General features: G+C 37.8%; 2 long non-coding RNA genes and 1 pseudogene across 2 annotated transcripts; 2 read left to right on the forward strand and 1 right to left on the reverse strand.

Moving 5' to 3' along the window:
• The first annotated feature begins 34910 nt into the window (after nt 1–34910).
• LOC127483537 (uncharacterized) lies at nt 34911–45964 on the forward strand. Its single transcript, XR_007909920.2, has 4 exons — nt 34911–35175; nt 37020–37126; nt 38277–38435; nt 39282–45964. It is a non-coding gene; the product is annotated as an uncharacterized lncRNA (long non-coding RNA).
• A 3814-nt stretch (nt 45965–49778) lies between these two features.
• Nucleotides 49779–87534, forward strand: LOC138844866 (uncharacterized). The gene is made up of 3 exons (XR_011381266.1): nt 49779–50690; nt 69211–69397; nt 82649–87534. It is a non-coding gene; the product is annotated as an uncharacterized lncRNA (long non-coding RNA).
• A 26252-nt stretch (nt 87535–113786) lies between these two features.
• On the reverse strand, nt 113787–114970 carry LOC103350969 (non-histone chromosomal protein HMG-14 pseudogene; annotated as a pseudogene).
• Nucleotides 114971–144179: the final 29209 nt, after the last annotated feature.

The following is a 144179-nucleotide window of genomic DNA, read 5'->3' on the forward strand; positions in this document are numbered from 1 at the left end:
TTGGCTGCTCTATTTCCTATTCATCTCTCTGCTATGGCCTGGGAAAGCAATAGAAGATGAACCAAGTCCTTGGGACTCTGCACTTTCATGGGAGACCCAGAAGAAGCTCCTGGCTCTTGGCTTCAGATTGGCCCAGTTCCAGCCATTGCAGCCATCAGGGGAGTGAACCATCGATGGAAGATTTCTCTCTCTTTCTCTCTCTCTCTCTCTCTCTATCTCTCTGTCTCTCTGTAATTCTGATTTTTCAAATAAGTCTTAAAAAAAAAAAAAAGAAAGAAAGTAATACTGGCTTTTTCTGTTTTCCAGAAACTCATTTTAGTGTTCAAGCTTTACTCTCACCTCACAATAAACCAGGAGGGCAAATAATAGAGAATATATTGAATCTTGCCCTAAAACAGTTTAAAATAGCTGTTCAACAGTTTTTCAGGGTCAAGTTAAATGGATGGAGGGGTACAAATATGAAACTGATATAGAAAACTTAGGTCAACTTTGAGCGCCAGAGACATGTATGAGGGAGAAACAACTAAAGGCATGAAATGAAAGTTAGGACTACATTGGGTGCATGAGTCAAACAGGATACAATGTCAGATTATTTAGGAAAATAATTCATATACTTATGATTATATTAAAGCATTTTCTTTAGAGAGGGAATGAGTACAAATAATTGGTGCATATAGATGTTTCTGTAGTTATATTTAGAAAACTCATTTAAATATGTGTTTATGTTTAACTATTTCAATATATACTTTAAAGTGGTATGCAACGCACTTAGTTGCAAACGTAAGCCCTGACAACATTATTCTGCTTCACTTGTAATTAATCCCAAAGTAGAGCAACACCTTGTTGGGAGTCAAGGTGTTAGCTTAGATTTTTGTTTCCAAGCACTATTGAATTTAGTGTCATAAAGCACTCTTATTTATCCAAAGAAAAAAGAAAAACTAAAAATAATTTTAGTATAAAATGAATATGGGTAAAGTGTATTTGAAAATACTGACGTATTTAAGACTGAATGCATTTAGCCAATATTCTATCCATAATCTAGACCAGTGTTTTTCATACTCTGGGTCACAATCCATTTGGTGAGCTATGCTATCAAGTTAGTGGATCACAGGGTATATAGTTTAGAAATGAAACAGAATATAACAGAGCACAATAGATTCAAACATAACTTAAGCATTTAAGGCAATATGTATGGAAATTTTATTTGAGTTGTATGTGTGTGTGTGTGTGACATAATGTAAAATTTTATTTTACATTACTGATTATTGACAGAATGCAATAACCACAGTATGGAGCCATAATGAGTTTCACTGTAAAAACTGTTACAGAAAAAATATGTAGACATCTGAGAATAAGAAGAAAATAAATGGTGAGGAAATGATAGGAATTTATTATTAAAGCTAAATAAGTTTAAGAGCAAATTAATATGGTTACAAAACTAAAATGTCAGATGATAGCCATAAACTATTTGGAGATATGCAAGTAGCAGTGGAAATTAAAAGACAAAGTGGCACAAGAATGCTTTGATGTATTTACATATTTGTTCCTCCAGTTCTACAGATAAGGATTTAATCTGTAACAGCATCTTAGTTCGCATGTGGGTGAAGGAGCACTACCAACCACCTGTCAAACCAGTCATCTGCAAGATGAGTTGGAGCAGCTGTCCCACATTTTAATCCTCTTTATAACTGCAATCAGAAAGGGGGGGAGAATTGGAGAGAGGGAGTGCCAGTCTCCTGGATTTATGTAAGAGTGAACACTGGTTTTGCTCCCCAAACATGTGCCCTCAAGATGGCACTACATTTAATAATTTATTAATTATATTGATTATGATCATGGCTTCATAATTTGGAAAACCAGATAGTAACTTTAACCACAAAAGGGTGATGGATTTATTTATCAACAATCTTATTAATGGAAATACTTATTTTTCTGGAATTGAAGAACAAAAAACACAATTAAAATTTTTGCAAGCCCAGAAGCTAAAAGGCAATTAATAAGACATATGATGTTTTAGTCTAGAACACTGTCTTAAGGAATCAATTTTTTTCAGAAATGAAAAAGTGATTAGAGTGCTTTGATATGCAAAAGTATTTCAAAGGGTTCATGGAAAATGAAATTAAAAGATAAATTATTTGGTGCAAAAAATCTTCTAAAATCTGTAAACATGAGAAGTCTTCAAAAAGTTCATGGAAAATGCATATTGTGAAAGGATTTGCATGGATTTCAATTTGTTGCACTGAAATGAGCTTACCTTTTAATTTCACTCCTCACAAACTTTTTGACGTTTATTTTGAGAATAAGAAGAAAGTAAATGGTGAGGAAATAATAGGAATTTATTATTAAAGCTAAATAAGTTTAAGAGCAAATTAATATGGTTACAGAACTAAAATGTCAGATGATAGCCATAAACTATTTGGAGATGTGCAAGTAGCAGTGGAAATTAAAAGACAAAGTGGCACAAGAATGCTTTGATGTATTTACATAATTTTCCTCCAGTTCTACAGATAAGGATTTAATCTGTAAGATTTCATACATGCTTTAATCTTGTGATCAGAAATAACAGAGGTAGTAAGAACAAAAGCAAAATAAAGGAAAACCAAGTTCATTAAGCTGAAGGAAGAAAGACTTTCTTAGGAGAAATGTTGAGATGATAGCCTGGTTAGGCAGATGTGATGGGAAAATGAGATCTGAGAGAATATATGAGAGTTTTGGAAAGGGGAAATGTGATACTCCCAGGTGTAGCTGCTTTAAAAAAATAATACAGGGAGTGGGAGTTGGGGCTGAGTTATTAACCATTCAGAAGGAATGACCAAGCGAGGTTCAAAGACACCCAGCAGAGGCACGCAGGGGAGGTCTTAGTGAGTGGCCTGGAAGGAATCATCTCGGAGGAGCCTTGATCAGGAAACATTGTCCCACTGAAGCACACTTGAGGACCACGAAAACTGTACCTAGAAGTCTGAGATCATTGTTCTCACAATTCCATAACTAGAATCCATGGTTGAACCCGTGACACAGGTTATCAGAAGATTATTTGCCATAGGTTCATTTCTTCCTTTTCCTGTCTCCCTCTCCTTCCACTTGCTTTCTTTCTTCCCTCCTTGCCCTTTCATCCCCTCTATCTTTCCTTCTCTCCCTCTCTCCTTTTTTTCTTCTTTTATCATGGCTTAGACCTTTAGAGAGTGGTCATAATGCATATTACATTATAGTTTCAAATTACAGGATAAAAAAGAGAGAGTCAAGTTACAACTTAGAAGCATTTAGGTATACTAGTCAGTGAAGATGAACACTTTGGGGAGTTTTACTCTGCTCAATGTCTTAACTCCTAAAGGAATTACATCCATTTTCTACTTCAGTTGCCAAAAGAATTCCAATTCTACTTAGACCTTGGAGTAAGAATGATAAATTTGAGAGGACAGTTTTCAGGTTATTATCATTGTGAACTTATACTTAATTGCATTTTAATTTATAAGAGAACAAGGGAATTATTACTTTAGCGATATTCTGTAGGTCTGACCATGAGAAGAACTTTGTAATCAAATTTGAAACATCTCTAAATGTTAAGTGGTGGAACTGTGTTGTATATAACTGAAGGATGTATAAAATTTGGCTTTGTACTGTGGCATGATGCTTTATGCATTATCTCTAGCAAGTTATATTGAGTTACATGTCTCAGTGTAATTCTGAATATGAAGAGTAAGGAGAGACTTCATCCTAGAATAGGACAAAATCTGGCATGAATTTGATTAGTATAAAATTGTTCCTATTTCAGTCTTTTCTGGTGAAAAAATCTGCTAACTATGGACCAATGTGGACTAAAAACAGAGTCTGAGGTTCACTAAGAAGGGAGCTGAACCATCATGAAGGGCTGTCTCTGTGTTTTGCCCATGGGAGAGTCTAACTGTGCCCATGGGAGAGTCTAACTGTACCCCTGGTGCCTTTGAGGTTTTATGGTTAGTAAATTAGAATGCTGGAGAATGTTATAAGATAATCTCTTTGTTCCATCATCTCTTGTTTCTTCTGTTCCCACAATAATCCCAGTCTCTCTCCCCATTCCTTACTAGCTCCATGAAGCAGAATGGATTATCGGGTTGGTAGGTGGTATCCATGGTCCATGTTTTTCAATTGTCGAACTGATTCACTAAATGGCAGCAAGCCTCCAGTAATTTAGTGGGAAATCTTCTAGATCTGAATGATCCCTTAGGTAGGTTGGCCCAAGCCCTAGATTTGAAATGGGGCAGTGAAGCATTTTCATTAACTTAGCTAAAATTCTGTTATGCAATTGGCTTTATCAGTAATAAAACTAGCATTTTCATATACATCTGGATCTAACTTCTCAAATGTTTATGTACACAAGAGAAGAAGAAAAGGGGATTATTACTGCTCCTTCTCTATGTGTACTGTGTTGTGACTTCAGCCTGGAATGACTGACATTGGAACTCTCTACTTTCATGACCAATAAAGCCCTCACTTACAAATAGACTTAACCTCAATTTATATTTCTCAGGAAATAAAGGGAAGTGTAGTAGAAAGGTCAGAACCTTAAAGTGAGTTCTATCACCTAAATTAGAACTCTGGACCTGATCATGGCACATAAACAATCTTACTTGAACGTGTTTTCTTATTTACGAAGTGAGGATAGTATTTGTCAGATAAAACTGTTTGGAGTATTAAATTAGACACAGGAGGGTAATTCAAAGCATTTGTGGAAAACAGCATTAAAAGAAAAATTTATTCTGGGGCAAAAAATTTTGAAAGTTATGCACAATTTTTCATAATATATCCTTTCATGAACTTTTTAAAGACTACTCATATGCATATATTTCAAAAAATTTTGATCAAAATGATCTTATATTTTAAGTCAGTTTTCTGAAAATGTTTTGATTTATTCTCATACTAAGAAGCCCTAAAGCCAAAGATGATACGATAGGTATTCAATAAAAGAACTTTCTTGTTAGAAGTGGTATAATTTTTTAAGCAAAAGCAAACATTCAGGATAACATGCTGCAGTTTTTAATACATTACAGATAATCAATAAATGTTTTTTCCTTTTGGTCCAGACTTTATTCCTAAAAAATTAAAAGCAGAATCCAAGCTAAAAGAGTTTTGCTTCATTTGTTACATTAAAAAGCAAACATTTTAAAAGAAATATCTGTCCAGTGAAATTCATGTTTTTCTATATGAGAAAGTTTGAGTTTTTACTTCGTTATTTATGGTACAGGTTTAAGATCACACTGGGTGGCCCAGCTGTCCCTCCTGTGCTTTGGGAATGCTGGGCACTGCATACTTCTTAAATCCAAAAGCAATAGTTTTTTCTTTTAAGATCCAGCAAAAGATATTTGTTCGAATTAGCTGGAACAAAGCTGAGTAGACCTATTAACTAGAATGAGGGTCTACTTCTCCCAGCTTGCATGCTTTCTCTGGTTTATAATGTGATTGGTAACCAGGAAAGCCCAACATAATCATTTGGGTTCAAATGCTTATAAATTATAAACATTGGCAGCAGCTTTAGGTTATGGGAGGCACCATGTTTATTCAAGAATATGGCATGATAGTAATTGACTTTTGGCATATGATTTTTTAAAGCAAAAAAAAAAATCAAATGACCCATGTTAGAAGTCTTTTATTGAAGCCTCATGCTTATGGTGCTTATTTGATTTCTGGAAGAAATCAATGAGAAATGTAGGTAAGTAAAGAGGAGAGCGTTAGAGAAGGGTTAAAAAAAGAAAACCCATGAAAACTTGAAATCAACTTTAGGGATTTTTTTTTATCCTTGAAAGAGTAATATTACTGGACCTAATGATAGTCTTTCTATAAAGAAAACACTATTCTACTTCTCAAAGTATTTCTTAATATGCATCTAAAGTTTCATTGTTAAAGAGTCAAATTTTCCAAATCAGAGAAAAGTATTACTTCATGGTTCCCAAGTTTCCAATCACTTAACATATGAAACATTGAAGTTTAAGAGTCCAATGCTCCAAGTGAAAAGCATCTGTTTGATGTCGGCAAAGTCCCTGACAAATTCGGTGTTAAAAGACCCTTTGTGTTGCTCTTTGAAAATATATCACTTTATAATAAATCTCTGGGCTCTGACATGCTTGATGATGAGGTTTGCTTTATAGACTTATTCTCAAGGATCTGTTTGCCACACCTGGCTTTCTGTGAGATGAGAGTGGCAGATTTTAAAATTGAAATGCATATACAGTTTTAGATGTAGATGCTGACTTCAGTACCTTATTTTCTTTATATACAGGATGTCATTCTCAGAAAAGGAACTCTCTCTTGACCTGTGTGATTTTCTATTTCTACTCCAAATAATTTATTTTTTAAAAAAAGATTTATTTATTTGAAAGGCAGAGTTACAGAGAGGCAGAGGCACAAAGAAAGAGAGGGGTCTTCCATCCGCTGATTCACTCCCCAGATGGGAGCAAGAGCTGGAGCTGGGCCAATCTGAAGCCAGGAGCCAATAGCCTTTCCTAGGTCTCCTATGTGGGTGCAGGGGCCCAAGGACTTGGGCCATCTTTTACTGCCTTCCCAGGCCATAGCAGAGAGCTGGATCAGAAGTGGAGCAGCTGGGACTTGAACCCGTGCCCATATGGGATGCCGGCATTGCAGGCGGCGGCTCTACCTGGTACAACACAGCACTGGCCCCTCCAAATAATTTCAAAATGCAAAGAGTTAAAACTATTATGATTTAAATTATGAAAGTGCAAAGGCTATGCTGTTCTGGCACCAGTAAGTGGATTTTTAGATTATTGGTATAATTATTTCAGCCATTGTAGGGACTGATTGGCTTGCAAAGAGAATGTTTTAATGTAAAGTGCTCTATTTTGTGTTTGCTTTAGGGCATGACAACAATAACAAAATCTAAAAGCTGAATTAAAATTGAAGGATGGTGTAATGATGCATTAGATACCTAAAGGTAGCACAATTCTTAAGAAATTGTGTTCTGTGTTCACTATAGAACATTTACCATCTAGAAATAACAGCTTTGGTATACACTGACTTAACACACACAATCCAGTATGTGGATATCTCATAATGAAACCATTACTCAGTCAAATAATTAGATGGTCATCAATGACCTATGTATTCCCACATGCTGCCTATTTTTTTATTGCATCCCCTTTTCTTTCACTATCATAAAATTTCTGGTTTTACGCCTATCATTATCTTAAAAATAAACTAATCAATGGATCCAAAATAGCTGAATAGGGAACAGACATGCTGATTTTGACCACAGAAGATAACAGAGAAAAGGCAGAGTGACTACATTCCCAGGGGAGAGTTGTGCAGTGGAAATTCTGGGTAAAGAGGACAGGCACCATGGAGCAACATGGATGAGTGGAGAAATCACAGGTGAATCCCACTGCTGGGAGCTGGAAGGGATGCCACCTTCTTGGAGTGATGTGAGAGGAAACTGTGGTAGCCCATGTCACTGGTGATATTGCCTGGTGATATTCTGCCTTGTGAACTACACTGACTGAGGCAGGCCTGGAGCACTAGCAGCGGGGCAAGGTGCAAACCTAAAACCATGAAGGGAGAGTACATTTATTTCTCTTGAATCTTTCACATAGGCTCCCTGCAACTAGTAGGGAGGAAGTGCTATCTTGGTAATGCAAGTAGAGACTTCAGTGGCTCACACATGAACACAAGACCATTGGATTTTATCAGAGGGACAAATTTTTAGTTCCCACAGAATTTGAATCTGGTCTAGAAGGTTTACAGAGTGTAAGGTGTCCACTTAAGATGGTGAAGTGCTCCCTTCTCCACTCTATCACAGGTGCCTAGACTCAAACTGCCAAGTTGGGCAACAACAGGCAGCTGGCTCTGGAAATGCCTCTGTTCTCTCCATGTATGGGTCAGGCCTGTGGGGCTGAGAGTGGGCTTCTTGCTCTCTCTGAATGTGGAAACTTTGTGCACTACAACAGTGGGAATTGTGTGACTGTGTGATAGGGCATTGGGTATATCTGAATCTCTGCGCAGTAGCTGTGTCTTCAAAGACTCACAATTACCAGAGTGCCTGGGGTAGTCATTTCTAAGGGTTCCATACTCACACTGAGGACTGTACAGATCCTTTACATTGTTCATGCAATTGTATGGGTGGGGTGTGTAGCCACTGTGGGCCAACCCTGGGCATTGATCACCTTGGCAAAGAGGAGGTGAGGCTGTGATCACACCAGCTGATATGATCTTCTCTTCCCACTGCTGACAATAATGGAGATCTAGCATGCCCACAGTGGGTGTCACTCCAGACTCTTGCTCCACCCACTGAACAAGGCTCCTTAGCCACATTCAGCACACACCTCTGGATATCCACTGAAGGAATAGATACTACACTAAGCCAGAGAGGAATATTTCAAATATAAAAGAAATCACAGGAGAAAACCAACAAATGCTTCCTCAAATGCCTAAAAATAAGTACAGGAATACAAGAAACATAAACAAGAAAGAAAATATGATTTCCCCAAAGGAACACAACAACATTTCAATATTAGAATGTGAAGACAAAGAGATTGATGAAACACCTGGAAAGGTATTCAAAAGAATGATCATAAGATTAACTCAAAAAAAGAGAAAATAATACATAAGATAAAGAATTTCATATACAACATGGATGAAAAAATTTTCCAGGAGATAAGAACTGAAGACAAATCAAGCTGAAATATTAGAAATGAAGGATTCAATATGTCAATTAGCAAGTACAGAGGAAAGCATTAACAACAGACTTGATGAGGCAGAAGAAAAAACTTCTGAGCTAGAGAAAAATCCTTGGAAATATCTCAGACAAAAAAAGAAGGTGGAGGAGGAAGAGCAGGAGAAGAAAAAGAAGAAGAATTTAGAAAAAATGGAAAATGTTAAATATTTATGGGATACTATCAAATTACCAAACCTACATGTCCTAGGAGTTCTAACTTCCCTAATTTGGAGAAAGATATGGACATCCAAGTACAGCAACCACATAGAACTCCTAATAGACATGATCAAAAAAGATTTTCACCATGACACATTATAGTCAAAATTTCAACAGTAAAACGTAAAGAAAATATTCTAAAATGTGCATAATAGAAAAATCAGATTACCTTCAGAGGATCCCCAATCAGACTAACAGCTGATTTTCTCATCAGAAACCTTAAAGGCTAAGAGAGAATGGACATAGCACAAATCCTAAAAGAAAAATACTGCCAATCCAGACAAGCTCTAATTTATAAATAAAGGTTAAATAAATACCTTCCAAAACATACAGAAATTGAAAAAATTTCACCACTTGTCCAGCTTTCCAAAAGATACTTAAGGATCTCATATACATAGAAACAGAGAATGATAGTCATCATTATGAAAGAATGTGAAGGTAGAACATCTCTTTGTAAAACTACAGAGGAAATCCAAAGCAAACAATAGGAATATTTATGGAAAAATGGCAGGAGCAAGTCATTACTTACCAATAATAACCTTAAATAAATGGCCTGAATTTTCCAGTTAAAGACACAGATTGGCTGAGTGGATTAACATACAAGATCCATTTATTTGCTGCATACAAAAAGCACAACTAATCAACAAAGTACACAGAGGCTGAAAGTGAAAGAATGGAAGAAGATATTCCATACTAATGGTAAGCAAAAACAAACAAGCAGGGGCTGGTATTGTGGCATAGTGAGTAAAGATGTCACCTCTGATGTCAGCATCCCATATGGGCAATGGCTCATGTCCTAGCTACTCTACGTCCAATCTGGCTCCCAAATAATGTGCCTGGGAAAGCAACAGAGGAAGGTCCAAGTGCTTGGGCCTGTGAACCCATGTGGGATACCTCATTAAAGCTCCTGGCTCCTGGCTCATTGCACCCATTTGGGGAGTGAACAAGCATGTGGAATGTTCTCCCTCCCTCCCTCTCTCTCTCTCTCTCTCTCTCAGATGAACAGATAAATCTAAAAACAAAAACCAAGCAGAAACCAAGCAGGTATAGCCATCCTAATATCAAACTCTAGAATTTTTAACATAAAAACTGTTAAGAGAGACAAAGAATGGTATTATGTAATGATTAAGGGAACAATTCAACAGAAGTTGTGACTATGGTAAATATATATTCACCTAATGCCAGGATGCCTGACTATTTAAAAGAAATATTAAGGGTAGGTGCTGTGTTGTAGTAGGCTAAGCCTTCCCCTGCAGTGCCAGTATCCCATATGGGTGCCGATTCAAGTCCCAGCTACTCCACTTCCAATCCAGCTCTCTGCTATGGCTTAGGAAAGCATTAGAAGATGACCCAAGTCCTTAAGCCTTGCACCTGAGTGGGAGATCCAAAGAAGCTACTGACTCCTGGCTTCGGATTGGTGCATTCAGATTGGTGCAGCTCCAGCCATTGCAGCCAGATCGGGAGTGAACCAGCAGATGGAAAACCTCTCCCCCTCTCCCCCCGTAATGCTGACTGTCGCTCCCCGTCTTCGTGGAGGAACGACACAGGACCCTGCGCTGTTTTTTCATCTGCTCTGCCCTTCCCGGGTTTGCTGCTGGTTTTTCCCGGGTTGGCTACCGACCCTTCCACCTCCGTGGAAGGGCGGTTCCCCCTGCCACTTTCCCCACTTCCGCGGGGGAGCGGCACACCGCCGGCCGGCTCTCTCGGGGGCTGCTCAGATGTTCCTCAGGTGTTCCTGGTGCATGTTGTCTCTCTCCTCCTTTATAGTCCTCTTCCACCAATCCCAACTCTGCTACCCACACGCCGAGTACGCTGCTCTCCTCCAATCAGGAGCAGGATCAGCTCCTGCAGCTCAGTCAATCAAATTGGCGAGAGGCAGCTGTGCAGAAGCTGTTTGCTCCCTTCTCAGCGCCATATTGTGGGAGAGCAGATGCATAGAATAAGTCTTAATTCCAGTAACTTAGTCTAGTCCGAGTTGCTCCCCACAGCTGACTTTCAAGTAACATAAATAAATCTTAAAAAAAGAAATATTAATGGATCTAATGAATCTAAAGGGATACATAAACTCCAATATAATAATATTGGGAAACTACAACATGCCACTTTAATCAATGGACATATCAACTACAAAAAAAAAAATCAACAAAGAAACAACAGAGCTAATCTACACTATGGATGGAATTGATCTAACTGATATCTACATAATGTTTCATTCTAGTAGTACAGAATAAACATTCTTTTCATCAGTGCATGGAGCTTTCTCAATGATAGACCGTATGTTAGGACAAAAAGCAAGTCACAACAAATTTAAAAAACTTGGACTCTTATCACTTATCTTCTCTGACTACAATGGAATGAAGTTACTATGGTGCAGCAGGCTAAATCATGGCCTGCAGGGCAGCATTCGATATGGGTACCGGTTCAAGTCCCAGATGCTCCACTTCTGAACCAGTTCCTTGCTAATGCACCTGGGCAAGAAGCCGAAGATGACCCCCAAGTCTCTAGTCCCCCGCACCCATAGAGTACACACACAAGAAGCTCATGGCTCCTGGATTTGGCATGGCACAACCTTGGTTACTGTGACCATTTGTGGAGTGAACCAGCAGATGGAAGATCACTCTGTCCATCTCTCTTTCTCTCTTCTGTAACCCTACCTTTCAAATAAATAAATAAATTTTTCAAAAAATCAACAACTTAAGAAACTCTAGAAAATACACAAACTCATGGAGACTGAACAGTAATAGAAGAAATCAAAAGGGAAATAGAAAAATTCTTAGCAATGAATGAAATGACAATACAACATATCAATACTTATGGGGTAGAGCAAAAGTGGTTTCAATAGGGAAGTTAACAGCAATTAGTGCCTACATCAAGAAATTGGAAATGCATCAAATAAAGATCTAACAATGTGTCTCAAGGACCTAGAAAAACAAAAACAATCCAAACTCAAAATTTGTAAAAGGAAATAATTAAAATTAGAGGGGAAATAAAATTGCAACCAGAAAAACAATACAAAGCGAAATGAAGTGTTGTTTTTTTGAAAAAATAAACAAAACTGATACACCATTGATCCAATTAACCAAAAAAAGGAAGAACAAAATTAACCAAATCAGAGATGAAAAATGAGATGTTACAACAATACCAGAGAAATAAAAAGAATAATCAGGAATTATAAAAAATACTGTATGCCACCAAACTGAAAAGTCTAGAAGAACTGGATAAATATCTGGACACATATGATCTACCAAAATTGAGTCATGAAGACATAGAAAACCTAAACAGACATTAACCAAGATGGAAATTTAATCAGTATTGGGAATTCCCCCCAATAAAGAAAAGTCCAGGACTGTATGACTTCACTGCTGAATTCTACCGTATCTTTAAAGAAGAACTAATTCTAATTCTTCTCACACTATTTAAAATAATTGAATGAGAGAAATCCTCCCAAATTCCTTCTTTGATGCCACCATCCCCTAAATTCTAAAATCAGAAAAAGATACAACAAAGAAAGAGAAATAACAATAAATATCCCAAAAGAAAATAGATGCAAAAATCCTCAACAAAATACTAGCTAATTGAATCCAACAAAACATCAAAAAGATCATTCTCCAGGACTAAGTGAGATTTATCCTGGTATTCGGGGATGGTTCAACATACATAAATCAATAAATATGATACATCACATTAACAAATTAAAGAATAAAGACTATATGATTATCCTTATGGATGCAGGGATTGATTATCTCTATAGATGAACCGGCAATTTTCAAAGGATGAAAATCAAGTGGCCAAAAGACACTGAAAAAACGTTCAGGATCTCTAGCCATCAGGGAAATACAACAAAAACCAGGAAAATTAACTAAAAATGAGGTTTCACCTCACCCCAATTAGAGTGATTATCATCCAAAAATCAAAAAACAAGAAATTCTAATAAGGAAGTAGAGAAAGAGATATTCTAAAACACTTTTGATGGGAGTGTAAACTAATACAAACATTATGCAAGACAGAATGGAGATACCTCAGAAATCTGAAGGTAGACCTACCATATGATCCAGCCATCCCACTTCTGGAAATTTTCCCAAATGAAATGAAATCCACATACGGAATTGTTATCTGTACTTCCATTTTATGGCAGCTCATTTACAATAGTTAAGATATGGAATCAAACCAGATGTCCATCAACTGATGACTGGATAAAGAAAACGTAGCATACACCCACCCACACACACACACACACACATGGAATACTACACAGTCATAAAAAAGAATGAAATCCTGTCTTTTGCAACAAAATGGATGCAACTGGAAACCATTATTCTTAGGGAAACAAACCAGTGTCAAAAAGACAAATACTATGTTTTCTCTGATATGTGGCAGTCAATGTCAAATACAAAAAAAAAAAAAAAAGTAGTAATGAAATGCACCTCTTGTGATATGATTGTCATTTTTAGCCTTTGTTTTTACTCCTGTGAAACTGTGATCTTCCTACGTTTTATTGAATATTTGCACTGAATATGATGGTTAGTGGTGATTTAAGCCTGTGATTATACAGTGGATTAAAATTATTTGTTTCAAAAAAAAAAACAAACAAAACAACAAAAAAGAACTCTCAGTAAAGTATTAGAGTTAAATAAATAATTTCAAACACACACACATGCACACAATACATGACTGATCTTTTTCTGGTATTTGATTTTTATAGAAATGAGATCACCTCACTTGTGGCCTTCTTTAAATCCCAAGGTCCATCTATGCTGTTGAATGAAATTCATTCCCATGTAATATTATCTAGTGTTAAAATACACTATTTATCCATTCTGCTGTTAATAGACATTTGAGTTGTTAGTGATGTGTATGTGCATATAAACACATTTTCTAATAAACACCACTGACGAATATTTTTGTGTGTCACATTTTTGGTTTGTTTTATTGCAGAAATTTTAAAGATTATACTCACAGTTTATTTTTGCATAAGTTGTGACAAATATTTTGCCCATTCTCTGTATTACTTTTTCACTCTCCTTGTAGTATTTTTTGATGCACAGAAATTATTCATTTTAATTTAATCTATTTGGTTAAAATTTTCCTTTAAGCTAAACACTTTTTGGGTAGAACCAATTGTGTTTAAAAGTGTGTTTTTCTTACTCTGAAGTCACAAAGATATTCTACATTTACTTACAAAAGTTTATCTTTATTACTAATCATATTTATTTCTATATTGTCTAAAATTTTTGTGTGATGTAGTAAGAATCATCATTCATTTTTTTTTCTATAAGGATATTCAATTTACATCGTACTATTTTTTGAATGACTATCCTTTCTCTACCACATCACCCTGTTACTTTGTCATTGTCTGGTGAGCATACATCTGTGACCTTTGTTCTGCGGACCTATTCTGTAACAATGGCTCAAAGTATTAATCATTATCATTCAAAAATAGTCTTCAGGCCTGATAGCATGAAACATTTGGTTGTATTTTAAGAAATAGTCTTGAATGTGATAGGTCTTTTGATTTTATATTTTTACTTCAGAATTGACTTGTCAAGATCTACAAAAAATGTTGACATTGTGATTGGAATTATATTGTAAATATACATGAATTTGATGGAAATTGGCATCATTACAGTAGGACTTATTTTTCAAAATCAGGGTATAAATTCCTCATTTAGATATTCTTTAATTTCTCTTAACAATGTTTTTTGGTTTATTTTGGTTTTTAATACAGTGGTCTTTTGTATCTTTAATTCTATTTATTCAGCGGTATATGCTGTTCTTTGGTGCTACTGCAAATCAATTTTTAAATTTCAGTTTTCTATTTTATGTTAGTATTTATAGTATTTATAAATACAATATTTTATTTACATTGTAAAAATCCAATTTTCTTAAAGTTAGAAAATTATTTCTAAAAGCTTAGCTATAGGGGCCAATGTTGTGGCACAACAATTTAAGCCACTGATTGTAACAGCAGTATCTCATATGGGAGTGTTCGAGTCCCTGCAGCTCTACTCCTTATCCAACTCCCTCCCTATTAATGCAGCAGGGAAGGCAGTGGAAGTTGGACCAAGAATTTAGGTCCCTGCCACCATATGGGACAACTGGATGGAATTCTAGTTCCTGGCTTTGGCCTGAACCAGACCTGGCTTTATTAGCCATTTGGAAAGTAAACCAATGAATAGAAGTTCAGTCTGTCTGTCTGTCTCTCTGTGTGTGTGTGCGTGTGCGTGTGCGTGTGTGTGTGTGTGTGTCCTTCTCTCTCTGCTATTCTGCCTAATAAACAAATAAATAAATATTTAAAAATAAAAGTAAAATTTGACTGTGAGTCATTTTAGTTTTCTATGTTTAAAGTCATTCTGTCTCCCCAAATTGTAGGTTCATTTCTTCCTCTCCAATCTTCATGTATTTCATTTCTTGTCCTTGCCTTATTGCAACTGAAATGGTGAATAGTAGTGACAAGAGAAGCCAACCCTGTCACCGTTCCTAATGTGAAGGATGAAACCTTTAAAGGCTGAAGCTAGGGGCCTGCAACTCCATCCAGGTATCCCGTGTGGGTAGCAGGGGCCCAACCTCTTGGGCCATCTTCTGCCGTTCTTCCCGGCACATTAGCAGGGAGCTGTGAGCTCATATGGGATGCCATCACAGGCAGAAGCTTAATCTGCCGTGCCACAATATCAGTCCCATAGGCATTTTTTTGTAGATAGCCTTTACCAGAACAAGAGCATGTTCTTCCATTCCTAGAAGCTGAGGGCTTACCATTAATGGATGTTGAATTTTATCAAAATATTTTTCTTTATCTATAAAGATAGAAAAGTTGAAAAAAATCCACATAATTGTGCTTCTCTTTTCTTTTATGTGACAGAATACATTAAGTTAACTTTGGATTTTAAACCTTATTTGGTCTTGATACACTGTTCCTTTTATGCATTATCAGATTCAGTTTGCTAATAATCTATTAAGGATTTTTCATCTATTCTCATAAGATAAATTTGCCATTAATTTTCCTATTTATAAAATTCTTATCAGATTTTTCTATCAAAATTTAATTGCATCATAAAATATGTTAGGAAGTGTTTCTTATTTTCTCTTCTCTAGAAGAGACTTTATAATATTGATTTTATTGTTTCCTTAAATGTTTGAGATAATTCACAAGTGAAGCCATCTGGACTTTCATCAGGAGGTTATTTAATAACTGATTCGAATCCTTAATAGATAATGTGCTATTTTGTTATTTTATTTATTCATGAGTTGATCATGAGATAGTGTGTGTTTTCATGAAATGTGTACGTTTTATCTAAAATATCACATTTATTTTTATATGTTGTTCAAAATTTTATCTTAAAAGTTGGGATCTTTATATTAAAATGTAGTAATAATTTCTTTTCCCAGAAGACTGATTTGAACCTCTTTCTTTCCTTGTTTCGTTCCTTCCTTTTTTCCATCTGTCTCATTGTTGTTAATTTTTCCTTCAAAAGAACAAACTCTTGATTCGGTTGATCATTTTGGTTATATGTCTGTTTTTATATTTAATTACATTTTGTTATTTTGTTATTACTTTTTGTTATTTGGGTTAGTTTCCTATAATTGTTTATATGGATACTCAATTATTAATTATAGTTCTTCTCCTTTCCAATACCCGTATTTAAGGATATAGGCTTTTCTCGGTGTGTCACTAACTGCATTCTACAAGTTGTCATATTTTAATTATCATTTAATTTTAATTACTTTTTAATTTCCATTGTAGTTTTTCTTAATCCACAGGTAATGTAGAAGCACATTGTTTATTTTCCAAAATTTGGGGATTTTCTGGGTGTCCTTTGTTATTACTTTTTACTTAATTGCACTGTGATCAGAGAACATATTCCATGATTTCTAGCCTTCAAAACTGATTGAGGGTGGTCTTTTGCCTACTATACAGATGATTTGGGTAAATGCTTCTTGTACACTTAATTATTTTTATTGTTCTAGTTTGTCAGTTTCTAATTGTCTTATTCAGATGCTGTAAATCCTGATTTTTTTGACTACTCACTCTATTTTGTCCTTTTAAAAAACTATTTTTTATTAGGAGACATTTATTGAAGTTTTGTTCAATATTCCAAGGACTTAGTACTAATTCTATCTTTCTGCTAGTCTAGTTTTGATCTAACATTTGGATATATGCCTTATTCTCTCTAAAAAACTATTCTAAAATTTTCTGCTGATATTTGCATTCTTTACAATGTAGTTTTGTAAATTTGTGTTGACTATACATTGTATGTTAATAAATTATACATGTCTGGAATTGGTGTATATTCCTGGTTGGCTGACATTTTTAGCAAGATATACAATGTACTTCTTCCTGTAAGATCTACTTTGATTGATTTTAAAATGTCCATAACATTTTGTTTACTCTTTGAGTGGTGTACTTTTCCTCCATTTTAATTTGAGTCATTACAAGAAGGTGTTAAATTTCTTATACAAAATCACTTATTTGCCTTTTCTTTGTAACTTATCTATAAAAGCTTTCCCCATACTCTCAAAAAAAATGCCTGTGTAGTAATCAGGACTTCATTCCTCTGTGTTTTCTTCCCTTATCTTGCTAAAGAAAATATGCTTATGGTATAATTTGCCTCAAATGCATTCCAAGTTATATATTTGTTTTCCAATAAAAAATTACAATTTACCTCCTCCCAAGCCAAAAAAAAAAAAAAAGAAAAAGAAAAAAGCTGGGAGCTGAGAACTCAATTCAATCACCGGAACCATCATCACTGCTTCCCAGTATCTGCACTGATGCAAGCCAGAGTCAGAAGCCTGATCTGATAGTGTCCATTTCACTTCAACAAGTTTCCCCTTTAGTGCTCAGTTAGTTGTCGCCGATCAGGGAGAATATATGATATTTGTCCCTTTGGGACTGGCTTAATTCACTCAGCATGATGTTTTCCAAATTCCTCCATCTTGTTGCAAATGACCGGGTTTCGTTGTTTTTGACTGCTGTATAGTATTCTATAGAGTACATGTCCCATAATTTCTTTACCCAGTCTACTGCTGATGGGCATTTGGGTTGGTTCCAGGTCTTAGCTATTGTGAATTGAGCTGCAATAAACATTAAAGTGCAGACAGCTTGTTTGTTTGCCAATTTAAATTCCTTTGGGTAAATTCCAAGGAGTGGGATGGCTGGGTTGAATGGTAGGGTTATATTCAGGTTTCTGAGGAATCTCCAGACTGACATCCATAGTGGCTTACCAGTTTGCATTCCCACCAACAGTGGGTTAGTGTCCCTTTTTTCCCCACATCCTCTCCAGCATCTGTTGTTGGTATATTTCTGAATGTGAGCCATTCTAAACGGGATGAGGTGAAACCTCATTGTGGTTTTGATTTGCATTTCCCTGATTGCTAGTGATCTTGAACATTTTTTCATGTGTCTGTGGGCCATTTGGATTTCCTCTTTTGAAAAAATGTCTATTGAGGTCCTTGGCCCATCTCTTAAGTGGGTTGTTTGTTCTGATGTTGTGGAGTTTCTTGATTTCTTTGTAGATTCTGGTGATCAACCCTTTATCAGTTGCATAGTTTGCAAATATGTTTTCCCATTCTGTCGGTTGCCTCTTCACTTTCTTGACTGTTTCTTTTGCAGTACAGAAACTTCTCAATTTGATGCAATCCCAATAATTAATTTTGGCTTTGACTGCCTGTGCTTCTGGGGTGTTTTCCAAGAAGTCATTGCCGGTACCTATATCTTGCAGGGTTTTTCCAATGCTCTCTAATAATTTGATGGTGTCAGGTCATAGCTTTAAGTCTTTAATCCATGTTGAGTGGATTTTTGTGTAAGGTGAAAGGTAGGGGCCTTGCTTCATGATTCTGCACGTGGAAATCAAATTTTGCCAGCACCATTTATTGAATAGACTGTCTTTACTCCAGGGATTGGTTTTTGACCCTTGATCAAATATGAGTTGGCTGTAGATGTTTGGATTGAATTCTGGTGTTTCAATTCTGTTCCATTGGTCTATCCATCTGTTTCTGTACCAGTACCATGCTGTTTTGATTACAACTGCCCTGTAGTATTTCCTGAAAACTGGTATTGTGATGCCTCCAGCTTTGTTTTTGTTGTACAAGATTGCTTTAGCTATTCGAGGTCTCCTGTGTCTCATTATGAATTTCAGCATCATTTTTTCCAGATCTGAGAAGAAGGTCTTTGGTATCTTGATTGGTATCGCATTGAATCTATAAAATGCTTTTGGGAGAATGGACATTTTGATGATATTGATTCTTCCAATCCATGATCATGGAAGATTTTTCCATATTTTGGTATTCTCTTCTATTTCTTTCTTTAAGGTTTGTAATTTTCATCGTAGAGATCCTTAACATCCTTTGTTAAGTTTATTCCAAGGTATTCGATTGTTTTTGTAGCTATTTGAGAAACAGTGACTTGATCAGCTCTTGTCCTGATGGTTGATGTACAATGTAATATTTTATCCATTTTAGTATTTTTTTTGTTCTAGTACCATTGGTTGAACTCTGTAATTAACACACAATTATTCTTAGGTGTTTAAATTTTAACTGAAAAGTGATCCCTGTTAGGAATTTGGAAAACATTATGCTGAGTGAAATAAGCCAATCCCAAAGGGACAAATACCACTTGTTCTCCCTGATAGGTTACAACTAACTGAGCACCAAAAAGGAAACCTGTTAAAGTGAAATGTACACTATGAGAAACGATGACTTGATCAGCCCTCGCCCTGGCTGTTGATGAACAACTTAATATGTTATCCCTCTTAGTATTTTTTTGTTTGTTCTACTTAATACTTTTGGTTGAATACTATAATCAATACACAATTCTTCTTAAGTGCTGAAACTTAACTGAAAAGTGTTTGCTGTTAAATATAAGAGTGGGAATAAGAGAGGGAAGAGATGTGCAATTTGGGACATGCTCAAGCTGAGTTACCTCAAACGGTAGAGTTAGAAACATACCAGGGGATTCGAATTCAATCCCATCGAGGTGGCAAGTACCAATGCCATCTCACTAGTCCCATTGATCAATTTCTGTTCACAATTGATCATAATGATAGGACTAAGAACCAAAGGGAGCACATAAACAAGACTAGTGTCTGCAAATACTAGCTGATAGAATCAAAAAGGGAGAGAACGATCCAACATGGGAAGTGAGATACACAGCAGACCCATAGAATGGCAGATGTCCTTAACAGTACTCTGGCCTCAGAATCAGCCCTTAAGGCATGCAGATCCAGCTGAAAAGCCCATGAGAGTATTTCAGGCATGGAAAGCCAAGACACTCTGGGGGAAAAAAAAAAAACTAACTGAAAGATCTCCGTGAGTGAGATCCCAGTGGAAAGAATGGGTCATCAAAGAAGGAGGTGCCTTTCTCTGAAGGGAGGAGAGAACTTCCACTTTGACCATGGCCTTGTCTAAATATGATTAGAGTCGGTGAACTCAGGGGGCTTCCATAGCCTTGGCAGCTCATGACAAGAGCATAGGGTGATTACTGATGCCATAAACAAGAGTGTCAATTTGTTAAGTCAACAATAGGAGTCACTGTGCATTTACTCCTCATGTAGGATCTCTGTCTTTAGTGTGCTGTACATTGAGATTTAATGCTATAACTAGTACTCAAACAGTATTTTTCACTTTATGTTTCTGTGTGGGAGCAAACTGTTGAAATCTTTACTTAATGTATGCTAAACTGATCTTCTGTATATTAAAAGAATCGAAAATGAATCTTGATGTGAATGGAAGGGGAGAGGGAGTGGGAAAGAGGTCATTTGCAGGTGGGAGGGACGTTATGGGGGGGAAGCCACTGTAATCCAAAAGCTGTACTTTGGAAATTTATATTCATTAAATAAAAGTTTAAAAAAAAGAAGCCTGATCTGGGAGTCAAACCCAGGCACCCTGATGTGGGTCATGGGTATCTTAACCATGAGACTGATGCCACTCCAGCAAACACCTGGAGGAGAAAGGTGGAAATGAATGCTACACTCATCCCTCTGCTCTTCCCTTCTATACTGTATCATGGTATATTAAATTCATGTCACCATGCCAGTTCTCCAGTGGTCTAGAACTGATCATAAAGTTGTCCAATTTCTAGAACTGTCTTCAGTTATAGCTGAAGTTATTAATGTATTTTAAAAAATTAACTAATGAAACACTTGAAAGCATAGAGCAAAATATAAAATGATATTCTGATATAAAACATGAATTTTGAGAATAGACAAAGGAAGTCAGAGTATGTTCCAGAGTACAAAATAAAACCAACGAAGAAGAGAGAAAATGATTTAACTTGGAGATTCATGAAAAATAAAAATGGTTTTCTCTATACTGAACCAGAGGTAAATTTAAAACTTGAAGTCACAGGACATGTTCCTGGATGAAATGAGAAAAGACAAATTTTTTTCATACCCTTAAAAGGAATATTTTTTAAAAGTTAATTCATGGGGCCGGTGCCATGGCTCACTTGGCTAATCCTCCACCTGTGGCACCGGCATCCCATATGGGTGCCGAGTTCTAGTCCCGGTTGCTCCTCTTCCAGTCCAGCTCTCTGCCTAGTCCCATGAAGGCAGTGGAGGATGGCCCAGGTGCTTGGGTCCCTGCACCCCCGTGGGAGACCAGGAGGAAGTGCCTGGCTCCTGGCTTTGGATCAGCGCAGCGCGCCTCTGGCTGTAGCAGCCATTTGGGGAGCAAATGGAAGGAAGACCTTTCTCTCTCTCTCTCTCACTGTCCACTCTGCCTGTCAAAAAAAATTAAAAATTTAAATCATTAAACAATTATAGATGGTGAGGGGAAGTGAAAGAGAGATTGAGTAATTTAGAGAGAGATGCCATCACTATTTACTCCCCACCCAGGCATTCCAAGATGTGATGTGGGTATCTTAACCAGTATCTCAATCACTAGGACCAACATTGGCCCCTCAAAAAGAGCTTCTTAACTGAAAGGATAAAGCTAAAGAGTTTCAAACAAAAGGAATTTCCCAGTCATCTGCGAATACAAATTAAAACCACAAAGAGATGTCACTTCACACACAATAAGTTGGCTACATTCATAGAGACAGATAATAAGTGTTGGAGAGTATGTGGAGAAATTTGAACTCTCATACATAGTTGGTGAGTATGTAAAATGGTGTGGCTACTTTAAAAACAGGAAGTGGAATGTTCAACTCCCCCATTAATTCTGTTTCAGAGCTTATGTCTCCCTTTAGATCTTTAATCATTTGTTTTCTTTTTTTTAAAAAAAAGATTTATTTATTTAATTTGAAAGGCAAAGTTGCAGAGAGGTAGAGACAGAGAGAAAGACAGAGAGAGAGAGAGAGAGAGAGAGAGAGAGGTCTTCCTTCCTCTGGTTAACTCCCTGGATGGCTGCAACAGCTGGAGCTGGAGCTGGGCCCATCCAAAGCCAAGAGCAGGAGCTTCTTTGGGTCTCCCATGCCGGTCTCGGGGCCAAAGGACTTGGACCATCTTCCACTGCTTTCCCAGGGCCTAGCAGAGAGCTGGGTCAGAAGCTGAACAGCCGGGACTGGAACTGGTGCCCAAACGGAATATCGGCACTGCAGGCAACAGCTTTATCTACTACACCACAACACCGTCCCCTATGGTTTGTTTTATAAAACTAGGTGCCCTGCCGGTGCTGTGGCACAGCAGGCCTTGAAGTAGGCAGGCATACAGGTTAAAATCCATTAGGTTTGTGAGCTGGAAGACCACGCCTTCGCCACGCCCCTGTGTGACCTCACGCCCTACCTGATACCTTCACCATGCTCCTGTGTGACCTCATGCCCCTACCTAACCACACCTGGGTGCCCACCAGCCAATCAGGTTAATTAACCACTCCCCTTTGGAAGTGGGTTAAAAGCCTGGGACAAGGTGTGTCTGCCCTTCTCATCTTCCCTGGCCTCTTGCCAGGAGGGGGCTGGATGTAGCAACTCTAGCTGTTGCAGCCAGTTCGGGAGTGAACCAGCAGATGGAAGTCCTCTCTCTCTCTCTCTCTCTCTCTCTCTCTCTCTCTCTTTCTCTCTCTCTGAAACTCTATCTTTCAAATATAATAAATCTTAAAAAAATAAAAAGTGCCCTAGCATTGGGTGCATGTACATTTACTATAGTCACATATTCTTGTTTAATTGATCCCTTACTCATTACATCATGATCTACTTTGTCTCTTTTAGCAGTTTTTGTCTTAAAATGTGTTCTGTCTTAAAGTCTGTTCTGTCTCAGAAATATAGCTACTCCTGCTAGATTTTAATACCCATTTGCATGGGATATCTTTTCCTATCCTGAATCTATGCATATGTTTATTGGGAAGTGGTTTCTTATAGGCAGCAAATAGATAGGTCATTTTTTTTTTTTAAATCTGTGTTTAGCCAGACTGCATCCTTTAACTGGGAAATATAGGGGCTGGTGGTGTGACGTAGTGGGCTAAGCCTCTGCCTGCAGTACTGGCATCCCGCATGGGCACTAGTTCATGTCCCGGCTGCTCCTCTTCCAATCCAGCTCTCTGTGTATGGCCTGGAAAAGCAGCAGAAGATGGCCCAAGTGCATGGGCCCCTGCACACACATAGGAGACCAGGAAGAAGCTCCTGGGTCCTGGCTTCAGATCGGCCCAGTTCTGGATGCTCGGCCATTTGGGGAGTAAACCAGCAGATGGAAGATCTCTCTCTCCGTCTGTAACTCTATGTTTCAAATAAATAAAAATGTTTTTAAAAATTGGAAATATAGTCCATTTAGAATCAAACTTATTGATAAGAAATGACTTGGTCCTGTCATTTTCCCATCCATATTCCTACTATTTGTTTTGCATTTACTTTTTCCTTTTACTGGGAGGTTTTCTGCCTTTACATTCTTTCATGATGCTGATTCTATTTCTTTGTTTCTGTGTGTAATACATCCTTAAGTAGCATTTGTAAGGCTGACTAGGTGGTGACAAATTCTTTCAATTTTTTCTTGCTTGAAGAGTCTTTAGTTCACCTTGATTTATGAATAAGTTGGCAGTTTTCTTTTTTTTCTTTTAGCACTTGGACTGGACCTCTCCATTCTCTCCTAGCTTGTAAGGTTTCTGTTGAGAAATCTGCTGTAAATCTGATGAGAGTTCTTTAAAGGTGCTTTAACATTTCTCTCTTTAAAAATTAGGATATTTTCTTTTTTCCTGATAATATTTAACATATTTTTATTTATAAGTTGAATAAATTTCATCTATTTTATATATACCAGATTTAGGAGCATAGTGATACTTCCCACCCTAATCTCCTTCCTGCCCACATTCCCCCCCTACTCTTCCTTTCATTCTTATTCTTCCTTTTAATTTTTACAATGACATACTTTCAGTTGATGTATGATAATGAGCTTAATCCTCCACTAAGTAAAGAACTCAACAAATAGTAAGAAGAAACAAGAAATACAGTTCCTTAACGATAGAAAAAAAGGTTTGTAAACAATAATCAAATCTCAAAATGCCAATTTCATTCACATATATTACATTTTTTGTACTCCATTAGTTACCACAGATCAAGGAGACATGATACTGAACTTTTTGGGATATTTTTTCTTCATGTTTTACTTTTCATGGTTTCACTATAATGCATCAAAGTAAGACTTTTTCTGATTATGCCTATTTGGGGTTCTATGAACTTTCAATATTTGGATATCCATATCTTTCTCCAAATTGAAGAGTTTTCTCCTATCATATCACTGAATAGATTTTCTAAGCCATCATTTTTTTTCATACCTTTAGGAACTCCTAAGATACATGTATTTGGTCATTTGATGGTATCCCATAAGTCCCAAACACTGTTTTTAGTCTTTTCTAATTTCTTTTTCTTCCTCCTCTCCTCCTCCTCCTCCTCCTCCTCCTTCTCCTCCCCTTTTTTCCTCCCCCTCTTCCTCTTCATCTTCCACTCCTCCTCCTCCTCCTCCTTCTTTTATTTATTCAGTCTGACTGAAATATTTCAGAAAACCTGTCTTCTAGATCAGGTATTCTTTTTCTGTCTCACCACGTATGTTGTTAAGGCTTTCTACTTTGTTTTCTATTTGACTTATTGAATACTTCACTTTTTTTTTTTTTTTTTGGACAGGCAGAGTAAGACAGTGAGAGAGAGAGAGAGAGAGAGAGAGACAGAGAGAAAGGTCTTCCTTTTTCCATTGGTTCACCCCCAAGTGGCCGCTACAGCAGGCGTGTTGTGACCGGCACGCTGCGCTGACCCAAAGCCAGGAGCCAGGTGCTTCCTCCCGGTCTCCCATGTGGATGCAGGGCCCGAGGACCTGGGCCATCTTCCACTGTCTTCTCGGGCCACAGCAGAGAGCTGGTCTAGAAAAGGAGCAACCGGGACAGAATCTGGCGCCCCAACCGGGACTAGAACCCGGAATGCTGGTGCCGCAGGCGGAGGATTAGCCTAGTGAGCCACAGCACTGGCTGAACACTTCTAATATTTCTGTTTGTTTTTTTTTTTAATATTTCTATTTGTTTGTGGAATCTTTCACCCATGTCACGTGCTGATTTTCTTATTTGATTTCACAGTTCCTTTGTGTTTTGAGTAACCTTACCACATCATTCTTTTGAATTATTTTTCAGGCATTTCATCAACCTTTTCTTCATCACTATACAATATTAATTTATTATGTTCCTCTTGGGGAGTCACATTACCTTTCTTGTTCATATTTCCTGTATTATTTCTACATTGATTTTTGTGCATAGGAGGGTTATCTCTTGTTACCCTTGAGTTTCAGGAGATGCTAGTGATGTTTTGTTCTTAATTTGGGTCCTGGTTATGAGTGTGTTCAAAGTATGGAAAACTCATTTATGTGTACACTTATTTGTATTGCTTGGTATGTACAAATAAAATTCATTTCAATAAAATATGGTTTACAAAAAGAAAAATGTTTGGATTTCTAGAAAACTAAAACATAGACTTACGTCGTAACTCCGCAATTCCACAGCTGGGTATATGCAAAAGAGAAATGAAACTTGTGTCCACATTAAAAAATTAGTACATGAATGTTTATAGAAACATTCATTTTAAAAGCCAAGTAGTGTCAAACAAACCTAAAAATCAGTTAAATAAAATGTGCTATATCCATACACTGAAATATTATTGGCTAATAAAAAAGAATCAAGTATTATTATACACTACAACATGGACGAATTCCAAAAACATGTGCCAAGAGAAAGAAACCAATCACAACTGACCACATACTGTATGATGCACGGAGCATAGACAAAGCTATATACACAGCATATTTGTTGCTGCCTAGAGCTGGTACAGATGGGGAGGAAGCAGAGAGTGCTTGTCAGTGGATACAGGGTTTTGTGCAGTATAAGGAAAATGTCCTAAAATTTAATTGTGGTGATTCCTGTGCAACTCTATGAATATATTAAAATCCATCGAACTGTACAGTTTAAAGAGGTAAATTATATACTTTATGAACAATGTCTCAATAAAGCTATTAAATGTAAAAAGCTAAACAGCTACACATAAAAAATATAGGTTTCTCACCTGAAATTGTAGAATACAGCAAAACAGCACCTGTATAAAAATAAGGGTAAAAATTCTAGTTAAATAAACTTTAACATGGTAGGATATCATTCTTTCAGAACAAAGGAAAGATATTTGAGGATTTACAAGAATCAGAACAGATATGTTTGTTAGTGTGTTCTCATCTACTATTAACAAATCACCTTCAAAATGCTGTGGTATCTCATATACAACAAAAGGATATTTATCATTCATGTAAAAATTCTACATGGGTGTAGACGGTTAGAAGGAAGGGGCTGTGTGCTTGGTCAGAAGGAAGGGGGTATGTACTTGGGAGGGGAAGGTTTTCCTAATGTAGTGATCCAGGGACACAAGCTTCTTTAATCAAATGCTTGTACTTGCCTCTAGCACTTCATCTTTATCATCCACACCTAGCCAGTAGAAAAAGAGAAGGACCAGACATCTGAATTTTAAAGTCATGAGACCAGAAGTAATACATATATGTCACTTGTCACTTAACATCTTTGAGAATTATTCACATGGTCGTAGCTATAACGAGGACTGCGAAATGTAGGCATACTATCTGGATAGCCACTTTCCATCAAAAATCCCATTACAGTTCTGGAAGAACATAAATTTTGGTGAACTATTGATGTTTCTTACTTTGCATATCTCACAAAACTTTTCAGAAAAAACAGTATATATACAAAGCGATTAATAGGTGAACCTGAATAGAGACCTTAAAGTGGAATCAAAGAGAGAAGAATGAAAAGAGAATAGGGGAATGTGGTATAATTAAATAGATTTTTATCCTTATAGAATATGTTTGTAAAAGGAATTTTGTAGAAGGAACTGACTTCAAGATAACCATGCTAAAACATTAGAACTGTAAATACAAAATCATATTAGGAAAACACAGGTATTTGTTACATAAAGACACTACACATATTTTATTTGGAGAAGACCAGAGAGAAGTGAACATATTCTAAAACTTTTATCTTTCTCTGGAATACAAGATATAAACGGAGGGATTTTTTTTTTTTGCTTGGGAGACATAGGTGTATTTTGCTGAACAGAATAGTTAATTGCATTCTTCAAAATATTGCAGTAGAAGTGCATGATTATTATTAAACTAGAGATAAAAATGCTAATGTTATTAAAATAGAACTCTCCAATGGTGCTTCAAAAAGCTCATGGAAATATTGGATTAAAAGATGTTTGTTTTGTGAATCACTAGTGTGGCACAGGTGACTCCAGCGTCCCAAGTGGGAGTGCCAGTTGAAGTCCCAGCTGTTCCACTTTTGATCCAGCTATCTGCTAATGTGCCTGGGAAAGTAACAGATGATGGTCCAGGTACTTGGGTCCCTACTGCCCAACTAGGAGACATGCATGGAGTTCCTGACACCTGGCTTCAATGTGTTCCAATCCTGAATATTGTAGGCCTTAGAGGAATTAACCAAAGGAAGAACAGCAACTCTCCCTGCCTCCCCTCCTTCGCCTCTGTCTCTGGCACTCTGCCTTTTGAAGAAAGAAGATAAAAATGTTTTTAGATTATTTATTTATTTATTTATTTGAGAGGTAGAGTTACAGACAGTGAGAGGGAGAGACAGAGAGAAAGGTCTTCCATCTGTTGGTTCACTCCCCAAATGGCCACAACGGCCTGCACTGCGCCTATCCGAAGCCAGGAGCCAGGAGCCTCCATTGGGTCCCCCATGAAGGTGCAGGGGCCCAAGGACTTGGGCCATCTTCAACTGCTTTCCCAGGCCATAGCAGAGAACTGGATGGGAAGAGGAGCAGCCGGGACTAGAACCGGCACCCATATGGGATGCCGGCACTGCAGGCAGAATATTAACCTACTGTGTCACAGTGCAGGACCCAGAAATATTTTTAAAAGGTGTTTGTTTTGGTGCAAATTTTGAGATTCAAGAATAATATTTTCATAACACATTTTCCATGAAACTTATAAAGAAATATGGTATGTGATGGTATGTGTGGATTTCAAAAATATTTTTCCTCCAAAATAACCTCTTTTTTTTTTTTTTTTTGACAGGCAGAGTGGACAGTGAGAGAGAGACACACAGAGAAAGGTCTTCCTTTTCAGTTGGTTCACCCCACAATGGCCCCTGCGGCCGGCGCACTGCACTGATCCAAAGCCAGTAGCCAGGTGCTTCCTCCTGGTCTCCCATGTGGGTGCAGGGCCCAAGGACCTGGGCCATCCTCCACTGCACTCCTGGGCCACAGCAGAGAGCTGGACTGAAAGAGGAGCAACCGGGACAGAATCCGGTGCCTAGTACCTGGTGTGCCGGCGCCGCAGGCAGAGGATTAGCCTAGTGAGCCTTGGGCGGGCCCAAAATAATCTTTTAATTCCATTTCCGTATACATTTTGAAGTACTCTTATATTGTAGAATTGTCAAATGCATTTTGTTCCATAATTTTCAAGTATAGCTATTGAATAAGTTGGAAAAAAATATTCAAGATAAAAGACTAAGAATGACATGTGTGGTGCCAATATAGCAAATTGATGAAACAAGTTTTTGGAAATTACAAAAATAGCTGAAAAAAATCTAGAAAAAACTTTTCAAAACAGCAGAGAATTTAAGATGAAAGATGAAGAAGAAATAAACAATAAAGTTAAGATGAAAGTAATAAACATTGATATTAATCATTACAATAAATGTGAATGGATTGATTTCTCCAATTAAGAGTCAGGCAGCCTAATTTTTTTAAACTATCTGTATCAGAAGGAATATAATTTAAACAAAGTGAGGGACCTGCATTGTGGCATAGTGGACAAAGCCACAGCCTGTGATGCCAGCATCCCATATGGGTACTAGTTCGAGTCCTGGATGCTCCACTTCCCATCCAGCTCCATGCTAATGTGCATGGGAAAGCAGTGGAAGATGGCCCAACTATTTGGGCTGTTGCATCCACATGGGAGACCCAGAAGTTCCTGGCTGCTAGCTTTGAACCGACCAGCTCAGGCAGCTGTGGCCATTTGGGGAGTGAACCAACAGATGGAAGATTCTCTCTCTCTCTCATTCTCTTTCTCTCTCTCACTCTGTGTGTGTGTGTGTGTGTCTCCCTCTTTCTGTAAACTCTGCCTTTCAAATAAATATATAAATCTAAAAAAAAGAAACAAAGTGAAAAAATTCATATTAAAGGAAGGATCAAAGAGATACCTGGCAAATACAATAAGAAACACAAGCAGCAATACAAAGATTACATAGAGTAGAATAAAGGGTTAAAAGGATTAATTAACATAAGTAGGATACACTAAAGTGCAAAATAATGGTCATAATTAAAGCAAAATTATATGACTTATAATAAAGATATTTATTATTTTAAAATATATTTTTAGAACTGGAGACACTTGGTAGAATAGTATTATAAAAAATTTTATTTCAGAGATATATATGCACATGAAAAGTAAAAGCTTTACATTCTCAAATGGTGAGTGCATTTCTCTGTATAACCACAGAAAATTTGCAGAAATCGTTCATGTTTTTGTGCACAAAGAAAGCTTTAATGAATTTAAAAGATTCAAGAAGCCACATTCTTTGATCATAATCATTTAACAGTAATTAAATGCTGATTATGGTCTTTTTACTTTTTATTTGTTGAACCCTTTATTTAGTGGAGCCAATAAGCCTTTGACTATAATGTAAATTTAAAATATCTCAAAAGATAACAAATAAAATGTTTTTTAAATATTCATTTATTCATTTGAAAGGCAAAGGGAAGGGAAGAGAGAGAGAGAGAGAGAGAGAGGTCTTCCATCTGCTGGTTCACTCTTTAAATAGCTGCAAGGGCCAGAGCTGGGCGGATCCAAAGCCAGGAGCCAGGAGCTTCCTCTGGGTCTCTCACAGAGGTGCATGGGCCCAAGGACTTGGGCCACCTTCTACTGCTTTCCCAGGTCATAGCAGAGAGCTGGATTGGAACTGGGGCAGCTGGGACTCGAATTGACACCCATATGGGATGCTGGCACCATAGGCAGCGGCTTTACCTGCTATGCCACAGCACCGGCCCATAAATAAAATGTTTTAAAATGATGATTCTGTTCTCTTTAAGTACTTAAATTCTAAAATAAATACTTGGAAATAAAGAAGAATGTCCTTCAAGAATTCTTGATTCACAAATAAAACATCAACAAGGACTACAAACCATTCCAAAAGCATCAGAAAAGAGGACATTCTTTTTTTTTATCAAAATCGATAGGACACCATAATAACTGAGAGAAGAAGGAGTAGTCTTAAATGTCTTTGTTCTGGTGAAAAAAGTCATCAAATAAACTAGCTGCTATTATTCCCCCGCCATAGCATAAGTAGAGTTCAAATTAATTCAATTAAGTTTTTTTATAGGGTTATTGCAATAACCTAGTCAAACCTTTATATCTAAGTAGTCAGGGGTCTAACTTTAAATTTAAAACCCTCATGGTCCTGTCTATGATTTGTCACCACCTGCTGGTGATTGTCTGCTCAGGCTCATATATCAATGGAAAAATTTGGGATCATTTTGTTAGCAAAGACTCCAGGACAGAAACAACAGCTCAAGGAATACTATAGCTATTTGGCTTCATTTCCTGGAGCTGATCCTTGGATAATGTACTAGGAAATTACTGGTATATGATCTTAACTAGTAATTCATGAGGGGAAAGGCAGGGTCAATGAAATAATAATTCCTGTGCTTTAAATGAGAATTGACAATTAATTATTAATATTCTTTGGAAGTTTTTTGTTTTGATTACTTAACCTTTTTAGTAACATTCATTCATTTTCATATACTCCAGGTTTTAAGGAAAATGATCATTAATGCGTATCAGCTATACTGTGTTATTAAGTTATCCTAGGAATTATTCTATATCCAGAACTGGCATCTTCCAAGATTAGCCCCAAATCTAGGTTTGTTTCACACATTATTCACCAAAGGGTCAACTCTGTCCTCATAGCTGAATGTGTATTACTGATGATGATATTAAGGAAAAGAGAGAAAAATGAATATTCACATCACCAGTTGGATTTTTCTGAGTTATCTGCTGGAATTTCTTTTCAGATGAAAATATATTTTTCCATGGAGTCCTATATGGACAGCCAGAAAATGCTTTAGTTAGTTGGCCCTTTTATGTAACCTAAATTGTATTGCAAAGCTACACACTGAGTATGTTTATCAACTTAGGAAAAATAAATTCACACACTCCAAAGTTAACTTCACCCGAGTTCTATCTATGAATCTAGTCTGACATTCATTGTCTTTGGGTCTGTTTCTTTGTGACATGTAAAGATGTGTGCTTGACTGAGTTAAATGGTGGGCTCTCCAGTAGTGTGGGTGGGATTCTGGACTAACCTGGGCTTTTTGTGTTCTTTTCTCCTATTTGGTTTTTAAAAGGTCAGTTTGTGAACCACTTCAATGCCTCCCACTGTTTTTCCTTTGCATTTTACAATGCCTGGGTGAGCTCTAGGAGGGAGCATATTTATTGTGCATGCCATTCAATTTAGATTCTACTAGAGCAAATGATTACAACAACTCAGAGGAAAAAGCTGGAAAATAAGTCCCTGATGTAAAACTGGTCACAGGGCCAAAACGGTAGTGCCAATTATGATTTCAGTGCCTTATACACATTACTTTGCCAACAGCCTTTTTCAAAATATCTAATTTATTGTTGGTGAGGGTGGGTAATATTTTTTTTCTCTAGTAGCCAGATGTCTTTGTGCTAGAAGTTAATACTGAAAGTTTCCATTCGCTTGTGTGATTTCACTTTTGTTGTTCTTAAATGAGGATTGTTAATGGCAATAAACTGGGCAAAAGAGAAAGGATTCCTGGAGGGCTGACTCAGCATGGGTGTGGCCCTGGGGTATATATAGCACTTTCTATAATTTTCTAGCTAATGTTACTTTTCTTGATTACATAGATTAAAAACAGCATGTTATTATATCTGGCAAGCCAATCACTCAAACAATAAAGGCATAGTACATTCTTCTTAGGTCAAAGTCAGGAATCTAATTTCCATAAAGCCTTGAAATAAAGAACTAGGTACCTGCTACTATATAAAATAGTTTCTGAGAAGATGAACTGTAAACAAGTAAATGTTAAATCAAAATTCAAGAGACATACGTAGTCTGTTACATAATGACAAAGATATTTTCAAAGCAGTACTTGATTGACAAATATAAACTTCACATGCAAGCATTAGGTTAAAACTGAGAATACTTGAAAGATAAATGATTCTGTGAAAATAGTCCTCCTTATTGATCAGGTCAGAGAAAGATCACAGTGAATTTGTGGATGAATTACTTAATGTTGGAAAATAATGTCTCAATTATTTTGTGAAAATACATTTCAAAGTTGTCAGAAAATAGCAGTTTTTGTGTAGCATATATAGTTAAATATGATCATTCATAAACCTGGCATTTCTTAAACCAGTGAATGAATTCTCTTTTTGTAGTTACCAAAACCCTAGGAGGAATCTTCTTGGGTGTCATACTCATTGAATCAATAGAACACATGGTCATTTCAAACATGATCACTTATTAATACCCCTGGTAATATACTACTTATTTTTTTAAATCAAAATGTGTCTATCACATAAACTTGAAATATTTTTCAAAGGACTAATAACATTAAACTCTGTCCAAAGCCAACAACAACCAAATAATTTGCCAGCCTTAGCCAACCCCAGTATACTGCAAGTAGAGATTAAATAGTTCACACTTTCCCGAAGACCCAGTAAGCTTAGCCTTTGTCAAAGAGAGAAAGCTGCAAAAATAGAAAGGATTTACTTCTGCTTATTTGTTCAATGTAACTATGTCTAGGGGAAACTAGGCGATTAACACCCCCAAATTATGCCTCTCACCTTTGAAGACTCTGCTACAGCCTTTAGTTGTGCTGTTATTTATAGATTACCCCTTCAGTAGCCTTAGATCCATTTATTCTTTCAACTGTTCATTCATTAAATATTTGTTCCCATTCTACAGATGATAAAGAGACTGGTAGAGAATAAGCTTCAACAAGTAATTTGCCTAAGGTCACACAGCTAAGCTATAAACGGCAGAGTAGAGATTTGAAGTTAGGTGGGTAAGATTTCCAAGTCATACTCTGGCTGCCATTCAGGGACCCTATCACAATCATCTCAGTCTTCCCCTCAACGCATCCCCCAAGCCATTATTTTGGAATCCCATCCTGGACCATTGGATAGGAATTTTCTGTGATCCAACCCAGGAATCTATTTAAAGAAAAATTCTGTAGGAGCTTGATGGGTAGCTCAGTGTAAGAATAATTACAACATCACACTTTAGTTCTCCAACTCCCAAGATGCTAACTAGTTTAAAAGAAATAATTCATCTGACAAACAACATGCCAGGCATGTCATAGGCATGACAGTGAGTTAAATGTAAAAAGTCTGGCCCTAATGGAATTCTTGTTCTAAGGTGAGAATGGAGGTGGATCATAGGCAACAGACAAGAACATGATAAATAACTTAGCTATGCATTAGATTAATAAAGAGATGTAAATGCTAATAAGAAACAGAAACACATAAGGTGATCAGAATATTTTGGGCAAGGGTATATATTAGAATAATCAAGCTTGTTTTCCACGCAAAGATGACATACAAGGGAAATGAGGAATGAGTCTTCTCTGAGAATAATCAGCACTGGGGTCCTCCAAGAAATACTGAGGAGGCCAGTGTGAGCTGGGGAAATGAGCAAGGGGGTAAATTAAAAACTTAAGCTAGAAAGGTAACAAAAGAGCCAGGTGAGGGGTAAAGTTTTGGAATAGTGGTTAAGATTCAGCTTGGCATGTGTGCATCCCATATCCATCAGAGAGTCTGAGTTCAAGTCCTTGCTCTATTCATGATTCTAGCTTCCTGCTAATTCCTACCCTGGGAGACAACAGATTATGACCCAAGTACTTTGGTCCTTGCCACCCACATGGGATATCCAGATTGAGTTTCTGTCTCCTGTTTTCAGCCTGACATAGCCCTGGCTGTTGTGACATTTGGGGATTGAACCAGTGAATGGAAAAGCTCTCTATGTCTGTCTCCCTCTTTCAAATACATAAAAACAAATACATTTTAAAAAATATTTCAAACAGCAATGTGAGCTCATGGGTAGGTTGCATAGGCTGTTTTACTCTGAGCAAAATGGATATGACTGTCAGGTTTTGAGTAACAGAGTCACTCACTCTGATAAATAAAAAGCCGAGATTTTCATTTGCAAAGAACTAGGTGATTCTGAAAGAGATTTAGTCCAGACCCCTATGTAAAGGCAGGTGTTTTCCTACATTATTTCAGGAAAACTGTTGCTAATTTCACTTGAAAGGATGCTTCATTATTCTTTATTCACCCATCCATTTCACTCAATCATTCATTAACCAAATATTTATTAAACCCACAGCATACCCTACGTAAGGCACTATGCTAAGTGCATAGGGATTTATGGGATTTATGACTTGGCTTCCAAGGAACTCATGGACCTTACTAGCGATGTATGTGGTCCAACCTGCCTGTGAAGTAATTGTTTACTCCCCATCTACTTATTTCCATTGTAATTAAACCTCCTTTGCTTTGGCTGATTATCAATAGATGGTGTAACCAGTCAAGGGAGTCACCAGCTTTGTGTCTGTGACAGCCATAGCTGTAAGTCTCTTCTGAAGGTTTATTGGAAGGGAAAGGTGTTGCAGGCCCAGGTCTACCTGAATGGAGAGACCAGAGATTATTTCCAGAGAAGAGAATATCAGAAATTGGAGGGCATGGGCAGGAGAAGCCTTCTGTTTCCTGGGAGCCGGGATGAAGGAGAGGGAAACGATGCTTCTTTGGATTCCTGGGGAGTGGGAGGTAAGCCGAAGTCAAGCTAGCTGTGTTTCCTTGTGTGTGTAGGTAGATTTGTACCTATTTTTATTGCCATTGAATAGGAAAATACTTTACAGCAATAGCAAAGCATGGAATGGAAACATGCCTGAAAAAAAAAAAAGAAAAAAGAAGAAGGAACTCAACATAGTGACTAATTCTTTTAAAATGATCCAGCTCTCAGACTTCACAGGTAGTGGAAACAGTGTGGTAATGCACAACATAACAGAGTTAATAGTCACCTCTGTTTTCTTATTCAGAAGGAGTAAATATGCAGGGACCAAAACTCTGATCAATATCTTATCTATACTTTAATACAAGGATGCTTTAGTGGCCACATTTAAAAGACTTCTGTTAATGCTTTATGTCCACGACAATCAATCTGTGCTAACTTTATGGCATAATTATTTGGTGGTATAAATATATCAGCCTAATGGATGGTTGGAACTCAGCCTTCCTTCCCCATTCAATCTTTATTTCTAGAGATTGAAACTGATAAACCGACATTTTACTTTTTACAAGGCATGTTGACTATAAACATATCATAAATTATAATTATAAGCATATCACACTGCAAAGAGGCAAAAAAAAAATCTCTGGCATGGAAGCCATGATTTAATAAATGTGTTCTGGTCCCTTCTTTTTTCAAGAAGAAAAATAGGAATGCAATCAGGAACCAGAAAATACCAAACTATTACCTCCCATAAGTGGCAAGCTTTTAAAAAATTTCTTAGGTGCGCTCTAATGCCTGGTTGAGAGTTCAAGTCCAGGAGAGTACTAAATGTGTCTAAATGACTAGTTCAGATAGTGCTGATGGAAAATGGAAGCAAAGGCTAGATTTAGACCTCCCTTAAGCTGCTGGCAGACCAGATGGAAGGACAGCAGCAGAACACCAAAGTTACCCAGTTCACAACCAGAGATGCCAAGGGGTACTACTGTAATGGAAAACAAACTAGACAAGAAGAGTTTATCCTGTCTTTTGTGTAATTGGTGCTGCTGTTTTCCCCCCTTCTTTTTAGCCACCTTTGAATATTTTATGAAGATTCTGTGGCTTTTCAAACAAAACTCAAAAAACTGGCACCTAGGGAAATTTCTCTAGGGAGCCAGCTGAGGCTAATACTACAAATGGGAATGTGTGCTCACTGATTTCTGCTTGAATTGTTCCTCTTGAGGGCATTTTTCTTACAGCATTCTCTATATTGCTTACTAGAAGACAGAATCTGGGAGTTTAAAAGATTATAGTCTTTCTTTTCCTACTTATTGTGGGGAGCAACTCGGACTAGACTAAGTTACTGGAATTAAGACTTATTCTATGCATCTGCTCTCCCACAATATGGCGCTGGGAGAGGAGAAAACAGCTTCTACACAGCTGCCTCCAGTTCAACCAATAAACAGCAGGACCTGCTCCTGATTGGAGGAGAGCAGCGTACTCGGCGTGTGGGTAGCAGAGTTGGGATTGGTGGAAGAGGACTATAAAGGAGGAGAGAGACAACATGCACCAGGAACATCTAAGAGGAACATCTATCTGAAGGAACACCTGTGCAGCCCCCGAGAGAGCTGGCCGGCGGTGTGCCGCTCCCCCGCGGAAGTGGGGAAAGTGGCTAGGGGGAACCGCCCAGCAGCAAACCCGGGGAGGGCCGAGCAGACGAAAGAACAGCGCAGGGTCCTGTGTCGTTCCTCCACGAAGAGGGGGAGCGACACTTATGCACTAAAAGTGTTTGAAAACTATTACCAATTTAAAGAGTCTATTTTTAATTGAGAAATCTGTAATTTATTAGCTGGTATTCATCTTTAACACTGTGTGAGTTAGAATGCTATTCATTTCTTCATAGACCTATGATCGGACCATATGGGGCTGATACCTGACCACTTTTCTCAATGTAAACATGGGTAACTGTGTGCTAAGAAATGATGTCCAAAAACCACATATGAATCAAAGGTAAGCTTCTAAAATCCATGATTCCAGTGTCAGAAGGGAGGCAGACCTTTGGTTATGAAGGAGTACAAGAACAGCAATCCTCTTCCCCATAAATAATGGTAAAACAGGACACATTCAACAAAACTATCATCCCAGTAACCCAGAAATCTTCCAAAGCAGTCTGAAAACTAGCTAGCTTTGCTGTTGCATGATGCTGCTGACTGTATTTAGAAGGCATGGAGAGCAACCCACACAGTAGCAAATGGGATAAGCCAGAAGCTCTCCTTGCCTGAGGTTGCAGTCCCTGCTGGGGTGTAAATGAAATACCAGAGGACTAAACAGGGAAATCCTGGAAACAAGACAGCCATTGAGGACCTTGATAAGCATTCCATGCATTGCTGGCTGTCTGAACTTTGTGCACTCATGCAGGGGGTACCTGAGAGGGCCCAGCAGAAAGAAGACTTGGGCAGACTTGAAAATAGCATAGCCTTGGCTGGTGCTGTGGCTCACTAGGCTAATCCTCTGCCTGCAGTGCTGGCACCCCGGGTTCTAGTTCCGGTTGGGGCGCTGGATTCTGTCCTGGTTGATCCTCTTCCAGTCCAGCTCTCTGCTGTGGCCCGGGAGTGCAGTGGAGGATGGCCCAGGTCCTTGGGCCCTGCACCCACATGGGAAACCAGGAGGAGGCACCTGGCTCCTGGCTTGGGATTGGTGCAGTGCGCCAGCCGTAGCGGCCACTTCGGGGGTAAACCAATGGAAAAGGAAGACCTTTCTCTGTGTGTGTCTCTCTCTCTCACTGTCAACTCTGCCTGTAAAAAAAAAATAGCATAGGCTTAAGATCTTCTCCACAAACCAGACACATATCCACTGAAAAGAGTGGAAGCGTTTATAGACTTGATGTGTTTGAGCACAATCATTGGTAGATCTGTAAACCAGGCAGACTCAAGGGTGAACACTAGGGAGCCAGCCTAAAAAAATGAGAATCTTTTAAAATATATGAGTACAGACAGTCTAACAGACATTCTTCAGGTGTGGTAGATTATGCTTATTAGGTCTAGTCTAGAATTGTTTCCTTTTTAAATAAAGGTGGAAGGAGGCAGGCATTTGGCCTAGCAGTTAAATCACTATCAGTTGAGATACCTGCATTGAATTCATGTCTTTCTCCCAATTCCAGCTTCTTGATAATGTGAATCCTGGGGGGCATCAAGGGGTGACTCGAGTACTTGTGTCCTGCCATCCATGGGGGAGACCTGGATTGAGCTTCTGGCTCCCAGCTTTGGCCTGATCCAGCCGAGTCATTGCAGACATCTGAGACCTGAACCAATGGAATCAGGTGCTCTCTCTCCCCTCTCTCTCTCTCTCTCTCTCTCTCACTCACTGTCACTCTCCCTCTGTCTCTCTCCCTCTCTATATCTCAAATAGATAAGTTAATTAACAATTTTTTTAAATTAGGTGGTCCATGGAAATAAGAACAACAACCAAAAAAAAAAAAAAAAGACTTTAGCAATAGCAAAAGCCCTCAGAAGCAAAGAAGATTAGAACCATAACTGTTGTATTATCTAAAATGTCTAGTTTTTAATAAAAAAAATATGAGACATGTTAAAAAGAAGAAAAGTGTGACCCATCCTCAGGGGGAAAAGAAGTAGTCAATGGAAATAGACTCTGAGAGGCCCCAAGACTGGATCTAGCCGACAAAGACTTCAAAGCAGCTACATTTAATATGTTCAATGAACATTTTAAAGAACCAATAGAGAACAGAGAAAATAGTGACTCAACACATATGGAAGATCAATAAAGAAATACAATCTGTTTAAAAGTACTAGACGAAAATTCTGATTTTTAATATATTATTTATTATAGTTTATTCTCCACATGAAATCATGCTCTGGATAATTGCAAAGTTAAGTAATTGCCTGGAAAAGGTAAACATTTTTAAAGCCCTTAAGAGGAGGTTTAACTTATTTGATACAACTGCAATAAAATAGTAGTCTAAATCAACATAAAATTCTTCTTGTATCTACCATATGATGTCATGTGGAACTGCCAACACACACTTATTGATGTAAGACTTTTTCAATATACTTTATTCATGATTAGAACCTTCATTGTGATATCATTTTGCCCCAAATTTCTGAATAAATAAAGTTTGTTGACTTTGATTTATTTGTGTTTTTATTAGGTACCTGATGACGACAACTCAGGAAGACTCGATTTACTGGTGTGATAGAATTAAACGACTAGATTGAGGAGGTGGGGCATATTAAATTCTAAATTAATAAGCTTAATCCCTTCAGTGATGTACCACTGAGCCTCTTTTCCAAAGGATTTTTCTTTCTTTAACAGAATTGTTTCTCTGTAAATAAGAACTACATATTTTATCCCCTTTCTGCATCTCCTCTAGTGGTTTTTATATGTGTTTTCCATGTTTTGCTGTTTGACTAGCTGAAAAGAGATGCATATGAGCTTGGGTGTGGAATTGGGGCCAGAATTTGAACATGGGAAAGGATTTTAAACAAAAATTCATTGAAGTTGGAGAGTGGGGTCACATATTTCAGGCACTAGAAACAGAAAGCCCAAATTTACAGAGGAAGGAAAATCCAGAGTTTCCATAAGGGACTGGCCACCTTAGTTTATTAGGGGTTAAGAGTCGGGTGTAGGAGACCCTGAAGTTATAAACTAGAAACTTGGCTCTTATCATTTACCATAAAGAAACTTGAAGCATGAAAAACATAGCTTTTCCCTTTTTAGGATCTAAGAGGTAATCCTCAACATGTTTCAGGGGATAGGTTCTATTTTCTATGCTGAAATAGAAAAGCACCTGCAATTTTCCATGTAGACATAAATAAAGATTATATTGTATCAATTTCAACCTATATTTTGCTTATCAAATTTAAAAAAAATTTTGATATCAAATGAAAATAGCAAAGTCAATTTCAGAAAACATGTTCTTCTAAAATGAATTGCAAATCTACCACAAATCTTATGGATATTTTCATAGAGTCAGTCAAGAATAAGGTAAGCTATAAGTAAACAAAATTATGTGTTTCCTCTCAAATTATTTTTAAGGCTTTAGTTATTTGAAACACAGAGAGATAAGAGAAAGATAGAAATAGAGAGAAAGAGAGAGAGAGAGAGAGAGAGAGAGTGCTCCCATTCATTGGTTCACTCACCAAATCCTCTTAAGGACTTGAGCCAAAGCCCAGAGTGAGGAACTCAATCCAGGTTTCCCATGAGGGCTTCAAGAACCCAATCACTCCAGCCACTATTGCTTCCTCCCAAGATCTACATTAGCAGGAAGCTGGAATCCAGAGCAAGAACCAGGTAAGGAACCCAAGTAGGCTGATGTAGGACACAGGTATCCTAACTGGCATTTTTATCGCTAAACCAAACACCTATCCCCTATCTTAAATGTTTAATGTCTTAAATATTGAAAAATCATAAATAATTCAATATAATATGTGAATGTATTTTAAAATCTAATACATGATTATTTTTAAAAATAAGATTGAAAAATATTAAACTCACTTTAAAGGCTCAGGATTCTAGATTAACTTTACTCTTTGTCCTTTACAGGATGTTCCAACTGAAACAAATCTTTGACCCTTGAGCTCTAACTTTCTACAGCTACTTTTAAGGACTTTTAAGAAATATTTATTTGAATGTCAAACTTACAGAGAAAGAGACAGAGACAAAGAGAAATTTTCCATCCACTGGTTCACTCTCTAAATGGGTGCACCAGCCAGCACTGGGGCACAGCAAAGCCAGAAGCCAGGAGTTTCATCCAGGTTTCCCATGTGGGTGGGAGGGATCCAAACACTTGGGCCATCTTCTGTTGCCATCCCATGTCATTAGCCTGGAGGGAGCTGCATCAGAAGTGGAGTGACCAGAAAATGAACTAATGCTACATGGGATTCTGGCATAGCAGGAAGCAGCTTTACATGCCACAACATAGGCCCCTACTTTTAGTTTCATAACATTTGTGTATTTATTTATTTGTTTATTTTTTGAAGGGCAGAGCAGAGGGACTGAAACAGAAAGGGAAAGATACGGCAAGATCTTGCATCTGCTAGTTCACTCCCCAAATGCCCATAACACCAGGACTGGGCCAGGGCCAAGCTAGAAGCCAGGAACTCCATCTGGGTCTCCCATGTGAGTGATAGGGGCCCGAGTACTTGGGCCTTTATCTGCAGTCTTTCAGGATGTGCATTAGCAGGAAGAAATGGAGTAGCCAGGACTTGAACCAGGCACTCTGATATGGGATGCAGATGTTTCAAGAAGTGACTTAACTGTTACACCACAGACCTACCCTTTAACTACTTTGCAAAAGTAAAATTTCACTGTTTCCTTCTAAAGAATTGGCACAAACAAAATCAAAGATATCTGTGATATTTGACCTTAAATAGTAGAGAAGATTGATTCTTCTTTACTTTTGGAAAAATTTATGATATGAAACCAATATTGTTTACCACAGATCCTTCCCTGCAGCCACCTGGTTTTATATTGAGTAATTTCCAACCCAATTTGCCCCTTACAAAGTCAATTCATCCCTCAACTGGGCCCTCTTGAAGAAACAAATCATTAATTGGACTTGCCATTGTGTCTTGGACTATTTTGGTGACAATTTTCTGTGACAGGGAAAAAAGTTGCTAATTCATTGCTTCAGGAAATGGGGGCCTAATGGCCTCACATCTGGTAAATTATTGCCTTCCTGCTCCTTGAGGCACAGCAGCAGTGCACAGCATTATTTAGAATTAAGAAAAAACAGCAAAGGAAATCAATTTTTACATTTGCAGTGGACTCTTAAAAAAACATAAAGATTTACAAGCCAAGAGCATTTTCTTTATAAAAGCGTCCATTGTCTAAGACAGAGAATTAAGTCAGCCAGAGGATAAATTATGTGAAAACCCTTCCAGTGTCTTAATGGAAACTATGAGTGATCACTGTAGAGTTTGATCATGTGGCATAGCTTCTTGCCTCTGGGGATGGGACCACGTGCAAATTGTGCAAATGTAGTGATTCAGCCTTTTAGGTAGGCCTCTGAGGGATGTGACAAATAAAGATTGATTTTACTTTGTGTATGGATCATGTTGCATAGTGGATAGGAAATTCAGCTCAGTCCCACTTTGACTTGATACCTAGACAGAGCAGTTTGCAAAAGAAGTATGGACGGGGCTAAGTAGTGGGGCAGGGATTTCCCTGAAGGACACATACAGGACACACAGAGTAATTTTCGTTATAAAGAATTATGAGACTTCAGGTACAGAAATTGAGATGTCTCTCCCGGGTTATTTGTGCAAGGCTTCTATCACATCAAGTTGAAGCTGGGCCATGGATTAATGAAACCTCTGATGACTCCCATAGTTAGCTATATCTAATTCATGTGAAAAAAATGAAGTATGATGACCAAGCAGATAAAGTGGAAGATTTTGGTCACAGAACCAAGAGGTCTGGCAAAAACAAACTTAGCATCTGAGAAGGGTATTGGTCCGGAGAGGCGAGGACTCTTTATCCTGGCAGACCAGTGACCACTGCACTCATAGAGTCAGGCTTACTCCCATCTAATCCTTTGTAATCCCCAATTGGAACAATTAATTCTACAAGGGGCCATTCTCCCTTTCTCTGGCATTTCTATCATGCACATTGTGCACATCTATCTACCCATTATGACTCATTGTGACAGTTCCTTTCATCCAGAGCTGGGAATATTCATTGCTTTTGGTCAGCGATTTTAGTGTTGTGACAGGGGTGCAGTTGAAGTGTTTCCTAGGTCGCAGTTCACAGAAAACAGCATGTGCTTAGGCAGGGAGAGAGAACGGGGGAAAGAGGCTGTGGTTTTGGAATTCATTCTGCTTATTGAAACCCGGAGCTTGTTCCCTACAGGTGACACACATAGAAAGTGAGGTTAGAAGAATCACTGGTGGACACTAAGATAAGCAGTTCCAATCAGAGCAAGGAAATATAAGGTAAACACCACATTTTAGGATCAGCAGCTGTAATTCAAAAGGACAAAACATGTCAGAGCGCCTCACATACTTGCTGTATCTGATGTTATTTGTTACTTGGTTATACCTTCCATTACCAAATGATCTGTGGTCAGACAGCCACTCACCTGAAGACATTTAACAAATTGGCTTACACAATTGATGTATTTTCTCTAACCTGCCCCCACCTATTAAAATCAGAAAATAACAAATTGGTTTACACAATTGATGTATTTTCTCTAACCTGCCCCCATCTATTACAACCAGAAAATAATCAAGCAAAACTTTAAAAATTTAATTACTTCCTTGGCCTTTGTGACAAAATAAATCTTGGGACTGTAGATAAGTTAAGCATTACCAGTTTCATTGTTTCTTAGAGATGGGTAATTGTTGTTGTTCATGTTTTGGCGATGTGGGAATGCAGGAAGATGTTAAATACACAATGTAAAATATTATCTAACATCAAATTTAAATTGTTTTCACATTTATTATCTCATTTTATCTTCCCAATTCCCTTAAAATGTGGAAGCACCTCCATCCCCATGCAACGTGTAGGAAACCAAGGCTTGAGTTGTTGGATGCATTTTGCCATGGTTCCTTACAAACTCAGAACAAGAACACTAGAATATAATCCAACTATGGACTCTTTTTCCATATAATGTGCTGCTGTAAGATTTCACTGCTTTATAGGGAAACTAGGCTTTTATGTTTCTGAAAACTCATAGTGTGTCCCAGTCATCTTAAATGTCAGGGAGAAAGAGAGGGAAACAAAGAGGAAGGGAGACAAAGAGAGATTCGTGTTTCCTATTTGGTAGGCTTATTCAAAGCCATTGTATATCAGAATTCATTTAATCATCACAAGTTTATTGCATAGATACTATTATTTGGAATATTTTACAAAGAGAAAATTATTCTCAAAGTAGATATGGAACTTGCCCAAGTCTACACTGCTCAAGTAATTGAGCTGGGATTTAACTCAGGAAGTCTAGCTCTAGAACCAGGATTCTTTTCTACTATATTTTGCCCCTCCCTAAACTCAGTGAATGCTTTTTATTGTTTTCAACAATGAGTGCAACTTTTACCACATATAAAGCCCTGATAAATATTTTATGAAATGGGAAAGAAAGGATGAGTTCTTGCAAAGCGTCTACTTCACTGTTGACATTTGAGGCCAGATAATCCTTTGTTGGGGGAAATACCTAGTGTACCATAGGATATTTAGCAGCATCCCTGACTTCTACTATCACAATGTCAGTAGTGTGGACTCAGTAGTGATCATAAGAAATGTCTCCGGACATTGTCAAAGATCTGTAGAGGTACAGGTGGAGGGATGGCAAATTCATCCCTCAGTTAAAAAATTTCTGATCATGGTTGTTAGAGTCCTTTTAGGAATCCAGTGTGGAGCATGCTCCCATCTGACTTCCTTTGCCTAGTAACAGCCTTGAACATGAAATGAGGAATTTCTGTATATTCCTTCCCCCACCCCAACAGAAGATAACACTTGTTAGGATGCTATCCTTCCACTCAGGAAATATTCTGTCTGTGTGAGGAGGGGACTGTAGATGGATGGTGAATTTCTGATAGGAAGATCTTTGTTTAGTAAGTACCCATGCTCACATGCAACTACACATTGCTATACTTAGTACAGCCCTACAAAAAGTAAAAGGAATGAGGCTTGTTGTGGGGTAATGGGTTTGATGTTTGAGATGAACTGAAGTTTGGCAGTTTCTCCCCAGTCAGGAGCTGACTTCATGATGACGCTTCTTTGAATGCGTAGTTGTAAGGACTCTGGGTGGAGAAAATCCAGAACTGTTTATCTTGCAGCATGAGAGAAACATTGTGTATTTTCTGAGTCATCTGAAACACAGAGTGTAGAACTTTCCTGATGGATAAGGAAATCTGATGTACTCACTTAATATAACAATGAGGTCATTGGAAGACCCGTAAAACTGAAGTGTGCTATCAAAATTCAGATCTGGTTTGTTATTCAGATAATGGTTCCAAGATTATTTAAAAAGCCAGTTTTGACAAGTTGAATTTCTTTATAGGATGTTTGTTTAGTTGTACCATAGCCATCCTGTTATAAAAGTATTTTCAACTGTGTAGAGAAAATCAGAGTCAAAAGAATTTTTCACAATGAGATTTACACATCCTTCAGATGACAACTTTCTGACTCATATTTTCACCAGAAATATAAGAAAAGATTCCCAAACCTCCACAGGCATTTCTAAAAAATCACATCAGAAAGAAAATAATATGGTAGAAGAAATTGTAAATAGGATTGTATCTTTAAGAGTGCTCAAGATCCAGCAGACTCCTAGAATGACATTCGCTGTAAATAAAACTCTGACCTCAGAATCAACCCTTAAGGCTTCCTGGTCTGGCTGAAAGGTCTGGGAGAGCATTTCAGGCATGGAAAGCCAAGACTCTGTGGCAACAAATATCCTACACGGAGGATCTCTGTGAGACCTCAGTGGAAAGAAAGGCCACCAAAGAAGGAGACACTCTTCTCCGAAGGGAGGAGAGAACATCCACTTTGCTTATGGCTGTGTCCAAATACCTATGGAGTCTATGGTCACAAAAGGCTTCCATAGCCTTGGCAGCCCATGGCGAGAGCCTTGGGTGATCACTGACGTCATAAACAAGAGTGTTAATTGTTAAAGGAACAACAAAAGGACACTAACTGTACACTAACTCCCCCTGTAGGACTTCCGTCTTTAATGAGTTGTACTATGACAATTAACTGCAAATCTTGTTCTCAAATTGTACTCTATATGTTGCGTGTGGGGGGGTGCAAACTGTTGGAATCTATGCTTAACATGGAGTTGGCCCTCTGTATATAAAATTAAACTAAAAATGAATCATAATGAAGAAGGAGATGGCAGAGGAGGATGGAGGTGGGATGAGAGTCAGAGTAGGAGGGTGGGTATGGGGGAAAGAACCACTATATTCTTAAAGTTGTATCTATGAAAAATGCATTCATTAAATAAAAAAATTATATTAAAATGAGTGTTCAAGCCAGCACCGTGGCTCACTAGGCTAATCCTCCGCCTTTTGCACTGGCACCCCGGGTTCTAGTCCCGGTCAGTGTGTCGGATTCTGTCCTGGTTGCTCCTCTTTCAGTCCAGCTCTCTGCTGTGGCCCAGGAGTGCAGTGGAGAATGGCCCAAGTCCTTGGGCCCTGCACCCACATGGGAGACCAGGAGGAAGCACCTGGCTCCAGACTTTGGATCGGCGCAGCATACCGGCCATAGCGGCCACTTGGGGGGTGAACCAACGGAAAAAGGAAGACCTTTCTCTCTGTCTCTCTCTCATGCTGACTCTGCCTGTCAAAAAAAAAAAAAAAAAAAAGAGTGTTCAAGATCATTATAATCTGATTACAAATATACCAAATATCTTAACTTCTGTCTCAAAAGTGAGGTGGCAGACTGGAATGAACACTATGTAAATAAATGATTCTCAAGGGAAGTCCCCATCAATTTTTTAAAAGTACATAACTGAATGCCATGTTCATCATTCCCTACTGCAATATGAAATATCTGAGTTTTAGAGACATTCAGACTTTAGTCTAAATCCCTTTTGAACATTTGCTGAGCCTCGAAGCTTTCCTGAGCCTCATTTCCCCTTGTAAACACAGAAATAATACTGTTGATATAAGGCATTTATCATCCTGAAAAAAGATATTTTTAAAACTTAGCAAAATACTTTTAATTAGGAAAAAAAGTATTACTTTAACATTATCTCTAATAATGTTCTAAGAGGTCATTTAGATAGATGCATATCTGCCCTTAGGGGATTTGAAATTACCATTTTCTTTTTTTCTTTCTTTTTAAAATTTTTTACTTATTTATTTGAAAGGCAGAGTTACAGAGAGAGAGAAGGAGAGACAAAGAGAGACCTTCCATTTGCTGTTTCACTCCCCAAATGGCCACAATAGCCACGGCTGGGCCAGGCTGAAGCCAGGAACTTGAACTCCATCTGGGTCTCCCCCTTAAGTGGCAGGGGCCCAGGGGCCCAAGCATTTGGGCTGTCTTGCACTTCTGTCACAGGTATATATTATCAGGGAGCTGGATCAGAATTTGAGCAGCTGGGACATGAAACAGCACTCATATGGGATGCTGGTATTGTAGACAGCAGCTTAACCTGCTGCTCCTCAACAAAAGCCCCTAAAGTACCATTTTCTTATTCCTGTCAAGCTACAATCATGGTTTTTTGTTTGTTTTGTTTTGCTTTTTGTTTGTTCATTTGTGGTTTTTGGCTGAGATATGCATAGGTTGAGGAGGGAAGAAGATGGGAAGATTATTGTTGAGCTTTATCAGTTATTAGAATTTCATTACTTATTACAGCATACACTTCTGAGCAACCCATATGTTTAGGAAAGGCACACAAATTAATTTTCATTAGTATCAAACCATACATAACCATCAAACAAAATCATTTCGGTATTCATTGATTTCTTGACAAATTGAGGGAAAACTCAACTAGCCATCCCTCTTCAAAGAGATGCCAACATTTTTAAGTGGCAAAAAGTAAAGGATGGTGTAGGAGTTCCAGTCCCTAACTTGCTAAATGCCAGTTCCGCTTCTGTACTCTGGCTTGCTTGCAGGTCTGCTATAATGCCATGATAGGCCTCATCCTGGACCAGCCAAGGAGGTAGACCGGGTCCTTGAGAACAAAGAAAGTAAGCTCTCCTGGAATTTATGAACTCCTGCCCTCCACCAGCTCCCCTGGAATCTATGGCCCAATGCTTCCCGTCAGTTCCTCCCAGTGCCATCTCCTTTGTGTGGCCTTCCCGCCACATAACGTGTATAGCCTTTACGTTTAAATGAGCCAATGAACATGTTAGGTCCCAATACCTTGCCATATAGAGAGTAAGAAGGTAACCCACGTAGGAGATGACCTGCACCCTTGTAAGTGTGAGGCTATAAAAACCTCTCTTATGCAAACGAGGGGGCTTTTTGCCTGTACAGGGCTAAATGGCTGTGGGCGGATGGGGGTCCCAGCCCACAAATAAACCTCTGCTTTTGCATCCGCGACTGTGCCTTGTGCATTGATTGGGAAATTCAAACACAACAGATAGGGGCCAGCACTGTGGATAAAGCTGCTACCTGCAGTTCCGGCAACTTATATGGGTGCCGGTTCGAGTCCCAGCTGTTCCACTTCTGATCCAGCTCTTTGCTGTTGCCTGGGAAAGCAGTAGAAGATGGCCCAAGTCTTTGGGCCCCTGCATCTACATGGGAGACCCAGAAGAAGCTCTTGACTCCTGGCATCGAATAGGCGCAGCTATGGCCATTGAGGCCAATTGGAGAGTGAACCAGCGGATGGAAGACCTCTCTCTCTTTCTCTCTCTCCGCCTCTCCTTCTCTCTCTGTGTAACTCTGACTTTCAAAATATAAATAAATCTTAAAAAAGGAGTAAAGGATGAGGGTTCCTTAATTTTGTTTAAAGAACAATTCAGGGGAGTTGACATGATATTCCTGTGTGTTCCCCTGATCAGGGTTGGCCTGGCAAGTTTGACTCATAGGATGCTACCAGAAATCATCTTCCATTTGGCATGGAACTAGTCAAACTGGCATATAGACATATGATTAAACACCATGCCTCCTTCCCTGTGTCAGTTTAAAAAAGGATATATTAGCTCAGAAAGACAAGGAGAGCTGAAGAAAAGGACAACAGTGAATAAAACATTTAACACATTTTTTTAACATTGGAAAGCAATCATTGAAAACAGAGTGGCTAAGGTAAAACTGAAGCATTTGTTAACAGAGAAGAGGCAAGGACTCAGCCCATTCACCCTGCACAATCCCACAAACGCTCAGAATTTGGAGGAGTTAGGTTTAGCTGAAGAATTTAGCATACAATACCACCCTTCCTCCTAACACACAGAGCTGACACTAAAGGACATTTAATTCTCTGGAGAAACCAAACAGGAGAAGGCTGCTAAAACAGGGCTTCATGGCTGGTGCCCTGGCTCACTAGGCTAATTCTCTGCCAGCGGCGCCAGCACACGGGGTTCTAGTCCTGGTCAGGGCGCCGGATTCTGTCCCTATTGCTCTTCTTCCAGTCCAGCTCTCTGCTGTGGCCCGGGAGTGCAGTGGAGGATGGCCCAAGTGCTTGGGCCTTGCACCCGCATGGAAGACCAGGAGAGGCATCTGGCTTCTGGCTTCGGATCAGCGCGGTGCGCCTGCTGCAGCACACCAGCCACAGCGGCCACTGGAGAGTGACCCAACGGAAAAAGAAAGACCTTTCTCTCTGTCTCTCTCTCTCACTGTCCACTCTGCCTGTCAAAAAAAAAAAAAAAAAAAAAAAAAAAAGGCTTCAAGAAAATGGAAACTGACTCCTTCCAGCCTCTCTTCCTCTGCCTGTTCCTAGGGTGACAGTCATCAAACCCATGCTGCACTCTTCACATCCATGCTCTTACTTCATCTCTGGAAGAATTATTTTTTTTTCTGGGAAGCTACTGGAAAAATATCTCTAGATAAACAGTCAGGGTTTTTCAATGGAAAGACCCAAAGGCATGTTAGTTATCAACTCTGCTAGTGTGTACAATAGTTCCAGCAGTGTTTTAGCAACTAGTTACACATGGACAGAGAATTACAAGACATTTGAGGAAAATGTGCAACCTGGACATAGAGAACAAACACAAGAATGCAAATATACAAATAGAACTTAGATAAATCAGAGACAATGCAGAACCCAGAAATATTTTTTAAAATTATAGTAACTTCAAAATATATAAGGAAATATTGAGCTTTAATATAGATAATCACTATGCTAAAGGATCAGAAACAAGAAATAATCCATCCATTAAAAACATAAGAACTGACATTATTTAATTCATCCATTAAAAATATAAGAACTGAAATTAAAAAAATTAAGTAGACGTTTGTAAGATAGGATCAAGGAGCTTTCCAAATTAGGACAAAAATTAGAAGAAAAGAGAAACAGGAAAGAAAAGATCAAGAAAATTGTAGAATCAATCTCAGAAAATCAGTAATTAGCAATTAGGAGTACCAGAAAGAGAAGAAAGAAAATTAAGAGAAAATATTACCAAAGACATGATTTTTTTGAATTTCCAGAACTGAAACACATGTATCTCCCTACTGTAAGGTCATATGGAACACTTAGTACATGAATGACCAAAGACAAAAATCCCAGATACCTTACGGTAAAATTTAGAACACTTCAGATCAAGAAGAGATTGCAGAGATCCGGGGTGGGGGGCGGGGGGCACAAATAAGAAAGTACATCATCATGAATTTCTTAACAGCAACTGAATCTTAGAAGACCCTCGAACAAAGCCTGAGAAATTCTGAGTGACAATGATTTTCAACTCTATTTTCTTCTAAACTGTTAACCAAGTGTAGGGTAAGCTATTTGTTATTTCAAGAATTTTGTCATACAGGAAATCAAAAAAACAAATCCTCTTTGAATTCATTCTTAGGAAGCTCCTGGAGAAAGTGCTTTAGTAAAACCATAACAAAGCAAACCAAAAATGAAGATGCAGAAATTGTTACCTAACAATAGAGATGGAGGGAAGTCTGAGATTACTGCAGAATTGTCCAAGGTCTAATCGTTCCCCTTTCTTAGTGGAACTCCAATCAAGAGGTGAGCGGAGGACATGAGCCGGGTATATTTGAAAGAATGGGTTATGGATGAACCTGTGGCAAATGAGTTAAAATTTTTGGAAAACAGTTAACACTAGATAGAACAGAGTGTTCTAGATATTTGTCTAATGTTACATATCTGGTGAATGATAGCTGAGCTTACAACCCAGGCCATCTGCTACAGAGCCTACATCTTAGCATGAAATAGGGCTTCTAAAGGAAGTGATGGTAATGTATGTTCTCTGCTATGTCATTTCTGATTTAAAGTTGACATGTCTAAAGTCCTAATACCATTCTGTTGGTACATAATGTTGAGGGTTGGGGAGAGATCAAAATATTCATTATTCATTCTTAAAATGGTCGATGAATAAACGGAAGTGCATGCATATCATTTAAACACATGGACCTAAATACAGAGGACAAACAGAGCAGTTGAAGATGTTTGCTTCTGAGAAACAGGACTAGGTATAGAAAGGACTGTGACATGGAAAAACTTATTTTCTTACTACAGCTGGTTATTGCTATTTGAACTTTAAATTCTCGGTTGATTGGTTAAAGTAAAATTAATGATGCAATATTTTAAAACCAAAGCACAGCTTTTTTAGAAGAGTTTTTATAGTGCCTGACAGCTGACTGCACAGCCCATGGAAGAGGAGGGACAGAAACGCTAACCAGGAACTATAGAGCAGCTCAGTTATCAGGATTATGTGTTCATGTATATTCTCACTGGATATTTTGTAGTGCTGCATTTGTGCTCTGTGGGTAAGGCCTTACTCATTGAGTCAACAATATCCAAATTGGATCTTATTTATTGTATCACAAGATATAGTGAGTAATGTAGATATTTTGTGCCTGGACTATAGTCAGACAATATTCCAAAGAAAATTGCTTTCATGGCTTAATAAGAGTCCTGATTATTGAAACAAATAATGATTAAACAATCCCAGAGGACCATTCTGCCTTGTTCCTCCTATTCACAATAATAATAGGAGCAAATATTCACATTGTTCGCAAACTAAATATAGGCCAAGCACTGTCCATTATGTTTTCTGTATATTAGCTAATTTAATTCTGAAACAACCCTAAGATGTAGGAACAACTCTTATTATCTCCATGTTATGGATGAGGGAACGGAAGAGAATGTTAAATCAAATGAGGAAATTGACATGTTAAAGATTTTGCCTCAGGGCCGGCACAGTGGCACAGCGGGTTAATGCCCCGGCCTGAAGCACCTGCATACCATATGGGCGCCAGTTCGAGATCTGGCTGCTCCACTTCCAATCCAGCTCTCTGGTATGGCCTGGGATATCAGTGGAGGATGGCCCAAGTCCTCCCCAGAAGAAGCTCCTGGCTCCTGGTTTCAGATCAGTGCAGCTCTGGCCATCGCAGCTAACTGGGGAGTGAATGATTGGATGGAATACCTCTCTCTTTCTCTTTCTCTTTCTCTTTCTCTTTCTCTTTCTCTTTCTCTTTCTCTTTCTCTTTCTCTTCTTTCTCTTTCTCTTTCTCTTTTTCTCTTTCTCTCATTCTCTCTCTCTCTCTCTCTGTCTCTCCCTCTCTGACTCTCTCCTCTCTCTGTGTAACTCTGACTTTCAAATAAATAAATAAATCTTTTTAAAAAGAAAGATTTTGCCTTGCTCATAGCTGGTACTAAAGTGCAGGCAAGTTGATTTCTGACCGCTTGGCTCTCATACTGGGTTTTTAATCACCCCTGACTGGGTTCCCCTATTCCCAATGGTGCCACAGTACTAGTGCTAAAACACTGGCAGCAGAAGGCAAATGAGTTGACTTCGTTATGAAGAAAACCAAAGCTTTTGGATATGGATTTTCATTCAAGTAGTGGTCAACCAAGGGCAAAAAATTTAACCTAATGAAGATATAAACATAAAATTAATGGTAATGACATTTTAAAACTATGCCAGGTAAGATGGCAAGAAAGATTACAATAATTATGTAGAAACTCCAGATTTAAAAATTCACCACAAAATTATCAGAAAATCTTATATAAAATATTTGGTAGGAATGTGTTTAGTTGTAGGATTTCCTTGAAGAGGCAAATCAATTATATAATTAAAGCATTTATCATCTTCAAATCTAAGAACAGAAAAGAAAATGTCATTGTTTTAAGAATAAAGATTTTATTGGTAAGGGGGGATAGACACCTGTATAATACTAATGCTGGTTAGAGGCAGTCATAAGTCACTATATAGGAAAGTTAATGAAAGGTGCTCTACATGCATTGACTCACTAGAAGCTCATTAGCTTATAGTTATATTTAATGCTAGCACATATTTCACTGTAGGTAAAAGGTGGAGACAACCCACGTGTCCATCAGTGAACGTAGTGTGCTATAGCTACACAATGGAGTGTCATTCAGCTACAAAAACGTCAAGTACTAAAATATGCTACTACATGGATGAAACTCAAAAACATCAGGTTAAGTGGAAAAAAAAGCCAGATAAAGTCAGATACAAGAGGCCATACATAAATATTGTATGATTCCATTTATGTGGAATGGCCAGGATAGGTAGATTTAATGAGAGAGAGTCAATTAGTGGCTACCTAGGATGTCAGGGGTAGGAGGACAAAATAAGGAGTCACTGCTAATTGGTATGTTGTGAAATTGTTTTGAAGCCAGAGGTGATAGTTGCAAAATGTTGGGAGAGAATGTTCTAAATATCATTGGAGTGTGCACTTTAAAATAGTCCATTTTATATTTTGTGAATTTCATCTCTCTGGCTCTCAACACACACACACACACACACACACACTTTATGTGTATATATACATGCATACCACTCATTTGAGAAAGAGAGAAAGAACAACCAGCTCAGTGCCTTGGAACACTACAGGCCCTGCAAGAAGCTAGATAGCTGAAGCTTATGGAAGCCAGATAGGTACCAGATAGCCACACACTAGGGTGCTAAAAGTGAAGTCTCTCTTACTGGGGAGCAGGGAGTCAGGGATGGTGCATGAGAGCTGTAGAAGGCTGCCTTGTGACCTTCCCTGAGTGACAAGCTGGGGCTCCTCAAGCCAGAGATCATTTGGGGACCTAGAGGCAGGAGTTGTTTACCAACTGGCAAGGAAATAATTTAATGTTTTAACAAGCATACTACCACTGAATTTCAGCTCTGATTAAAACCATACTCTCTAAAGTTTCAAAACAAGCAACCTAACCTCCTTGTTCTTATGGTATGAAAACAATCAATTTCATAATGAGAGCTATTCCTGGCTTCGTGGGGGCAGTCAAGGTCACTAGGGAAAAAAAACTAGAAGTACTTTTGGTGAAAATGCTTTCTTTCTCTGTGAAGTTTGCAGCTTCCTTTGCACAGTACCTAACGGAGGAGTCTCCGTCTTCCCTGAATGGAAACAGATCTCCTTACAGCACAGGCTGAAAGTGGGATGTATTACCCCAGCTGCACTGTACTGGCCACAATCGGTCACATGACACTTCTCCAATGAAGAGGTGAAGACCCATCATAAATTCTGGAAGACACACTCGAGTTACTCTGTTCCACTTGCCCTCAGCTCCAAGAAAATAGCTGTCGTTTGCTCCAGAAAGTGTCTACTGTCATTCTCTATGTGATAACACCATCCCAATTTTATCCAAGTTTTCACGGCCTACCACCTCTGCTTTTTTGACACTTTCCTGTAGTAGCTTTCTACCACCTTTCTCCTCTCACTTTTATTCTTCACTGAATAAAACCGCAGTTGAATTGAGTTTGGGAAGTGATAAAATAGAGAACAGAAAATGAAAGGAAAATATGTTGTCAGTGAAATGTCAGGATATAACAATAATGCATCTATGATGCATTTGCTCAGCTAGATTGTTGGAACTTTTGCTCTCTGAGGTAAAAGGTTTAGATTATTTACTGAAGAATCTCTGTAGAGATGATATTGGCCTCACCTGCTGTACCTGTCAGACCACAGTGATCCTCTCTTTTTCATGAATGTAGGTGAAGAGATGGGGAAGAATGCTTAGGACTTATGCTTGGGAAGAATGCTCTGGGTCCATACCCCAGAACTCCCAGTCTCCCCTATATGTAAATAATTGGTCAGTAATTTTAGTAGAGAATCAATCCCTGGAACATAATTCTAGAATGATTTCCAACAAAACTAATTATTTATTTTCATTTATTTGAAAGGCAAAGTGGCACACACATACACAAAATGAGAAAGAGAGAGAGAGAGAAAGAGAGAGAGAGAGAGAGAAATCTTCCATGTGTTGGTTCAATTCCTAAATGGCCAGAGCAGCAAGGGTGGGCCAGGCCAAAGCCAGTAGCTGGGAGCTCCAACTAGGTCTCCCATATGGATGGCAGGAATTAAAATACTTGAGCTATGAAATGCTGCTTCCTTGTACTTTCTATATTAGCAGGAAGCTGGGAATCAGAAGCAGAGGCAGGACTCAAACCCCAGCACTCTGATACTGGATGCGGACATCCCAAGTGGCATCTTAACCCACTGTACAACAATGCCCACCCCAGGACATTTATTATTAATTATCAAGTATGGAGCAATCAAGATGTCCTTCAATAGGTGCCTGGGTAAATAAATATGGTACCTCCACACTCTAATATTTTTCAGAACTATAAAGAAATGAACTATCAAGCCATGAAAAGATATGGAAGAAGTTTCAAGGCATATTATTCAGTAAAAGAAGCCAATGTGAAAAGGCTGCATCCCTGTGCTCTATGATTCAACTATATGACATTAGGGAAAAGACAAAACTATGACATAGTAAAAATGTTAGAAGTTGTCAAGAGTTGCATGGCAGAGCCCAGAAGATTTGTACAGCAATGAAAATCTTCTGTATGACATTGTAATGCTGGGTGCATATTATTATACATATTTGTCTAAATCCACAGAGTGTACAACAAGAGTGAACCCTAAAGTAGAGTATGCTATCTGGGTGATTAAGACGTGTCAGTGCAGGTTCATTAGTGGTATCAAATGTACCAATCTGGTGGGGCTGTTGATAGGAGGAGGGCAGGAAACATATGGGAAATCCCTGCCCTCCTCTCAGTTTTGTCATGTGCCTAACCATGCTCTAAAAATAAATCAGCTATAAATGTGTTTAAAATTAGTTACTTCAATATGTGACAATTGCAGTAGAATTAAGCCATACAATTTAACTTGGGCCTCAAAAATATATTTTTCACAAATGCTGTTAAGCATGCTCTCATTTAAATCATTTTGCATGAACTGGGTCAGAAAATGTTAATGTCATTATAAATCTGGATGATAAACTGTTTTTCTTCAAGGAAGGGCCTGCAAGACTCTGCTGGCACAAGTTAACTCTTGGTTTTTTTTGGCTGTTTGAACCCTCTTTTTGGAGGTACAGAACCCGAGGGTGTGTAATTGAGATACATTTCTGAGAGCACAAGGTTAGAGAGAAGGAGGTGGCAAGGAAAATTTGATAAGTATCAGAGTACATGCTTAATGCTGAAACTTGATCATCACTTAGTCCATTACCAGCCCAATCTCTGAGATCTGAGAACCAAGAAAGCCCATGAGAGGTATAGCGCGATCAAACTATATTTGATGCATCTGAAACTGTTTTGTAATCATAAAATGCTATGCAGTGCTGTTAATTGTACAGTGCCATCTATTTGCATTATTATCACAGAATAGAAGCCCTGTGAAGAGTTTTTATTATGCACTTATGGGAAGAGAATATTAAAGACATAGAATTCACAGTCCTTATATTTAAGGATCTTACAGATTAATAGTGTAAACAAAACATAGCAACAGAGCCAGTTCAAGGAAATAATGTATCACACACATTCTAGAATGTAAGCACAGTCAGAAAGAAGCATTGTGTTGAGCGCAGATTCTGGTTTGAGTCAAAAATTACTTAGTACTTTCTCCTATGTTCTTTCATAGCTGTTTTCCTTGCGTTTCAGGTATTGTCAAGGACATTCAAGTACACTGCTGCACTTCATACCCACAATAACTTGTGTCTTCCTCAACTTTTAAGTGAAGACACTGTTTTAGAGAATTAAGTAAACATTCCAAGATGATGTAATTAAGTGACTAAATTTGGGTTGAAATCCAAGCAAATCTCTTTGATGTGAAGCCACTGGGCCACCCTACTTTCTTTTTGTTTAATGAGAGGAACACATCTATTCATCACTTCATCCTTAACAATGAAAACCAGCAACTAATGGACAGTTCCTTTGATCCACAGTTCTCTAAGTCCAGAATACCTGCGGCTCAGTGAGAGCTGCCGATATGCAGCAATACCCCAGAGACTTGGCTTTCTGATGGCCGATGGTTGAGAAATGTCAGCCTAAGTGGAAACAATAGGTCGCTTACACATTATTGCTTGGACAAAGTGTGATGTTCTGGTGCGTATGCTGTAAAAAATATAGGATAGAAAGACAGATACATAACAACATATATAGGTAGATACATAGATAGGTAGATAGATACAGATTGATGATAGATGGCAATGGGACATGATTTTAGTTCTATTAATGCTGTGCCATTTATGGATACATTGTGTTTCTCCTGTTTGTGTACTTCTATAGCACACATCTTTCCTGTGAAGATATCGGCATGAGTTAGTTTGCATTCTTTACATGACAGCTTACACATGTTATGAACTCACAAGCTTTGCTGACTTTGCTCTATTCTCAAAGCAGTCTGGTGTAGGAGTTAAGTGCATTCTATGATAACACAAAATCTAGGATCAAATCCCACATCCAGTACTACTGGCTATAAAATTATGATAAAGTTGCTTAATATAACTTTCACCATTTTTTTATCTGTAATATTAGTAATTAGTAGCCCCCTTTTCACAGGATTGCTAATTACCTGAGTAAACTTGTAAAAAGTATTTAAAATAGCATTTGACATGGAGTAAATGTTAAACAACTGTACTTAGTTTATGTTATTTAATACAATGACTTTTTGGTGCAAGAGAAAAACCAAAGAAGGAAAATATTCAATATTTGCATATTTAATGAAGTCTGTCTCTTTATAATAAAAAGATCAAAAGATTTCTAATCCAGATCTCATCAGTTGCAGCTTGAATCCTCTAGGTTTTTTTTTTTTTTTTTTTTTTTTTTTTTTTTGACAGGAAGAATGGACAGTGAGAGAGAGAGAGAGAGAGACAGAGAGAAAGGTCTTCCTTTTGCCATTGGTTTACCCTCCAATGGCCGCCGTAGCCGGCACATCACACTGATCCAAAGCCAGGAGCCAGGTGCTTTTCCTGGTCTCCCACGCGGGTGCAGGGCCCAAGCACTTGGGCCATCCTCCACTGCACTCCGGAGCCACAGCAGAGAGCTGGCTTGGAAGAGGGGCAAATGAGACAGAATCCGGCGCCCCGACCGGGATTAGAACCTGGTGTGCTGGAGCCGCAAAGCGGAGGATTATCCTATTGAGCCACGGTGCTGGCCAGAATCCTCTAGGTTCTATTATACATGGAGGAAAATGCTTCTGGTTTGCCCATTGGAATGATTTGGTGGCAGAGGATACAAACAGCACACACATTTTTAGAAATAAGTACCAGCCCTCAATCTTCTCTTCAATCTACTGGCCCTTTCTATTGGAAATATTTGCCAGCTTAGTTTTATAATAATTGTTTCTAATAATTGTGATAGTGTTAGTGCTTATTATATTTCATGGGTAAAGTATAAACCCACCTCTTCCCTAATATTTGGGTTTTGCCAGATCTCCTGACCTTTGGTGAGACTAGATACTGATGATTACAATCGTATGTCACCAATTCACTATACTTCTATTCAAAGATAAGAGCTCTTCCTCAGTCCCTTAACTCATTTTTTAAGAATAATAGAGACTTTATTTTTTCATGTTTAATAACATTTTCATGTTTAATAATAGTACTACTAATAATAGCTGAACATTTTAGAAAGAAACTATGCTATATGATATTTAATATAGTATTTTCCTGGTATTTACAAAATTATGTTAATCAATATTCACAATAACCCAACTCACAACAACACAGCATCACAATAACTCAGTAGGCATTATTTTTATCCTTTCTTTATAGAGAAGAATCTGATAAATCATTGCTCCTCCAACTGTCCTGAGAACTGTGGCAATCCTTTTATTTAAGGAATAATTATTTTAATCCTTTTATTTAATCTTTTTATTTAAGGAACACAAACTCCATACTTTTTATAAATACAACTTTAGTAATATAGTGATAGACCCTTAACTCTTTACTTAGGTTCCAAGTTAAGCCAGTTCTTGTGTGTGTGTGTGTGTGTGTGTGAGCGTGTGATGAAATTAAAATGACTTATTGCAGTGTTATAAATGTCCTCAAGCCCCATTCATATGTATACAGAAAAGGATATCTCTTTAGGTGGTTGCAAGAAAAATGAGAGAGAAGAGGAATTTCAGTCCCAATTTCAGTTTTGGAAATCTGAAAGAAGGGCATCCTGCAGAGAACGTAGCATCAATGCCAGAGATTTTCTCAGACAGCGTGCTGGAGTTTAGCTCTTCCTAAACGCCTTTATTGGCTCCCAGGTAGTATGAGCAGGATTTGGCAATTCTCACTTGTTCCCACTGGAACAGTTGACACTACTACAAATCTGAGGTTTCCAGAGTGGGGTCCATCGTGTAAAAGCACCTGGTGGTTCCAAACTGCAGTGTAGGCTTTCTAAGCAAGAGAAAAAATTGGGGATACAAAAATCTCTAGTGTTTCTGAGCCAGATTGGGGGAGAGAGTGGGAGGGAGAGAGGGAGAGGGAGAAGGAGAGAGAGAGAAAGAGAGGTAGAGAGAGAGAGAGAATGATAGAGAGAGAGAAAGAGAAAGAGAGAGAGAGAGAGACAGAGATTTGAGTACCTATTGACCAAGCATCATGGATAAGACTTCAGAATAGGATTCCTGATGCAGGAGACTCTCAATTTGCTTTAACAATAGCAATGATCTCTATCCTACTCAAGAGATATTTTAATGTCTTGATAATTTCCCAAGGGAACCACTGCACTGGGACCTTTAGAGAGCTCTACTGCCTTGGATCTCTGGCCCCAAAATAATTCTACATGGTAGATTCACTGACAAGGAAATTTCAGGTCCATTTCCTCTGAAATTTCTTTTTCAGGCTACAAAAATCAGTCTTCTTTTACATCTGGGGTGTGACAGCTCACAGGAGACAAGCTTCTTGAGGAGATTCTGAGCACTTCCTCAGCACATGAGCCAGAAATGAGAACAGCTGTTCTCCACTGAGTTTTGACGTTTCTGGTCTCAACAAACTATGCAAAAGCTGAGAAGAAAAAAAAAAAAAAACAAAGCGGAGAGGAGAGACAGCAACATGGGAAAGGATATAGGGTATCTATATATCCCAGATGATAAGTTAATTTTGATACCATGCATAAGACATTGGAATAAAAGAATCCTTGTATCCCAAAATATAATTTTAATTTTTATATCCCTGGCTCACAGTTGAAAATATAGCTCTCTTTCTCTACCTCCCTCCTGCCACTCAAAAAATTTTAGGTGACAATGCAATCATATCATTGGAAACATTGCTTTCTTCATTATCACATTTTGCTATTAAATATAGAATCAGGAAATTAACATTGAAAGTAAACATCTTGTTTCTTACGGCCAAATGTCAAAAAGAATTTGCCTTTGGAAGTTTGATTACAAAACACAAAACTGTTTTTTGTTTAATGTCTTTCCTACTCAATTTCACCAAGTGAGTAGTAACTGATTATGACTTAACCACTAGACATGGCATAGTTAGAAAAAAAATGGCTCAGGTATCATACAACATGGTATAATATGAATTTCCAAAGTACAACTTTTGAATTATAGCTGCCTTTCCCCCCATAACCTCCCTCCCACCTGCAACCATCCCATCTCCCACTCCCTCTCCCACCCCATTCTTTATCATGATTCATTTTCTTTTTTTTTTCCTTTTTAAACTTTTATTAAATAAATATAAATTTCCAAAGTACAGCTTTTGGATTACAGTGGCTTTTTCACCCCCATAACTTCCCTCCCACCCAGAACCCTCCCATCTCCTGCTCCCTCTCCCATTCCATTCACATCAAGATTCATTTTCAATTATCTTTATATACAGAAGATCAATTTAGTATATACTAAGTAAAGATTTCAACAGTTTGCACCCACACAGAAACACAAGGTGTAAAGTACTGTTTGAGTACTAGTTATAGCATTAATTCACATTGGACAACACATTAAGGACAGAGATCCTACATGGAGATTAAGTGCACAGTGACTCCTGTTATTGATTTAACAATTGACACTCTTGTTTATGGCATCAGTAATCATCTGAGGCTCTTGTCATGAGTTGCCAAGGCTATGGAGGCCTTTTGAGTTCGCCAACTCTGATCTTATTTAGACATGGCCATAGTCAAAGTGGAAGTTCTCTCCTCCCTTCAGAGAAAGGTACCTCCTTCTTTGATGGCCCATTCTTTCTGCTGGGATCTCACTCACAGAGATCTTTCATTTAGGTCATTTTTTTTTGCCACAGTATCTTGGCTTTCCATGCCTGAAATACTCTCATGGGCTTTTTAGCTGGATATGAATGCCTTAAGGGCTAATTCTGAGGCCAGAGTACTGTTTAGGACATCTGCCATTCTATGAGTCTGCTGCATCATGATTCATTTTCAATTATCTTTATATACAGAAGATCAACTTAGTATATACTAAGTAAGGATTTCAACAGGCTGCACCCACAGACACACAAAATATAGAATACTGTTTGGGTAGTAGCTTTACCATTAATTTGCATGGTACAACTCATTAAGGACAGAGTTACTACATGGGGAGCAGGTACACAGTGACTCCCATTGTTGATTTAACAATCGACCCTCTTATATACAACGTCAATAATCACCTGAGGCTCTTGTCATGAGCTGCCAAGGCTATGAAAGCCTCTTGAGTTCACCAATTCTGATCTTGTCTAGACAAGGCCACTTTCAAAATGGAAGGTCTCTCCTCCCTTCAGAGAAAGGTACTGCCTTCTTTAATGACCTGTTCTTCCTGCTGGGATCTCACTCAGAGATCTTTCATTTAGGTCATTTTTTTTTTTTTTTTTTTGCCACAGTATCTTGGCTTTCCATGCCTGTGAAACTCTCATGGGCTTTTTAGCCAGATATGAATGCCTTAAGAACAGATTCTGAGACCAGAGTGCTGTTTAGGGCATTTGACATTCTATGAGTCTGAGCAGCTTGCATTTCAAATATGGCCTCTAAGTTCAGTCAGAACCTTTAATTTTAGGAAGAGAAAAGAAACTCTTGGGTAAGATAAGGGCAAGATACCTTGAATTATGAAGGCGTGACTTCTTTGCACTCTTCCCAACCTCAGTCAGTTTTCAAATGTCACATGCCTAGTACAAAATTGTGTGCTCTGAGAACTGATTTCTGGAAAAATACTTAAACTTTGGATTACCTCCAATGTAATTCAACTATTTTCTAGCTGTCTTCTTCTGAAGTCCACAATTGAAATGTAAGATTTACTGGAATATGTTGATCAAGTCACATTTCATGAAAGAAGAGAATTTGATGAATCATTTGATAGAAAGCAAATGTCCTTTTACTTAACGACCTAAGTCTATATGAACTCTACCATGAACATGTCTCTAGGAAGACAAACATTAAGTCACTCTACAAGTACACTGGCCTTTCTCAAATCTTTCAATTGCTATCATGCTTACTTTGTCTTGGCTTTCCTTATTCAATTACTCAAGTATCCTTGTGGATTTTAGACATGAAATATCACTTAATCTCACCCTCCTTTTCTACTTTATCCTATACACTGATATATACTGATGTTTGCTTTTTTTCTTAAAATGCTGTCTACATCACATAAATTTGCACTCTTCCTGAACAAGAGGGCAATACAGAAGCTCCTGAAACTGGAATCTGAGAAGCCCAAGATGAGCACAGCTCTGTTAGTTATCTCTAATAACTACATGAGTCCACTGCTCCTTCCAAGTGCACAGGTGAAGTCATTGCTTTGCCTGGTATTCCTTGTGACTCAAACACCTAATCTTTTCTTTGAAGATCTACTCTTCCTTCATATCTTGTTCAAATTATTTGTGATAACTCTTCTAGCCAGTTTAATAGCTAAGAACACAGGCTTTGAAGTCAAACTTTTCATGGTTCAGGTTCCTGGGGCCTGGACTCCAGATACAAATTACCATGTAAGAGAATTATTGGAAAGTTATCTTGGAATCAATATCTTTAAGTGAGAAAAGAAAACAAATTCTAGAAAGAGAGATGTTGGACTGCAATGCAAATGGCACAGGGCCTTCAGACAATCCTTCAGGGAGTTGAGGAGCTGGGATGACCTTTCCAAAGCTTTCCAATTGAAGCCCTTGTACCCCACTTCAGTTGCCAGCCTAGATCTTGACTAAGGCATATTCTTTTGGCCAGTGACAACCACTGAAGACTACAGGAATCATGAGCTATCAACACTTCTCTCCTCCTAGGTGATGTGTGCCTTCCTTAACCCTGGAAGTAGCTGTAGGCAACTCCACACAGCCACCACTACCACAGCATCACACATCATTGCTGGAAGGTTGTGGATTAGTTTCATAATTTTCTTATGCTGCTATAGCTTATTTTTATAAAAATGGAGAAAATAGAAAATACTAGAGGTATGTCATAAGGTCATGTTGACTATCTCTCTTATGTTTCCCAGTATGTCTATTTTTCTTCAAGTTCACTGTGTGTAATTCAAAGGCTCAAGTTTGTCAGAGCATTCCAACTGACTTTTTGTCATGGGTCTGGCCCCCACTCTAATTATCCTCCAGATTACATCTAACACTGATATTGTTCCACATCAAATATTTGATTATATGTTCTTTAACTTCACTTTTGCTAATGGACTCAAAAGCAAAGTCTTCACCATGCCATTTTGAAAATCTTTGCAATGGGCCTTCTCAGTACCTCTGCTCTATCCTGCAGCCTTTCAGCTAAAACCATTATTTCCCAATGAATGACTGTTAAGCTCTAACTTCACTTAACTATTCCTTTCCTGTAATATATTATGTGGCTTTCTTGCTTTTAAAATCACTTTGTCAGGGCTGGCGCTATGGTGTACTGGGTAAAGCCACTGCATGCAGTGCTGGCATCCTATATGGGCACTGGTTTGAGGCCTAGCTGCTCCATTTCCAATCCAGCTCTCGGCTATGGCCTGAGCACTAGAAGATGGTCCAAGTCTTTGGGACCCTGCACACATGTGGGAGACCCAGAAGAAGCTCCTCACTACTGGCTTCAGATTGGCACATCTCCGGCCATTGCAGCCATCTGGGGAGTGAACCAGCAAATGGAGGACCTCTCTCTCTCTCTGCCTCTCCTTCTTTCTCTGTGTAACTCTGACTTTCAAATACATAAATAAATCTTTAAACGAAATCACTTTGTCTCTTCTTAGTACATCTTTTTCTCCTTTCTTTTGTTGGTGCATAGTTGGTTTTAAATCAATATTCAATAAGTAATAAATCATCGAATATCTGTTGGGGTTTTTCTAAATTATAACTAGTTATACAACCATGGGATGGAAGGAAGGTAGTATCTGGTGTTCTGGAACATATGAATAAATAAATGAATTAGTCTTAAAGAAATAATAACTTCTAATAATGCAACATATTTAAACAGCTATTTTCAAATCAATTGAATTTTCACATGCTGAGCCCCCCAAAACACCTGTCAGGGCTCGAGACGTGGGTTTCTGGGTCATGTCCTAGCTATTACTCTGTGTAGGGCTCCTGGGGTTCTGCACCTGAGTAAATGGTCAAATTTTCAAACCAACTGTGGACAGGCATCCAGTTTGTCACGACTGAGGCATAAGGAAGGGAAAGAGAGTACCTCAGTGCACAGTGGTTAATTTGCTTAGGCATTTAACCATAGTGGTCTCAGAATCTTCAAGATACCTACAGAGGGAGTTATCCATCAACCAGGCATATAAGTGTAAGGGACAAGTTCATGAAAGAAAAACATCATTCTGAAGATGAGTAGCATGGAGGGAGGTGAAGGAAGAAAACCAAACAACCTTTTATGAGTCACTCTTTTAAGGTCCTGGTTAAATTTTTTGTTTTAAAAATTATGATTTAAAAGGTTCAAACAGCCTAGGGAAGTAAATCCATGCATACTTCCAACATTAGTTAATATTTACTAAGAAATCATAGGTTACAACAAATTAAACATTTTGGCTCTCTTACTAAGCTTTTCTGGCCAACCATGTTAGTGACTATTCCTACAGATAGTTTATAACTCTATTTTTTACTCCTCTAAAGCAAATGAAGTGCGAGTCAGAAGAACTCTGGGTCCACATGGTTCTTGAGCCAGGGTCTTTGGAAAGTGGATCTGAGGCTGGGGAATGGATCACAGTGAATAAGCAGATGTTTGATGTGCCCGCTGATAACCAGGAAAAGTGAGCTGGATTTCTCCTTGTTTGAGGTGGAATTCCACCATGTAAACCTGAGCACCCTCAGAGAGAAAGGCTTTCTAGTCCAAACTGATGTTTATTTTGGAATCTATTCTCTTTCAGCTTTCACTTGTGACCTTAGAAATGAGCTCACAATTGGAAGCAAGTCTGTCTTCTGTTTCCACTGTTAAAGAATTACCTACCCAGTGAAAAACCACATACGATTAACAATGGCCTTGTCCCAAAAAGATGCTTGTTGGGATTGCACAAATTGTATTTATGATGCTAGCAACTTCTGGTTCAACTGCTAAAATATCTCAATAATGGTACTTGAATTCTTAATAAATAGAATGCTTCCTCTGTTCAGTCTTGGCTTTATTGAATGCTGGTTGTTTGATGAGTCTGATGCATTACACATAACTGAGATGATAGAAAAGAGAAGGCCATTTGTTTTTCATACCACGTGTGTTTTTGACAGTGTCTCAGATTGAAATACACTGAATTAAATGTGGTCCTCTCTAGTTATTCTCAGCATAGTCAGTATATGTTCCTACTCTGGAGAAATGAGTAGGGCATCTGAATACCTTATTGAGTCACACAAATCATGAACTGGCATGTCTTTTGTGGATTTGATTTGGTACTGATTTAAATTGTTTGGGGCCAGCATTGTGGCTCAGCAGCTTTTGATGCCTCTTGCAATACCGGCATCCCGTATCAGAGTCTAAGCTGCTCCACTTCAAATCTAGCTTCATGCTAGTGCACCTGGGAAGGCAGAAGAAAGTGGCCCTTGTAGTTGGGCCCCTGCCACACATTTTGGGAGACTAGGATGGAGTTCCTGGGTCTTGGCTTCAATCTGGCCCAAGACCTGGCCAGGAGAGTGAACAAACATATAGAAGATCCCTCTCTTGCTGTCTCTGCTTTTCAAATAAATAAATCTTAAAAAACCGGGGCTTCAATTTTTCAGACACTGAAAAGAGTGCTAATGCTTTGGTACCTCATTAATTTTATATTTGGACAGATTACAAAATATCCACAATGGAGTTAACATTTCCTAAATTCTCTGGGTGAGATCAGGAGGGGAGAAAAATTAATTTTTTTTTACTCATTTGCTTTTACAACGAACTCTTATTTGATATTGATGAATCATTGAGCTGAATGACAAATATTTAATAGCTACTTGACTTCTCCTAACATTTCCACAAAACCCATTTTAGAGGTAAAGAGACTGACACTTCAAGAGGTTAAGTAACTTGTAAATGAAAGAGCTAGTAAATGGAGAAAGAGAGGTTTACATTTCTCTGTCACTAAGACCACCAAAGCTCTTCTATTAAGCATGTTCCCTTGTGAATGTGCCATGTGTATGAAAACACAACCATAGCTAAAGGAGGGGTGATGGGTCTGATTTGGAAACAACCAAGCCTTCCAGCCAGTCAGGCTATGGAAATATATTGCTGTAGGAAAAACATCTTCCTTCTCTTAGACCAGTGACTGCACCTCTCTCCCCCATATTTCCTCCTCTGTCCTCCTCTTCCCCACCACCCAAGACGTGTCATGAACTCCCACAGCAGGCAAGTTAGGGAATATCACTTTGAGAATTTCTTCAAGCACTCCTCTGGCATCCTCTTTGAATAGCCTCAAAACATTTAAAAAGAGAGGATTTCAAAAGGTTTAGAAAGAAGCAGACCTGGAGTGGCACAGTGGCAGTAAAGACATCTTTGAGGTCATTCTTTCTTTTTGCTACACTGATGTATTCTCTCCAGAGTGATAATAATCTTTTTTGAAATGCAGGTCTAAGACGGAAGGAATTTTTATCTGGAAGAGTAATATAAATTAGCTTTGACTGCCAGTTTCCACTGATGATTACTTTCCAGGCGGAATTCCTACAAATTCTTGAGGCATGACCTCCAATGAAAAAATAAAATCCCTTTAAAAACTTGTTGAGAAATTCCAGATAACTTTCACAAGAGACTTAATTTTAGAGCATTAACACAATCTTGGTTGGAAAGATAAAACTACAATGCATTTATTTGGTAAAAGTCATTATTTCACAATGAAGTCATTGGAGATTGTTTTACTGTGCTTATCTGGCCCCTCTTTTTTTTTTTTTTCTTTTACTTTTAAACTCAGTTCTTTCCCCCCAAACTAATTTTATTATGCATTACTCAGTGCACTCTGGATTCACCCTTATAAAAGAATAAAGTATTTCAACAGATAATCAGCTGGAGGCGGCCAAGTTGAGACTCAACCTACCGGGGAGAACAAACACTATTAGAAGTTACTACATCTTGATTATATGTACTATGTATCCTCATATACATTTGGTTTTTTAAAGCACAGGGGAAGGTTAAACAAAAAAAGCATCATATAAAATAATATATTCAAGGAGATTTCTGTATATTTTTGGAAGAGAGTCAGGAGTTAGGGAATGAGTGCATGCACACAGGTATGTGCTCTGAGTATATCAGGCAAATAGAATAAGAGTTGGGGTAGGGGTAGGGGCGATGAGTCAGCCCCACTGGACAGATGGGGAAAGTTGGAATTAGGAAGGTGAAGTGATTTGTCCAAGGACTCACGGCTTTTAAGTAGTAGAGAGGCAGCGATTCAAATCCAGGAATGTCTGACTATAAAGTTGGTTTCCTTCCCACTGCAGTGTTGCCCTTTCTTGAGCTGCTCTAAGTTTAGATGGGAAAACATGAAGACTAGAACCACATGTGCAAAATATATCAATGGTTCAGAATGGCCCAAAGGGAAAAAGTTCTCACTATCCAGCACTTTTCCTGAAATTTTTTGCCTACTTGAAGCTGATTAGTTTTTTCTAGAAGCTGATGTTTGGTGATTTTTTTTTTGTGTGTGTGTATAGTTTGTTTTACACTTTAGTATTTTTATATGAATACAATCATGGGGAGAATGTGATTAAATATCTTCTGTGTCACTTGCATGAAGCAGTATGATTATCTTGTGAATATAATTATTATTTTTAGCATAAAATTTATTTTCCATCTTAAAACATGCATTAAATTTTTACCTATGATCATGAGCAGGCATACAAGATTCATTAAAGAGGATAAATAAAGTGACTTTGTGAACCTATGGATTCTTTATGTTAAAATTTTCAGATTTCCCAAAGGTTCTGACTGAACCAGTGGTAGAAATTGCCTTTTAGATATTTGAAGGATTATTTCTCAGAATCTTCATATTTGACTGGCTTGTTTACTAGAAATCAAAATGGGTTGTCTTTCCAAGAACAATTCAACATTAATTCTTCAGGAAAAAAAAATCCATCTCATGAATTACATTATATAAATTCATTCATTTAACTCATTATTGAGTGTCTTATTTATTAAAACTTTATTTGTGGAAAATTATATTAGAAAATAAGGAAGCTGTAACAGTAGAGTATGGCAGAAAATACCTTATTTTTATTCCACTTACATCATGCTCCTTTTGATATGGATAAGGCAGGTAGCTAGATTAGGGTCACGAAGTTACACCTCCCCTGCCCTATGTAATCCTGTTCACCCATCTGTCAGGCAAATGATCCCGTCCGCAGGATGTACCTCCCCTGACCTGGGGGTGGTACCATGTAACCACAACCCCCTTTCCAAGACAGGTGTGCTCTCTTTCTGCAATCTCAAAGGAGGCAGAGTACCTAACTAACTCCATCTCTCTCTCTCTCTCTCTCTCTCTCTCTCTCTCTCTCTCTCTCCGTCTCTCTCTTTCCCTTCCTGATCCATTCTTCTTGAACAATGCCTATGTGTGTCTATGTTTTCTGCATCTTTTAAATAAATTTTATCACTTTGTATGCTGTATTTGTGCCTGTACTTAGAATGCTTTTCTAAATAAGAGACAAGAGCCTGGAATAGGGATTTTTAGACTCTACCTAGCTCTCAACACTTGTTTTTAAAATGTGTTCAATGAATATATGTCCAAAAAGGTCTAAAGTTATTTCACATGCATTATGCCTTTGATCCTGTAGTGTTTTTGAGATATGGAAAAAGGTAAGTAGTTTTATCATTCTAATTTATAGGTGAATGCCTATCATAACTTCAATTACTCCTGGGAAAACATAATGTAACGTGATTCAGTAAAATTCCTTGAAGTTTTGCAACTTTTCAAAAACTTCTTTTATACAAATATTCTTCTCTTTTTAGGCATAAGGAAAATGCCAATACCAGAGCCAGGAGCTAGGAACTAAGGACTCAAAACAGATCTCCCATATGGGTGGCAGGGACTCAGCCACTTGAGCCATCACCTGCTGCCTCCAAGAATCCACATGAACAGAAAGCTGGAGTCAGAATTCAGAGCTGGGTATCAAACCCAGGTGCTTTGATATGGGAGGTATGGAGTCTGCCAGGCCAAATGCCCTTCCCTCATAGAACAATTTCTTTCTAATTTTTTATTCTTGGTACATTTTAAATATCTCTCCTTTTCCTCCCTTGCAAAAAGTGTCCATAAATACTTCCTTTTTAATATGTTTTTTATTTCACAATGATCATATTTGCTTTTAATGTTTAAAAATCTTGATAAAACAGATAACAAAAGCAAAGGAAAGAGACAGAAAATGAGAGAGGGAAGGAGGATCAGAGAAATAACTGGGAATTGGGGAGCTCTAATAAGAAGGAGGTGCGGCAGAAATGATGAGAGAGATAAGCAAGATGAACAAGAATGGCCACTGTATTAAGACTGCCTGCTCCTCTTCACTTTCTCCCTATGATGATCAAATAATTCTTTCATTCTGAAATCAGATCAATCCATTATCCTGTTCCTTCCTATTTCATTTTCATTACCCTCATTTCAGAGGTATTACAACAACTAAGTTTCTCTTTCAATTCATTAAAATTCAATTTCCCAAATTCACAGTTTCAGAGTGACTCCATTAGGTAACAAATTTTAATATCTTCTTTGTCTTAGTATAAAATGGCATTCAAGTCCCTGAAGCTATTCTAACAGCAAAATATCTCAGCCTTGTTTTTCACATTTTGCTCTTTCACTTTCCACACACTTTTGCTTTTTAAAGCTCAGAGCTTCCTACCATTGATGAGGTACAAATATACAGTCATCAAGGTCTGCCTGATCTGGGTGCAAATCCTGGCTCCATCACCGTAGTGTGTGGAACTAGACAAGTTTCTCTACCCTTCTGTGCCCATGCGCCTGTGGTACAGAGATGATATTATTTATTTGGTGGGATTGCTGTGGAAGGTAAATTAGTAGTTACCTGAATACACATTGCCTAGTGTGACACACAATAGGTTCATAATGCAAGTTACGGTCCTTTCTCTCCAATAAGTTTGTCTCTTGATTTTCCACTTTAAATAATTGTCTGGGATACCCTACCCACTTCTTCACATTCTTCTGCTTTTGATGTTGCTCTCCTCTTTAAAGATGTCCTAGGTCACTGTTGCTCACAGGAATTACTCTTCCTCTGAATGATTAGTGCCTTACATGGCTTCCTGAATATCAACTCACTATTGTTAAGTGAGATTCCTGGGATGGCTCTTTTTTTAGAAACATTTAAAAAATTACTTATATTTATTTCAAAGGCAATGAGACAGACACACAAATCTCCCATCTGAATTATTCTCAAACTCTCACAAAAGTGGGGCCTGAGCCAAGCTAAAATCAGGAGCCCAGAATTCAATTTGTGTCTCCCATGTGGGAGGCAGGGACCCATGTATTTAACTCATCACATGCTACCTCCCGGGGTGCATACCAGCAGGAAGCTGGATGGAAAAATAAAGCCAGGACTCAAACATACACACTCCAATATAAGAAGATGTGGGTATCCTAAGTGGCATCTTAACTGATGCACCGACAACTGTCTTTGAGATTATTCTGAATATGTTATGTTACTTTATTATTTTTCTTCTCTACACATTGTCCTATATATTCCTGTTTTCTTTCACAAAACAGACTATGAATTCACCAAAAATAAGACCATTCATTCTGTATCCTCAGTGCTTCACAAAATGTCATGAGCTTAGGAAGTTCTTGACTTTATTGCAGTTTCAATTTTTGCAGGTTATCAACTCCCCAGATCTTCCCCTAAATCTTCATTCATGAAGAATCAATCAATCAAATTCATTTGTCTTCAACAAAAATGTATTCGGTATATACTCTATTCCTCACACTGATCCAGCGACTCAAGATATAAGTGCAAAGAAGATAGATAGATTGGATTAGATGGCAGAATAGGGAGGGAGATTACTATTCTAGTCTAGGAGAAGAAATTAAAAAAAAAATTTAGAGAATGCAATTTCAAGGAAGAATTAGCAAAAAAAAAAAAAATGGCAGAGAAAACTCCACACAAATTAGAGGGATACAATAGATCAACGTGGAGAGTGTGGACACACACAACTAGACCCCAGCAGCAAAGGACGTCAGCACCAACCCTGGAATGAGATTAGACCAGTCTGCAGCAGGCCAAGCCACTGGGGATATAGCTGCTGGAAGATACTGGAGCAAATCTGACTTGGAGCACTGTGGGGATAGTGTACCTGCCAAAGTAGAGAAGAAAAAAAGGGGGGCACATGTCTCTCTCCCTAATCATCCTGCAACAGTGTCCTCTAACAAGGTGATAGAGGGAAGGCGCCATTTGGGACATACATAATAGCTGCATCAGCTCCTGTCTGCATACCAGGCAAACAGCTGAGCAGAGACACCTGAGTCTAGTGGGAAGAACTGACAGGGTTCTGGGTGCTTGTGACTATGGGAGGCTTGTGTGTTGGGACTGTGAAAATCCGGAGGCTGCATATGAGGGCTCAGGTTGTGGCTGGGACTTTGGGGAGCCACTATGGGAGGCTCCACATGTTCAGGGCTCCCTGATTCCCTGGTGAGTGTTTTTCTGTGGAATCCGGACTTTCTGAGGACTGCACAATCCTTTGTATGGTTCTTGTGGTAGTGCAAATATCATACCCAAAGGGGATAGTGCACAGAAACTGGTCTCATTTGAGGAGAGAAGATGTGCTGAGACTACACCAACAGAGAGGAACACACCTTGCATCTGATTAAAAAAAAAAAAAGAGGAAAATAACCACACCTCATCTGAATGTCACCTTGGACACTCCCTTCACCCTGGAGCACTGAACAGAGCTTCCTGCCACATCCACCACAAGTATTCACTGAAAAAGTAGACACTCATTAACCCACAGAGGCATAGTCCAAAGATAAAAACCACAATGAGGAAAAAACAAAAAAGAAATCAAGGAGTATCTCTATAAATGCCAAAGAATAAATGCAGCAATTCAAGAAAAAAGAATAAGGAAGACAACATGACACTCCCAAAAGAATACAACACTTCAATACTAGAAGGTGAAGATGAAGATATTATAGAAATGCCAGAAATAAATTTTAAAACAGATCATAGGATTACTTAGAAGTAATCAGAAGCAAATGCATGAACTAATGAAATCTACATGACATGAAAGAAAATTTCTCTCACGAAACTGAGATCTTAAAGAGAAATCAAAATGGATGTTGGAAATGAAAATGAAGAATTTGATATAACTAGTAAAAAATGTAGTGGAAAGCCTTAACAACAGAACTGGTGAAGCAGAAGAAAGAATATCTGACTTAGAAAACAAATCACAGGAAATTATAAAGTCAGATCAAAAACAAGAAGGGGAAATTAGAAAACTAAAAAAAAAACACTGTTGGGAAAATACAGGATAGTTTCAAACTATCCAACATGCTGGTCCCAGGAGTTCCTGAAGGGATGGAAAGAAAGAAAGGATTAGAAGGCCTTTTTAGTGAAATAATAACAGAAAACTTCCCCAGTTTGGAGAAAGAAAGGGATATACAAGTACAGGAATTACATAGAACTCCTAATAGACACGAGCAGAAAAGATCTCCACCATGACACATTATAATCAAACTCTCCACAGTAAAACATAAAGAAAATATTCTAAAATGTGCACAAGAGAAATGCTAGATTACTTTCATTTTTTATTTGACAGGTAGAGTTATAGACAGTGAGAGAGAGAGACAGAGAGAAAGGTCTTCCTTCTGTTGGTTCGCTTCCCAGATGGCCGCCACAGCTGGCGCTGTGCTGGCCCAAAGCTAGGAGCCTGGTGCTTCTTCCTGGTCTCCTGCGCGGGTGCAGGAGCCCAAGCACTTGGGCCATATTCCATTGGCCTCCTGGGACACAGCAGAGAGCTGGACTGGAAGAGGAGCAACCGGGACTAGAACCCTGCATCCATAAGGGATGCTAGCACCGCAGGCAGAGGATTAATCAAGTGAACCATGGCACCGGCCCCTGCCAGATTACTTTCAGAGGATATCCAATTAGACTCACAGCAGACTTCTTGTCAGAAGCACTACAGGCAAAGAAAAGATGGCAAGATATTTGTCATGTTTTAAGAGAAAAAAAAAATCCAGAATACTGTACCCTGCAAAGCTCTCATTTATGAATGAAGGTGAAATAAAGACCTTCCATAACAAACAGAAACTGAAAGAATTTGTCACCACCCATCCAGCCCTACAGAAGATGCTTAAGGATGTGCCACACACAGAAACACAAAAACATGGTCATTACTACAAAAGAAGGTGAAAGCAGAAAAATCTCCCAGTAAAAGTACAGAGGAAATCCAAGTAAAAAATAGGAATGTTTATGGAAAAATGACAGGGCAAAGTCGTTATTTATCAATACTCACCTTGAATGTAAATGGCCTCAACTCCACAATTAAAAGCACAGACTGATTGAATAGATTAAAAAACAAAACCCATCTATTTGCTGCCTATAAGAAACACATCTCACCATCAAAGATGCACGCAGACTGAAAGAGAAAGGATGGAAAAAGATATTCCATGCTATCAGAAACCAAAAGAAGAGATGGTATAGCCATCCTAATATCAGACAAAATAGACTCTAACACAAGAACTGTTAAAAGAGACAAAGAATATCCCTATGTAATGATTAATGGATCAATTCAACAGAAAGATGTAACTATTATAAATAAATATGTATATACACCTAAATAAAGGGCAACTGAATATTTAAAAGAAATGTTAAGGGTTCTAAAGGGAGACAAAAACTCAAATACAGTAGTAATGGGATACTTCAACACCCCATTTTCAGCAAAGGAGAGATCACCCAAACATAAAATCAGAAAGGAAACAAAAGACTTAATTAACCCTATAGATCACATGGACCTAACATATATCTACAGAATTTTTCATCCTGCAGCCACAGAATATACATTCTTCTCACCAGTGCATGGAACTTTTTATAGGATTGACCACATGATAGGTCATAAAGCAAGTCTCAGAAAATTAAAAAAAAAATCAAAATCATATCTTGCATCTTTTCTGACCACAAGGGAATGAAGCTGGAAATCAGCTACTCAGGAATCTCTAGAACACATGCAAACACATGGAGACTGAGCAAAATGCTCTTCAACAGCAGGTCATAGGAAAAATCAAAATAGAAATCAAAAATTTTATGGAAACAAATGAAGTCCACAATACAACATATCAAAATTTATGGGATACAGAAAAAGCAGTGTTAAGAAGAAAGTTTATAGCAACTGGTGCCTACATCAGAATTGGAAAGACAACAAATAAATGAGCTAACAACACATCTTAAGGACCAAGAAAAACAACAGCAAACCCAACCCAAAACTAGTAGGAGAAAAAAAAATAATTACAATTAGAGAGGAAATAAATAAAATCAATACCAAAAATACAAAAAATCAGCAAAATGAAAAGTTGTCTTTTGTAAAAATAAGCAAAATTTATACATGATTGGCCTAACCAAAAATAATAGACAGAAGCCCCAAATTAATAAAATTAGAGCTGAAAAAGGAAATGTAACAATAGACACTACAGAAATAAAAAGAATCATAAGAAATTACTACAAAGTGTTGTATGCCAACAAACCTAGGAGACCAAGAAAAATTGATACATTCCTGGATACATACACCTACCTTAATTGAGCCATGAAGACATAGAAAACCTAAACAGGCCCATAACCAAGACAGAAATTAAATCAGTAATAAAGACCCTCCTGATAAAGAAAAGTGCAGGACCTGATGGCCACACTGCTGAATTCAACCAATCATTTAAAGAAGAACTAACTCCAATTCTTCTCAAGTTATTTGAAACAATTGAAAATGATGGAATCCCCCCAAATTCTTTCTGTGAATCCAGTATCACCTGATATCTTAAAACTGAAAAAGATAAAACAGAGAAACAGAACTACAGACCAATTTCCCTGATGAACTAGATGTAAAAATCCTCAACAAAATGCTAGCAAATCTAATCTGACAACACATCAGAAATTTTATTCACCCAGACCATGTAAGGTTTATCCCTTTTATGCAGGGATGGTCCAACATTCACAAATCATTCAATGTGATACATAACATTAACAAATTGAAGAAAAAAAACCATATGATTATCTGAATAGATGCAGAGAAAGCATTTGGTAAAACACAACACCCTTTCATGATGAAAACTCTAAGCAAATTGGGTATAGAAGAAACATTCCTCAACACAATCAAGGCAATTTATGACAAAACTATGGCCAGCATCCTATTGAATGAGGAAAAGTTGTAAGCAGTACCACTGAGATGCAGTACTAGACATGGATGCTCACTATCACCACTGCTATTCAGTATAGACCTATAAGTTTTAGTCAGAGCAACTAGGCAAAAAAATAAAAAGAAATCAAAGGGACACCAATTGGTAAGGTGGAAGTCAAACTATCACTATTTGCAGATGATATGATTCTATATATAGGGGATCCAAAAAGACTCAACTAAGAGACTATTTGAACTCATAGAAGAGTTTGACAATGTAGCAGGATATAAAATCAATACACAAAAATCAATAACCTTTGTATACACAGACAACGCCATGGCTGAGAAAAAACTTTTAAGATCAATCCCATTCACAATAGCTACAAAAACATCAAATATCTTGGAATAAATTTAACCAAGGATGTCAAAGATCTCTATGATGAGATTTACAAAACATTGAAGAAAGAAAATGAAGAAAAGAATGGAAAAATCTCCCATGTTCATAGATTGGAAGAATCAATGTCACATAAATGTCCATACTACCAAAAGCAATTTAGAGATTCAATGTGATACCAATTAAAATATGAAGGACACTATTCTGAGATATAGAAAAAATGATGCTGAAATTCATATGGAAACACAGGATACCCTGAAAAGCAATCTTATACAACAAAAATTAAGCAGAAGGCATCACAAAGCCACATTTCAAGAATTACTACAGGGCAATTATAATAAAAACAGCCTGGTAGTGGTACAAAAACATTTGGATAGACGAACAGACAGAATAGAAATGCCATAAATCAATCCAAGCATCTACAACCAACTTACCTTTGACAAAGGAGGTAAAATCAATCCCTAGAACAAGGACTGTCTATTCAAAAATGGTGCTGGGAAAACTGGATTTCCACATGCAGAAGTATGAAGCAAGAACCCTACCTTACACTTTACACAAAAATCCACTAAAAATGGATTAAAGACCTAAAATATGACACTGTTTCATCAAATTATTAGGGAACCTTGGGGAAACCCTGAAAGACACTGGCATGGGCAAAGAGTTCTTGTAAAGACTCCAGACGGGGACTTCAATACTCCGCTTTCAGCAATGGACAGGTCAACCACACTGAAGATCAACGAGTAAACAGTAGATTTAATGGACACTATAGACCAAATGGATCTAACATATATCTACAGAATTTTTCATCCTACACTTGAAGAATACACATTCTTCTCAGCAGCACATGGAACCTACTCTAGGATGGACCACATACTAGGCCATAAAGCAAGTCTCAGCAAATTCAAAAGAATCAAAATCATACCAAGATCTTCTCAGACTACAGTAGAATGAAGCTGGAAATTAGCAACTCAGAAATCCCTAGAGCATATGCAAACACATGTAGACTAAACAACATGCTCCTGAATGAACAGTGGGTCATAGAAGAAATCAAAAGAGAAATCAAAAACTTTCTGAAAGAAAATAAAGATAACAACACAACATATCAAAACTTATGGGATACAGCAAAAGCAGTGTTGAGAGGAAAGTTTATAGCAATTGGTGCCTACATCAAGAAATTGGAAAGACACCAAATAAATGAGCTTTCAATGCATCTCAAGGATCTAGAACTGCAGCAATCCAGACCCAAAACTAAAATTACAAAATATCAGCCAAACGAAGAGCTGGTGTTTTGAAAAAATAAACAAAATTGACACACCACTGGCCCAACTAATTAAAAAAAGGAGAAAAAGACCCAAATCAATAAAATCAGAGATGAAACAGGAATGTAACAACAGACACCACAGAAATAAAAAGAGTCATCAGAAATTACTACAAAGAGTTGCATGCCAGCAAACAGGGAAATCTATCAGGAATGGATAGATGCCTGGACACATACAACCTACCTAAATTGAACCATGAAGACGTAAAAAGCCTAAACAAACCCATAACCAAGTCAGAAATTGAATCAGTGTTAAAGGCCCTCCCAACAAAAAAAGCCAGTACCAGAAGGATTCACTGCTGAATTCTACCAGACATTTAAAGAACTAACTCCAGTTCTTCTCAAACTATTCAGAACAATTGAAAGAGAGAGACTCCTCCCATATTCTTTCTATGAAACCAGCATTCACCTTAATTCCTAAACCTGAGAAAGATGCAGCAGAGAAAGAGAATTACAGACCAATTTCCCTGATGAACATAGATGCAAAAATCCTCAATAAAATTCTCGCCAATAGAATGCAACAACACATCAGAAAGATTATCCACCCAGGCCAGGTGGGATTTATCTCTGGTATGCAGGGATGGTTCAATGTTTGCAAATCAATCAATGTGATATACCACATTAACAAATTGCAGAAGAAAAACCATATGATTATCTCAACAGATGCAGAGAAAACATTCGGTAAAATACAACACCATTTCATGATGAAAACTCTAAGGAAATCGGGTATAGAAGGAACATTCCTCAATACAATCAAAGCAATTTATGAAAAACAAGCAGCCAGCATCCTATTGAATGGGGAAAAGATGGAAGCATTCCCACTGAGATCTGGTACCAGACAGACATGCCCACTCTCACCACTGCTATTCAATATACTACTGGAAGATTTATCCAGAGCTATTAGGCAAGAAAAAGAAGTTAAAGTGATACAAATTGTGAAGGAAGAAGTCAAACTATCACTCTTGGCAGATGATATGATTATTTATTTTGAGTATCGAAGAACTCTGCTAAGAAAGTATTGGAACTCAAGACATACTACAAGGCAGTTATATTCAGAACAGCATGGTACTGGTACAAAAACAGATGGATAGACCAATGGAAAAGAATAGAAACTCCAGAAATCTATCCAAACATCTACAGCCAACTTATTTGATCAAGGATCCAAAACCAATTCCTGGAGCAAGGACAGTCTATTCAACAAATGGTGCTGGGAAAACTGGATTTCCACATGCAGAAGCATGAAGCAAGACCCCTACCTTACACCTTACACAAAAATCCACTCAACATTGATTAAAGATCCAAATCTATGACTCGACACCATCAAATTATTAGAGAACATCGGAGAAACCCTGCAAGATATAGGCACACGCAAAGACTTCTTGGAAAAGTCCCCAGAGGCACAGGCAGTCAAAGCCAAAATTAACAATTGGGATTACATCAAATTGAGAAGTTTCTGTACTGCAAAAGAAACAGTCAGGAAATGAAGAGGCAACCGACAGAATGGGAAAAATATTTGCAAAATATGCAACCAATAAAGGTTTAATAACCAGAATCTACAAAGATATCAAGAAACTCCACAACAAGAAAATAAACAACACACTTAAGAGATGGACCAAGGACCTCAATAGACATTTTCAAAAGAGGAAATCCAAATGGCCAACAGACACATGAAAAAATGTTCAGGATCACTAGCCATCAGGGAAATGCAAATCAAAACCACAATGAGGTTTCACTCACCCCGATTAGAATGGCTTACATACAGAAATCTACCAACAATAGATACTGGAGAGGATGTGGGGAAAAAGGGATACTAATCCACTGTTGGTGGGAATGCAAACTGGTAAAGCCACTATGGAAGACAGTTTGGAGATTCCTCAGAAACCTGAATATAACCCTACCATACAACCCAGCCATCCCACTCCTTGGAATTTGCCTAAAGGAAATTAAATTGGTAAATAAAAGAGCTGTCTGCACTTCAATGTTTATTGCAGCTCAATTGGAGGTAAATGTTAAAAAATCAGATGCCAGACTGGTGTAAATAACATCCTAGGTGTGTGATTATATATTATTGGCTCAGTATGCTACAACTTTTTTCTGTTTGAAGAAACAGTTGACTTCCAAACTGGCTTACAACAATTTATTGCTCTATTTCTATTTTAAAATCAGTGTTACCCAGTTTCTTCACTTAACTTGTTCACTAGGCTTAGTTACAAATAGCTTTTAGTTGTTGCCTAAAATCAAACACACTACATGATAAAGATTTCCAAAGATAAATATTGAGGTTACACAACAGTCTGCAGACTCATCTATGAATTACCTCTTCTTTTTCTAATTCCCACAATCCTCTATACTCCCATTTGATATTTTACACATTTTGCCTTGTAACATTGCTCTCATACTTCTTTCTTATCCTCTACAGAGGACTGCAAACTTTGCAAGCAGAAATTATATCTTGATTTTTTGTGCTTTCCACTGAAACTGTCACACTTTACAGTAGATGATAAATGCCAAACATTAAATAAGTGTCATAGAGACTGACTTTCTTTCAAACAGAGAGAGGCCTTTAAAATTGTTGGAGGATTGATAACATCATTGGCATATGCAGTAGCCTCCCCAGGTGGCAATCTTGCCAAGGAAACATTCACTTGAATATGTAAGATCTGGTATGTCATCAAAAGCAATTTGTATAATTTCATTATCATGGCACCTATTTAGTGAACAACTGTTACTTTATTCAGAACAGCATACTCGGTGCTTTGGATGGGATTCAGAAAAGATATAAAATACAGCCCATAACCTTTAACAAATTAACAGTATAGACCGGGAAACAAGAGTCCAAAAATACAAAGTCATATATAATTAAGTTATAAATTGTGCAGTGAAAGTAAGCGGGGCAAAAATCCAAAGAGCGATCACCAAGTTGTTGCTGTGTAGGATTGGGAAGATACCAGACCTAGGATTTCCATGAAAATACCAAGCAGTACACTGAGGTGTCAAATCACCTACAAAGACCTCTAAAGTTATGAAACACTAGTCTATGCAAGGTCACAACATAATGAGCCAGTCAGAAGAATGAAGAATAAAATTGGTTTCCATTTTTCCTATCAGAGCAAAAGGCTGGCTTCACACAGTGCCACAGATTTCAGAAATTCCAGTGTCAGATGTGGTTCCTAAGGGAGAAACTTTCTGTGAACTTGTGAGAATGCGATCTTGTCCTTGAACAGGAGGAAATCAGCCAAAGAGTTCCCAGACATTACTCATTATTTCTGCAGATCCTATAACATACAAAGCTGACTACTGCCATTTCACTAAGGGGTCTGCAACTGTTTTTACATGAATTCTGGCTAAGTAAATTAGGGACAAGAAGGGAAAAAACTTCTGATAAGGATATGAAAGATACAAGCCTTATTAGAGGAGAATTAAAAGAAAAAAAAAAACATGAGGATACCCAGGACTCTAAGTGATGAGATTTGATGTCTATCACAGGAAATGAACCCATCAGGATTTCTAAACCTAAATACCCACCTCATTTCCAGGATAAGGAGTAGTCTCTAATTGGGATAGGAAGCATCTAAGGTGTTGTTCTCATGGGTCTTTATCCAGGGGCAGATTATGCAGAAGCTTGGACAGACATACCTTTAAAGAAAAATAGCTAAGGACACCTATTCCTCAAGACAATTCATTTATCTAGAAAAGATGTTGTTGGAGCACAGAATTGGATACCACTTCCAAGAACTTCCAAAATTATTTTGAAAGCCATGATTGCTGACATAAAATACTAAAATAATGATGTACATCTGAAACATGGAGGAATGTCATACTCAGTGCATTATGTTTTGTTGGAAAATCTGTATAATTTATACACACAAGCTTACTAACTGTTTCTATGTGTTAGGCTCTGCACCAGCTATTAGGAAGCGTGAAGCTCATTCTTCAGCTGAAAATAAGCTAAAATTGGAGTTAAAATGAGGGTCACTAGATGAGGGTCATAATAACCTCTTGTTGCCAACACAATGAACATCATTACTATTACAGGATTACAAAATTTCACTTGGGCTGGGCATTTTAGCACTATGGGTTAACCTGCCACTTGTGATACCATGTACTACATAGTAGTGCTTAGGATTTTTTCCTGCCTCTGCTTCCTGTCCAGCTTCATGCTAATATGCCTAGGAGCCAGAAGATTTTGCCTCAAGTACTTGAATTCTTGCCACTCACATTTGAGAAACCTGAATGGAGATCCTGGGCCCCGGTGTTTGGCCCAAATCTGACTCTTGTGGGCATCTCTATCCCTACCTATTTCTATGTATCACTCTGACTTCCCCCAAATTTAATTCAGTGATTTAAAAAATAATAAAAATTCCACTTTATTTTATGTCTTAACCCAAGATCGTTGATGGTGTCATCCTCTTTTTAGATTAGAGATATAACAATGGACCTTGTTATCTCTACACATGCAAAGTATTCTTATTTTTGAACATTTTGAGAGTCCTAACTTTTACTGGTATTTTATAGAAGATTATTAATTCTATATAGGTACCTGAATTCATTACAGCCACGGACAACATACAAGTAAATAGACATAAAAACTATCTTCCTCACTGTAGACCTGGAGAGACCAAAGCCCCAAAAGATTTTGGAAATTGTTTTTAGCAAATGCACTTCATTCTTTATATTCCTATTTAAAAATATTTATTTGTTTATTTATTTGAAAGTCAGAGCCACACAGAGGGAGAAGGAGAGGCAGAGAGGTCTTCCATCCGTTGGTTCACTCCCCAGATGACCACAATGGCCAGAGTTCTGCCGATCCAAGCCAGGAGCCAGGAAAGTTTTTCGGGTCTCCCACATGGGTGCAGGGGCCCAAGGACTTGGGCCATCTTCCACTGCTTTCCCAGACCATAGCAGAGAGCTGGATCAGAAGTGGAGCAGCTGGAACTTGAACCAGCATCCATATGGGATGCCAGCACTACAGGTAGTGGCTTTACCTGCTATGCCACAGCACAGGGCCCTCTTTATATTCCTAATGCTAGAAAAAATTTATCTTTTAAAAATTAAACTTAAACTTGTAAATACTCAAAAGTTATTAGAAGTTATAATGGTTAATTTCTTGTGTCAACTTCATTAATCTATGCGGTTCCCAGGTACCTGGTCGAACATTTTTTCTGGATGTGTCTATGTGGTTTTTCTGGATGATATTAATATTTGAATTGGTACACTGAATAGATTGCCCTCCCCCTGGGGGTGGGCTTTATACAGTCAATTGAAGACCCTAATGGAACAGAAAGTCTGAATAAAAAATAATTCCTTCTGCATGACCATCATTAAACTGAAACATTGTTGTTTTTCTCTCTCTCTTTTTTCAGACTGGAACAGAAACATCGACCCTTCCTGGATCTCCTGCTATTGGACTTGGACTGGAATGATGCCATCAGCTGTCCTGGGTCTCTGCGCTTGGTAATTATAGATCTTGAGACTTGTCAGTCTTTATAATCATGTAAGTCAATTACTTATACTAAATAAATAAATACATCATCTATTGGTTCTGTTTCTCTAGAAAATACCTTCTAATACAACAGCCAAGCTTCATTACTGTATTTGTTGATAAGCTGGAAATGCCATTTTTGATAACCCTTATATACAACCCTTTACTTTTCTAACAAAGTTATAAACTAACTTTCAAAGCCATTTAAAAATGAGAATTAAAACCAAGTGTTGAGCAATGGAAGTGTGTGGCAGAGTCCATTAGCTGATCACCAGATCAATCTTCCTCCTGAGATGTCAGCTTAACTATATTTCCTGGCTGTTTCATGTGTCCCTGAGTTCTGATATGTACCAGTTTTAGATATGGCCCATATGGACTTCCAACTGAAGATTTCTTAAGCTCTTTTCTGTTTAGAGATAGTAGTAGTCCTATAGTAGAATGTGTGATGAAAATGAGATGATACTGTGAGTCTTTGCATCAAATTGAGGAGAGTTGATCAGGAAAAACTATTTTGGATTTTATATGAACAAAAATATAAACCTGTTTTATTAAGCTAATGAAATTTTTAGAGTGTGACTATTCTGTGACCCTAGGTAGTAGTTGAAATTACCTAATTAATGCTTAGCATATTTGGAATAAGGGCAGGTCTGAGACTTCAAATATCAAGGTCAAAACGTAAGAATTACACCTTAGCTTAGAACCTAGCAACTTCATGTGTTGTTTGTCATGCAGACAAGTAATTAGATGCCAAAAATGCTAAATGATAAGCGACTCGCCTAAAAATATAGTCTTAGTTGTTGGGCCAGGGTTGGACCAGAGACAAAGCCAGGATTAGGAAACTCAACCCAAGTCTCACGTGTGGACTGTCAGAAACCCAAATCTATGAGTCATCACTACTGTCTCCCAGGATCTATATTCTCAGAAAGCTGAAGTCAGGGAATGTGGGATGTGGGTATCCAGGTGAAATGCCCATTCCCAGGAATGTCCAATTTAGATTAACACTGGAAATGATCTTTTTATCTTTAAAAAGTATGATAGTATCATTATAAAAATAGTGTCTCTTCTCTTCTCAAAGGAAAGTCTTACAAAATAACTCCCAAGGTTTTTAGTACATCAAATAGCTCTTACATAACCAAATTTTGATGAGGTAAGTGTAAAGAATTTCATAACATATGGATTAAATTTCCTTAAAATAGACATGAGTTTAAAATGGAAGAGAAAAAAGTTCTTGGAAAAATATGAAAATATGTATTGCTTTTCCTTGAACCCAAAACACAATTTGAAAACTAGTTCAAGATGTTCACCAAACCCTTAATACAGCTGGTTTCACCCATCTCTAATTCCAAGATATGAACTTTTGGAATTTCTGGTGATTACAGATATTGAAATAACATTAGCAGATATTGGCAAATGTCAGATACAAATGAGAAAAGAGCAAAAGTGTTAGAAACAAGAAAATTAATAGATTTTCTAAACTCAAAAATTTAGGAATTGGCAATACCGTCTCCTAATACCCGATTAAGTCATTTAAATTTCCAATTACATTGCAGAAGAAATTACTTAATGGCAAATACGGGTGGATTTTTTTTTTTTGATTCTGAAAGTAGCAAAATGAAAAAAGTGTCATTTTAAGAAAAAATAATGATAAACTATATCTTCCAATAAGGAGATGCTTATTGCAAAGATCCAATATTAACATGGTTTAGAGGAAGATGCACTTACAAATTCTGATCATGACTAGTTAGCTTAGTTGATGAAGACTTTTACTCACAAAATTAAATCATGCTCTTATCATAATAAATTACTGAATTTTGTGAAATGTTTTTTCTGTGCTAATGAAGATAAACTGATTTTTTTTCCTTCATTCATTCTGTTAATATGCTGTATTACATAGATCAATTTTTTGATGTTGAACTATCCTTGCATTCCAGGAATAAATCCCACTTGACCATGGTGGATACTCCCTTTATGCTACTGAACTCAGTTTCCTAGTATCTTTTTAAAGGTTTTATATCAGTATTCAGAGGGATAGTGGTCTGTAGTTTTCTTTTCCTTCAGCATCTTTGTCTGTCTTCAGTATCAGGGTAATACTGAGTTCGAAGCCTGATTAGGGAAGATTTCTCTACTGTTCAACTTTTTCAGAAAAAAAATTGAGAAGGCTTGGTATTGGCTCTCCTTTATGTGATTGGTAGGAAGGAGCTCTCAATGGGGAACTAAGACCTGTGAGAAGAGGGGTCATTAGTGCTTCCTGGCTACACTGGGCCTGCTGAGACAGATTCTGGGATTGCTGAAGGAACTTCCTGACATCAACAAACCATTTTTCCTGGATCTGAAGGACCAATTCTGGATGATACTATAGGAAAGGAAAGCACATGACTTTTCTGCTTACTCTTACCTCTCAATGTATCTCTGGTACCCTATATTGGAAGAAGCCAGCTGGCAAAGAACAAATATTTTACAAGACACAGTCCAAGCATCAAAGAACAGAGAATAGAATGATGAATTGGAGCAAGAGGCAAAAGCTTCATAATCAGCAGTTTTCAAATATTTATTGACTCATTTTTAATAGAAAACTTATTGACTAATTTTTTAAAAAAATATTTATCTAAAGGGAGCAAATTTCATGTATTTCATACATACAGCTTTAAAAGCACAATATTTCCCAACCTACGTTCCTTACCACCTGTGCTCTCACTCTCCTTCCTCTTCCTTATTTTTCTTTTAATTTTTATAATAACATGCTTTCAATTTACTTTATAATCACAAACTTAACCTTCCACTAAATAAAGAATTCAACAAGTAGTAAGCAAAATAAAAAAAATAATCAAAACAAAAACCTCTGTTCCTTAGGAGTATAGATAAGATTTATAAACTATAATCAAATCTCAGAATGTCAACTTCACTCAAATACAGTACATTTTTTCTATACTCTGTATATTAGTTACCACAAACAATGGGAGACACATGATATTTGTCTTTTTTAAGACTGGCTTATTTCACCAAGCATACTGGTGACCAGATGGATCCATTTTGTTGCAAAAGATAGGATTTTATTCTTTTTTTATGGCTGAGAATAATTCTAACATGTAAATTCACCACGATTTCTGTACCTAGTAGTCTATTGATGGACATCTGGGTTGATTCCATATCTTAGCTATTGTGAGTTGATCTGCCATAAACATGGAGATACAGATAACTGTTTAACATGCTTATTTCATTTCTTTAATGTAAATTCCAAGAGTGAAATGACTAGGCCACGTATTAGATTTATTTTCAGATTTCTTAGGAATCACCATACTGTCTTCCATAATGGCACTAGTTTACACTCCCATCAACAGTATATTATGGTACTTTTTTCCCACATCCTCACCAGCATTGGTAGCCATTCTAATTAATGTTTAGAGATTTATTTATTTATTTGAAAGACAAAGTTACACAAAGACACAGAAGAATAGAGAGAGAGAGAGAGAGAGAGACAGAGAGAGAGACAGAGAGAGAAAGAGAGAGAGATTCCATCTGCTGGTTCACTCCCCAAATGGCTATAATGGCCAGAGCTGGGCCTGTCAAAATCCAGGAGCCAGAAGCTTCTTCTGGATCTCCTACATGAGTGCAGGGACCCAAGTACTTGGGCTAGCCTTCATGCTTTCTCAGGCACACTGGCAGGAAGCTGGATCAGAAGTGGAACAGTCAGGCCACAAACCAGTATCCATTTGGATGCCAGTATCGTAGGTGGTAGCTTAGGCCACTATGCTATAACACTGGCCCAGGATGATTGCCATTCTAACTGGGGTGAGGTAAAGCTCACTGAGGTTTTCATTTGCGTTTCCCTGATGGCCTTTGATCCTTACCATTTTTTCATGTGTCTGTTGGCCATTTATATTTCACCCTTTCAAAAATGCATATCAGTATACTTAGCCTATTTCATAACTGGATTGTTTGTTGTTGTTGAGTTTCTTGAGCTCCTTATACCCTGGGTATTAATCCTTTATAAGATGTATAGTTTGCAAATACTTTTTCCCATTCTGCTAGTTTCATCTTTACTTTGTTGAATGTTTCTTTTGCTGTGCAAAAGCTTCTTAGCTTGATGTAATCCAATTTGTCTCTTCTGCCTTTATTCCCTATGCTTCTGGGGCCTTTTCTAGGAAATCTTTGTCTATGCTATTGTCTTGCAGTGTTTCCCCTATGTTTTCCTCTAGAAATTGGATGATGATTTCAGGTCATAGGTTTAGATACCTGATCTTCTGGAAGTTGATTTTTGCATAGAGTGTAATTGTAGGGGTCTTGTTTCACAGTCCTGCATGCAGAAATACAATTTGTTGGAGAGACAGACCTATCTCCAGGGAGTGATTTTAGCCTGTTTGTCAAAGATTAGTTGGTTGTAGATGCATGGATTAATTTTTGGGGTCTCTAGTCTGTTCCACTGGTCAACATGACTATTCTTGTGCCAGTATGAGGCTATTTTAACTATACCTACCCTATAACATGTCTTTAAATCTGCTATTGTGATATCTCTATCTTTGTTTTTATTGTTTAGGATTATTTAATCTGTTTGGGGTCTCTTCTGACGCCATATGAATTTTAGGGTCATTCTTTCCAGATATGAGAAAAACAACTTTGGTATCTTGATTGTTCTTGCATTGAATTTGTAAATTACTTTGGGTAGTATGGGTAGTTTGGTGATACTAATCCTTCCAATCAAAGAATAAGGAAGTTTTTCCCTTTTCTTATGTCTTCTTCTATTTCTTTCCTAATGTTTTGTAATTTTCATTGTAGAGCTCTTTCACATCATTGGTTAAATTTAACCCAATTTATTTAAAATTTATTGTAGCTATTGTTATTGGGAATAATCTTACAAGATCTTTCTCATTAATGGCATTGTTTGTGTATGTAAAGGTTATTATTTTTGAAGTGTTGATTTTGTATCCTGCAACTATGATAAATCTTTTGAGTTCCTTCTAATAGAGTCTTTTGGTTACCCTATGTTCAGGATCACATCATGTATAAACAGGGATAATTGACTTCCTCCTTTCCCGTCTATACCCCTTTCATATCTTGTTCTTGCCTAATGGCTCTGGCTAAAACTTCCAGAACTATAATGAATAGTAAAGGTGAGAGTGAGCATTCTTGTCTGGTTCCGGATCTTAGTAGAAATGCTTTCAGCTTTTTCCCATTCAAAATGATGCTGGTAAGTGGGATTCTTATATATTGCCTCGATTGTGTTGAGGTATAGTCCTTCTATATTGAATTTACTTAATGTTTTTGTCATGAAATGATGTTGTATTTTAGCAAATGCTTTCTTGGCATCCATTGAGATAATCATATAGTTTTTATTCTTTAATTTGTTAATCAGATGTTTCATGTTTATTTATTTGTATATGATAAACCATCCCCATGTACCAGGGATAAATATCACTTGGTCCAGGTGAATTACCTTTTTCACGTGTGGTTGGATTCAGTTAGCTATTATTTTGTCAAAGATTTTTACATCTGTTTTCATCAGGGATATTTGTGTATGCTGACATATACCCTTCTATCTAAAGCCAGAAAATCTGCTAAATTTTCTCTAATAAGATGCAGCATTTTCATAAATTGAAAACTCTGTCACCCTCTTCCTCAAAACAGGATACATGATATCCTAATAGGCAATATCTCCGTCCCTGAGCAATATTTCACTATAAATATAATACAATAATAATCCCATAGCTCCTGAATATTCTGCAGTTTAAACAGTAATTTTTAAAATGATCCAACAATTCATTAATATTTCTTTGAAAAAATGGGACATGAAAAAGGAGAAAATAATTGGCATATATATCACACAAGGCAATAAGCAAAGCAGAAAATATGTATGTGTGCTATAGATCTTTATACTAAAGAAACATGAAGCACATTAATAGACAAATTTATAATTTTCCTCCACTCTCCATCTCATGTCTTCTTTTCCTTCAGCTAGTTTTGTTGTTCTTTTGAAAGTAAGCTTATTTATAATTTTAAAATAATTGTATTAACACATAATAACTAAATGTATTTATGGGGTAAAATGTGAAAATTGGATATATGTATACATTTAGTGATAAATTAGGGTAATGAGCATATACTTTACTACCAACATCTCTGTGGCAGGAACATACAAAATCCTCTATTATAGCTATATGAAATATACAATGCATTATTTTAGTGATAATCACTTTATATGCAATTTTACTAGAACTTACTCTTCCTAACAGTAGCATTCTACTTGTTGACAGGTTTCACTCCATTTAACCTGCTTTTGTATTGTCACCATTCTCTGATAACTACCGTTCTACTCTCAACTTCTATGATATCAACTTTTTAAAATTACACATATAAGTGATATCATTTGATAGTTGTCTTTGTGTGTGTCTGTGTGCATGTGTGCATGTGTGCATGTGCTTTCTTAATGATTTATTTATTTATTTGAAAGGCAGAGTTACAGAAAGATAGGGGAGACAGAAAGATCTTCTATCCACTGGTTCACTACTCAAATGATTGCAACTGCCAGGGCTGGGCTAGGCCGATGCCAGGAGCAATGAGCTTCCTTGGGTCTTCCATGTGAGTTTTAGGGGCCCAAGCACCTTAACAATTCTGTACTATTTTGCCAAGTGCATTAGCAGGGAGCTGAAATGGAAGAGAAGGACTCGAACTGGTGCCCATATGGGATGCCTCTCTGTAACTCTGCCTCTCAAATAAATAAATAAATCTTTAAGAAAATATTCCTTACTATATTATAACTTCCTTCAGTACTAAAATGGCTAAATTTTTAAAAAGATTTGAAAGACAGAGTTACACAGAGAGAGAAGGAGAGGCAGAGAGAGAGAGAGGTCTTCCATCTGCTGGTTCACCCTCCAATTGGCCGCAATGGCTGGAGCTGTACTGATCCAAAGCCAGGGGCCAGGAAATTCCTCTTGATCTTCCCATGTGGATGCGGGAGCCCAAGGACTTGGGCCATATTCTACTGGTTTCCTAGGCCATAGCAAAGAGCTGGATCATGAGTGGTGCAGCCAGGACTCGAACTGGTGCCTATGTGGGATGCTGGTACTACAGGCAGTGGCTTTACCCATTATGCCACAGCACTGACCCCTGAAATGGATCAATTTATCTTTATTGGCTAGGAAACCTCACACAGTCAGAGTTTAAGAAGCTGCCTATAGCTTACTCATTTAAACTAAACCAAAACACAGTCTCTCAGCTCGCTCATTAACTCCTTTGATAACTTTAGCTATTCTGAATTTTTTTGAAAGTATGAGGGCTACGTCAGTGTGATATACATAGGAGTATGCCGTCATAGATATATGACTATAATAGTCAAAAGAAAATTCATTCTTGTAGACAATGAGGTGAAAAAATTTCATGAAGAGTAAAATCAGACAGTGGATTTAGAAGTACAAAATATTAGAATATAATAGAATGTATTTTTCTTTTTGAGGAAGCACTTTAGGTCTTGCATGATTTTTGTATTCTTTCCTTAAAAAAAGGGGAAAATTCCGTAAGAACAATTCTGCAAAAAAAAAGGGGGAGGAATAATTTTCCCAGGTTTCTGAGCTTAAATTATTTGATTCTAAGAAAAAATACATAAAAAAGAAAACTAATTGGGAGGCTTCAGTTTCCTATGTGTTATTTTTCTCTTCTCTACTTCACTTTTTTTCTTAAACCAATTATTCAGAACTCTGTTGTCTCCAACCTTTTATGAGCATCACTGCATGTTCAACTTAAAAATCAAGAATTTAAACTGTACAACAAAGTAAAACTAGAAAAGCTAAAGTTATCTTCAGTTTTAAATTTCAATATCATCTTCCAAATGCTAGTTTGTTTAAGTAATATTTTTGCTTTGATCCAAGGTGGTAATATAAGGAAGCTCTGCATGAAATTGGCTTCCTAGTGTGAAATGCAAAACTTAAAGTTCAAGGATACTTATGAAATCCAGACCTTGATTTATTCATTAACTCCTATAAGCAAGAAAAACTATTTGGCAAAACAACCCAAGAACTAGTTTATTTAATGTATAAACAGAGGGAAGACCTTAGCTCCTGGCTGGTTGTCCTTTCAGAAACCTTGCAACATTCAGGCCGAGTCACATATGCATGTTTCAAAAGCTATAGGTGTAACCACATAAGTAAGGTTAATATACTAAGGAATTGGAGGTATGCTCAAAAAATAACCCAAACAAGGACAGAAGACCTTGTGGAGAGGCAAGAACATAGGATAAAGGTGAATGGAACTCACACTTGTACAGAATTTCTGACAACTGTCCTGGTCTGTCAGGGAAGCCACACTAGCTTCCACCAAACAGGTAAGTTTGAGAGAGATGTGAGGGCCAAACAGAGAGGGATATATAGGATATTTCCCTTCCATCTGTTTGTACTACAGAAGTTGTTAAAATTAGTAGAGAACTTATTTGCCACAGGTGGTAAAATGGAAATTCTTTTTTAAAAAAATTGTTTCTTTGTTTGAAAGGCAGAGAGAGAGAGAGACAGAGACACAGAGAGAGAGACAGAGAGCTCTTCCATCCCACTGGTTCACTCTCCAAATTGCCATGGCAGCTGGAACTGGGCTAGGCCAAAGCCAGGAACTTGAAACTCCATCCAGGTCTCTCATGTGGGTGGAAGCAGCCCAAGTACTTGGGCCACATTCCGCTGCTTTCCCAGGTGCATTAGCAGGGAGCTGGATCAGAAGCAGAGCAGTTAGGAATTGAACCAGTTCTCATATGGGATGGTAGCATCACAGGTGGCAGCTTAACCCATTGCGCCACGATGTCACACAGCATAATGAAGTTGTGTTGTCTCTGTCAAGAGTATTCTACCTTGAATCTGTGCTCTATTGTTACTGCTCCCAACAAAATATGTGCCAAAAGGACTTTTGGATGGAAAGAACTGTGGTTCCCGCAGAGCTGGCATTTGTTCAACAATGTATTGTGTAAGCCTTAATAATAACTGCAGCAATTCAGATTGGATGGGAACAAAGGCAAAAACAATAAGAAGAACCCCAGAAAACATTATAGTGGATTCCTCAGTGGCGTTTACAGCTCCAATATAACAATATCCATGGGAATGTGTTTTCAACTTTGAGGGAGCAGTATACGCATATGCACTCACACAATGCACACCCACATATATTCAGGCAATAAGTTTTAGGAGGCTGACTTAATCGTCCTCAACATTCTGAACATCTGTCATGTTTTGACAAATGAGAAAAGTTTCCAGAAAATGGCTACTAGCTTGTAATCCTATGCTCTCTTCATTACAGACTGCAAACATGAGTTTCTCTATGGAATTGTTCACCTACCTTTCTTGCCCAATGTAAAAAAAGTACACATTCCCAGAGTACACATTTTATTCCTTGCCCTGTAAGAGAACAATGAAGCCCAATGGTTGTTCCTAGGAAAGAATTATCCTGTAAGGGAAGTAGATGACAGTTTCAAACTCTTATTCCTTGCTCTGTAACTTGTAAGTAAGGCTCTGAATTCTAATCTTCAGTCCCTCCTGGAGGGATAAGTGTTTCAATGGCTTCTCCTTTTCCCTTAATACAAGTATACCAGTTTTTAATAGAATGCTCCAAACCACTTAAAGGAACTGAGTCAGCTCACCAAGCAGCAATTATTATTGTCTCATTCCACAGAAAACCTTCCTTACATGGACAATTCTACATTTCCCCCAATAAAAAGAACAAAAGGTAGAGATTCAGGCCCTCTTTGCCATGCCATCCCCTCTCCTTGCTCTTGTTTCATGCATTTAATAAAAACAGCAGCTAAAATTTAATAGCATTTGGAAAGCCATGAAGCCATCCCCTGGAGTTACATGGTATGTTTTAAATTATAATACTAAGATTAAGAAAGGAACAAGGCTAGAATCTGCCTCCTGCTCCAAAAACTGGTTTCTTGACATGAAGTTGGTAAAGAAGGGGAAAAATATGAGACGTGTGTGTGTGTGTGTGTGTGTGTGTGTTGGCATCAGATTGAAGACTTACAAAGTTAAAATGTCCGTAAATACTATTTTTTGTTATCATGTCAATTTTTTTTGTTTAACTGTTGTTGTGTCTTATTATCTATATGTACACTAAATAACCTCCCCAAATATGGAAGATTTCATCACATTAAAAGTGCTTGTAGCCAAACTCCTTGCAATTTTTCAAATGAAGTATTCCCCTAGTTGACATTTTTCACTGGGTTTGTTGGTACACACAGGAGGGTTTTTCTTTTTTTTTTTTTTTTTTTTTTTTTTTTTTTTTTTTTTGACAGGCAGAGTGGACAGTGAGAGAGAGACAGAGAGAGAAAGGTCTTCCTTTGCCGCTGGTTCACCCTCCAATGGCCGCCGCTGCAGCCGGCGCACCGCGCTGATCCTGGCAGGAGCCAGGAGCCAGGTGCTTTTCCTGGTCTCCCATGGGGTGCAGGGCCCAAGCACCTGGGCCATCCTCCACTGCACTCCCTGGCCATAGCAGAGAGCTGGCCTGGAAGAGGGGCAACCGGGACAGAATCCGGCGCCCCAACCGGGACTAGAACCCGGTGTGCCGGCGCCGCAAGGTGGAGGATTAGCCTATTGAGCCACGGCGCCGGCTAGGAGGGTTTTTCTGAAATACACCAACCTTGCAAACCATCCCTGGATGCAGGCTTTTTCCTATGGGAAATACAAATGCTTTGTTTTCAATAAAACATATGGGCTAAATTAGGAAGTAAATAAATGAATATTTCTCAAGAATCCTTGATAACACTTGCCGAGCAGTGGGTCAGGCCAGATTTAATCTAAAATCTTTCTGCTGCATGTAAATTATTATGTCATAGCATTTGTCTTTAATTACTCACCTCTTTCCAAAGGCTTGACTCATAATGTGTTTCTCAGTTAACCACAAACACTTGTACTATAAGATTTGCCATTCAGATTCACTCACCCCCATCCCCATCCCTCCTTTTTTTTTTTTTTTTGCTACAATATAATTAAGTCATAGCTCCTGAAAAAGAAATGTTGAGACATTGTTTAAACAACCCCTTCCCTGGTGCTTTGAAGATTTCCATGCAAAGAGAAATGGAACCATCTTCTCTTGACTTATGAAGACCATTATAGCAGGCTTAATCGTACGTCAACAGCAATACTGTGGCATCGCAGTTTGGAACTTAATTCTATGATTTCCTTCCTTTGAGGATTTCTAAGAGTTTAAGAATATACAAAAAGAATAGAGACACTGGGGATTTAGCTCATAAATGAGTACAAATCAATTAAACACCACATAAACATTTTTCCTTCATCACTTTGCTTCCTGTTTCAACTTCCCCTATGAGAAACAGAATGAATTCAATTGAATTCTGAGTGAATTAAATCATCCATCTCTTTAGTTTACTTAGCACTTATTGTTAATCCACTTAGTTTTAGCAGAGTTGTCAGCTCCTGGCGCTGATTGTTGCTATCTCTCTGATACCAAGTGAAGTTTGAGATTCTAAAATTTGGGGAAAATGTGGGAAGTGATGCAGTCATGGAGATAAGTCTATCCAGGATCGGTTTATTTGTAGGAATAATAAAAAGCACTTCAATGATATAATTTGGGTGTTTTAAAGACTGAATTTCAAATCTTAATCCCACTAATTCGAAATCCCCTCTTTGTTGGCTTTTGAGGTTTTATTTTTAGGAGAATTGGGAGGTGGTCAAAATGAAAAGGCCTCTATATTAATAGAGAAATAACCACGTGAGTTTTTCTTTGTGTTAAAATGTAAATCCTCTAGTTAAAATACCACTTCTGCCAAATCAATGACATATTAGTTATGCCTCCAGGAAAGAAATGGAGGAATCTTAGGGAGCCTGAATCTTCAAACTCTATCAGTTGTCGATTGTGATTCTAGTAATGGTCATTACTATAAGATACTGTACTTAATTCCTTTCTGGGATTCTTGAGTTGGGTCAGTGACCCTGTGTGGCAGGAAAATTCCTTTCATCAAATGGGCTCAAAACATATTTAGAATGCTTCTTTGCCTTGTTCCGTTAGCCTGGGTTCCCATGACTTGTTATATCTTCAAGGTCTTACCATTTTTTAAAAGTGTCAAGGGCAAAACAAGTCTCTTATTTCTCCTCAGCCTTCCAGTCTGTGTCTTCCCTCTAAATAACATTTGGGTTCTCCCATGGGATTGCATCATCTTAAAGGGAAGAAGGAGAAGGAAAATAGAGAATCAGCACAGAGTGTGCTGAAAGAGAACCAAGGCCAAAAAAAGAAAATGCCAAGAAGCCCATAGCCAAGAAAGACTTGCAAACAACAGCAGAAACTTTTCAAAATCTAACAACTTCCACTGATGTGCTGTCAATTAGCTGGCTTTGTCCTGAGCTGCATAATTGCTTCTTCCCCCCAGGCCAGGGTAGAATGAAGTTATAGTTAAGAAGTGCAAAAAATATCGCTTCTTGGCCTTTTGGCTAAGATCAAGTGAAGAAGTGCAAAAAAGTTATAACTGTCCTCACTTCTCAGAGAGTAGAACACAAGTCACCATTATTGATCATTTAATCTATTGGCTCAAGGAGTAAGCAAGGCTATGAGTGACATTGACTAGGCAAGTTCAGACATGAGGATTTGAAACGGTGAAGCAGTTGAAGAAAGCAGTTGAAGCCGGGGGAGAAGCCTAGACCATAAGGAGGCAATCTGGTACCCTGTGTGCTTGGAGGGGAACAAAGTACAGACAATGAATTTCAACTGATCAACAACCTTACTAACTTGGAACAACACATGGGCCCGGAGCTTCCAAAAAGAAAGAAAATTTTGCTGATGACCCCTGTACCTAATTCCCTGAGGATAGGAAAATTGATTTTTAATCTAAAAGCTGTGTTATTAAGACTAGTATCTTTATCCTATACTTCCTCCTGTCTGTGTGTATTTGTAGATCCATATGTTAAAAGTCTTATTTATGCATGACACATTTTTCTTCATATGTCTGTTCTCACTTCTCCAACCCAGATAAGTTTCACATTAGCTTAAACTCTATGTATTTTCTCAACTAAGAAAAGATGCCTCTTACATGCAAACTGAATTCTAGCTCCTGAAACCTGCACTGACATAACATGGTTTCTTACTCACATACATCTATCTATTTAGTTCATTTTTGTATTAATCTGCTTTTCATTATGTTAACTAAAATAATTGGGAGGAGTTTATTTGGTAAATAAAATGTTCATTACATATCACAGTTGAGGTTATTGAATTGAGTCACTCCATAGCCCCTAATTTGATGAAGACTGGGTATGTGGGGTGTGCTGGCAGTGATCACATGGTAAGCTAGAAAAGAGAAAGAACCTAGTCTGAATTTGAAATGAAATACTCAAGCCTCTCACCACCATCCAATGCACTACTTCAAGGATCCAAAGACTTCCCATTGGCCCTACCTCTCAGATATCATTATTAGATCAAGTCTTTACCCTTAATCAATCAACTGTTAATATTAAGGTATCAAAATTTAAGTGCTTTCAAGAGTTTGCAGTAGATAAATATTACTCAATATATAAGTCTCTTGCGGGTACTGTTTGTCTGCCCTGAAAAAGTCCCCTAAGGTGTATTCTCAGTTATCAAGGCTTTCTATCTACCCTTCCTCTGGTGAAAGATTTTCTTTATAGCAGATGATAGTCCTTCAATCTGAACCTACTCCTCCTATTTTTCATTTCTGGGCTTCAAAAGCATTTCTCTTTATATATGCCATTATTCTAACCTTTAGACTGCACACTAAAAGAAGTGTCTTTTTGCCTTCATAAACACTGTCTGGTTTCTTCTTTCTCTCATTTGATAGAGTTTTCATTCAAACCATAACATATCACAAACATTTTTATATTTAATAAGAGACTACATTATGATATAATATACATACTCTAAAAGAAACCACCCTTAACTTGAGGCACAAATCCTATGCAAAAAAGCTGTATTTCAATTAAATTCCAAGATGGAGGTTTAGGGAACAACATACTGTGCTAGGTTAGGGATGAAAATGAAAAAAAAAAAAAAGTATAGGAGGTGCACTCTCAGGGAAAATTAAAGAGAAACTGAAGAGAAAACCACACTGGAAATTTTACAAGAGGAATGCCATGGACTTTCATGGAGGGTACAGATGTGCACAATCACAAGAACAACTGCCTCAGCCAGACCTGGAGCAGGAGACAGCTTGGAGATGGAGGTGATACTGCACTGCAGCAACCTGTGGTGATATAGCTGAAGAGAGAGCTCAGTGTGAGTCTGGACTGGAGCCCTGGGTGCTAGCAGTTGGCAGCTGTTGCCTGCAGATATAGTGGAAGTAGAGGAGAGATGTTTTTCTCACCCCAACTTCCCCACAACAGTGCTTGCTGCCTAGCTGAGAACGAGTGGGCACCACTTTGGGTTCGGGTGGGAGCTGTGGAAGACTTTGTGCATGCACACAGCAAGAGGCTGAGTTAGGATGCCCATCTTTTTGACAGTACTGGCACCAGTGGTGGGGAGACTGCAACATTTTCCCAGTGGCTTTGTGTATGCATGTGATCTAGATATTCTAGTGGAGGTAACAATCAATAGTCACCATTGACTTTGAGCCTGGTTGGGAGATGGCTGGGAAGCCAAGTAGGATGGTTAGGTGCCTTCAGCCTCCCAGGAGAAAGATGCCTAGGCTGAGTTGTCTCAAGGAACATCTGCCTTTCTGTTGACTGGACAGGCTGACAGGGCATAGAGAATCCTCTGTACCCAGTGACTGTGGTAGCCTCATGTGGTGAAACTATGGGGACTCAGTGATTACATAAGAAGGTTCAGGGTGGAATAGAGTCTCTGGGCAATCAGTTGGTGCAGCTCCACAAGCTCAGAGTTCCTTGGTTGCCTTTAGCAGGGCATTGCAGAGGCAACTGTGCTCACAAGGAAGACTGCACAGATCATTTGTGTGGTTCATATAGCGGAATGGAACACATTGGGGCCTAACACCTGGGCATTGAGATCTACCATGCCCAACTTGGGTGCTACCCTGGATACTTGTCCCACCCCTGAGCCTGATCAGAGCTCCCTGGCCACACTCACCACACACCTCTTGGTATTCACTGAAAGTGCACACATTCTATTAAGCCACAGAAGCATAGCTCAAAGATAAAAGCATTCAGAGGAAAAAAAGAAAAAGAAAAAAAAATGACTCTAAAAATGCCTAAAAACAAACACAGAAATTCAAGAAGCAAGAATAAAGGAGACACCAAGACCCCTCAAAGGAACACAACAGCATTTTAACATTAGAATGTGAAGATAAAGAGATTGAGGAAATGCTGTAAATGGAATTCAGAAAGTTAATCATAGGATTACTCAAAAGCAATCAGAAGTAAATCCATGAACTAAAGAAAATCATACATAACATGAAAATTTTTCCCATGAAGTTGAGATTCTAAAGAGAAATCAAAATGAAATATTAGAAATGAAGAATTCAATAGAACAAATAAAAAATGTATGGAAAGCATTAACAGCAGACTTCATGAGGCAGAAGAATATCTGAATATCTGAACTACAAGAAAAACCTTTGAAAATCTTATGGTCAGACCAAAAAAAAAAAAAAAAGAAAATAGAAAACTTAAAACTGCTTTGGAGATTTATGGAATACTATCAAACAATTCAAAAAAAAAAAAAAAAAAGAAAGAAACTATCAATTCCCAACTTGACTCTCACTGGGATTAAACATTACAATAGGTCTGATCTGATTTCATCATCATTTAAAAAAAAATCATCTATTATTTTTCACTTTATGTTTCTGTGTGGGAACAAACTGTTGAAATCCTTACTTAAGGTATAATAAGCTGATCTTCTGTATACTAAGATAATCGAAAATGAATCTTGATGTGAATGGAAGGGGAGAGGGAGTGGGAAAGGGGAGGGTGGTGGGTGGGAGGGACGGTATGGGGGGGAAAGCCATTGTAACCCATGAGACGTACTTTGGAAATTTATATTCATTAAATAAAAGATAAAAAAAAAAACATAAAGGACTTAGGAGTTCTTAAAGGTGTGGAAAGAGTGAATGGACTAGAAGGCCTATATAGTGAAATAATTACAGAAAACTTTCCCAATTTGGAGAAAGAAAGGGATGCCCAACAGATATGAAAAAAAAATCTCCACAACACATTTTACTTTCCACAGTAAAACATAAAGAAGATTCCAAAATATGCATGAGAGAAATGCCAGACCATTTTTGGAGGTTCTCCAATTAGACTCACAGCTGACTTCTCACCAGAAACCCTACAGGCTAGGAGAGAATGGCAAGACACATTCTAAGTCATAAGAAAAAAAATTCTCAACCCAGAATACTATACCCGGTAAAAAATCTCATTTTTGAATAAAGGTGAAATAAAGACCTTCTATAACAAACAGAAATTGAAAGAATTTGTGACCACTCAATCAGCCTTGCAAAAGATACTTAACAGAAGCACAGAAACATAGTCTTTGTTATACAAGAATGTGAAGGCAGAAACTCCTCTAGTAAAAGTACAAAAGAAACCCAAATAAAAATAGGAATATTTATGGAAAAATTGCAACAAAATGGAGGAATCTGGAACACATCATGCTGAGTGAAATAAGCCAGTCCCAAAGGGACAAATACCATATTTTCTCCCTGATCGGTGACAACTGACTGAACACCAAAAAGGAAACCTGTTGAAGTGAAATGGACACTATGGGAAATGGTGACTTGATCAGCATAGCCCTGACTGTTAATGAACAACTTAATACATTATCCCTCTTAGTAGTTTTTTTGTCTGTTCTACTTAATATGACTGGTTTAATTCTGTAATTAATACACAGTTATTCTTAAGTGTTGAAAATTAACTGAAATGTGATCCCTGTTAAACATAAGAGTGGGAATATGAGAGGGAAGAGATGTATAATTTGGGACATGCTCAAGCTGACTTGCCCCAAATGGTAGAGTTAGAAACACACCAGGGGATTCCAATTCAATCCCATCAAGGAGGCATGTACCAATGCCATCTCACTATTCCAAGTGATCAATTTCAGTTCACAATTGATCATAATGAAAGAACTGAGAGTCAAAGGGAGCACATAAACAAGTCTAGTACCTGCTAACACTAACCGATAGAATAAATAAAGGGGAGAGTGATCCAACATGGGAAGTGAGATGCTCAGCAGAGTCATAGAATGGCAGATGTCCTAAATAGCACTCTGGCCTCAGAATCAGCCCTAAAGGCATTCAGATCTGGCTGAAAAGCCCATGAGAGTATTTCAGGCATGGAAAGCTAAGACACTCTGGCAAAAGGTCTCTGTGAGTGAGATCCCAGTGGAAAGAACAGGTCTTCAAAGAAGGAGGTACCTTTCTCTGAAGGGAGGAGAGAACCTCCACTTTGACTATGACCTTGTCTAAACAAGATAAGAGTCGGAGAACTCAGAGGGCTTCCATAGCCTTGGAAACTCATGACTGGAGCATAGGGAGATTACTGATGCCATAGACAGGAGTGTCAATTGGTAAAGTCAACAACAGGAGTCACTGTGCACTTACTCCTCATGTAGGATCTCTGTCCTTAATGTGCTGTGCATTGAGATTTAATGCTATAACGAGTACTCAAACAATATATTTCACTTTGTGTTTCTATGGGGGTGCAAACTGTGGAAATCTTTACTTAATGCATACTAAACTGATCCTCTGTAAAAAAAAAAAAAAGGAATTATCAATTCCCAACTTGACTCTCACTGGGATTAAACATGACAATAGGTCTGATCTGATTTCATCATCATTTAAAAAAAATCATCTATTATTTTTCACTTTATGTTTCTGTGTGGGAGCAAACTGTTGAAATCCTTACTTAATGTGTACTAAGCTGATCCTCTGTATATTAAGATAATCGAAAATGAATCTTGATGTGAATGGAAGAGGAGAGGGAGTGGGAAAGGGGAGGGTTGTGGGTGGGAGGGACGGTATGGGGGGGAAGCCATTGTAATCCATAAGTCATACTTTGGAAATTTATATTCATTAAATAAAAGTTAAAAAAAATGGCAGGGCCAAGTCATTACTTATCAACAGTGACCTTGAATGTAAATGGCCTAAATTCTCCAATTAAAAGATACAGACTGACCAAATGGATTAAAAAGACAAGATCCATCTATTTGCTGCCTACAAGAAACACATCTCACCAACAAAGATACATGCAGATTGAAAGTCAAAGGATGGAAAATTAAAGTGAAAGGATGGGAAATTCCATGCTAATGAAAGCAAAAAAGGGTAGGTGTTTTCATCATAATATCAGACAAAATAGACTTTAGCACAAAAAATTAAAAGAGACAAGAAAAGCACTATATAATGATTAAGGGATCAATTCAACAGGAAGATCTGACTATAATAAACATATACGCACCCAATTACAGGGTGCCTGTCAATTTAAAAGAAATGTTAATGGATTTAAAGGCAGACATAGACTCCAATATAATAGTAATGGGAAACTTCAACACTCCACTTTCATCAATGGACAGAGCAATTAGACTGAAAATCAAGAAAGAAACAACAGAGCTAAATGACACTGTGGAACAAATGGACCTAACTGATATCTACAGAAATGTTCACCCCACAGTTGCAGTGAATACATTCTTATCATTAGTGCATAGAACATTCTCTAGGCTAGACCATATTGTAGGCCATCAAGAAAGTCATCTCATGCATCTTTTCATGCCACAGTGGAATGAAGCTGGAAATCAACAAATCAAGGATCTCTAGACCATATGCAAACACATGGAGACTAATCTTAAAAAAAAAATCCTGGAAATAAATGAATACAACAATGCAACATACCAAAACTTATGGAACATAGAAAAAGCTGTGTAAAGAGGTAAGTTTATAGCAATTGGTGCTTACATCAAGATAGTGGAAAGACACCAGATAAATGAGCTATCAATGCACCTCAATAACATAGAAAAACAATAGCAAACCAAACGCAAAACTAGTAGGAGAAATGAAATAATTAAAATTAGAGAAAAAATAAATAAAATTGAAACAAAAAATACAAAAAATCAGTGAAATGAAGAGTTGTTTTTTGGAAAAAATCAGCAAAATTGATATCATTGGCCCAACTAACCAAAAAAAGAGGAAAAAGACTGAAATTAATAAAATCAGAGGTGAAAATTGAAATGTAACTAGAGATATCACAGAAATAGAATCATCAGGGATTACTACAAAGAGCTGTATGTCAACAAATTGGGAAACCTAGAAGAAAAGAATTGATTTCTAGACATACAATCCACTAAAATTGAGTCATGAAGACACAGAAAACTTAAATCAATAACAAATGTGAAGATCAAATCAGTAATGAAGACCTTCCCAACAGAGAAAAGCCCAGAAATAGATGGCTTCACTGCCAGATTTCTTCCAGATATTTAAAGAATAACTAACTCCAATTTTTCTCAAGCTAGTCTAAACAAGGGAGAAAGGGAGAAAATGCCCCAAACTCCTTCTGTGAAACCTGCGTTATCTTAATTCCTAAGCCAGAAGAAGAAAAAATAGAGAAAGAGAACTATAGACCAATACCCCCAATGAGTATATATGCAAAAACCCTCCAAAAATTTCTAGCCAATCTAATCCAACAACACATCACAAAGATCATTCACCCAGACCAAGTGGGATTTAGCCCTGGTATGCAGGGATGGTCCAACATTCACAAGTCAATGTGATAATCATATTAAAAAACTGAAGAACAAAAACCATATGGTTATCCCAATAGATACAGAAAAAGCATTTGATAAAACACAACATCCTTTCATGATGAAAACTTTAAGTAAGTTGGGTATAGAAGGAACATTCCTCAACATAATCAAGCTAATTTATGACAAACTTATGGCCAGCATCCCACTGAATGGGGAAAAGCTGGAATCATTCCCAATAAGATCCAGATCGATATAAGGATGCCCACTCTCACCATTGCTATTTAATATAGTCCTGGAAGTTTTTTTTTAAAAGATTTATTTATTAACTTGAAGTCAGAGTTACACAGAGAGAGTAGAAGAGGCAGAGAGAGAGAGTTCTTCCATCCGCTTGTTCACTCCCCAGTTGGCCGCAATGGCCAGGGCTGTGCCAATCCAAAGCCAAGAGCCAAGAGCCTCCTCCAGGTCTCCTATGTGGGTGCAGGGGCCCAAGGACTTGGGCCATCTTCTACTGCTTTCCCAGGCCATAGCCGAGAGCTGGATTGGAAGTGGAGCAGCCAGGACTTGAACCGGCACCCATATGGGATGCCAGTGCTACAGACAGTGGCTTTACCCACTAAGCCACAGTGCCAGCCCCAGTCATGGAATTTTTAGTTAGAGCCATTAGGCAAGAAAAATAAATCAAAGTGATACAAATTGGAAAGGAGGAAATCATACTATTCCTACTTGCAGATAGCATGATTCTATATATAGGAAATCCAAAATACTCCACTAAGAGACTACTGGAACTCATAAAAAAGTTTGGTAAAGTGGCAAAATATAAAATCAACACATAAAAATTAATAACCTTTGTATACCCAGACCATGTCATGGCTGAGAAAGAAGTTTCAAGATCAGTCCCATTCACAATAGCTCTAACAAGAATTAAATACCTTGGAATAAATTTAGCCAAGGTTCTCAAAGGTCTCTATGGCAAAAATTACCAAACACTAAAGAAAGAAATAGAAAAAGACATTAAGAAATGTAAAAATCTTCCATGTTCATGGAATAGAAGAATCAACATCACCAAAATGTCCATACTACCAAAAGCAATTTACAGTTTCAATGTGATCCCAATCAAAATATCTGTGACATTTTTCTCAGGTTTTGAAAAAAACTAATGCTAAAATTTATATGGAAACACAGGATACCATAAATAGCTAAATCAATCTTAAACAACAACAACAACAAAAAAAACTGGAGACATAACAAGCCAGATTTCAATACCTATTACAGGGAAGTTATAATCAAAACAGCCTGCATCTGGTACAAAATCAGATGAATAGACCAATGGAACAGAGTAGAAACGCCAGAAATTAATCCAGGCATCTACAAGCAATTTATCTTTGACAAAGTAGCTAAAATCAATCCATGGAGGAATGATAGTCTCTTTAATAATTGGTGTTTGGGAAACTGGATATCCACATGCAGAGTAGGAAACTAGACCCATACATTACACCTTATACAAAAATCCACTCAAAATGTTTCAAAGACATAAATCTAAACCCTGGTACCATCAAACAATTAGAGAACATTGGGAAATGCTGCAAGACATTAGCATAGGCAAAGAGTTCTAGGAAAAGATTCCAGAGGCATAGGCAATCAAAGCCAAAGTAACAAATGGGATTACATCAAATTGAGAAGCTTCTGCACTGCAAAAGAAACATTCAGCAAAATGAAGAGGCAACTGGCAGAATGTAAAAAAAATATTTGCAAACTATGCAAGTGATAAAAGTTTAACGTCCAAGAGTTCAAAAAATTCAACAACAACTAAACAAGCCAGTTAAGAAATGGGAAAAGGACTTGAACAGGTATTTTTCAACAGAAGAAATTCAAATGGCTAACAGACACTTGAGAAAATGCTCAGCATCACTAGCCATCAGGGCAATGCAAATCAAAAGCATGGTGAGGTTTTACCTCACTTGAGTTAGAATGGTTAACATACAGAAATCCACAAATGACAAATGCTGGCAAAGATGTGGGGACAAAAGTATCCTGCTCCACTGCCATTGGGAATGCAAACTTATCTATCCATTTTGGCAGACAGTATGGAGACACCTCAGAAATCTGAATATAGACCTACCGTACGATCTAGCCATACCCAAAGGAAATGACATAAGCATATGAAAGAATTTTCTGTACCCTCCATGTTCACTGCAGCACAATTAACAATAGCTAATATATGGAATCAACCCAGATGTCCATCAACTGTTGACTGAATAAAGAAACTATGGTATTTATACACTATGTAGTACTACTTAGCTGTAAAAAATGAAATCCTGTCTTCTGCAACAAGATGGATGCAATTGGAAATCATTTTACTTAGTGAAATAACATAGTCCCCAAAAGATAGATATCATATTTTTCCCTGATCTGAGGTAACTAATAGAGTATCTGAAATGTAATGATAGTAGTAAAATAGACATTTTGAGATTTGATGATTGTTTATAGCCCTTGTCTCTTCTGTTGAGGAACAGTGGTTTTTTTTGTGTGTGTTTGTATGTTTTCTTTTTTTTTCTTCATATTATTTGTTGAACTCTTTTACTAAGTGTAGCATTAACTATATGATTGCTGAGAAAACTGAAAATAGATCTTTGTAAGAGTGGGAATGTGAGAGTGAGGAGGAGCAAGGGATGGAGTGTGGGCAAGAGGGAGGTTGGGGAGGGGGAAGTATCACTATTTTCCTAAATCTGTATAAATGAAAAAGATGAAACTTATATAGCTTAAATAAAATTAAAAAAAACATACAAGGAAAAAAAGAAATGCCAATCAAAATCATGCTCCCCTTGTACTACTGATGCTGCTGTCTTCAGTTGCCAACTCTGAAAACATTCTTCTGCTTGTATTTCATCTTTTCTTTCTACCATCTCAAGCTTAAGTTGCCAGGATTGACTGACTGGAAAACTAGCTCTGTGTTCAATGTCTGCATTCATCAATAAGCATCTTTTTACATCTGTTTTACTTTTTTATTATTAATAACACACTTATTTTACTTGTGTACACTGGTGTTTTCATAAGTCGTCTCAAACCCTATTTGGAACAAGCCAGAAATTGGTAAATTTATTAAAGTAAATTTTTTAAATTCACCATTCTTAAGTCCCTTTTCCATTTCTATGGTTCAACATTTTTTGTTATTCTTTATTCCCTGATTTGACCATTGCCATAAACCATAACTGAGGAAAAATATCTAGGTACAAGTCCCAGTGCCACATTTAGCCACTATAACTCCATAAAGGTCTATAATTCTACTTACTTACATGAGAACTATCCAAACAGCAAGAAAAATGAGACAAATAAATAAGATCATGAATATCAAAGGTCACAGCATGAAACCTGATCTGTAAGATCAATGAATGCTCCTTGATTCATGAGTTTTACAGTGTGATCCTCACCATCATGACCTAACATTTGTCAAGCATTTAGCAATGACCGTGCATGTCTTATAGAGTTAGATTTCTGGGAAACTTCTTTCTGGCTTAAGCATTCCCTTGAGTCATAACTCTGATGTCAATAATCCAATAGAAATGTAAAAAATTTTAGATAGGGACAAATTCTTTTCCTTTTGAGTATATGAAGCATTCTAAATAGCCCCTCTATCCCATCTTTTATTATGTGTTTTCCCAAGGCTAAGATTTTATTTTCTCTGGAATGTTCACTGAGCGTCATTGCTGAATTTAGGAAGCCACCCATTTTTCCCCAACCAACTCTGATAATGCTAATGGAGTTAATATGAAGGAAATTCAATGTCTAGTTTTATCCCTGTCATTTATGATCATGTATAATTAGGACTTGAGCTTCAAAGGTTTTGACTGCTACATGAGACCATAGAACCTATAGTGTTTGAGTGAGTTAATTATCTCCCCAAAAAGAATTCCAGTAATCTCTTCCTCACCACCACCCTTTCTGATTTATTACTGTATCTTTTGACCTTGTTTCTCTCTTCATAAACAAAAACATTAAGATGCCATTTATATAGCAGAGACCAGTAGATAAATGTTAAAATTTACTGTTGGTCCCCATTTGGAAATAGGCTTAAGGATCTCTAGGGCAAAAATGCCATGAAAGCATGTGGGTTTTGATATCCTTCGGTCGTGTGAGGAGGAATAAAAAAAGGACGAAATCCTAAGAGAAAAATTAAACTTTCCATAGACAGAACATAGCTGCATTTTAAGCAACCACTTTAAAGACATGACTGCTGTTTTGGCAAAAGCTAGTAAGCCACACAAAATTAATTTCATGTTTCATTGACATTACTTTCAGGAATTTTATGTTGATATAACCTATGGAGTAAGGGTGAGATACTGCAGACAATATATTTAATGCTGCTATACCAACAGAAGATATTTTAAATCTGAACAGAGATATAGCTTCATAAAATAAACATGTTCTCTGTGAAAAGAATAAAAGCATAATTTTCACATCAAGAATATAAATGCTAATTCTTCTAGGAAAAAAGTTTAAACCAAATTGTGAGCTCTTTTCATAGTTCCTGTGTTGAATCCAAAATATATTTCAATATATTTCTGATTTTTGTCTTCCATGTAGAAAGCAATGTTTGATATAATTTACATCAACGATTTAAAATATTAACTAATGTGTGATTAAATTGTATGCTAAGCCAATAAGAAGCAGTTGGTGGGAGTCAGGCTCTAGCATTACTGATTTTGTAAAGACATATTAGTGAGTTTCCATCCTTTAAATTTATGCAAGGACACCTCCATTAAGGGTCATTTTCATTTTCCTAGACTGTATTTTGTACCCTTCAAGTATTCCATAATGCTGGAAATCCACTTAGTTTGTACAATTTGGAGAGCACTTCACAATACAGAATTCTCAGGTATTGGTTCAGAGTTTGGAGCTCTTTGACTTAGTGATATCATAGCAATAGCCATTGTTTGAAATCATGGAACAAATTTCTTGTTGTGAGTTTATCTTCCAGTGTTATTAGTCTATTGTTACAGCAACAATACCACAAAATAAGTCACTCCAAACAGAGGCTTAAATAACAACTACTCTCACTCACGCATCTGCATATTAGCTGGGAGTCTGCTAATTTAGATTTGTCTCTGCAAGGCATAACTCCAATTTTCTAGCTGGATCTGGGTTTACTCATATTTCACTTCCTGGTTGGACTGGAGGATATAATACAACAATGGAAGAGACATAAGGGACAGGAAGTGAGAGTACATGATGCCCTTTAACTAAGCCTTGTCTTAAAATGGCAACTGTCATCAACATTCATTAGTCAAAGCAAGATACTTGTTTGAGCACAAATTCAATGAGAAAGTACACTCTGCTACTCTGCTTCTAGTGGGAAAATTTACAAGGTCAAGTGACAAAGGACTATACATGGTGAAGGGTTAGGTATCAGGGACAACAAGTCAACCTGTAGCCATAATTTATGGAATTAATGGTGGTATATTTTGACGGCAATAAAGAAGGCCATACAATATCTTTCATTTGAATTTTATGTTCACTTTACTATCATGTTAGAGCCCCCACAGTTCTGGGAGCTTACAGAGGATTTATCTCAAGAATTCATTCTCAGATAATAAATGCAAGTTTACATAGGATGATAATGGTTCTAGTCAGGAATTTTTCTAGTCCTAGCTTCACTAATATGGAAAAGAGAATTTTATAGAGATTTATAAATTCTTTTTTTTTTTGACAGGCAGAGTTTTACAGTGAGAGAGAGACAGAAAGAAAGGTCTTCCTTCCGTTGGTTCACCCCCAAAATGGCCACCATGGCTGGCACACTGTGCCAATCCGAAGCCAGGAGCCAGGTGCTTCCTCCTGGTCTCCCATGCGAGTACAGGCCCCAAGCACTTGGGCCATTCTCTACTGCCTTCCTGGGACACAGCAGAGACCTGGACTAAAAGAAGAGCAACCAGACAGAACCCAGCGCCCCAACTGGGACTAGGACCCGGGGTGCCGGTGCTGCAGGCGGAGGATTAGCCAAGTGAGCCGCAGCGCTGGGAGTTTTATAAATTCTTCAAGAAAAGTATTCTAGACTTATGTGTCGCTCCCCCTCTTCGCGGAGGAACGACACAGGACCCTGCGCTGTTCTTTTGTCTGCTCGGCCCTCCCCGGGTTTGCTGCTGGTTCTTCCCGGGTTGGCTACCGTCCTTTCCACCTCCGTGGAAGGGCGGTTCCCCCTGCCACTTTCCCCACTTCCGCGGGGGAGCGGCACACCACCGGCCAGCTCTCTCGGGGGCTGCACAGGTGTTCCTCTTAGATGTTCCTGGTGCATGTTGTCTCTCTCCTCCTTTATAGTCCTCTTCCACCAATCCCAACTCTGCTACCCACACGCCGAGTACGCTGCTCTCCTCCAATCAGGAGCAGCTCCTGCAGCTTATTGGTTGAACTGGAGGCAGCTGTGTAGAAGCTGTTTACTCCTCTCCCAGTGCCATATTGTGGGAGAGCAGATGCATAGAATAAGTCTTAATTCGAGTAACTTAGTCTAGTCTGAGTTGCTCCCCACACTTATGCAGTGCCAGTTCAAACCTAGACTTTAAGGAAGCTGGCAGTGTCTTCTACCTGATCCTTGTAATCCACCTACTATGCAAGCAGTCAGGCTATTCTACTGTGTATATCACAGACAAAATGGTGGTGGGGACTATGGAATGTGGGAAGAACTCTATGGAGGATAGTTGAGGAATCCAGAATTAAAGCAAGTGCTTGGGATCCAGTTGAGTTGTTTCAGACATCTCCCAGCTGTTCAAAATGTCATATCGAGTTGCCAGATGTATGAGCAAAGAGACCATCTTGGCTATTGCAGCCCAAGCAGACATCATATGAAGTCGAGATGAGCCATTCCTGCTCACAGAATTGTGAGAAATAATAAAAATTATTACAGTTTTAAAACACCAAGTTTTTTCTTAGTTTGATGTGTAGCACTAGATCCTTGAAACAGTGATCCTCATGGAAATATTTCCAAAAAGTGGATTTATTTTTGGCCTTCATCCTTTTGGGCCATGCTTGTTAGAAAAGATGGTATTTTGATTGCAAAGACTGTTCATGATAATGATGAAAAGACTTATTTCTTACTACTGGCTGGATTTAGAAGGAAAAGAGCTAATTTATTCTTCTACAACAAAATTTTATTTCATTCTGGTGTAGAAAGCCTGCAGATGGATTACCTAAAGGAAGAGGCTCAATGAGTTAATGTATTAGCTGGTTTTATGCCAAAAATATTAAAGCAGATTGAAGGATTACCACCTATTGGAGGCTCTAGGGGAGAATCCATTTCTAGCTCATTCAGGCTGTTGACAGAAATCTGGTATCTTGTCGTTGTAGGATTGAGGTTCTTCTTTTCTTGATGGCTACAAACTGAGAACTGTTCCTAGTTAATAAAGTCCTTTTGAATCCCTTGCCTAGTGACCTTCTTTCTCTAGCTTAAGAGCCAGCAATGGCAAGTCTCACAGTTTAAACTGATCCTTTTTCTATTTCAGTCTCATTTTATGAACCACTACATTGCCTCTTTCTTCTGATTTTTTTTAAAAGATTTTATTTATTTATTTGAGAGGCAGAGCTACAGACAGAGAGAGAGACCAAGAGAAAGGTCTTCCATCCACTGGTTCACTCCCCAAATGTCCACAAAGGCCAGAGCTGTGCCAATCCGAAGCCAGGAACCAGGGGCCTCTTCCAGATCTTCCACTTGAGTGCAGGGACCCAAGCACTTGTGCCATCTTCCACTGCTTTCACAGGCCATAGCAGAGAGCTGGATTGGAAAAGGAGAAACCGGGACTAGAACTGGCGCTGCAGGCAGAGGATTAATCTACTGTGCCATGGTGTTGGCCCCATCTTCTGCATTTAAGAGTGTTGTACTATGCGAATTAACGGTAAAACTACTACTCAAACAGTACTCTATATTTTGTGTGTCTGTGTGAGTGAAGTCTGTTGAAATCTTTACTTATTATATACTAAGTTGATATTCCGTATATAAAAATAATTGAAAATGAATCTTGATGAAGAATGGAATGGGAGAGGGATGGAAGATGGGATGGTTGTGGGTGGGAGAGAGGTTATAGGGGGAAAGCCACTATCATCCAAAAGTTGTACTTTGGAAATTTATATTTATTAAATAAAAGTTGAAAAAAAAAAGAGTATATGTGGGGCCGGTGCCGTGGCTCACATGGTTAGTCCTCTGCTTGCGGTGCCGGCATCCCATATGGGCACCAGTTCTAGTCCCAACTGCTCCTCTTCCAATCCAGCTCTATGCTGTGGCCTGGGAAAGCGTCGAAGATGGCTGAAGTCCTTAGGCCCCTGCACCCACATGGGAAAGCAGGAAGAAGCAACTGGCTCCTGGCTTCAGATCGGCGTAGCTCCAGCTGTTTCAGCCATTTGGGGAGTGAACCAACGGACGGAAGACCTCTCTGTCTCTCCCTCTCGCTGTCTGTAACGCTACCTCTCAAGTAAATAAATCTTTACAAACAAAACAAAAACAACAACAAAAAAGAGTAAATGGGCCAGAAATGTGGTGCAGTAAGTTAAGCACCATCTGCAGGGCTGGCATCCCATATGGGCACCAGTTCGAGTACCGGCTGCTGCACCTCTGATCCAGCTCCCTAATAATGCATCTAGGAAAGCAACAGAGGATGGTTTAAGGTCTTGGGATCCTGCACCCAAGTGGGAGACCCAGAAGAATTTTTTCCAATTACCAAGTCGCTACTACTTTCCTGTCAAACCAGAACAGACCTTTATTCATTCCATCTATTTACTGACTCAAAAGGAAGATTTTTCTATTTTGTATTAAGCATATCATTGATGCTCTTAAAGGAGAGATTTATAATAGGAATAAATTTAATAGGGAAAATTTGGAAGTTAATTGGCAAGGCAAAACTTCTAGGCATCTGCATAGATCCCTTAGCTCACTCTCAGGCCTACTCATTCTTATGGTATCATCACTAATTTCCAGTTATGCTTACTATGTTATCACTCACTGTTCAGCTAAATCAGCCATCCTCATATATCACCAGCTATCACTTAGCCCATGAGACATCTACCATATTGTCCTATTTCAGTTTATGGTACCATTAAACCTGATTATTAATAATCTTGCAATCTAATCATGAAACTGTAAGCCTAACTTTGAAAGAAGACTGACAGAGTGCAATATTTCTCAACTTATTTATATGGTAGAAAATTTATTTTTAAAAGATATCTAATGTAAAATGTTCAATCGACAAGCTCAAATAGAGATTTCCTGAATGTGGATTTGTTTTCCTCTTTGCCTGCCCTTGTAGCCCTGAAACACTGTCACAGAATCCTAAGGCTTTTTTTTTTCCCCTTAAGGCTTTTTAATAAGTGTGTGAGTGGGGGCAGGAGTGCGAGGGAGATAGAGGTGGCACAGCAGGTTATGTGACATGCTTGATATGCCTGCATTCATATCTGAGTTTGAGTTGAAGTCTCGCCTACTTTGATTCTTGTCTAGCTTGATTTAAGTGGTTGAGTTACTGCCACCCATGGGGGAGAGTCCTGTGGAGTTCCTGGTTCCTGACTTCAGCTTGGCCCAGCCCTGGATGATGCTATGATTTGGGGAGTGAAACACTGGATGTGGTATCTCTCTCTCTCTCTCTTTCTCCTTCTCTCTCATTTTCTCTCTCTCTCCCCCTTTCTATCCATTTCTAATTAATCAAATTTTTTTAATTCTAGGGCTTCTTCAACCATAGTTTCGAAAATATTAGTAGGATGAAAACAGTATTAGAAAAAGAAACAGAATACATTTCTCAACTTTTATTTGTTTGTTTGTTTGACAGGCAGAGTGGACAGTGAGAGAGAGACAGAGAGAAAGGTCTTCCTTTACCATTGGTTCACCCTCCAATGGTTGCTGCGGCTGGCGCGCTGTGGCCGAAACACCACACTGATCCGAAGCCAGGAGCCTGATGATTCTCCTGGTCTCCCATGGGGTGCAGGGCCCAAGCACTTGGGCCATCCTCCACTGCACTCCCGGGCCACAGCAGAGAGCTGGACTGGAAGAGGGGCAAATGGGACAGAATCTGGCGCCCCGACCGGGACTATAACCCCGTGTGCCAGCGCCGCAGGCAGAGGATTAGCCCAGTGAGCTGCGGCGCCGGCCACATTTCTCAACTTTATTAGTCTTTTACCTATGAGTAACCTACCTAATTCTGAGTTTCACTTCCCAGCTAAACAAGAAGTACCATTGTGATCATCAGTCTCTTCTCATGCTGTGTTTCTGTTTCCCATTTTTACCTATCTTCTAATGATGCAGGATTTTTTTGTTTTTCCCTAGTATTGTACCTTCTTTCATAATCCTAGGCCATTAACCAACATTTATTCTATATCTAGAATCAGTTTTCCTTTTTTATTTCCATGAAATTTCTACTTGTATAGCATAAATGAAAGCTTATCTGTACAGCATTCTGAGCTAGTCATAATGAAGCAATAGTGAATGTGCATGTTCACTCTGTGTTTATAAGTTATAAAAACATAATATACTATGTCTGAGTTTCCATAAAGAAAGAACTCTCAAATTTGAATCCATGTTATCTGATATTTAACATAGTCCTTAGCACAAAATAGATTCATTTTTTAGTAAGTTAGAAAAAATTAAATTTCATATTTATTATTATTATTATTATTCCAACAACCTCTGTGTGAAGACATTATATCCCCTTACATACTCTACTACCTTAGACTTCAGACTTTTGTTATGTTAGCCTAGTGATATCCCACTCACATCAAAAGCAATATGGTTGACACAGAAAACAGAAAAGCTAATAAAAAGAGAATTGTGTATTTCATAGCAACCTTTTCAAAATTCCCATCACACATGTTAGTTCTCTGATTTCCCTTTCTCTTGCTTCAACTAATGGTTCTGTCCCACTATATCTCCACCCCATCCAATCCCAGCTCTCGAAAAATGTCTTCCTCATACAGAAAACTCTCATAAAACAAGTCCAATTTCTGTATTCAAGTATACTTATACACTAACAAAGAATTGAATAAAAGAATGTTTTTATTATTTAGACTTTTTATTGTTTCTTCTTCAGCTCTATTTTCAAATACCATCTATAAATGCCTGAGAATATCTTGAATGAATTGAATTTATATTATCCCCTCTGTTCATGTGAATTGACTCAAGTTACCAGTACTAAATATTTCCCAGAGTAACAACTGATTAATTACTTATTATAATACATACAGAAGAGAGAGAACCTGGATATACTTCACAAAAACATCCTAATACACATTTTAGAAAACAACATTTTTTCATGTACATATAACTTCATGCACAAAAACTTTAGCTTTGTATTCAACTTATCACAGGACAAAAAGAACTAGAATTTATAATTAACACAAAATGTGACATTTAATTGGAACAATGACTTTGTAATAGAAACAAATCTACTTGCATTGTATTTCTTTTTTTTTTCCATAATTGAGATTTTATTGGTGTTGAGAATCAGCACACACATTTTAATTTGTACACAATTCTTAACATACGTACCAAAAATCTAAAAAGCCATGAATTGTCATTCTTTTTTTAAAAGTTATTCCAGTGACTTTCCAGCTTCAAATTTGGAGGCAACTCTTCCTTAAGAGGCTATCAAGTACAAGTATCTTCAGATGCTGTTACATAAATCCCACCCATTCACAATATAATAGCATATACACGACACTCAAATTTTCAATCTTTCACGGCACATTAACAAAATCATTAGGAAAACTGGACTACCACAACCGAAGATGTTACAGAGTGCACATGGTTCTGACAGAACAAGGAGTGGTTTTCTGTAGAAAACAATTCTACAAAACACGGGAGAAGTAACTGAAAATATTCAAGACAGATTAAATGCACAATTGAGACTCCAAATTGCCATTTAGTATGCGCTGTACTGTAGGATATAAAAACCACCCCCACCTATGGAATGTTAAGCTGACACCCAAGACAGTCAAAGCCTCCCAGAATTCAATATGCCACTATTTTCTGGTTGTACCAAAAAATAAACAACCAGCAAATGATTTCACCTCTTAAAAAAAATCATTTACACTTAAAAAATGGGATGAGGTGGGCTTCCCTCCTTCTTAAAAATGTTTCTAGAGCTACTAAAAAACTTGCATTTACAAAATAGTTGATAAAAATATTCCTCTGGATTGTACAAGAAGGGAGACAGGGAGCACTGATAACACATGGTGTATGGTATTAATCGGACTTGGCTTCTTTCTCTTCTGCTTCATCAGAGGCTGGACTCTTCGTTTTTCGTTTCTCCGTTTTCTGCAGGCAGGTCTTCTTTAGCTTCTTGGTTAGCCACCTCGGCCTGTTTTCCCTTTGCTCCTCTCTTCCCCTTTGCTTGCACTTTCTTGTCTGATGACTTATCCTTCCCGGCGGCCTTCTTGGGCTTCGTTTCCACCTTCGCGGGGGCCGGCTTCGCCGACAAGCGCGCCGACCTCCTCTTGGGCTCCTCCTTGGCCGCCCCCTCGGCAGAGCTGACCTTCCTCTTGGGCATCCTGGCGGCGCGGAGGGCGCGTGCCGGGTGCCTGCGGGCCGTGGCGCGCCGAGAGCCTTCGCGGAGCTGGGCTGCCTGGCCGCTGCCGCCGCTCCCGCCCCTTGCATTGTATTTCTAATATTTTTGCATCAGGTTACATATTAATTATTTTTATTATGCTTTGAATTCAACCAAGTTATTTAGATAGTTGCATTGCAGACTAGAATTTTAAAATAAACTACTAAGAATTGAAAAACTCTTAATTGCTGTGGAATAAGAACTTACCTTACTCCCTAATGTAAAATTAATTAATTTATTCATTTACATATGCACTCATTCACTTTTACCTCCATTGGTAAATATCCACTGAACATTTTAATGTGCCCACAATTGTGTTACCACTGTATATGCAGTTGTTAATAAACAGGTATCTTGATACCAGAAAGTTTATATCTCAGTGAGGGAGACAGATACATACAAAATAAGCACAAACAAGTTAAGTTGTGAATGCTAGCACAGAAAAATCTTCAACCTGGGATAGAAAACAAAGAATGAGCATGAAGCAAGAAGAAGGAGCAATGCCAAGAAGAGCTTCACAAACAAGGTGATACTGGATCATAACTTCAAAGATGCCTGGTTATTTACTAAGGAGACAAGTGGAAGGATATTCTTAGAAGAGGCAACCAAGTCAACACATACAAACTACTGGCAAGAATGTTACATCAACCAAGTATATCTTGCATTTCATGATACTCTGTTTCATTAAATAGTCAGTTCCTAGCAACGAGAGTTCTATGGGTATACCAGCTAATTTTAGAGGAACATGAATAATAATTTTAAATTCAGTTGTTGTAAAAGCTTGGATTTTTCTACCACTACTATTTACTAACTATGACATATTGGGGAAATAATTTAATCTTCCTGAGGTTGACATTCATAATTAATAAAACAGGGATGGGGCCAGCGCTGTGGTGCAGCGGGTTAAAGCCCTGGCCTGAGGCACCAGCATTCCATATGGGCACCCGTTCTAGTCCCAGCTGCTCTTCTTCTGATACAGCTCTCTGGTATGGCCTGGGATAGCAGTAGAGGATGGCCCAATTCCATGGGCCCCTGCACTCATGTGGGGAAACTCGAGGAAGCTCCTGGCTCCTGGCTTTGGATTGGTGCAGCTGCGGCTATTGTGGCCATCTGGGGAGTGGTCTCTGTAACTCTTTCAAATAAATAAAATAAATCTTAAAAAAAAGAAAATAGAGATGGTGCTATTTACTTCATTGTATTACATGAGAATTAAAATAGCTATTCATAAAATATTTAACACAGAACCTATCACATGTACTTAAAAATTATGACTTTTATTACTGCTACTGGACCTAGTAACAAAATTATCACTGTTACTAACACCACCCTATTGATAACAAACAGCTATTTTGTTTATGGTTCTATAGGTGAGCAAAAGTACTATGCCCTTCACAAATATTAGCAAATTTACTAGCCTTTTTTACTGTTATCATTCCTACAGATTCTATTGTCATGAAGTCATGGTTGGCAGTAGTGATGTAAAAATATCCACAACCTAATATAACCAAACAATTTGGGAAACTGGGGGCAGTATTTCTCTCTTTTTTATACCTCTTTAATTTTGCTTTCACTAATTTATCTAGAGTACTACTCCTAGAAGAAATCTGCTAACATAATATTACCCTTAGGTACAGTATTGTATTATTTTCCTAGAGTTACTGCTAAAAATTTAGTGGCTTAAAACAACATAAATTTGTTATCTTACAGTTCTGGAGATCAGAAGCCCAAAAAATAGTTTTATGGAGCTAAAATCATGTTGTCAGCAGAGCTAGTTCTTTCTTTCTTTTTTTTTTTTAACTTTTATTTAATGAATATACGTTTCCAAAGTACGAATAATGGATTACTATGGCTTCCCCCCCATACCGTCCCTCCCACCCACAACCCTCCCTTTTCCCACTCCCTCTCCCCTTCCATTCACATCAAGATTCATTTTCGATTATCTTAATATACAGAAGATCAGCTTAGTATACATTAAGTAAGGATTTCAACAGTTTGCTCCCACACAGAAACATAAAGTGAAAAATAATAGATGATTTTTTTTTAATGATGATGAAATCAGATCAGACCTATTGTCATGTTTAATCCCAGTGAGAGTCAAGTTGGGAGTTGATAGTTTCTTTTCTTTTCTTTTTTTTTTTTTTTTTTTTTTTTTTTTACAGAGGATCAGTTTAGTATGCATTAAGTAAAGATTTCCACAGTTTGCACCCCCATAGAAACACAAAGTGAAATATATTATTTGAGTACTCGTTATAGCATTAAATCTCAATGCACAGCACATTAAGGACAGAGATCCTACATGAGGAGTAAGTGCACAGTGACTCCTGTTGTTGACTTTACCAATTGACACTCCTGTCTATGGCATCAGTAATCTCCCTATGCTCCAGTCATGAGTTTCCAAGGCTATGGAAGCCCTCTGAGTTCTCCGACTCTTATCTTGTTTAGACAAGGTCATAGTCAAAGTGGAGGTTCTCTCCTCCCTTCAGAGAAAGGTACCTCCTTCTTTGAAGACCTGTTCTTTCCACTGGGATCTCACTCACAGAGATCTTTTGACAGAGTGTCCCGGCTTTCCATGCCTGAAATACTCTCATGGGCTTTTCAGCCAGATCTGAATGCCTTTAGGGCTGATTCTGAGGCCAGAGTGCTATTTAGGACATCTGCCATTCTATGACTCTGCTGAGCATCTCACTTCCCATGTTGGATCACTCTCCCCTTTATTTATTCTATCGGTTAGTGTTAGCAGGTACTAGACTTGCTTATGTGCTCCCTTTGACTCTTAGTCCTTTCATTATGATCAATTGCGAACTGAAATTGATCACTTGGACTAGTGAGATGGCATTGGTACATGCCACCTTGATGGGATTGAATTGGAATCCCCTGGTATGTTTCTAACTCTACCATTTGGGGCAAGTCAGCTTGAGCATGTCCCAAATTATATATCTCTTCCCTCTCTTATTCCTACTCTTACGTTTAACAGGGATCACATTTCAGTTAAATTTCAACACTTAAGAATAACTGTGTATTAATTACAGAATTAAACCAGTCATATTAAGTAGAACAGACAAAAAAACTACTAAGAGGGATAATGTATTAAGTTGTTCATTAACAGTCAGGGCTATGCTGATCAAGTCACCGTTTCCCATAGTGTCCATTCCACTTCAACAAGTTTCCTTTTTGGTGTTCAGTCAGTTGTCACCGATCAGGGAGAACATATGGTATTTGTCCCTTTGGGACTGGCTTATTTCACTCAGCATGATGTGTTCCAGATTCCTCCATCTTGTTGCAAATGACTGGATTTCGTTGTTTCTTACTGCGGTATAGTATTCTAAAGAGTACATATCCCATAATTTCTTTATCCAGTCTACCGTTGATGGGCATTTAGGTTGGTTCCAGGTCTTAGCTATTGTGAATTGAGCTGCAATAAACATTAGGCTGCAGACCGCTTTTTTGTTTGCCAATTTAAATTCCTTTGGGTAAATTCCAAGGAGTGGGATGGCTGGGTCGAACGGTAGGGTTATCTTCAGGTTTCTGAGGAATCTCCAGACTGACTTCCATAGTGGCTTGACCAGTTTGCATTCCCACCAACAGTGGGTTAGTGTCCCTTTTTCCCCACATCCTCGCCAGCATCTGTTGTTGGTAGATTTCTGAATGTGAGCCATTCTAACCGGGGTGAGGTGGAACCTCATTGTGGTTTTGATTTGCATTTCTCTGATTGCTAATGACCTTGAACATTTTTTCATGTGCCTGTTGGCCATTTGGATTTCCTCTTTTGAAAAATGTCTATTGAGGTCCTTGGCCCATCTCTTAATTGGGTTGTTGGTTTTGTTTTTGTGGAGTTTCTTGATCTCTTTGTAGATTCTGGTTATTAACCCTTTATCTGTTGCATAGTTTGCAAATATTTTTTCCCATTCTGTCGGTTGTCTCTTCACTCTCCTGACTGTTTCTTTTGCAGTACAGAAACTTCTCAATTTGATGCAATCCCAATAGTTAATTTTGGCTTTGACTGCCTGTGCCTCCTGGGTCTTTTCCAGAAACTCTTTGCCTGTGCCAATATCTTGAAGGGTTTCTCCAATGTTCTCTAGTAACTTGATGGTGTCAGGTCGTAGATTTAGGTCTTTAATCCATGTTGAGTGGATTTTTGTGTAAGGTGTAAGGTAGGGGTCTTGCTTCATGATTCTGCACGTGGAAATCCAATTTTCCCAGCACCATTTATTGAATAGACTGTCCTTGCTCAAGGAATTAGTTTTAGATCCTTGATCAAATATAAGTTGGCTGTAGATGTTTGGGTTGATTTCTGGTATTTCAATTCTGTTCCATTGGTCTATCCATCTGTTTCTGTACCAGTACCATGCTGTTTTGATTACAACTGCCCTGTAGTATGTCCTGAAATCTGGTATTGTGATGCCTCCGGCTTTGTTTTTGTTGTACAAGATTGCTTTAGCTATTCGAGGTCTCTTGTGCCTCCATATAAATTTCAGCATCATTTTTTCCAGATCTGAGAAGAAGGTCTTCGGTATCTTGATTGCTATTGCATTGAATCTATAAATTGCTTTTGGGAGAATGGACATTTTGATGATATTGATTCTTCCAATCCATGAGCATGGAAGATTTTTCCATTTCTTGGTATCCTCTTCTATTTCTTTCTTTAAGGTTTTGTAATTTTCATCGTAGAGATCTTTAACGTCCTTGGTTAAGTTTATTCCAAGGTATTTGATTGTTTTTGTAGCTATTGTGAATGGGATTGATCTTAGAAGTTCTTCCTCAGCCATGGCATTGTCTGTGTATACATAGGCTGTTGATTTTTGTGCATTGATTTTATACCCTGCTACTTTGCCAAACTCTTCTATGAGTTCCAATAGTCTCTTGGTAGAGTTCTTTGGGTCCCCTAAATAAAGAATCATGTCATCTGCAAAGAGGGATAGTTTGAGTTCTTCCTTCCCAATTTGTATCCCTTTAATTTCTTTTTCTTGCCTAATAGCTCTGGCTAGAACCTCCAGAACTATATTGAATAGCAGTGGTGAGAGTGGACATCCCTGTCTGGTCCCAGATCTCAGTGGAAATGCTTCCAACTTTCCCCCATTCAATAGGATGTTGGCTGTGGGTTTTTCATAGATTGCTTTGATTGTATTGAGGAATGTTCCTTCCAAACCCAGTTTGCTTAGAGTTTTCATCATGAACGGGTGTTGTATTTTATCAAATGCTTTCTCGGCATCTATTGAGAGAATCATATGGTTTTTCTTCTGCAGTCTGTTAATGTGGTGTATCACCTTGATTGTCTTGCGCACATTAAACCATCCCTGCATACCAGGGATAAATCCCACTTGGTCTGGGTGGATGATCTTTCTGATGTGTTGTTGCATTCTATTGGCGAGAATTTTATTGAGGATTTTTGCATCTATGTTCATCAGGGATATTGGTCTGTAATTCTCTTTCAGTGCTGCATCTTTTTCCGGCTTAGGAATTAAGGTGATGCTGGCTTCATAGAAAGAATTTGGGAGGATTCCCTCTTCTTCGATTGTTCTGAATAGTTTGAGAAGAATTGGAGTTAGTTCTTCTTTAAACGTCTGGTAGAATTCAGCAGTGAATCCATCTGGTCCTGGGCTTTTCTTTGTTGGGAGGGCCTTTATTACTGTTTCAATTTCTGTCTCAGTTATGGGTCTGTTTAGGTTTTCGATGTCTTCCTGGTTCAATTTAGGTAGGTTGCATGTGTCCAGGAATCTATCCATTTCTGATAGATTTCCCTGTTTGCTGGCATACAAGTCCTTGTAGTAATTTCTGATGATTCTTTTTATTTCTGTGGTGTCTGTTGTTACATTTCCTTTTTCATCTCGGATTTTATTGATTTGGGTCTTTTCTCTTCTTTTTTTAGTCAGTTGGGCCAATGGGGTGTCAATTTTGTTTATTTTTTCAAAAAACCAGCTCCTCGTTTGGCTGATTTTTTGTAATGTTTTTCTTGATTCAATCCTGTTGATTTCTTCTCTGATTTTAATTATTTCTCTTCTCCTACTAGATTTGGGTCTGGTTTGCTGTAGGTTTTCTAGATCCTTGAGGTGAATAGAAAGCTCATCTATTTGGTGCCTTTCCAATTTCTTGATGTAGGCACCTATTGATATAAACTTTCCTCTTAACACTGCTTTTGCTGCGTCCCATAAGTTTTGGTATGTTGTGCTGTTATCCTCATTTACTTCCAGAAAGTTTTTGATTTCTCTTTTGATTTCTTCTATGACCCATTGTTCATTCAGGAGCATGTTGTTCAATCTCCATGTGTTTGCGTATGCTCTAGGGATTCCTGAGTTGTTCATTTCCAACTTCATTCCTTTATGGTCTGAGAAGCTGCATGGTATGATTCTAATTCTTTTGAATTTGCTGAGACTTGCTTTATGGCCTAGTATGTGGTCAATCCTAGAGAAGGTTCCATGTACTGCTGAGAAGAATGTATAATCTTTAGCTGTAGGATTGAAAGTTCTGTATATATCTGTTAGATCCATTTGGGCTATAGTTTCGTTTAAATCTACTGTATCCTTGTTGATCTTCTGTCCTATTGATCTGTTTATTTCTGAGAGTGGAGTATTGAAGTCCCCCAGTACTATTGTATTAGGGTCTAAGTCTCCCTTTAAGTCCGTTAACAAATCTTTTAGATAAACCGGTGCCCTGTAGTTAGGTGCATATACATTGATAATTGTTATATCTTCCTGTTGAATTGATCCCTTAATCATTATGTAGTGTCCCTCTTTGTCTCTCTTAATGGTTTTTGTGGTAAAGTTTATGGTGTCTGATATTAAGATGGCTACACCTGCTCTTTTTTCATTTCTGTTGGCATGGTATATCTTTTTCCAGCCTTTCACTTTCAGTCTGTATGGATCTTTGTTGGAAAGATGTGTTTCTTGTAAGCAGCAAATAGATGGGTTTTGTTTTTTAACCCAATCAGCCAAACGGTGTCTTTTAACTGGACAGTTCAGGCCATTCACGTTCAATGTGACTAATGATAAGTGGTAACTTTGCCCTGCCATTTGCCAAAGATAAGTTCTAATATATGCTTTGAATTCCCTGTGATCTTTTGCTGTGAGGTTTCCTTCCTTGGTTTCCTTCCTTTACCTTCTTTCATATTGATGACCGTGTTTCTTTGTTTCTGTGTGTAACACATCTTTAAGCATCTTTTGCAGGGCTGGACGAGTGGCAACAAATTCTTTCAATTTCTGTTTGTTATGAAAAGTCTTTATTTCACCTTCATTCACAAATGATAGCTTTGCAGGATATAATATTCTGGGCTGGCAGTTGTTCTCTCTTAGTACCTGGGCTATATCTCGCCATTCCCTCCTAGCTTGTAGAGTTTCTGATGAGAAGTCAGCTGTGAGTCTGATTGGAGATCCTCTGAGAGTAATCTGACGTTTCTCTCTTGCACATTTTAGGATCTTTTCTTTATGTTTCACTGTGGAGAGTTTAATTACAACGTGTCGTGGTGAGGGTCTCTTTTGGTCGTGTTTATTAGGGGTTCTGTGAGCTTCCTGTACTAGGATTTCTCTGTCCTTCTCCAAACCTGGGAAATTTTCTGCTAATATCTCACTAAAAAGGCCTTCTAATCCTTTCTCCCTCTCCATGCCTTCAGGAACTCCTAGAACCCGGATGTTGGGTTTTTTAATAGTATCCTGAAGATTCCCGACAATATGTTTTAGATTTCTAATTTCCTCGTCTTTTCTTTGGTCTGACTGTATCCTTTCCTGTTCTCTGTCTTCTAAGTCCGATATTCTCTCTTCTGCTTCACCCATTCTGTTTGTAAGGCTCTCTATTGTGTTTTCCATTTGATCTATTGAATTCTTCACTTCAGTCACTATCCCAGTTTCCTGTTGTACTAGTTGTTTCGTTTCATTTTGATTCCTCCTTAATATTTCATTTTCACGAGAGAGATTTTCTATCTTGTCCATTAAGGATTTCTGTAGTTCAAGAATTTGTTTTTGAGAACTTCTTAATGTTCTTATCAATTTTTTGAGATCTGCTTCTTGCATTTCTTCTATGTCATCATCCTCATAATCTTGAATTGGGGTGTCTTTTTCATTTGAGGGCTTCATGGTGACTTCCTTATTTTTATTACCTTGGTTTTTGCGTTTGTTATTTGTCATATTGGAGATATTTGGTTTCTTCACTGTGGTGCTTTTTCTTGTTATACTATGACTCTAGATTAAGTGGACTATCTGTTTTTGATGGAGCCTTAGGGCTTGAGATGGGTGTGGCCTGAGAGCTCTGTTTGGTGTGCCAAAGGTGACACTCCCAGGTTAGGCGTGGTAAACCTCTCTCTCTCTCTCTCTCTCTCTCTCTCTCTTTTTTTTGATTCAACAGGGAAGTTATTCTTCACAGCTGAACGAAGTTGGAGGTAGTTAGCAGGCAAATGATATACCCACAGGAGCCAGAGATCAGAAGCTCTTTCCCAAGGACCACACAGGGAATCTGTTCGGCCCTTAGAGTGGGCTCAAATTCTCCTTCAGTCTCCCACTGGGTTGCCAAAGTTACGGAATTGTAGCGTCTCTGGAGAGTGCTCACGTGAATTCCGTGAGTTCTCTCCCCCACCGTCTCTTTTTTCACAGTCTCAGTTCAGTAGCACCATAAATTTACTAGGTCCTAATCTCCTGTTAATTCGCCCCACCCAGAGTCAGGTTTTACTGCTAGGCTCAGGGCCGGTGCAGACCTGAGGTCGCTCTGCTTATGACGTATGTCCAAGATGGCGCCTGCTCTTTGTCTTGCTCGCCCTTGAGAGGTGAGCGGAGAGAGAGAAACCCGTGTCCGTACCAGTCACCTTTTTTTTTTTTTCCCTCTCTCTCTCTTCCAGTTAGCTTGGTGAAGTCCCCCCCGCCCCGGGGGTCGTTCCCTCTAGTCTCCTCTCTCCGCTTGCCTGCCGGTGTCTCGGGTTATTGAGGTTCGGCTCACCTCGCGTTCCAGCGCTGGTGTGTTGAGTCTGCCGCTGGTGTCCCGAACTGTGGGCTCCCACGCTCTCCACGCAGGTCTGCTCCCCTTCCAGCGCCGATGTGTGGACTCGGAGCCCTGAACATCCCAAGTCTCCCCGCTGTTGCACTTCCCTTCGAGCACTTGCGCGCAGACCCTGCAGCTTGCGCAGCTCAGTCCCGCGGCTCGGCTTCCGCGGCTCAGTCCCGCGGCTCGGTCCTGCGGCTCGGCTTTCGCGCGCGGTGGGCGACCTTGTTCTCCCAGTAGGTCCTCCGATTCACGCCCACTGGATCCAGAAGAGTTTTGTCTGCAATATTTTCCTGGTTCTTTTTTCTGAGGCTACCGTAACTCCCCTTTTATTAAACTAAATTTTCCCGGACTATCGGTGCGCGCCCTCACTATTCCGCCATCTTGGCTCCGCCCCAGAGCTAGTTCTTTCTGAGTGTGCCTGGTGACAGCCTCAGACACCTATCTCAGCTTCTTTAATGTTCCAGCATTCCTGGGCTTGCAACTTAATTATTTCTGTCTCTGTTACTATAATTCCATTGCCTTTTTCTCCCTAACCTCTGACTATTCTGCTTCTCTGTATCATGGACTCTTAGGATTACATCAACCATTAGGTCCACTTGGATAACCCAAAATAATCTCCCTAAGATCTTTGTACTAGTTACATTCACAAAGTTCCTTTTAGTGTACAAGATAATATATTCAGAAGTTTTGTGGTTTAGGACATGGACTTATTTGGGAAGCTATTTACCACCCAAATTTTCAGAAATGACATAAACTGATTTAAGAAATAAGAACTGAAGAAAATTTATGATAAAATTGTGGTATGTAGAATATTATTCAGTGTTTTATGTTTCTCGTTTTTTCTTTGATAAGCAATGAGGCTTTGGAGGATTTTCTAAGCAGCAGAACATAAACAGAGCCCTCGTGTTAACTGTTAATTAGCTCTATGTCTGGTATTTCTTCATCTGGGGAATATGTTTCACTGACTCACCAAGAAGGCTGTTCTAGTTCTCTTCTATATTGGAGACCACGGCTCACCAGAATCCTAAAAAGTGAGGTGCAGGAATGAGCAAGCTGTAGCACACCAACAAAATCTCGCTCCTCACCTGTTTTCATGATAAACTTTTGTTGGACCACAGTCACACCTATTTGTTTTTGTGTTTTCTATAGATGCTTCTACAAGAAAATGATCATGTTGCATAGTCCCACAGACACCTTATGACCTATAAAGCTCAAGATTCTTGTTAACTCACTTTGTACAGAAAACAATGCCAATACTCTGGTTTAGACAACGGGTTGGGAAATTTAAACATGAGTGTGAGTTCCAACTCTGCAAACATACTAGCTATTTGACCTTCAGCATGTGACCTGAAGTGGGAATTTATAATTATTGGTCATCAAAAATACATTTGTTCTTGGTAAGATTCCACCCAAATTTTCCTGAAGGACCACTCCTGCCTCATTCACATTCTAGATTATGTAATTGGCACTTACTTCAGGTTTCAAGGGCAAGTGTGCAACCTAGGCCTAAGCCAGAAAGCTCATTTAAGAATTTGGGTAGAAGACATAATTGTTCCAAGAAAAACTGATGTCGACTAGGGACAGGTGTATATCATGGAGCCAAGAATAGACCCAGAGCTGTTGAACACCACTAACCTCCATGTGAAACAAGAATAAGGCCAATAGTATAAGAAGAAATGAGAGGTCTTGAAACCTTATGATGTTGCAACTCTTGATAAATCACACATGAAATCAGCCTTACCCATGGTATTTTTAATCATAAGAATAAAAGCATGCTGTATTTTTCTTAAGTGAGTTTGGTTTTGGGTATTTATCACATACAGCTAATAGATCCCTAACTAATACAATACTACCAAAAATGATGAGCCCAAGTTTATTTATCTTTAAAAACAAGAGTTAGAATATTTAGCTCAATATTTTTTTCTGATAACTACTGGCTATCTCATGCACCTGGCAGGTGGCAAAAATGTAATAAATGGCAATTATCATCATCACCATCTCCATCATCATTAATATTGAAGGTAGACTTAATATTGGCATATCCTAGTACACTGTAGAAAATTAACATCTGAACACTGTTGTTGATTTAATACAGAAAGCTTAGAAACTCTGTATCTCGCATTCTTTCTTAAGGAAAAATACATATTTGTCCTCCTTTTCAGCTAGTGTTTTGTGTATCAAATGTTCATATATTTACTATATATATAACATATGTAAACATTTTAAGACCACAACATGTCATGTTAATCTTTGCAATTTTTAAAATTATTTTATTTAATGAATACAAACTTCATGAATTTCATATATACAAATTTTGGAACATGGTGATTCTTCCTATTATACCTCCCCACTGTCCAAACTCCAACCCTTCTTGCTCCTCCCTCTCCTATTCCCATTCTTATTTCTTACAAATTTCTATTTTTCATTTAATTTTATACTCATAAGATTAATGGTACACTTAGTAGAAAGTTCACAGAATAGTTTGAAGAAAAAAGGAAAAAAAAAACAAGTAAGCAAACAAAATTGTCCCTCAACAGTCAAGACAAGGGCTATTCAAAATCATCGAATCTCAAAGTGTCAGTTTTACTCCTATAGATTACCTTTTACGTACTATGTTATTTACCACGGATCAGAGAGACCATATGGTATTTCTCTTTTTGTGATTGGTTTATCTCACTAAGTATAATAGTTTCCAGTTTCGTCCACTTTGCATAAGCTGATTAAAGAAACTATACTCAATTAAATTAGAACAAATCTCCAGGCATATGTAAAAACTTGTGTGTTAGCTTTACTCAGCTGTCATTAAGGTCATCTGACTTCATATAAAAGTCAGAGGTAGTAAACAGACTCCAAATAGCTAAAACAATCTTATACAACAAAGACAAAGCAGGGGGCATCACAATACCACATTTCAAGACATACTACAGGGCAGTTGTAATCAAAACAACATGGTACTGGTACAAAAAGATATGGATAGATGAATGGAACAGAACAGAAATGCCAGAAATCAATCCAAGCATCTACAACCAACTTATATTTGACAAAAGAGCTAAAAAGCAATCCCTAGAGCAAGGACAGTATCTTGAAAAAATGGTCCTGGAAAAACTGGATTTCCACATACAGAAGTATGAAGCAAGACCCCTACCTTTCACCTTACACAAAAATCCACTTAAAATGGAAAAAAGACATAAATCTACAACCGGATACCATCAAATGATTAGAGAACATTGGGGAAACCCTGGAAGTCATTGGCACAGGCAAAGAGTTCTTGGAAAAGAACCCAGAGGCACAGGCAATCCAAACCAAAATTCACAAATGGGATTACATAAAATTGAGAAGCTTCTGTATTGCAAAAGAAATATTTAGGAAAGTGAAGAGGCAACTAACAGAATGGGAGAAATTATTTGCAAACTATGCAACTGATAAAGGATTAATAACCCGAATATATAAAGAGATCAAGAAACTCAACAACAACAAAACAAATAACCCAGTTAAGAAATGGCCAAAGGAGTTAAACAGACATTTTTCAAAAGAGTAAATCCAAATGGCCGACATAAGAAAAAATGTTAAGGATCACTAGCCAGCCATTAGAGAAATGAAAATCAAAACCACAATGAAGTTTCAAAGCACCCCCGTTAGAATGGCTTTCATACAGACATCAACAAACAACAAATGCTGGCAAAGATGTGGGAAAAAAGGTACCCTAATCCATTGTAGGTGGGAATGTAAACTGGTAAAGCCACTAAGGAAGACAGTATGGAGATACCTCAGAAATCTAAATATAGATCTACAATATGACCCAGTCATCCCACTTCTGGGAATTTACCCAAGGGAATTGAAATCAACATATGAAAGTGCTATCTCCACATCCATGATTTTTGCAGTTCAAATCACAATAGTTAAGACATGGAATCAACCCAAATGCCTGTCATCTGAACTGGATAAAGAAATTATGGGATGTGTACACGATGGAATAGACTCAATGGTAAAAAAAATGAAATCTGGTCATTTACAACAAAATATATGAATCTGGAAAACATCATATTTAATGAAACAAGCTAGTCCCAAAGGGACAAATACTACATGTTCTCCCTGACCTGTGATAACTGATAGAGTACCTAAAAGTTCCATCTGTAGAAGTGAAATTTACATTTTGAGAAGCAATGAATTGAACAGCCTTGTTTAGACTGAAGTTGTTTTTTTTATACTATTTGTTGAACACTCTACTTAACACAGAGTTAAACATATGTGTATAAAGTCAATTGAAAATAGATCTTAGTAAAAAAATAAGAGTTGGAATAAGAGAGGGAGGAGGAAGAGTGGTGGGAGTATGGGTGGAAAGGTGGGCATGGTGGGAAGAATCACCATGTCCCTAAAGCTGTAATTATGAAGTATATGAAGTTTGTAACTATAAAACCGAATAGTTTTGCATACATTCCTACAGACTTACTTCCAAGGGTACAATTTAAAAACTTGCCATGGGACCCCAAATCCCCTTAAGCTGAGTGGTAAAAATACCATCTTGTGTGTTAGAATGATCATATGTATAGGAATAAGTGTCTGGTAATAATAATATATATAATTCAAAAAGAGTGAATGCTCCAACATGAGAAGCAGTCTGCACAGCAGACTCATAGAATGACAATCACTTTATGTAGCACTCTGACCTCAGAATCAGCCCTTAAAGCATTCTGGTCTAGCTGAAAAGCCCACGACAACATTTTAGGCATTGAAAGCCAAGACACTGTGGCAAAAAAAATGTCCTGCATGAAGGAACTCAGTGGGTGAGGCCTCAGTGGAAAGAAGTGGTCATTACAGAAAGAGGTATTTTTCTCTGAAGGGAGGAGAGAACTTCCACTTTGCTTATGGCCTTGTCCAAATACTGAGGAGTTTGTGGATTCAAAAGGTTTCCTTAATCATTATATAGTGTCCCTCTTTGTCTCTCTTAAGAGTTTTTGTGGTAAAGTTTATGTTGTCCGATATTAAGATGGTTATGCCCACTCTTTTTTCATTTCTGTTGGCATGGTATATCTTTTTTCCAGCCTTTCACTTTCAGTCTGTATGCATCTTTGTTGGAAAGATGTGTTTCTTGTAAGCAGCAAATAGATGGGTTTTGTTTTTTAACCCAATCAGCCAATCGGTGTCTTTTAACTGGACAGTTCAGGCCATTCACGTTCAATGTGACTAATGATAAGTGGTAACTTTGCCCTGCCATTTGCCAAAGATAAGTTCTAATATATGCTTTGAATTCCTTGTGATCTTTTGTTGTGAGGTTTCCTTCCTTTACCTTCTTTCATATTGATGACCATGTTTCTGTGTTTCTGTGTGCAACACATCTTTAAACATCTTTTGCAGGGCTGGACGAGTGGCAACAAATTCTTTCAATTTCTGTTTGCTATGAAAAGTCTTTATTTCACCTTCATTCACAAATGAGAGCTTTGCAGAATATAATATTCTGGGCTGGCAGTTTTTCTCTTAGTACCTGGGCTATATCTCGCCATTCCCTCCTAGCTTGTAGGGTTTCTGATGAGAAGTCAGCTGTGAGTCTGATTGGAGATCCTCTGAGAGTAATCTGACGTTTCTCTCTTGCACATTTTAGGATCTTTTCTTTATGTTTCACTGTGGAGAGTTTAATTACAATGTGTCGTGGTGAGGATTAGCCTAGGCAGCTCATGTTAAGAGCCTCAGGTGATCACTGACTTCATACATAAGAGTATTAGTTGTTAAATTAACAACAAGTTTCATTGTGCACTACCTTCCCATGCAGGACCTCTGTCCTCAAAGAGATACAGAATAATTATGTCTAAATGCTTGCAAAATATGTATAATTCTTGAGTAATGCTTTAAAGTTAATTAAGTTTCTTTAAAAAAATGTAGGGAAATTAACTTCAAGATGCAATGACTTTGAATAGCCCTTATCTTGACTGTTGAGGAACAGTACATTTTTGAGAGGAAAGTTTTGAACTTTTTCATGAGTACAGAGTTTTTATTCTGTGTACAAAGTTAATTGAAAATAGATCTTAGTGGAGAACGGGACTGGGAATGGGAGAGGCAAGATGTGGAGGGGTGGGAGTGTGGGTAGAAAGGTGGGTATGGTGAGAAGAATCACTATATTCCTAAAGTTGTGCTTATGAAATGCATGTAGCTTGTATTTCTTAAATAAAAGGGTTTTTTGGGGGGAAAAAGTCAAAGGCAAGATGAGGAGGAGTGGGAGTGTGCGTGGAATGGTGGGTATAGTGAGAAGAATCACTATATTCCTAAAGTTGTACTTATGAAATGCATGAAGTTTGTATTCCTTAAATAAAAGGCTTCTTGGGGGAAAAACTCACAGGTAATCTATAGAGACAGGTTCATACCATTTCTTGTCTTGTTAAGAGATCCTTAGTGAGACTTATAGTGGGTTCTTTAAACTTGTTCAACCATTCAGCCTTAAAACACAGTATTGTCTATATTAGCTGTGGAGAGACCCATACATCACCATTTGTCAAAGGTCCACAAATTTAGGGTTAGGAGAAATGAGTTCTGGGTACTCTTCTGCTAAAATACACCTACATGGTATGGGCAAGATTACTTTGTTTCTCTGAGTTTCAGTTACCAAGTTCACAATATGTATGAGTACTTGTATAACTTTCTTGACTATCTCAGAGTATGATGGTAAGAAGCAAGGGGCATAATAGATATAAGAAAGTTTTAGGAAAAAGTAATTGTGTTGATGTTCTTTCAGTTATTATTAAGAATTGAATCCTTTCTCACAGATTTTTTAGGAAAAAAACAGTTTATGCATTCACAATTTACACAAATAACAGCTAATTGTTGTTTCCCTCTGAGTCAGCAGCAGAATGTTGTCTACAGTGTGCCAAGTTTAAAAATAGATTCTAGTCTCCTACTCAACACTGGGTTCAAGAAAATTTAGGTTTGGCAATGGGTACCACTTGCATCTATTCCCATTTCTAGTTTAGAGCTCTTCTCAAGACTTTTTAGAAAATCTTTGAGCAAAGAATAGTCTTACAAAACAACATTTGATGAGTTGGAGTAAATGAATTAGAAACATATGTATCAAATTTCCCTGAAAATACATCAGGGTTGAAAAATTGAGGAGAAAAAAGGACTTGGCATTGCTCAAATATGTAAAGGCTAGCTTAGGAAACTTGACTAACCCCAAATCCCTTTATTGGCAGGGACTTGGGCTTCCTCTCCATTGACTTTTTGTATTATTAACCAATTTCTTCCTTTCCCTTGCATGAATTTATAAAATTTCTTTCTCTAGTATTCTACAGTCCTCAAAAATATGTACATGAGGAGGAGCCCAACATGGCAGCATAGCAACAGGACAATCCAAGTCATGCATGGCAAAATAGTTAAAAAGGAGAGAGGATACAAGCTGGAAATAGAGCCATGAAAAATTCACACAGGGAAGCCCAGGAGTCCAATGGAGACTGGGCAGGTCCATGCTGAAGGAGCAAATAAGAAAGGGAAGTGGTAGGGGCACAGTGGAGGCATGACAGAGATGCAGAACAGGGAGGCTGGTGCCACCCCCTCCGCAGACCAAGTTAGATGGGAAATCATGAGTCCACAGAGCTGCAGATAGCAGCAGGTAGGCGGAGTTTGGCAAGTTGCACTTGACGTTCCACACGGGAAGAAAGAGAAAGTAGGGGAATAAACTGAGAGGTTAGACATGCCCCTGTACATCTACATCTCCCTCTCCCCGCAACCAGACCCACAGCTGGCTGGGAGAAACCATGTTTATTGTTTACATTTTCAAATGTAAGCAGGGGCTATTCCATTTGCCTCAAGGGCACACGCCCATCAATTGCAGGGGCCACCTCACCATACACCCACCCAGGAATGAGGACCACATTTCAGAGTAATTTCCTCCCAACCACGCAAGTTGTACAAGAAGGAGCAGTTCTGAATATAAAAAATTCGAGCTTGTTTCATGCACCACTGAGAAGCAAGCCAGGATCCAGTAGGCGAGGCTTAGTGTACCAGAGCTCTTACCTGCCCCCATCATGATTGAGAAATGAGCTGGACTCCAGGAGGCAGGAATGTATGATTCCACTTGCAACGCACAAACACAAAGCAGCCCACAGCAGAGAAATCTCACCACAAGCACTAAGACACAAATTAAAGAGAAAATCAACCAGACAAAAAAAATACACAAATGCCAAAAAACAAAGGAAAGACTAAATAAGAATAAGAAAGACACTATGAGCCCCTTAAAAGAACACTACACCTCTTCAATAATAGAAGGTGAAGAAGTGATCGAGGATATGCCAGAAATGGAAATTAGAAAATTGTCAGATTACTTAGAAGCAATAAGAAGCAAATTCATGAACTAAATGAAAAGCACTCCCAAGAAATTGAGATATTAAACAGAAGTCAGAATGAAATACTAGAAATGAAGAATTCAATAAGTCAAATAAAAAATGCAGTGGAAAGCTTTAACAACAGAATAGGTGAGATAGAAGAAAGAATATATGAACTGGAAGATAAATTTCTGGAAATATTATAGTCAGACCAAATAAAAGAAGAAGAAATTAGAAATAAAAAAAAACCATGATTGGAAAGCTAAAAGATTCTATCAAACAACCCAACATATGAATACTAGGAATTCCAGAAGGCCTGGGAAGAGAGGAAGGATTAGAAGTCTTAATTAGTGAATAACAACAGAAAACTTCCCCAATCTGTAGAATTAGACATCCAAGTACAGGAAGTACAGAACTCCAAATAGACACAACCAGAAAAGTTCTTCACCATGACACATTGTAGTAAAACTCTTCACAGTAAAACATAAAGAAAATATCTTACAATGTGCACAAAAGAAATGCTAAATTACAGTCAGAGGAAATCCAGTTAGACCCACTGCATGCTTCTAATCAGAAACTCTATGGGCAAGAAGAGAATGGCAAGATATATTCCAAATCCTGAGAAAAACTGTCAACCCAGAGAACTGCACTCTGCAAAGCTCTCATTTATGAACAAAGGAGAAATAAGGATCTTCCACAAAAAAAAAAAAAAAAAATTGAAAGCATTTGTAACTATTCACCCAGCCCTACAAAGGACACTCAAATATGTGCTACACACAGAAACACAGAAACAGGAGCATTACTATGAAAGAAGATGAATGCAAGAAATGATCCAAAAAATACAAGGAAATCCAAAATATAAATACAAGACTATTTACAGAACATGGCAGAGCAATGCCAGTACTTAACAATAGTCACCATGAATGTAAATGGTTTCAATTCCCCAGTTAAAAGATACAGACTGCCTGAATAGATTAAAAAATCTATTTGCTTCCTACAAGAAACACATCTTACTAACAAAGATGTACACAGACTGAAAGTGAAAGGATGGAAAAAGATAATCCATGCTATCAGAAACCAAAAAATAGCTGATGTGGCCATCTTAATATAAGACAAAATAGATTTTAACACAAAAAGTATTAAAAGAGACAAAGAAGGACATTATATGATGATTAAAGGATCAATTCAACAAGAAGATGTGACTTTGTATAGGTATATGTACCGATACCAGGGCACCTGGATATTTAAAAGAAATGTTAAGGGATTTAAAGGGAGATATAGACTCAAATACAATAGTAATGGGGACTTCAAAACCCCATTTTCAGCAATAGATAGAGATCAACCAGAGAGAAAATCTACAAGGAAACAACAGAGTTAATTGACAATAAGGACGAAATGGACCTAGCAAATATCACAAATCCTTCCACCCTACAGCCACAGAACACACATTTTTCTCATCGGTGCATGGAATTTTCTCTAGGATTGACCACATGCTTTACATACATAAAGCAAGTATCAGAAAATTCAAAAAAATGGAAATCATACCAAGTATGTTCTCAGACCACATTGCATTGAAGCTGGAAATCAGCAACTCAGAAATCTTTAGTACATACACAAACACATGGAGATGGAATAACGTGCTCCAAAATGAACAGTGGGTCATAGAAGAAATCAAAAGGGAAATAAAACTATTTCTAGAAACAAATGAAGGTGAAAATACAACATGTCAAAATTAATGGGTATCAGAAAAGTAGTGTTAACAAGAAAGTTTACAGCAATTGGTGCCTACATTATGAAATTGGAAAGGCATCAAATAAGGGAGCTATTAAAGCATCTCAAGGATACAGAAAAAACAAAAGCAAACCAAATGCAAAACAAGTAGGAAAAAAGAAATAATAAAATTAGAGAAGAAAACAACAAAATTGAAACTAAAAAAAAGATAGGCAAAACAAAGAGTTGTTTTTTTGAAAAAGTAAACAAAATTGACACACCATTGGCCAAATTAACTAAAAAAATTAACAAAGGATATCAAAGATCTCTAAAATGAGAATTTCAAAAAATGAAATAAAGAAATAGAAAAAGACACAAAAAAGAAAAAGAAAAAAAAATTCCATGTTCATGGGTTGGAAGAATCAATATCATCAAAATGTACATTCTTCTGACAGCAATTTACAGGTTCAATGCAATACCAATAAAAATACAAAAGACATTCTCAGAAATAGAAAAAATGATTCTGAAATTCATTTGGAAACACAGTGGAGCCTGAACTGTTAAAGTAATCTTATCCAACAAAATAAAGCCACAGGCATAACAATACCAGATTTTAAGATATACTAGAGGGCAATTATAAACAAACCATCCAGGTACTTGGTACATAGACCAAAGGAATGGAAAAGAAATGCCAGAAATCAATCCAAACATCTATAACCAACTTATATTTGACCAAGGATCCTAAACCAATTTCTGGAACAAGGACAGTCTCTTAAATAAAATGGTGCTAGGAAAACTGGATTTCGACATACAGAAGTATGAAGCAAGACCCCTACCTTACACCTTACACAAAAATCCATTCAAAATGGATTAAAGACCTAAATCTATGACATGAAACTATCAAAATATTAGAGAGCATTGGGGAAACCATGCGAGACATTGGCACAAAGAGTTCCTGGAAAAGATCCCAGAGCAGAGGCAATAAAAGCTAACATTCACAAACAGGATTAAATCAAATTGAGAGGCTTCTTTACCTCAAAAGGAATACTCAGGAAAGTGAAGAGGAAACCAACAGAATGAGAGAAATTATTTTCAAACTATGGAACAGGTAAAAAGATTAATAACCAGAATATATAAAGAGATCAAGAAACTCAACAACAACAAAACAAATAACCCAGTTAAGAAATGGCCAAAGAACTTAAACAGACATTTTTCAAAAGAGGAAATCAAAATGGCCAACAGACACATGAAAAAATGTTCAGTATCCCTAGCCATCAGGGTAATGCAAATCAAAACCACAATGAGGTTTCACCACTCCCCAGTTAGAATGGCTTTCACACAGAAAACAAGAAAAAAACAAATTGTTGTGAGAATGTGGGGAAAAGGGTACCCTAATCTGTTGGTGGGAATGTAAACTGGTAAAGCCATTATGGAAGACAGTTTGGGGATACCTCAGAAATCTCAATATAGTCCTACCATATGACCCAGCCATCCCACTTCTAGGATTTACTCAAGGGAAATGAAATCAGCAAATAAAAGCATTGTCTTCACCCCCATGCTTATTGCAGCTCAATTCACAATAGCTAAGGCATAGAATCAAGTCAAATGTCCATCAATTGAAGACTGGATAAAGAAATTATGGATATGTACAATATGGAATACTACACAGCAGTAAAAATAAAATCTGGTCATTTACAACAAAATGGATGAATCTGGACAACATCATACGTAGTGAAATAAGCCAGTCCCAAAGAGACAAATACCATATGTTCTCCTTGATCTGTGATAAGTATCTGTAATAACTTTTTGTGTAAGGTGTAAGGTAGGGGTCTTGATTCATACTTATGTATGTGGAAATCCAGTTTTCCCAGCACCGTTTTTTGAAGAGACTGTCCTTGCTCCAGGAAACCTGTAGAAGTGAATCTGACACTACACGAAGCAATGACTTGAACTGTCCTTGTCTAGTCTTTGAAAAACAGTATTTTATTTTATTTCATTTTTTATTATTTTTATTTTTTCCTACTTAATACAATTGGTTGAACTCTTTATGTAACATAAAATTAATCATATATGTATAAAGTCAATTGAAAATAGATCCCAGTAAAAAAAAAAGAGTGGTAATAACAGAGGGAGGAGCTATATAGTTCTGCATGCATTCCTACATACTTACTTCTAAAGGTAAAGCTAAAAACCTGCCATGGGACTCTAAACCCCATTAAGCTGGTGGTCATATGCCATCTTACATGTTAATGTGATCACATTAAGTTTTTAATTGATCATAAAGATAGAATCAAATATCAAAGAGATCATATAAATAAGGTCAAGAGTCTGATAATAACAATAGATAGAATTAAGAAGGGTAGAATGTCCCAATGTGGGAAGCAGTCCATACAGTAGACTCATAGAATGACAAATGCCCTAAACAGCACTCTGACCTCAGAATCAGTCCTTAAGGCATTTAGGTCTGGCTGAATACCTCATAAGAGCATTTCAGGAATGGAAAGCCAAGACACTATGGCAAAAAAAAGTCCAAAGGATGTCTGTGAGTGAGACCCTAGGGGAAAGAAGGGACCATCAAAGAAGGATCTACTTTTCTCTTAAGGGAGGAGAGAACTTCCACTTTGCTTACGGCCTTGTCTAAACACTGACGAAGATAGTGAAATCAAAATGCTTCCATAGCCTTGGCAGCTCATGTCAAGAGCCTCAGGTGATCACTGACGCCATACATAAGAGTGTTAATTGTTAAATTAACAATAGGAGTCTTTGTGCACTTACCACACATACAGGACCTCTGTCCTTAATGAGTTGTACTAATAGAATTACCTATAAAACTTGTTCTCAACCAGTTCTTTATACTGTGTGTGTGTCTGTGTGTGGGTAGGTGGGTGGGTGGGTGGATGAACATTGTTGACATCTTTACTTAGTATAGAGTTGGTCCTCTGTATATAAATTTAATTAAAAACAAATCTTAATGAATAATGGAATGGGAGAGGGAGGAGGAGGAGGTGGGATGGGAGTGGGGTTGGGAGGGCAGGCATGGGGGGAAAACAACTATATTCCTGAAGTTGTACTTATGAAACTTGTAATCATTAAATGAAAGGTTTCTTAAAAAAAGAAGAAAAAAGTGGGAAACAACAAGCAAAACTTATGAGAGTGAAATAAGGACTTCTGTGGAGCCTACAATGAGGAATGTGGGTTTGTCTATGTACAGAATGACCTAGACTGAAGAACTTCAAGGATGGACTTGATGGTCCCAGGTACAGATCAGCTCCAGTACATGGAATCAAGGTAATGTGAGAAGTGGACATGTTGGTCAGCATGTGAAGGGGGATGTTTGACTGTCGAAGAAAGTGTACAATTCTAATTAAAGATCCAAAACAAGAGGAAAGCAAGTTGGAAAAAGGCTATTAGCAGAGCTTAAAGCAGCAGCCAACAGAAATCTAGGAGTATGGACGGTTAGTGGAGATCATTTAATGGAGGTCTAGTATTAGCCCTAGGTTTACAAGGTTAATATAAAGTAGGTTAATTCAGTATGAAGTACTATTGACAATAACAAAATGACTGTGACTCAGTTATAAGTTCAGAGTATAAATAATGAGACCACCTATCATATCATTACTAAATTTTTCATAAAAGGATATATGTTCATTTTCCTATTTTAATAGGGGCAGAATTGGAGGTATGAATGGGGATATTGGGACTACAGAGATGTGTGGGAAATGTGGATTAAGAGCCAAACATGGGGGCTGATGCTGTGGCCTACCAGGTAAAGCCACTGCCTATAAAGCCTGCATCCCACGTGGGCACCAATTTGAGTCCTCACTGCTCCTCTTCCAATCCATCTTTCTTCTAATGTGCCTGTGAGGGCAATGTAAGATGGCCCAAGTGCTTGGACTCCTGCATCCACAGGGATATCTGGGGAAAGCTCCTGCTTCTGACTTCTGGCTTCTGACTTCTGGCTTCTGGCTTCTGGCTCTTGGCTTCAGTCTGGCCCAGCCTTGGATGTTGTGGCCATTTGGGGAGTGAACCAGTAGCTGGAAGATCTCTCCTTCTCCTTCTCTCACAGTAACTCTGACATTCAAATAAACCTTTATAGATAAACCTAACCCACATATCATGAATATTATGTATGTTGTCGCAAAATGTATAATACATAAATATCTATCTTACAGTAAAAACTTAAGTAATTCATGAGCCAAAATTCCAGTTTGTGACCATTTATACAGAACTTGATTACAAAACACTCTGAAAAGGAAGAATATCTTAATAACTCATACTTTGGCTATCATGAAAGTTATGGAAAGTGGTTATAGCTTTAGTTCAGTTAAGACTCTTTGTGGCATGTTTAATAGCTCCACTGTCTTCTGAATGTCAAAATGAGAGGTCAATTTAATACTCCAGATGCTGGATTATCTTCTGGATTTAATGCAAGTATCAAAATACTGTAAGATATCTAGATCTCCCATCTGTTATTATACAATAATCTGTAAGAATTTCTATTACCATTTAGAGTCATTAGGACTGATGAACACAGCTAGCCAATTAAGAGGGTGGGATACCAATTGGATGTGTGTGTGGAAGGGGGCTTTACATCAATGGGTGTGGGATGATCACATTAACTTTAACACTATTCATTATTACAGTTCTTCCCATTGTAGAATTTATTTCATCCAAATGAAAAACACATTATTCTTAGACATTAAAAAAGTTGAGTAAATGGCAATTTTTAACAAAATGTATTACTTTCAGTATAATAAATTTTAAATGCTTATAATTAGTAGTATTTTTGTTGGGTTTCTTATTTCCAACATACTCCTACTCTAATGAATTCCCCTTTACAATAAGAGTACTTGTAAGAGACAGACTTGAGTAAACTGAGATGAGAGCATAAGGAGGATCATTATTTATCACTGATCTGAAAATCATCAACGAAACTACAGATAGATCTTAGTTCTTTCTGCTTTCACCTTTATTGAACTAAACTGAGAAACTGTTTTGTAACAAAAGAAGTAATGAGTTATCAACAAACTTTCAGCCAGTTTAAGCTTTGTCTATGCCCTACAGATCCCAGAGCTTTCCCTGAACTACAATCACCCATGTCGTTTTATGTCTTCTACCCTTGGCTTAACTAATTTAGCATTTATCAACATGCACGGTGCTATTCGTTAACTTTCCGCATGCTTATGTCTGTCTAGTCTTCCCATCCAAAAAGACAGGAACAGTGTATGCATCACAAGATACTCAGATATATAATGCACATGTTATGAATTTAATGTTCAGCTTTTTTTGTATTGTTCCTTTGTTTTGTGTCATGTTGATAAAAAATAACCAACTTGCCTGATACGTGCTGCCCTAAATAGGCTCAAAGACCTCATGGAGTATCTAAAGTTAATAGTTTGAATATAGTACTCACAGATTCTATCCATTATAATAATTTGCTATACTAGTTATTAAAAAATGCCCTTGAAGTATACCGTCATTCAGAAATTCCCTGAGCTCTGAACTTTTGCACATTTCCTTTCTCCTTAGATTATACTAATGTGAGCTGTTCTATAAGCAACGTGACTCTTTTCAGAAAGGGTTCAATTTTATTTCAATTTTTTCTCAAACTGGGGTTTATTATTTTGGGTCAACTTGATAAATTATAAGGTTCAATATTAGGCAGTTGGATAACGTATGTTTTATTTTGTTTTAATGTGCTGCATTTATTATACTCCTCTGTCCTGAACCAAGTGCCCTTTTTATTATTAAAAATCTAATGAAAACAAAGTTCACAAAGAACCATTGTTAAAGAATACACTTATCATTTTTTTCTATTAGGTAGACTTACAAGAGCCTGTTTTTATAGGTCTGAGCACACATGACAAACTGCTTGCTTTGGATTTATGGTGAATTTATAATAAAAATGAATCTTACATTTATTTTAAAATAAAATCTAAATTAAGTGGATTCATAAATCATTGCAATAAAAAGTTGATTGAAATCTGAACTTTGACAACTTCTCTATAAGGAACATTTGACATCTTTCTAATATATTTGTTTTACTGAAGCAAAATTTTAAATTAAGGTCAGGTTGGGAAGAATAATAGGACTCTTTTCAATACTTTTCCTTAAAAAAATTTTATGCCTACATTATAGTCAAATTTACTTCAGTGCATTTTTTCTTAAGCCAATCAATAATAACAACTTTTCAATAGCATTCTTCTATTTAATAATGACAAAGGTTTTTACTTAGTCATGATCTTCTCTCCAAAACTGATTATAATAATGAATCAGCATGCACTTTCATTAATTACAAGTTACTGGGAGACAATTCTTCATGTATCTGTCATGTTTCTGTATATCTTGCAAGCAGAGGAGGCATTTAGTGATTTTATTCTGGACTATTTTTTGGATTCCTCCAAAAAAGGATATTTATGCTTACTGCTTATTGGAAAAGATTTGGGATAGCTCAGCTCAGGGGTAGGATTCCTTTCTTATAATTCAACCTTTTACCTAGGCAGGTGATAGCTGGCCCTTTGTACATCACCCTCTTAGGAGGTGACAGCACTGGAAGTGCGGATTCTCTAACAATTGATGCAATTTCTTGCTTTCTACCAGGTTCCATGAAGCAAGCAGGCGAATTTGTTAGCATGTGAGTAAGGCAGAACCTCAGAGCCTTCACTGTTCTTGTCTTACATGTTATTTGTTAAAAAATGTATCTTACCGGGGCTAGCATTAAAGGCACAGTGGGCAAAGCCACTGCCTGAAGTGTCAGCATCCCATATGGGCACCATTCAAATCCCAGCTGCTCCACTGCTGGTCAGTTCCTGGCTAACTGCCTTGCAAAGTAACAGAGGACAACCAACGTATCTGGGCCCCTACACCCACATGGGAGACCCAAATGAAGCTCCTGGCTCTTGGCTTCAGCTCCTGGCTTCATTGCAGCCACTTGGGGAATGGGTCAGTCTCTCTCTGTCTCTTTCTCTCCCTCTCTCTCTGTAACTCTGACATTCAAATAAATAAATAATTATTTTAATACAAAAAAAGAAAACAAAAAGTAAAATGGAAAATCACCATGTTCTAAAGTTGTAATTATGAAGTATATAAAGTTTGTAACTATAAAGCTGTAAAATTCTGTGTGCATTCCTACAGACTTACTTATAAAGGTTCAGTTTAAACACATGCCATGGGACCCCAAATCCTCTTAAGCAGGGAGGTAAAAATACATTTTAAGTGTTAAAGTGAGCATAGGATAGCTTTAAGTGTAAAATTGATCATATAGATAGGATTAAGTGTTCAGTAATAATAATAGAATAGGATTAAACAGGAGCAAGGGCTCCAACATGGGAAGCAGTCCACAAAGCAGGGTCATAGAATGATAATAACTTTAAGTAGTATTCTAACCTCAGAATCAGCCCCTAAGGCATTCTGGTCTGGCTGAAAAGCCCACGAGAGCATTTCAGGCATGGAAAGCTAAGGCATTGTAGCAAAAAATATCCTACATGAAGGACCTCTACAAGTGAGACCTCAGTGGGAAGAATCTCATGTCAGGAGCCCCAGGTAATCACTGATGTCATACATAAGAGTGTTAATTGTTAAATTAACAACAGGAGTCACTATGCACTAACCTCCCATACAGGACTTCTGCCCTCAAAGAGTTTCATTAGGAGAGTTAGCAATAAAACTTGTTTTAAAAGATTTATTCCATTAGTGTATTAAGTGGAGGATATATACTTCTGTCTCCTAAATTTTAGTTAGGCCAAAGTGTCCAACTCCATTGCTTATTTTCTTAGATGCTTCTTTAATTAATGACAAAACTTGTTCCCAAAGACTTACTTTCTCTTATTGTATTAAGTGAAGGACACTTTTATGTCTCATAAGCTACAGTTATGTTTAAATGCTCACAAAAGATGAATCACTCTTGTGTGCTTCTTTAAAGTTAATTAGGTCTCTCAAAACAGAAAAAGTGAAATCAGCCTCAAGATGCCCTGACTTTGAACAGCCCTTGTCTCAACTGTTGAAAAACTGCTTCATTCTTTTTTATTTTACTTTTTTTCTTTTATCATACAAATTGATGAACTCTTTACTTACTATAGCCTTAATCTTCTGTGCATAAAGTTAATTGAAAATATATTTTAGTATAAAGTAAGACTTGGAACAGGAGAGAGAGGAAGAAGAGGGTTGGGAGCTAGGGTGGGAAGGCATGCACAGTGGGAAGAATCATCATATTCCTAAAATTGTACTTAAGAAATGCATGAAGTTTGTATTCATTAAATAAAAGGTAAAAAAAAAGAATACAACATATCAAACTGCAAGTAAATAAATAATAAAATACAGACCTCTCAAAAAAGTAAAATGGCTTAATTTGCATATTTCAATTTCAGTTTCCAATTGAATTGAAATAATAGACTGTTTCATTCAACAATAAGTCATGGCATACTTCATTGGCATGGATGTGCCAAAGTGATCAATGGGTGAGGCTTGGTCTCTGGAAACTGAGAATTGGGACTTTTGGCCTTGATCCTGAAATTTGCCAACTGAATGAGCTGGAATATCTACAAAATGATGTGATAATATCTGCCCAATCTTGATTTTGTCTTCTCAACCAGTAACAATTTTGCAAACACATCTGAAAAAAAATAAAACTTCCTTAGAAACAAAGTGGATAAAAATTACGAGATTAAAGTTATACAAGTGAAAAGGGCACCAGATCCTAGGGAAGACCTTCATCAGAACAGGGCACAGAAATATATATATATATATATATATATATATATATATGGATCAACAAATTGTAGATCACTCAAAACTGAGAATTTAGAAAAGAGTAGAAAATTCATGCTGTTACCACAAACTTCATTTAGAATCTTTATAAAATTCTAGGACAAGTTAAAAATAAAAGAATCTTATCATGTATCACTGTTACACATAATCAGTCTTAGGTTATCTTTATTATAAATTGCTTAATACCCTCAATTCATAGTCACAGTTCAATCACTTTTAATTTTATTATTACCTTCAAGTGTTGAAATTAGAAGAATATTTCCAATATTGTTTTAAATGGTGATCTGTGAGAGTTAGATTTTGACAATTAAAATTCTAATATCAGAACAGAACAAATGGGCATTTCTCATGGGAGAGTGCAAACATGAGTGAGCTTATTTCAGTCTGTGGCATTCATGTCATATGGTCATTCTGAATCTTCTTTTACTGTTCTCATCTGGTAACTTTATCTCCTAATTATGGATCAGCCTGCTCTCCCTTCTACATGGCCTTTGCCTCAGTATAGCCATACAGCATTTATTAAGCCAACCCCATTTCTTCCCATCTGTGTCAGGAAAAGAGCAAGTTTCTCTTCTAAAGATGATACCTATGCAGGTAATTTTGTTTCCATCACACTTGCCTTTTTGTTATTTCTTTATATTCATGAATCACTCTCATTTCCAACGTAAATTAAATTCTCTCTTCCTGAGAAAATCTAAGCAAACATTTTTTCTGAGATCAGATGAACCCTCAACTTAAATATGCATTTTTTCTATTCCTGATTCTCAAACTCAAACAGAATAGGATCTATCTTGCTGCTTCAATTCCTTACTAATTAGTTAACACACTGTAGTGAGTCTGCCTCCCTATGATTTGCCTAAAGCCATTCTCCTTAAAGGTAACATGTGATCTTGGGTTGTGCTCTCAGATCACATCCAGTTTTGGCTCTACAGCATTTGCCACTTGAACTCATCTCCCTTTCCAGAGATGGTTCCACCTTCGACTTTGATGGAATTGCATGGTATTTGTCTCCTTTCTCTTTTCAACATCCTCACTCTCTCCTTTACTAAATGCTTCTTCTCTTCTCATTTTCTAACAACAAGATTTATCCTTTTGTTCTTTACATCTATTCAAAGGCACTTTATCAGAATTCTTATTCCTATGATTTCAAGTAAGTCCATAGCACAGATGACATCCTGCCTTATTTCAGTTGCTCTAACATCTTCGTAAGTCTCAAATTTCCATCATCTCCTGGATGTTTCTATCCCCACTAATCTCCATCTTTATGTGAGTAGTCTGACGAAATTCATCACTTTTCTTCCATGAGGCAGCTCTTTGTCATCTTCAGACCTCCTATGATAACATAGCTTCTAAAAAAAAAATCTCCATGGTCCTTTTTGGCTCCTATTTTAGTCTCCACATAGTCCATTAGTAAATCCTGTCATTCCTTCCTTTGACTTGTTTCTGAAGGTATTTCTTCATTCCAAACTCACTGTATCCTACTCATATATTAAATTTCCCTCTC

The sequence above is a fragment of the Oryctolagus cuniculus genome, chromosome 13, assembly GCF_964237555.1.
Source record: "Oryctolagus cuniculus chromosome 13, mOryCun1.1, whole genome shotgun sequence".
Classification (NCBI taxonomy): Eukaryota; Metazoa; Chordata; class Mammalia; order Lagomorpha; family Leporidae; genus Oryctolagus; species Oryctolagus cuniculus.